At 39.9% G+C, this 134,318-nt stretch overlaps 2 long non-coding RNA genes and 1 other non-coding gene across 4 annotated transcripts; 2 read left to right on the plus strand and 1 right to left on the minus strand.

The window, feature by feature from the left end:
- The first annotated feature begins 30,844 nt into the window (after positions 1–30,844).
- Positions 30,845–83,933, plus strand: LOC118915548 (uncharacterized). 2 transcript variants are annotated; one of them, XR_005026110.2, is made up of 5 exons: positions 30,845–31,401; positions 60,154–60,271; positions 66,190–66,475; positions 76,547–76,879; positions 79,353–83,933. It is a non-coding gene; the product is annotated as an uncharacterized LOC118915548 (long non-coding RNA). The 2 variants fall into 2 exon arrangements; XR_005026109.2 differs by lacking the exon at positions 79,353–83,933 and having other exon boundaries at positions 76,547–79,042.
- LOC130678962 (uncharacterized) lies at positions 75,166–84,567 on the minus strand. The gene is made up of 3 exons (XR_008991950.1): positions 83,943–84,567; positions 76,793–76,855; positions 75,166–76,450 (listed from the first exon to the last, which is right to left on the minus strand). It is a non-coding gene; the product is annotated as an uncharacterized LOC130678962 (long non-coding RNA).
- LOC118915608 (U5 spliceosomal RNA) lies at positions 77,405–77,521 on the plus strand. Its single transcript, XR_005026152.2, has one exon. It is a non-coding gene; the product is annotated as a U5 spliceosomal RNA (small nuclear RNA).
- Positions 84,568–134,318: the final 49,751 nt, after the last annotated feature.

Genomic DNA, 134,318 nt, shown 5'->3' on the forward strand with positions numbered 1-134,318 from the left:
CTCAGGTCTGCTATGCCCAGAGAACTCGTTCCTAACCTACCATATAAGGTTGATAAAGAAAAGGGAAATTTGGGGTGCTTTTATCAGATGGCACTGATTTCTTTAATAAAATAGTAGAAGAGGCCTAGTGGACTTAAAAGGCTATGTTTAGTAACATTGGGGCAAACTGTGCTGATTACTCAGCTTGAGGGCAGAGCATCTCTGGAAGTATTCCCTCCATTCTCCTGCACATTCAAACCAAGACTGACATTCTCTTTATATAGAAAATTTACTTTTATTCTATGATGGTTTTTCCACATGGTTCCTTCCTCCGCAGGAGGCACTGGTTAAAGCAGTGAGTAAGGGTTTGGATGGGGGAAAAAGCAAAAAAAAAAAAAAAAATGCATGTTTCCTTTGTTTGTTATTTTTGGCTCATTGTTCTTGCACCCAAGTTGCAAGATGTTGAGGCGAATGTCAAATGGCATTGAGTTCTTGGGGAGGAAGAGGTAGGACACCACTGGAGAAAACATTAAAGGAGGCCACAACTATGTAAAAAACTTTAATGAGAATGTCTCATTTGCTAGCTGGGCAGATGATGCTAATGTCATACTTCCTATGGAGCTGTGGGCACATTCTGTCCATAAAATCTCCAGAGTCTTGGGTCTGACCAGTTTCTGTTTTCTTCTGTAGAGACTCAGCACTCTAAAGGGTCACAACTGTCAAAAATGGTGCAGGGTTGAGGTGGGAGGGCCGTTGCACAGGTAATAGGAAGATAGCAGCTTAGGAATAGGTAGGGTGGAGAGTGAGGTGGGAAGGTGGATTTTAGAAGAGCAACCACTGAGGTGGGGAATGGACCAAAGAAGCACCCAGAAAGGAGCACGATGGTCATTGAACTACACAGGGAAAGAGCCCTCTCTCTTTGTGGCCCAGCTCTTAAACCTGGGCCTTCTACATGCTGCTCTGTGCACTGCCAAAGGAGGACGGTGGAGAAACAAGTCACTTCAGCTCTTGATAAAAAACATTTTCAAGGATTATAATCTGTGGGGCAGGGGTGTGGAGAGAAAACAAACAGAATCTCAGGCCTCAAAATGTAATTCATATCAATCCACTGGGATGCCATGGGAAATGCAAAGCATTACATTAAGAGGGTGAAAAGGTAGCACTTTTAATATATTTCCTACTATTTCTGACTGAATAGGTCAAGCAGTTTACATTGTTGAGTCCTGGGCTTTTACTATGGCTCGGGTAATTTTGGAAGGCATTAGGGTTCTTTAATAAGCCCGTAAGGCATACTGCTTCTATCGGGACATATACACACAAACGCGCACACCCTTCAACGGGGCACCGAGCGCCACAGCTGTCTGCCTGCAAGGGGCCTCGCCCTCTCCTGCCAGCCACGGGCCGTGCAGTGGATAGGCAAGTGCAGGACAGGCTGAGGAGGAAAAGCCCAAGCTGGGGCAAAAACTCACTGAAACTTGAGACCTGTCCACTTTCTCCTGCACCCTGTGCTCCCCAAAGCTAAGTATTCTTCTTTTTAATTCCTGTGGACTCCCTTTTCTATTTCCTCAGCGGCCATTGTCATACCTTATTAATATGTTTTCTCTCCGACAAGGCACTTACCACTTTCTCCTACTTCTTCCAACTTGCTCTTCACAAATTCCTGGCCTCCTGCTCCCCCAGCAGGTGCTATGCTTACCTGTTTCCTGGGAAGGTTTGTTTCAATTTAGCTTACTTATCTCCTGCTCAGATTCTTCAGTTTCCCCACCCTCCTCTTCCCTCCCCTTGCTTCTGCCGCCTCCATCCCCACCCGTGTCACTTCCTCCGGGCAGACCTGCGCTCAGGTCTCTGCAGCCCAGCCTGGAAGAGCTCTGTTTCTCGGCTCTGTTTAGCAAGCTGTCATCTCAGTCCGTCACTAACTTCTAGGGCTAACATTTTCAAAAGCATGTAGTTTATACTCCTCTGCTGTACTCCGTGACACACTGGTTCTCCCTGCTGCCTCCATTCTTCAGTGCCACATGTGGAATGGTTAAAGGGCAGAAGGGTGTTTCATTTGGAGAAGAGAAGGCTCTGCCCCAAGGGAGGCAGAATGGCTTGACGGGATTGGTGAGCTTGGAGGAGAAAGTATTGGGCAATGCCCTTTCCCCTTGCCGTCCTCTCTGGGCCCAGTGCTGTGTGTGGGCAGTCTGTCTAGCTCTGAGCATTAGTATGTGAAAGTCCCCTTCCCTCTCTTATTCAGATATCCAACTTCATCAATAACACAGGTAGTATTTTGGTCTCTAATATGTCTTACAGATGAGCCTTATTTTTCAATTGACTTAGGCACAGACTGGACACGCTACTCATTGAATCATCTAAAAAACTTCAACTTGGATTTGCCGTAATTTATTTAGTCATTCCCAACCCTTTCATTTTTGATACTTCCTACCTCTTTGGTTAACCATTCATGATCAACTCCATGGACTAATTCTTTATTCTTTCTTGCTTTTCATGCCATCAAATAAGGAGGCATGACTTGCGGGTCTTTCTCTGAAAACTCAAAGGTATCTCTAGAGATGACCAATGCAATCTCTATGCCTCCTTCTCTTTCCTCTTCTAGGTTTTCTGCCTTCTGTCACCAGCCTAATATTCCTACAGCTTGGCCTTTAGATGTTGGATACATCATGCATTTGCTCAGAAACCTTTAATGAATCTCCATCAGTCAGCAGATAAAGAATAATTTCTTAGATGACATTCAAACCTTCTATATTTTGAACCTTAGTACTCTAGCTTTAACTTTTATTATTTTTAAGAAGTGCTAATATGTGTAAAATGTTTATAATAATGCCTGGCACATAATAAACCCTCAACATATGTCTTCTACATTGTTTCATTACTCACCCTCTAATCACTTTCTGATCATAGTGACAACTTACCATTTCCTACACAGCTCTCTTACCAGCATTCCCCCTTTTATTCAAGCCATCATTTCTGCCAATTGAAATTTTATCCAACCTCCAAAGCCTGCCTGATGAACCTTCTTCTTTTGGCATTATAATTTTACATTTTCAAAAACCTTAATTTAGCAGATGAGTTCAAGAAATGGTGAGTTCCTGCAGAGCACTGTATGACAGCCTGGGGACCCTCAAGATTACAGTTATGTGGTGGAAACTGACATGTTAGCAAAAAGTTGTTATATAGTGCGTTATTGTTAATTTTATGGGTTAACTTGACTGGCCTAAGGGATGCCCAGATAGCTGGTAAAATATTATTCCTGGGTGTGTCTGTGAAGGTCTCTGGAGGAGACAAGCATTTGAATCAGTAGACTGAGTAAAGAAGATCAGCTTCAATGCAGATCAACAATGCACCCAACCTCCAGTCCATTGAGGGCCTCGGTATAACCAAACGGCAGTGGAGGGGTGAATTCACTGTCTGCTTAGCTGGATATCCATTTTCTCCTGCCCTCAGACATCAGTGCTCCTGGGGCTGAGGCTTTGGGCCTAGACCAGGAATTAAATCATCAGCTCCTCAGTTCTTAGGCCTTCAGGCTCCAGACTGAATTAGACCACCAGCTCTCCTGCCTCTCCAGGTGTGCAGACAGCAGACCACGGAACTTCTCAGCCTTCCTAACAGTGTGAGCCAATTTCTATAATAAATCACATCTTAGAGCTATCTCTATGTATTCTATTGGTTCTGTTTCTCTGGAGAACGCAATCAATTCAGAGTGTTAGTGTGAAATGATGTAAGTGATTGAGAGGTAAAATTTTGTAAATCACAGCAAGTGACTCACAAATTACTTTGACAAATATTTATTGAATGTAGACTATGTGGCATGACCTGTAACAGGAACTCCACAGTGGTTAAAAGCAGACCTGGCCCTGCTCTTCTAGGAATTTACCACCTGCAAAAGGAGACAGACATGAATCAATGAACCTCACATATAATTTAAAATTAAAACTCAGACAAATATAATGAGAGTTAAGATAGGGGAATCTGGCTAAGGTGGTGGGGTGAACCTTGAGGAAAATGGATGGATTAGAGTTACTTTAGAGGACTAGTCAGCAAGACTATAGATGTGGCTGCCCCATTTATTCTGTCTCTTGTCAGGGTTTTGAAGGAGAAATTGGGGTTCAGCAAGTAATATGTGGAAAGAAGGGGTTTCAGATTGAGAAAATAATTTATGCAACTGCATAGAAATATAGCATACTCCCAAACAATAATGGCCAATTAATATATGATAAAGGAGCCATGGACATACAATGGGGAAATGACAGTCTCTTCAACAGATGGTGCTGGCAAAACTGGACAGCTACATGTAAGAGAATGAAACTGGATCACCGTCTAACCCCATACACAAAAGTAAACTCCAAATGGATCAAAGACCCGAATGTAAGTCATGAAACCATAAAACTCTTAGAAAAAAACATAGGCAAAAATCTCATGGACATAAACATGAGTGACTTCTTCATGAACATATCTCCCTGGGCAAGGGAAACAAAGGCAAAAATGAACAAATGGGACTATATCAAGCTGAAAAGCTTCTGTACAGCAAAGGACACCATCAATAGAACAAAAAGGTACCCTACAGTATGGGAAAATATATTCATAAATGACAGATACGATAAAGGATTGACATCCAAAATATATAAAGAGCTCACACACCTCAACAAACAAAAAGCAAATAATCCAATTAAAAAATGGGCAGAGGAGCTGAATAGACAGTTCTCTAAAGAAGAAATCCAGATGGCCAACAGGCATATGAAAAGATGCTCCACATTGCTAATCATCAGAGAAATGCAAATTAAAACCACAATGAGATATCACCTCACACCAGTAAGGATCGCCATCATGGAAAAGACAAACAATAACAAATGTTGGCGAGGTTGTGGAGAAAGGGGAACCCTCCTACACTGCTGGTGGGAATGTAAGTTAGTTCAACCATTGTGGAAAACCGTATGGAGGTTCCTCAGAATGCTCAAAATAGACATACCATTTGACCCAGGAATTCCACTTCTAGGAATTTACCCTAAGAATGCAGCACTCCAGTTTGAAAAAGACAGATGCACCCCTATGTTTATCACTGCACTATTTACAATAGCCAAGAAATGGAAGCAACCTAAATGTCCATCAGTAGATGAATGGATAAAGAAGATGTGGTCATATACACAATAGAATATTACTCAGCCATAAGAAAAAAACAGATCCTACCATTCGCAACAACATGGATGGAGCTAGAGGGTATTATGCTCAGTGAAATAAGCCAGGTGGAGAAAGACAAGTACCAAATGATTTCACTCATCTGTGGAGTATAAGAACAAAGGAAAATCTGAAGGAACAAAACAGCAGCAGAATCACAGAACCCAAGAATGGACTAATAGTTACCAAAGGGAAAGGGATTGGGGACAATGGGTGGGAAGGGAAGGATAAGGGCAGGGAAAAAGAAAGAGGGCATTATGATTAGCATGTATAATGTTGGGGGGGGCATGGGGAGGGCTGTACAACACAGAGAAGACAAGTAGTGATTTTACAGCATCTTACTATGCAGATGGACAGTGACTGTGAAGAGGTATGTGTGGGGGACTTGGTGAAGGGGGGAACCTTGTAAACATAATGTTCTTTCTGTAATTGTAGATTAATGATAGCAAAATAAAAAAAAAAGAAAAAAGAAATATAGCATACTGAGTCAAGAACTGCAAGTTATTCAGTATGGCTAAGGTAGAAAGTACAGAGAAGTGGTGAGGAATAAGGCAGGAGAGGGAAGTAAGAATGATCAGCTCATGAAGGACCTTGTATGTTATTCTAGGGAGATTGGGCTCATCATGAGGACAGCAGGGAAATACTGAAGAACTTTCAGCAGCAGAGCTCTGTGACGGCATTAGGATTGCTTTAGCTCAGATGATTAGGAGGCCCTCAGCTACGTTCTACTTGTTTCTCATCACCAACAGGCTAGGTCTGGTGTGTGCTCATGGCAATGGCTGAAAGCAAGAGCACAATGTGAAACATGCAAACACTTTTTAAACTCTGCTTGCAACATGTTTGATAGCAACCTGTTGGCCAAAGAGAGTCACATGGTTTAGACCAGAGTCAGAACTTGGACACAGAAGGAATAAAGAATTGGGGAATTAATGCAATCAGTCTACCAGCTTGGCCATGAGATGTCAGCTGAGGTTTACACCCAAGCTGGCAGTCCATTTGTTGTGCACTGTGATGGTCTGTAAAAGAAAGATCCATGTCACCTGAATTGGGTCTAGAAAAGATGTCATTACTGGTTTCCAATTCACCCTCTGGCCCAAGATGGATTTGACTCTATTTATTTTTATATTTTGTTTTGTAAGGGAGGGGAGAAGAAAATTCAAGGCCACATTTACTGATAGGAACTTACTCAGTGACCGCTGGACTCTCAAATTCCCACAAAGGACCATATTAGATGGATATAGCTTTATCTTTTCACAGTCATTTTGATAATTCCGAGAAAAGATGGATAACATGAGCTGACTATGGCTAATCTGCATTGAAAAGGACTCTTTTAGAGTGGCAGCACAGCCCAAGAAGATCACAAGTTCAACATAAAAGGTCAGAAATATCTGTCCACCAACCCAGACAGTGTAGCTGAGGAGTGCTGGGATTGCTCCCACTGCCCTGGGAAGCCTTGATTTAGGAATGCATTCTTCTTCTTCTTTTTAAAGAAAAGTTGTGACCAACTCTTTGTGTCCCAGCAGGAGGAAAGAATAAGACTTGACCTCCTTTTGTTCCAGCAATAGCCTGCAACTGCCTCATTTCCATTGTGTCCATCTGCGTCATCTGTCAGTCCTCAGCCCTCCTTCCAGGACAGAGCTGCCGTCTCCTTGTGTTATCACTTTGCTCTGTGGTATCCTTTCTCATCTGGTTTCAGAGTTTAAAAGAAAAAAAGAAGACCATGAAAAATGTGTAAGTGGGATGCTATTCATTCACTTATTTATAAATAAATGGAAACTGACAGGCATTTCTTCAGAAAATGTTTACTATATGGACAAGTGCTGATGACATGGGCTGAAAGACTCAGTCTGGTGCCACCAGGACCAGCTGCTCCTTCAGTAGTTACCATTGTGCAGTCTCGTTTTCGTTTTGGCTTGGCACATGAATTTTCAGCCTGCCTTACATTGCGTCTCCAGGACACTTGATCTCTGGTACTGTTTGCCAGAAACAATAGATGGGCCTTTTGACCAAGCCTGAAAGCTTGGGCTTTGTGTGCTCTTGATCTCTGATGTTACTGCTGCTTATGGAATGGACCTTCCCTGATGCCAACGGATGCATCTGCTGTTGGCCCAGTAACTTTCCTTCATGGAACTAGCACTCGAATTTTTGTTTTTCATGTTGCCCTGCTGACATTTTCTAAGCTGGACAAATGTTCTTTGTTTTCAGTAGGAAGAAACACTTCTCATTGCTTAGCTCAGGGAGCAGTGGATGAAGCTGTTGGATTTATAGTAGACCTCAAACTGGCTCAAATGGCAGATCCTGGGTGATGCCTCTGCTACTGCCCTAAGGAGTGCCATTTGGGAGGCTGTTGGGGCATTGATGGTTGGATTCCTTGGAATGTGCTGGTTCCCTGTATTAATTCTAGATTTCACAGGCCTGTTACACAGTTAAAACCAAGGAGTTAAGTCCTCATTCTATCAATCAATCAATCAATCAATCAACCAATCAACAAGCATATATTGAGTAGCTGCTTGAATGCAAGGCACTGTGTTGGAATGGAAAGGGGCATTGGCGACAGTCCTTGCTTTAGATATCTACAATTTAATGCAGGAAAAAAAGGAATATAATTTATATTACATAAATGAGTATATGTATGAATATACTATTATATAATATATATCATATATTAACATAACACTTTAAATATATATTGTAATATAGTATTATGTGATACATATATTAAATATATAATGTATATGAATATACATATATATACACATACACAAATTGTACAAACACATAAGGTATTGTTTAATGCATTCATAGAAGGGAGTCTTCAGAAAGGGGGATATCATTATCAACTGAAATGTTTGGGAAGACTTCCTTAAAAGAAGTGAAATTTAAAGCTAATGTGAAAGACTAACTGATACATTAAGGGTTGAGTGAACCCAGATGGTTAAAAACACACAGCAATAAAAAGAGCTATTCTTGGACATACAATGGTTGTTTTAGAAACTAAAACACTCTATGCCTTTGAACATCATGTTTTTAAACCACAGGAGGCACATGTCATTTGTGTTTATTTGCTGTGTCCTCCAGAACCTCAGTAAGCTGAGAAGAAAGGGGAGAGGACTGGCATTTATTAACCATCTTCTGTTTGCCAGGCACTGTGCTGTTTGCCCCCTTTAGATCTTCTGCAGTTCTGTGAGCCATGCACTACTGCCCCTATTTATAGATGAGGAAACTGAGGCTCAGAGAGGTTAAATCACTTGCTGGGTCTCATGGTTACCACGTGATAGCCCTCTGCATTATTTGCACATAGCCGAGAGCTTACTCAATTTTTAAGATAATCAACAGAGTAGAAAAATTCAATATTAATGCCATTTCTAAACAAATATTTGAAATGCTGCTTGTTAGATGAGTACGTTATCAGTTGTTACAAAAACAGATTAAAGTGAAGAAAAAGAAAAGGAACAGTAAAAATGAATGAAATGCAGATATATATCTTTTTGAACACAAATAACAGAGTATGTCATGTAGCACAGGTAGAACAAGGTGTGTGTGTCTGTGTGTGTGGTACTGGAGGCTACATTCTTCTGAATTTAGTGCACTCTGCATATTTTAGGCACTTATTAATAGGGTCTGTGTCTGATATATAAGAGTTCTGTACAAATGATGAAGAATAGCTCCATTTGGACTCTCAAGGTGACAGATGTTCTATACTTACAATATTGCCTTGGGAAAACCAAAATAGACCCAACCTAAAATAATGAGCTAAAAATATAAGGAAAGAAATAGAAACGAGACACAGGGCAAAGCAGAGCATTATATTTGAGTGATGGTTCTCAAATCTTCCTCTGCAGGTCTTACTCTGTCCAGGACCGTCTTTCCTCCCGCAGGCCTTCTCTTGTAAAGTCATGGTCCTTTCAGACTCTTGACCGGCTTCTGCCATCTTGCATGAATGGAGTACTGGGATTGCTCCGTGCCAGCCCAGGGCAGTCAGTAATGATATTTGCACAAGTAAGCCATCGTGGTCATGGTTCTCAAAGCACTGCGTGCTTGGTTTTTAGAGCATTGACTAGAGTTTGTATTTACAATTTTATTTATGTAATTATTTGTTTAATTTCTAACTCCCCCACTGGATTGTAAGATTCTTAAGGAAAGTGTTTGTGGCTTTGTTTTCCCCACTACTTTATCCCCAGTGACTGTAAACACAGTGCTAAGCTGGTAGTAGACCCCAATAAATGCTTGCTGAATGATTTCACTTATATATATATATATATATATATATATATATATATATATATAGAAGTGGGCAAAGTCATTTTAGGAAGAGGAATGAATAAACAGTGGAGAAATGAAAAGAATAATAGATGTGGTTTATTCCATCTGAAACTCATCTAAGTAATATACTAAAAGAAAAAATCCTCCTTTTTAGATAATGTGCATTTCAGCTAGCATTTCACAGAGGCCCTGCCCTTACTGCTGTTTGTAACCAACAAGAAAGTCTCAGGGGGAATTTCAGAAGAGGTTAACATGGGGCAGAGGAAGAAGGGCAGGCCAGGGGGAGCTGTCCGGGAATAGGCAAGCCCTGTTGGTCACTGTAAATCCTATTTTGTGAGGATGGCCTAGGTAAGGGGCAGTGTGGTGATTTGGAATAGAAATGTGAGCAATGCACTAGGGAGGCAGAGTGCCCAGGGGCAGGGACCCTGGACCTGGGCGTCAGCTGCTCTGCTCTAAGCCAGTCTGGACTTGGTGGTGTCCCTGAAGGGCCTGGGGTTGTTATAAGGATAAATAACAGTCCTAAAGCACTTAGCACAGTGTCCAGCATATGGTATCCTCCTCACAGTTTCTCTCCATGATTGCTGTTTCCAAATTTCCAGTTCTATGATCTGTATCCCTCTACCTTATTTTAATGTTTCTAAACTTGGAACCAGCCTTACAATCTATGTGTACTTCTTTGTAATGTTTCCTGTTTACCTGGTAAAGCTGTTACTAATTTGAAGATAAGTGCTAGAATCAAGTGTCTTAGAATTGAAGATATATAATACTAATGCTCTATTTTATTTTTCCTCAGAAATTTGTATTTCCTCATATAGAGTTGAATTTTAAATTAAGGGGGAAAATGGGGGACATTTAAGGTTGTCACAGAGAAGTATTATAAAGAAGTTTCTAGGTATATAAAAAAGGAGACTATCTTGGGGAAGTTTTTAAGAAACTAGTAGATTATGAGAATGGGAAGCTTTTGTTTCTTTCTTATTAAGTCACTTGTGTAATGCTTTTTCAAGAACCATGAGAAATTTACTTAAATTGTAAAGGACCCCACAGGCTAGAATTCTATTTATAAAACACTCCTCTTCAAGGGGTTCAAAGTGCTTGGCAGACAGTTTCTAATAAAGTCTTATAAAATGCATGTGCAACGAGGCCCAGAGTGCAAAAAAGTAGGAATGCAGGGGTCATTTCTATTTTTTGCTTTCAAGTCACATTTAAGTAACTTCTCAAAGGCCAGAAAAGTCAGGAACAAAGCTGGGAAGAAACTCTGAGTTTCCTAATGTCAAAGTTACATGGCTGCTTACTGAACATGATTAGCATTTCGCAAAGGATTTTTTTCCTCCCCTCCATTCTACTTATTTGGATAACTTTACAACTTTTGATAAAACTATTCCAATTTGTTAACTAGCCGGATGAGCTATACATATGATTGGCAATTTGTTTAGCTACTGAGTTAAAACCTAAACATCAGAAAGTAACATTAATGTCAGTGCTTAGTATTAAAAACCTATTTCACAAACCTAAAAATTGGACACAGGATGGGTGGATTCATAGATACAATTTTTTTAGACTAGTATTTTCAAAGTGTCTGTGTTAAGTGATAGTATAAATACAGGAAAACATAGAGTTAGACAGGAACTAGGGAGTATTATATGTGTGTTGGATTACATAAACAGTGAGTATTTCCTCTGAAATATTTAAAAACAGAAGGCATAATTTTTACTACCAGTTGGCAAAGGCTACAATCACAGTGTTGATCAAAAGAAGGGTCAGCCATATCCTCATGTAGAAGCTGTGGACATAGAAATGGTTACAGTCTTTCTAGAAGGTAATTTGGCAATGTGCATAAAATCACAAAGGTGGGAAGTCTTTACCCAGTAATACTTTTTCTAGGAATCTATCCTAAGTAACTAATTATGAACGTACTTCAAGTTTTAGACAAGGATGTTCATCACAGCATTGTTTATAAAAACGAAACAATTGGAAATAGCTTATGTGTCCAATTTAACATATTGATTAAGAAAGTTACAATGCAATCATATAGTATAATTCTATATTATTATTAAAAATGATACCATTCTAGACTGTATTCAACTATGCAAAGGATACCAATGATATATATATGTATTTTAGTGAAAAGAACACATTACAAAGTAGTGCTCAGTATGATTATGAGGATGTATGTGTCTAATACATGTATGTGTATGTATGCACACACTTCATGCATAGGAAATATCTGTATTCATATACAATAAAATGCTAACAATCATTATTTTGGGGTAGAGAGTGATTTGTCTTTCCTCTTTTTCTTTATCTAGTAATATGAACACATATTACCATTACAATTTCTTTAAGTGTGGCTGTTTTAATATTGAAAATATTTTTTAAATTTATGACAGGAACTGATTTGTGAGGGCAGATAAGTGTAGGCACAGTCATTCACCCTAGAGAGAAAAGTGCCTGCCAATGGGAGACAATGTGTAGGGTCAGAGTTGGGAAGAATTTTTATAGTATCCTCAGGGACTTTGAAAACCCTAAGAGGCAAAATAAGATGCCCTGTATGTGACAGCAAAGAGGTAAATGGTCTCTTCCCTCTGTATTTTTCTTTGCATCTATTTCCAAGAAATAAAATATTTCATTTCCAAGAAAACTCTTCAAATTTTTGAACATTGCAGGTGATCTTGCATATCACCTCTGGTAATTCTGCTTGTCTATTTCTTCTTAGGAGAGTGTGTGACTTACCGAAAGATTTATTTGCTTCTTTTTTTGGATGGAATTGAACTTCCATCTGAAGGATTTAGTCAGTCTCTGTTCCTTGTTGATTAGTTTAATTTCTTCTTGTTTTGCTATAGTGTTGTCAAATTCATAATATATATATTTTTCAATGTCTCAAAAATGTCTCCTGGTATATTTTTCCTTCCTTTCTCCCTCCCTCTTCTTCTCCTCCCAACAGAAGCAAGAATACCCTTCTTTATGTAAATCCATCCATCCTGGATCTCTGCAAAGCTTTGACTAAGGGCTTGGGCAAGTATGTTCCTTCAGTGATTCCTCGTTTATAGTTTTGGTATTCAAAGATTTGAGCATTCTATGCATTGTGAGAATGGTGACTAGTAGACATTCCTCAGGGCAGAGGCTAGAGGGGACCTTCAGAGTCAGAGTCAGTCCAGGGCAGGCGAGAGGGGACGCAGCTTGATGAGGCTCCTGCTGACTGGTCACTGCACTTGCAGGTGGGCCCAGCACATCCCTCAGAGAGCAGTAATGGCAAGTTTTCACTTTTTGCCACTCCATAAAACCGTTTGCTGAGCACTTACCATGTACCAAACCATATTTCTTGAAGTAGGTGTTAGCATTTCCTGTAATGGAGGTTGGTGTCCTACCCAGGTCCCCTTTGGTGCTGCTCACCCATCCCCTAGCTGCTATGAGAAATGGCTGATAACATTTTATAGCCACATCCTTGGGGGTGGGGGGAAGGGCAGATTCCCTTGGCCAATGGGAAGGATTTATAGACCCAGACTCCAGCCAATGCCTGACCTGGGGATACCAAAGGCCAGTTCCCTTATCTCAAGCCTGGACTAACTTGAATGCAATTCATGCTTCTGAGTTTCCTTGTTTGGCTTTTTCCCCTGCCCTGCCTGCTTCCCCCATAGCCCTTGTCTGGAGAGTACTGCTTGCCCAAGAAATCTATTAATCTAAAATCTCTAACCCAAGCTCTGCTTCGAGGCAGCCTGACCTAGAACACCTCCCGCTTTACCAGTGAAGAAATTTGAGCTCAAGGTGATTAAGTTGTTTCCCAAGGCCACACAGAAGGATTGAAATACGAAGTCCAGATGTATCCGACTCTGTTCAGTTACTGTATTCTAACTCCTCCCAGTGCTAATTTTGATCAACAAGCTTCCCCCACTCCAAGGGGCCATGGAATCCTTATGTCCAGGAAGGCAGCTGGCTGGGTTCAAATCCTAGGGTACAGGGTCTGGAGGCTGTAATCCAACATGGGAGGAGAATATGAGCAGAGTCTTTACAGGGCAGTGATGGGACTGGGGACTGGCTTATTCTCCACACCCCACAACAAACTATGGACAGTTTGGAAAGGTGTATTCATTGTGTGGTTGTCACCAAGACTTTAGAATGGTCTTAACATTAATGATCATGGCCAGGAATATTAAAACGACCTGCAGCACAAGGGGTAGATGCGCCCGACAAAGGGCTGCTCTGCACTGGATGCCAACAGTGCTCCTGTTGAGAGCACTGCACAGTGTCCAGGGTCAAAAAGTAAGTGAGCCACATGCAGCCAGCAAGTCCAAAGGGTGAAGGAATGATGCAAAAGATAAACCAGAGCCAAATAGGTGACAGCTAGGCAGCCCTGGGGTTGGTGCCAGCCTGGAAGAATGGGCAAGAGTGAGCATGGCTGCTGTGCCCACAGCTGGCTGTTCTTAGTGTCCACTCTGTGGGGCAGCGTGCGTCTGGGCCACCTCTAAAGTTCAGGACAAAAGGAGGAACTGAGGTGCATGACCTGGGGACCGGGGAGAAAGTCTGGACCATGTAGCATTTGATTCATTGCTCACGTATTTATTCCAACAAACAGGAAGTGTGCACTGTACTGAGGTGCTAAGAAAACCAAACCCATCAGGCCATTTGGACCCCAGCCAATACTCAGAAATAGGTGCAATAATGATTTGCTGTCTTTTAATTTTGGCTGCCCAGCAATTGAACCTTATCCTATGTAGGAGTTTTTGCTTTTTAAGTCTTGCTGGGCAGGAGGCCATCTCTGAAAATGCTGGATATCCACTCTCCCAGCTTCCTTGCAGGCAGGCCTGGACAGCCATCCCAGATTTTAATCGGGGCGTAGTTGCCAAAGAATGGAGGCAGAGGGAAGAAATGTCACTTGTGGGTGAATGTTGGTGCTATTAGGGACCCTGATTCCAGCCACACGGAGCTAGAGTCCATATCCTCAGGCTTCCTGGAAGTTCTGGCCACTTCCCAATATCCTTTGAATAAATTCCTTTCTTGCTTAAATCAGCCACAGTCAGTCTCTTTTGTGGGTGGATATGAGCACCTACGATGTACCAGTTTCTGGGAAAACAAAACAAAGATAAATTAGACAAACGTCCTGTGTTGTCAGTCAGGATGACAGACAGGTACCCCGGGCAGACTGAGGGAGGGCTGCCGCGCGGGGAGAACCAGGAACCCTGGGCGCTCCGAACAGGAAGCAATGAATGATGACCTTTATTGGGCCGAGTTTGTGGGGCAGGCAAAGAGCCACGGAGGCTAGAGTGAAACATAAAAAAAAAAGATGAAGAGTGAAACTCGTGGACATACTGTTACAAAGCGGTCCGGAAATGAGTCACAGGATGCCCGGGGACTTTAGGAGGTAATGGCTGGGATCGGGGATTACGGCGGGCAGACACCCGGGAGGGCTGGTTTCCCTGCCAGCCTGCCAGGGAAGTGCTAGTCAGGGGCTCAGATTGCTCCCTGCTCTTCTGTGCAAACAGAGGATGAAGAGCTGTACGTAGCAGCTGAACTTCTGGCCCCCTTTATCCTTGATCTTAAACTTCCCAAAGATTGCCTTATTTCTTCCATTGTAAATTTGAAATCCTGTGACTTACCGTGTACAAGGCAGCCTGCTGTGGTTTATGCTGTCCTGTATAAATCAAAAAGGATTTTATTTTAGGGACATGGGGATGGGGAATGAGTTCGATGCTCTAATTCCCTTTTATTATGTAACTGTCATTCCTTGAGCATCTCTTCCATGCCAGACTCTTTCCTAAGATTATTATCCTTGATCTTCAAAATAACCCACCAAGCAGGTGTTTTGAGGCCAGTGTTATAAGGGAGGCCTAATGACTCGGCGGTGATCACAGAGCTGGTTGGTGACAAAAAATTTGACCCCAGGTAAGTCTGGATCCCATCTTACCTGATTTCCTTGGTATACACCATAGTGCCTTCTTCTCAGATATAATAAATCAAGGAATCAAGGGTCCTACCTTAGGGTTAATGTGTCCATTGATCCATTTTATAAGTCCATAATTCGTTCTTGGCAGATGTACCTGAGATATGTATCAAGCATCCTTAAGTGTTTGAGTAAGATCAGTTACATAATCAGGAAAGGTCAGAAGTAAATAGCTCTTTCTGATTTTTTTAAAAATCTGTGATTAAGACACTGGATTATAAAACTTCTTCCAGGCCTGATTTCTCTGAATACTGATAAGCTTGGCTGGTGGGAGAATGCTGTTCTGAGGTCAAAGACATGCAGTGGGCCTGTTAGCTCAGTTTTGCAAAGGCCTCACCACTGTGCCCAGAGGGGATGTGGACAAGCTAGTGTGCGTAGACCATTAGTATTAGTGGTAATGATAATAATTAATATTTTTGAGCACCTGATATGTGTTAGTACTGTATAATCATCTTTTGTCCTCTTTACAAACCTATGAAATTCCACTTTTTCAATGAGGAAACAAACTCTGGGAGGTTCAGCACCTCCCATAGCACAGGCAGCAGGTGGGCTCCATGGCTTTCAAACCCAGACCTTCCTGCCTTCAAAGCCCAAATTTAATATTTCATGTGATATTAGCCACAGAGGAGCAGTTTCAGCTTCACCTATGAAGAGTTAAAGTTGTTACGCATTTATTCAACATGGAGTTACCAATGCCTTCATCAATAAGCTCCTGAACAAAGAGGCATGGCCTCTGCCTTCCTGGTGGAGGAGAAAAAATATTGAATAGTACACAAATAAACAGGAACACAAATAAAATGGTTAGGTAATCACTAACCATGCTTGTACTATGCTGACAAGGAACAAAAGGTGGCAAACTGTATCACAAGGGCACCTAAACTAACCTAGGCGATCAGGGAAGACTTTCTGGAAGCAATGGCAACTGAGTAAATGTCATAGGGGTTAGTGTAGTTAACTTGGAGGAAGGGAGGGAAAATGGGAGAAGAAAATTACTGGCAGAATGAAGGGCACGTGCAAAGGCCCTGAGGCAGAAGGAAAGAACTTTTAGTCTTTGGTCATTAGACAAAGCTGGCCGGTAGATAAATTTAGTTTGTAGATGTTTGTTTTGGTTCATAGACTCTTCTGGAAAAAATTTGAGCCTCAAAGAGGAAATGCTGCAGAAATATTTTGACTCAAGCTCCTCTCAAAAAAGCTTGAGGTTTGGCAACCCTTGGCCCTCAGGGCTTCAAGGCAACACAACAAGGGCTGTGGATCTGACCAGTTTAAGAGGGGCATCCACTCCCCACTTCGCCTGCTCCTACTTATTGTCTTCCCAGCATTGAAGCAAGGCTTCATTACCCCTTAATCATCACAGTGCTTTTCTTAGGGTGGAAAATCATTTATCTGCATCCCTATCTTGATCACAAAGGAAAGATAGACCAAGAGAACCATGTGCTTTCCCTCAGGCTCAGTGTGTACCACTCAAGTTCCACATTTTTTGCTGCCTGTGGGCATTTGAACTCCCCTCACTCCTACTTCGGAGGAAATAGAATAAAGGCCAGTAGTGTATACCACTACTTAACAGCCTAAAATATGTTGACCTTTTTTTCTGAATTGCAAATGCTTAGTGAGAATGGGACATGCCTTATTCGCTTTGTGAACCCCACCACCATACTAGGCATGGAAAGCTCAAGAAAAAATTGATTTTTAGTCACAAGTATAAAAAAATGCTGATTCTATGCTTCCAAATGTAGGACTGTACCTGTTTTTAATTGCCACTCAATTTATTAAACATTTCTACTATATTAAGCAAATTAGATCATAAGATAGCACCTGCCCTTGAGAATATCTGTTATTAATCTTGCTGTCTCCAGACCACTGCTCCTTACCTATGAACAAGACAGCAAAAATTAATTTTGAACTTTTCCTAAATATTTATAACCACGTCAAGTAATGCAGGCATTTCTGGTATGGTGTGAGAGCCCTGGGCTCTAATGCAAGAAACCACTTTGTTTTGCACAGTTAATATGTTCCCAAAAGCCAGAGTGTAAATCATGTCACATGTTCAAAGCACTAAAGAAACTCGTAGGGGGAACTTGAGATGAATCATTTCATAAATCAGAGAATTTGAATGCAATATGCAAAATCCCTTATTAATATATAACTTTTTCAAGAACAGAGTATTCTATTAGGATTTAATAAAGTACATATGCATCATATATGTGATATGATGCCTAAAATGTCAGTTTCCTTAAGTGTAACTAAAATTAGCTGGCTTTTTATTTGTGTTTGCCGTTCGCTTCCAGGTCTATACTTTTCAGCTTGCTTTCTTCTCTCTTTTCTCTGTGTTGTCAGTATGACCAAGCCCTGCTACAAATCAAGTCTTCAGCTCAGACTCAACCAGCAGAGGGTACTGTTTGAGCACTTAAGTGGACTTCCCATCTTTGTCTTACCCATCCGAAGAGAACAATATGTGAGTAACAGCCAGGGAGAATTTTCAGTAGGGAAGGTACTGGCAAGACAATATACATCAGTGATCATGTTTCAGCATCATCTTGCAGGAAATTCCCTTTGTTCTCTGCTGCTTATAAGGGACATTCCATGCACAATGCACCTATGGTTCCTGGTGATAAATATGTATGAAAGTAGATGAAGAGGGGTGGTGGTAGGGGAGTGGACTCTGCTTCTAAATTTACCAAGTACTTCTATCCATTTTAGGTTTAGGGTTCTGAATCAAGATATCAGCCCCACATGTTTTCAGCTGGCTTGTGAATGATCATAAATAATTTCTGCAGTAGCAAGTGACGTAATAAAATAATCAGGTAGTCCATGCACATTGTAAATCGATAAGCACAGATGTTTCCAAATGGAGGGGATATTTGAAGATATTTTACATCTTGTTGGGTTTGGAACACTTGAGAGTTAGTGGCTGTTTATCAAAATAAAGTGAGCATTTCCGCAGTCTGAAATCATGTTCAGCATTAAATATAATTAAATATATCACAGAAGAATACTTTGTCACTTAATTTTTACATAAATGTGTTTAATTCATGTATAACAGTGGATTATATATTTCTTAGAAAATACATACACTTGGATTTTTATATTAATTTTTAAATTTTTATCAAAGTGAAAACTGCACATGATTTTAAAAAAAGGGAAACACTGAAATGCAACAGTTTCCTGCTGTACTTCTTATCTTAAGTCTCAAGTGTAACTTTTAACTTTCTTGGGTTATTAGGGTTTTTTAAAAATTAGTTTTAGATATTATATATTGTCTTCATCTGCTGAGAGATGAGACTGTGACTCGATTAAGTCACTCAGTACCTCCTGTTAGTCATACCGCCACCTTAGATCTTTATTAGTTACCTATGTAACTTTAGACAAAATGCTTATTTCTTTGGCAACTTAGGCAAAACGCTTATTCCTTTAATAACAGACAATTTATTGAGACCCCATCTTCTCCATTCTTCTTTCCTACTTTTCCTTCCCAATTTTTGTAAACTGTACCTCCACAGTGCTAAGAGTATTAACATTTGCCTTCTGCTGTCTAATTGTAATTCGACCACCTTTGTCTTAGGTTAATTCTAAAGTTGTAAACCAATACATGATGTACACATTGGGGTTCAGTATTGTGTATTGCATTGTCACGTAGTATATTGTTACTATATTTTCTGTATAGCTTTTAATATTCCTGGAGTTTCAAATTGCCTTTTTTTCCTTATGCTACGTGCCTTTCTTGTGTTCTCAATTTTTTTTTTTTTTGTCCATTGAGAAACTGTGTTAAAATTTTTCCAGAAACGACTTTCTTTGGAAGCTCTTCCCCTTGCTATCCTTGTTTGGACTTGCTGTGCAGGCCCACCACACAGTGAGCATCTTGGGGTCGCCTTTTTTTGCTTTGTTTCCTCATTTCTGGAACTCAAGTATTTTACTTTCTTTATCTCTTTTTGCTGCAAGTACGTATTCAACCAAATTCCTAAAAAGTCCATGTGGAGACACAACTTTTCTGATTCTTTGAACGTGTGAAAATCAGCACATTGGAGTGTGATCTATGTTCACATTAAATAATAATTGAATTAGGTATAGAAAATACAGTTCAAAAATAACTTTTCTTCAGAATTTTGAAGGCATTGTTCTTTTTTCTTGAGGATCCAGTATTGCTGATGGTAAGTTTAATGCCAGCTTCATGCTCATTCTTTAAGGATCTGCCTTTTTCTTTCAGCAAATGATCCTCAGCGAAGGTCTTTCTCCAGCTCTTGGTGAGCTAGTCGAATCTGAAGTCTTAAGTCTCTCAGCTATCCCAGATTCTCTTGTATCATTCAAATGAGCAATTTCCTTGCCTTTTTTTTTTTGCTACTCATTTTCCATAATTCGTATTATCTGTTGATTCTCTTGATTTGCTCATTTTGTCTGTTTTTATTTTATTTTCTGGGAGATTTTTTTTCAGTTTTATATTCTAAAACTTCTTTTTCTTTTTTGGCAATCAAGGTTCCTTCTTAATCTGTTTCTTCTTTCTTCATAATATCCTAATCTTGTTCAATGTGTTCTTGAATCATTCTGAGGATATTAGAATTTCTGTAAAAACTTCTGTTCTTCATATTATCTCTTTTTATCTTGGAAACAGTATTTCCTATTTATTTTGGTCAGAGTCTCCCACATTAGCGACGTTTTCAAACGTATGGGAGTATTTGCTTTCTGTTCACATTTGAAATTGAGGCAAATGCCATGACTGGATTCTGACTGACTGAGTAGTGAAATCAGCTGTTCCATAAACAGAATTTTGATTAATTTCCCCTATTTTTACTGTTATGTGTCACTGCCACCTCTATTGTAGCTGAAATTTTAGAATTCTGTGCATCTCAGTGCTTCTTCTAGGTGGTTTATCTCCATCTCTATTACTCTGCCACCCACCTCCCACTGATTTTACTCTGAGATAACCTCTCTGATGTCTTTCATCTGCTAGAATGTCTCCATCCACTTGTCATCTTTCAAAAGTTTGTTGAAATCTTTTATCAGCTAAGGACTTCTTCTTATTCTTATTTTATCTTATGAGTTTATACCTCATTTGCAGTCCTTTATTGACATTTTAATGGGCTTTTGGATGGAAAAGAATATAAATACATATGCACAATCTGTCATCTTTGTCTGAAAGTCCATGTTAATTTTTGAATGCCTATTGTATGACTTGAAATTTCTAGATGCATATTCAGTATTTATTTATAGCCCACATCATTTGTAAAAATGTATTTTCAGTGGACATGTTTAAGATGCCTTTTAGCATGTGTTATTTCTCTAGCTCTTATCTTAAGAGCTGAAGGTATAATAACAAGTCAAGCATTTGTTCAATCCTTTAAATCCTTTAATGTTTGTTCTTTAAAACAACACCGTGAAATAGATATTGCTCCTATCCCACTTTATAGATGAGAAATGGCATTTCTGAGAGAGTTGAGAGATAAGCTCAGGATCACAGAGCTACCAGGTTCTGGCTTGGTACATAGATACAAACCTTTCGGTGCTTTTTCTCCAAAACCATGTCTCTTACATACTACTTGATAAAACCTAATAAATACAACAGCATAAATAAATAACCTAATCTGTCTGCAGAATAAATTCCTACTTCCACAAAGCTTCATTGTGCAATGCTTTAGTTTTAGTCTAACTTGTACTTTTAAAATAATATTTAAAACAATTCCTGAATATTTGATAAGGATATAACATTCTTAACTTCTCCTCTCAGTGAACTTATGGATGGCTTCCACCAGTAAAGTATGTCATGTTGCATAAAGAAAAGGCTGTTGCTTCAAAACATTGGGGGCAGGGCTAAGATAGAGTCAGACTATTCTAATTGTCCTCAGCTATTGTATGTCTTACTACATTTTAGGTCAGATAATTTGGCTCATAACATTCAAAACTGCATTAATTATGGGATTTTTTTTAAACGAGGTTATGTAGTATATGTTTGCCAACTGGGAAAGAAAGATAATTATGCTGGAATATAGGTCACATTTAAGAAACTCTCTTAGGCCTAATGGGAACCATGTTTCCTTAAAAATTAAGAATTAAGGATATTCAAGAGAATGGTATCTCTCATCCTATGACCCAGTTCTTGCGGTCAGAGTTGTTTTTTTTTAAATCTTTTTTGGTGGCTGTTTTTAGGAAGAGAAACTTGCATAATTTCCCGTAGGACAGTTTGGACCATTTGTGGTAGTGGCTGAATTGGATCCTGTTTGTTGTAAAAAAAAAAAAACCAGTGGATAAAGTATCACCAATGAGGACGTTTACAGGCACATTTCTAGGGTTGATATCATAAACAGATAATTCTCCTAACTCCTCCGAAAGAGTTTTATGCTGACTTTAATGCAAAAAGGAGATTGTTGTCTTCCATGTGGTGGTCTTAGTCTTTGCCCTTAAAAAATTACTGGTTATGTTTAAGCTGTCAGGGTTTTATGTTTTTTTACTTTCGTTTTTCCTGAGTTTTTTTTTTTGGTGTTGGCATTACCAAATGGCAAATCTAAATAGCCCCACTTAAAATGGGAGTGAAGTTCCCTCAGAATTAAGGAGTTTGATGTAAGAATTTGACATAATTTTGTAGCACCCAAGGAATCTCTGTTGTACCTAATTAATTATTTTAATTAAGGCATGAAAAAATATTCCGCTCACAGATTTCCCAGCCTCTGCCCCACCCCTCTCAAACCCACTCCTCACTACCAGGAGGAAGGCCGCAGCAAAATAACAGATGGTTTAAAATTCCTGGCTTGGTTAAAGAAGAAACAAAGTTTTCTGATGGTGTAGCTGGATTTCCTTGGAACGGTGGATGATTTTTATAAGATTTGTAGCAAAGTAGATGTCAGATCCCAATATCTTGAGCAAAGCTTGTATTTCACCATTGTAATTTAAGTGCTTTAGTGGTTTAACTTGGATTGGGCTTGGGGCAAAATTGCTTTTTAAAAGAAAGAGAGAGAGAAAGAGAAGGGATCTAAATTTTGATTTACAATTTGAACTGGGCTGGCTTTTTTGTCAGTTTGAAATGTGTCTGTTATCAGTTATTGTTTTCATCTTTGCCTTATCGTGCTATTAATAGAGTATTATTAACCAGTCAGCTGATGAAATATTCTGAGGATGAATTTTATAGCCTGCATTTCTTTTTGTCTCTTCTCCATCTTTAAGGAATTAAGGTACTTGAACAAGCTGCTTTAAGGAACTAACATCATAAAATATACTGTACTTCATGATTATTGGGCATTTTTCAGGGTGGGCCTTGGAAAGACATATGACATATGGTGGATGTTTGCGGCAATGGAATGATCTAGATCCTGAAATAGCTCTCCTGCTTGGGTCCCCTAACCCTTCCTCTCAGCAAAATACTTGGCCTGCTGGACTGATGTTTAGCTAGCCATACAGTTTATATTTGCAGCATATAATGGCTCTGGCCATTAAAAAGAAATCCAAATTGTAGCCATTTCATGAAGTGAAGCATATATCTAAGTGTAAAATATCTCCCTGTAATACTTGTGTGAGACTTGCTTCATCAGACTAGTTTAAGTGTCTTAGAGAGAGGCCTCAAATCTTTTCCTTCATTGGCACGTCCATGAAATTTGCACGCTGGCTACTGAACACCACGAAAGCTCACAGCAAGCTGTAGATGACCTGGGTGCATCTCTTGGCTGCATCTTACATATTTAGACCAAAAGAAGAATCCTAGAATTCAGAATTGGGAAAACATAGCTCTTCCCAGGCCTGTTCAGGTCCATCTAGCTGTTAATTTCCATTTCGGTGATATTTTGTGATGATCCATGAGTAGTGTGTGCACTCCTTAGGGTTTTGTGAATAAGGAACTCTGAGATTAGCTCTTACAAACCAGGTGAGCTGTGGTTCAGTAATCCAGCTGGTGCTTGTCTTTGGGGTGTAGTGCTACTGACAATAATTCTAACTGGGTGGCTATTGTTAAATCTTTGAGGAAAAGATGTAACAATCTTTAGACCAAGGGCACATGAAGAAAACACCCCAACTACTCTTGACACGACCCATTCAAAGCAAGAACTTGATTTAAAAAAAACAAAAACAAAAAAACAAGATTTATAAGCTGTCCAGGCTGATTTCCACTCAAAGCTTGTGGTTGGAACCTAACCAGGATAGTAGAAATACAGCTTTCATCAAGCCAGCCATTGTTCCAGGTTGTAATGCAGGATGGAGAAGTAATGGATATCACGCTTTAAAGACATGCCTAATTGATAGGAGATCATTCAGGTAGCAATCCAACAGATCAGCCCCAGTGATTTGTGGGAAGACATTCTTCAATGCTAAAGAAGAGCAAGACTTACAATAGGGGAAGGATTGTGTTTAGCTGAGTCTCTTTAAATTCTTTTTAAAGCCCTACAATGACTTGTTAGGGTGTGTACATGACAGAATAAATGCAAGTGTTTCTGAGACTCTAAGACTTTGTAAATAAGGGCTTTTAGGTAGATCTAAAAATAATTTGAGGTAGCAGAAATGGTGGAGGTTGGATAAAGAGTATCCCAGGGTGAAAGACAAAATCTGGTAAAAGTAAGTTAAAGATTCTGCCTTCCCCTGTTTGAATAGCATTCCCTGTTTTGAAATTACAATTGTGGGACCTTTAGGGAAATCTTTAGACTCAAAAGCAAGGTGTCTGTTTTAATACTCGACATAGCAATTTATTTCTATGAGGGGATGAGTAATTCTTGGATGACTTTTGATTTTTAGAACATTGCATTTGGTAACCCTATTATAAACTTTTAGATATATATTTCACTCCATAAAACAGCTACAACAGTTTGGATTTTTTTTTTTTTAACGGCCAGAGCCATTATTGCTGCAGCACTTGGATTTGATCCATAATGCTTCACAGTCCAACAGCAATCTCTAGAGCCCAGAGCCCTGGGACTGACTCCAACAAAATGGTAGGTCAGCCCTGGGAGAGAAAGGAGTTGTTGCCCAGATTGCCACAAATGGAAATGAGAGAAGAGAAATGCTTATCAGGGTAAATAAACTCAAGGTCTTATTATTAGAAAAGGGGTAGTGAGTGGGTGGAAGGAGAAATAGCACAGGGACGACATTTACTAAGCACTTACTCAATGTCTCACACGTTATTAGACGCTTTAACACATTTTTCTTTCATCTAGTCCTGGCTCAATCCTAAAGGTTTTGTTATCTTCATTGTTACTGTAAGGAAACTGAAGAGAGAGGCTAGGAAAATTGCCCGAAGTCACACAGCAAGCATATGGTGGAGATGTTTGTTAATTCAGGTGAGTGACTCTAAAGTTTATGTTCTTTCTACTCTGCCACAGGTAACTATTATTTAGATCAGTTGTTATCAGGGGCTGCTGTAGATCTGAAACAGTTGAAATCAGTGTACAATGGCCATGGGTGATCAAATCATCCTGTTTTCTAGGGCTTCAAAAAGTCAAGGTACAGAATTCATGGAACCTTGATAATCACAATTAGTCATATGTTTTAGGCTTTATTCGCTCAATTAACAAATACGGATTGAGCACCAACTATGTGTCAGGCACTGAGTAATGGTACTACAGCAGCAGGAAATAATACAGATGCCATTCCTGTCTTCATGAAGTTACTCTCTGAAAATAGTAACAAGGATAGGGGTAAACATATTCAAGTCTATGAAGAGATTAGTTCAGTGAGTGGAACCACGATATCCCAATATACCAAGTTGCTAGGGGAATGCGATACATGGGTAAACTGAATGTTTTGGTTATCTACATAGACTTTATCAAGAAGCAGCTCTGGCCTTGCTGCATAGCAAATCCCCAGATGAGGGTGCCCTCGTCAATGGTTTGTTTTACCTATGGATTAGTTGCTATAAAATGGTTCTCCTCATACTTCTGTAAATATGCCACTCAACCTGTTGTTCCTCTAATATTTTTTTCTGGGCTCTTCTTTTGGGGGACTTTGCTTGATTCCACTGACACTAAAAGAGGAGTGATAGAGTATTTCAATAAAGTTATGGCATCTCTATTTGGGGATGGTGGTTGTTTTTCAAGAAAGGGAAAGGGTTTTTCTTTAAAGGTTATACTTTGAATTTAGAATGCTCTTGAAAACATGTAGAGGTATAAAAAAATTAAATTTTCGAGTGATCAATATAACATTTGTTTTAAAATGTCATCAAACAATATGACATATTAAAAAAAAAAAAAACACCTAGGAAGAGACACACCAGATCCTGGGGATAAACCCGGGGTTGCAGCTGGTGGCCAAATGGGATTCTATCTAATTCATGCTGCTATCCTTATTATACTTTACCTAGAGATGTATTTCTATATTATTATAGTAAAAAATAATGTGAAAAAAGGTAGGTTTAACGCAGACCAGGTAGGAAGCTGTTGCAATATTTCAGAAAAGAGATGTTTCTGATCTGAAATACAAATGGAGACAGTATAACCTAGTGGTTGAAAATAACTCTGATTCCAGATGTTTGGGCTTGAATTTCTGTCCTTACACTCACCAGTTTGGTGCCACATTGGTAAATTACCTAACCTATTTGTGTCACGACCATTTCATATGTAAATGAATATGCAAAAAATAATACCTATTCTTAGACTTGTAGTGATAGTGCTTGAAACAATGGTAGTACCTTGTTCTTTATTGTACATTGGTCTCTATATATACTAGCTACTATTTTAAAAGGGATAACCAGGATTGGGTTGGGGGAAATGGGAAGAGTGATGAATAACTGAAGATCTAGGACACTGGCTACAGAATTGATGTTGAGTGTCTTGTCAGGCCCTGTGAACCATCATGCTTCACAGCCATCACTTCCCACTGAATGCCTTGGGGTCACAGGGCTATAGGGCATCATAATGACTCTCTACTCATTCTATGGCAGGTACTGGAAGTTGCTTTTCTAATCACAACTGCAATCTGGAATGAGATGGTCACATTATTTAGCCTCCTGTCTAGTTCCCTAATTAGTAAGTTGATAACCATGTCACTTATCTTTAGTGCTTAGATATTTTTTGTAATTAATAACTACCCACATTTCAACAGATATAAAATGCCTCTTCTTGCATTTTCCTGCTTACTCTATTGCATTTTCAGTCTCTGATACATCTGCTTCTCTGGATAATATCATGGAAAACAAGACAGGTCAAAGGAAAAACATTACCTCTCAGGTTCTGTTTGTGTAAAAACAGAAAGACAAATCTCACTCAGGGGTATGTGTATGTTAGGGGAGACTGACATACTGGCCACCTGTCTGAATAGTTTAAAGGATCCAGTGAGGAAAAACATGCCTTTAGAAAACCTAAGGCCCTGTACACATTAGACCTGGTCTACCGGCTTTCTATGTGTCATTTTTTTTTTTCTATTCCATGTGCAAACACAGTAGAGAAAATTTCTAGATGGCTACATTCTGAATAAACAGCATTCACCAAGTTAATATTTCTCCTTAGTCTACCTGTCTCATCTTTGAGTTTACTGACTCTTGTGTAATTATTTAAATCTTGGCATTTTATTCCCTTCGATGTTTAGGACACTGGTAAGACAACTGCTGGACCTTTGGAAAAGGCCAAATATTTGACTTTGATGTTACTCTCTTCTCTGCCGGATATATCTTTATACATGTTTTTCCTCATGATGACCCTAAATGAAATTTTGATGGCATGAAGGCCTGTTCATCTGTGCTCAGGTAAACTCTTTGCCTTTCCTGGAGGTCTTAATTTGGCTTTTATTTGCCTGAATTTGGATCATAATCTAGCCCATTGTCTAGCCTCTTAGATAAGTCTACAATAATTTACAAACTATAACCATAAGCCCTTTCTCTATGCTGGCCTATATTTCAGGTCATAATGCCTTCCTGTGAGAATTTTTTATTAAAAATTTATTAAAAAGTGCTTCTGTTACTAGTGATATTTTAATTTGTAAACCAGCAGTATTAGTTACATATTTCTGGATTTTTCCTTCCCTTGGATTTTTCTCATTCATATATCAAGAAATAACTTAATATGTTAGGATGAATTTGAAATATGATTCTCAACTGAGAAGATACTGATATCTGTGACATTCTAAAGCAAGCTTTTTAATAACATCACTTCATTGAAGCACAAATGGCATGTAAAAAACTGTGCACATTTCATAATTTAAAACCTACTTTTGAGTAATAAACCTCCATTCGCTTCTGCAGAAGCTCTGACTTAAGCACCAGCCCATCTTCCTCCTTGTCTTCAAAGCTGAGCTTGTCAAGGGTGCTGCCTGGGCTCACTTTTCCTTAATTTCTCATCTCCCGCTAAAGTCCATGCTCAGTCCTTCTCAACCAGGCCTCTGTTCTCATTTCTCAGGTGACATTGTTGGCAGAGCTCAACTGCCTCAGCCAGCGGACGTTTTCTAGTCTTAGTTGGCTTCTTCGTGCCATTTGCCACTATTAACCATTCGCTATCATTTTGAAAATGCAAACTTTCTCAGCTCCCACGATCACGTGCTCTTCTGATCCCCCTCTTCCCACTGACATGGTCCTTCTCTGTCTCCTTGTGCTGCTTGCCCTCAAGGCATCTAGAAAATTCCATGGCTCTACCCTTCATTGCTAATCTTCTCAATATCTACACGCACCCCAAGTGAGCTTGTGTGCTCAACTCGGTTGTACTGAACATAGGTTGACAAGTCACAAATAAATGATTTTTAGCTTAGACTTCTTTTCTGACATCAGATCCTTGTACATGAATGGCCTATTGGATATTTCTACCTGCATATACCACAGGCATATAAAACTCACTTCACTATCATCCCCTCAAACACCTTTTTCCTTTTCATTCCTTGGCCTAAGACATAGGCCTTCCCTGAGGGAAGCTTGTCATGTTGGCCGGGGAAATAAAATGTGAGTGCATGGAAGAATCACAAACAAGCTTGTGTTGTTTTCTTTGTCAGTTGGCATAATGAAGCAGCACAGGACTCAATGGGACCACACAGCCATCAGGGAAGAGAACCTTAGGGAATAAAGTTTGGTGATGGGGAAGATCCGACGGGTGCCAGGAGGATTCAGAGAGGCGGGAATGTCCAAGCTGGGCAGGAGCTGTCCAGAGAGCGTCCCTGGAGCTGGTGCAGCTGCATTCCCTCAGTTATCCCAGCAGGTGCTTGTAGAGGGTTTTCCTCATGTCAGAAACTCTTCGGTTCCGGAGGACCATCAGTAAACAAGAGACAAGGCTCTTGGTCAGGGAACTTACATTCTTCCATGTAGAATCATGACAGTGAATATGCAACACATTAATTAAAATGTAATTTTAGAGAGAGATAAATATGACCAAGAAAATCAGAGTATGATGAGCTAGAAAATGAGAGGATGGGAGGATAGACATGATGAGGGTGCCCCCTCAGAGGTGTGACATTTGAGCTGTTTGTTGAATGAATAAATGAATCTCCCCCACCTTCCTCAGCTCTGAAGAGAAAAAGGTCTAAAAAAATTAAAAGGAACTCACAGCATGGGTGTGAGGCACTGAGTTCATTAGAATCTCTCCAACAAATCTGAAACAAATGTTTCTCTGCTTCACTGTCTATCTTCGAGATTTAAGATAAGATGCAGGCGTGTGGGAATTATCCCTCACACCAAGATCTTGGGTTTGTGCTCACAGTGCAGAGACAAGAGAAAAATTCTGAGTGAGGAGATGCCTCTCTGGAGTGTCTGAAATGAAAGATCCTCAGCAGTGAGCAAACTTGGGTCTCTTATTTATCTTTAATGGTATCCCCCAATCCTACAGTTTCTCATATAACAGAATAGTTTTATAAATAGTGTCTTGACAGTTTATTCAGAGAATTGAATTCAGGATGCTGATTTCTGGGAAAAATAGCAATAACTAAGACAAATTCACAGAAAGATTTTATTTCTAGTAAGAGGAAACAGACAGTAAATAAGTAAACAGATAAAAATATAATGCCAGATGGTGATAAATACTATTAATGAAATAAAAGGGAGGAGGGCAAGGGGATAGAAAGTAATGCAGGAGAAGCAATTTTAGAAGGTGTTTCCCTGGAGGTGACATTTGTGGGGAGACCTGAAAGGCGAGAAAGCACCAGCCCCAGGAGGGGAAGCGAATCAGGAGGGCAGTGGAACAGGCGGCTAGGAGTCTGGTGTGTTCAACAGAGGGATACTTTCTTATTTCGATACTTTGCTATTTACACCATACCTTTTCAGAAATATGACATTTATTCCAGAAAGGGAATTCCATTTGACCTATAGACCTCTTCTACGAAGTGAAACATGTTTTCTAAAGTCTTACCATCTTGAACGAAAAGATGTCCTCAAAAAGTGTGAACTCAGTTCTCCTGCTGACATGAGATTCATGTGATACACAAAAATACTTAGTTTTGCTCTTGCAGCAGCAGGGGGATAAAAAGAAGTAAATACAAAACTGGCCCTTTATGGTCTCCCTGACTTGAAATTCAGTGAAATGAGACGTAAGAACATGAATGTGGGCTAAGCGTCATTACAGAGGAGGAAGGAGAATGTCATTCCTGAGTTTCAATTCCCAAGCTCATGTCTCCACTCCACCTCTGGAAAGCCCACAGCCCTCCCAGGGGGTATATAATTTGTCACATGAAATAAGAAGAAAGAACTAAGCCTCGCTTGCCATGGAGGAGGGGCCAGAGCCACTGGTACTCAGTTTCCATTGCTCTTTGGTTTCTGTTTGGAGACGCTGCTCTTGGGGAACTCGCAGTGCTGACCTGGGGAATTTCTGCCTGGGGTTTTCAAATGACCCAGATGAGCTGGATGACAAGACAAATCTTTTCTTTAAAGAGTGTGTTAGGAAAAGGACGGATTTGAAGTCTGAGCCTGGGAGCTGAGCCCTGTCCCCACTGTAATTACCGTGTGGCTCTCGGCCAGTCCCAGAACTCGTCTCCTGGGACGGCGAGGACCCCGTGAGTCTGGTTTTTGGTCACTGCAAAGCACTTTGACAATATTGGCTATTGGCCATTATTGTTCCAATTAGCATTGTTTGTATTCTTTCAGATTTAAAACAAGGCTAACTGTAGATTGTTCCTTCTAGGGATTTATTTTCCCTAACAAACTCACCAATTTGAATTTTTTTGGTACCATCCTTGTTTTGAAACTGTGTGTTCTGATTATTCAATTCAATACCAGTATTTAAATCTGGAAAAGAAAACAATGGAAATTGTACAGAAGGGGATTAACAAGATAGGTGAGGCATGGATTTAATCGAACATAATTGAAGAAAGAGACAGAAAGAAGGTAAACCAAGAGTTAAAGGAATGTGATAGATGGTGTAAAGGGTAAATTAAAAGAGAACCACAGAAAAGACTCCGTGAAGGGGGGGCACAGGGAAAACTCAGTTACTTGCACAGAGGTAAGGCAGGCCGAGCTGACCCAGAAGTGACTGACGCCCTGCGTAGGGCAGGCATGGGGCAGGCGTGGGGCAGAGCGGGCCACAAGTCTACAGAAGTATACGCAGTCTGTGTCTGGTAAGCATGGCAGCAGCCAGCATGTGATTTTCCAGTACAGCTGTCAACATCAAAAGGCCAAGAGCCAGAAGGAAGGACAAGTCCCCACAGGCCCAGCGATAGGGCACATGAGTGAGTGATAATAACACCTTCTGGAAGCCAGAGAGCAGCTGATCAGGAATAGAAAATCTGGCATGAGTAGCAGGGTCTCAGAAAGCTTTCTTCCTTATACACTGCACACACACACACACACACACACACACACACGCACGTCCCCCTCTCTCTCTTATACTAAAAATTTATAACTATCAAGCATCACCTATAGAGTCAGAAGGCCTGATTTGATTCCTGCTTCCACCATCGACTGGCTGTGTGACCTTGGGCAAATTTCTCCAACCCTCTGTAGGATGGGTGTACTGACTGGGTAGCACTCCCTAGCGTAGGGCTGCAGTGAGGAGCAAATGAGATCGGGTGTAGGAGGTGCAGGCCACAGGGCCCAGCACATAACAAATGCGCAGTGAATAGGATGAATGAAAATGAAACCAGTGCTGGAGCCCGGACTGGGCTTGCATATGAGATTCAAGACGGTTTGCACAACAGAGATGTCCTTGAACCTGGAACAGCCAAGCCGTGGCTAATGCTGCATCTCAGAGGTGGGTGAGTAACCCCTCTGTCTCTTCTGCCTGACTCAGCGTGGTTCCACAGACTGACACAGGGCTGCACTCCAGGTGCGGGTCGGGGGTGGGGGGCAGGGTCAAGAAACCTGTCAGATGCGCAGTGCAGTGCCAGGCAGAGGCGCGAGCGTTCTAGACAGAGGGAGAGTTCAGCAGGGGCAGAAGCCTATAGGCAGTCCGGGAAGCTGTATAACAGGGTCTGAAGGTGGGTTGTTCACTGGGAGGTGAAATCGGTGATCCGACCAAGAGGTCCTGACATAAAATTCCTGAGAGTTGGAGGTTGGCTGAAAAGATAAGAAAGATTGAGTGAGAACCCTTCAGGGTAGGGGAGATGTGAGTAAATTATTGGCTTAGAAATAGATGGCAGAAGTAAGGGAGACATTCAATAAACAAGGGAGAGCATGATTGGTGGAACACAGGGAGCGAGGGGGAAAGGGATGACGTGGTTTGGCGGAGTTATTTTTGGAATAAAGGAGCCATTTCTCTCCAAAAAGATAAGGGTGGAGATGTAGAGAAATAGCAAGATCGAGAAGAGAGAGGGTGAGGGGGCCTCTGTCTTGTGGCTTCCATGTCAGAGGAGAAGGAGACATCGTCCTCTGGTGGCTTGAGTGGGGGACACGAGACAGCAGGCTTCAGGGGAAGGTGCCAAACAGTGGCTGTGGGGAATCTGAGAGCCAGCCGAAGGGGGATGAGTCACTTCACTGTTGTCATTTCTGCATATTATCTGGAACGTACCTACCCAGGCTGGCTCAAATGGAAACTGAAAGTCACCCTACCGATGGCCTGAAATAGCTAAACCAAGCTCACCCTCCCCTGCTCCAGCTAACACAAATTGTCTGCGCCTACTGCCCCCACTTCCTGCCACAAACTCTCGCCTGTACACACACACCGCTCTGCAGACTCAGCTCCCCCCAAGGTCACCCCCGCAACCTGGAGGGGCTTCTGCCTTTCCTCACTTCTTATTGGTGCTGAAAGAGAGTACATATCCTCTTTCCTCTTAAAACATTCTCCGTTACCCTCTCTGCCTACCTTTTACACAACAGATTCCTTCACATATTGCAGGTTTCATTTTAAAAGTCACCATCTCAGAATAGGCTTTCCTGAAACCCTAACAGAAGGTCCTTTCTTATCCTATGTTCTTAGAGCATTTTCCCCTTCCACCCCTCCTGTAATATAGAAAAAAGTAGACCTGTTGTTTTGTGCATTTTCTGGGTCCCCCACTAGTCCATAAGCTCCCTGAGGACAGAGATCCAGCATTTAGCACAGAAGGAACACATAGTAGGCATAAATGGGTGTAGGATGAATGAATAATTAAATGAATGATTTAACTTTGCATGATCCCACCTCTTGCCACTGTGTGTTCCTCCCCCATCTGAGAGTGCAAAGCGGTGCAGCTTTACATCAATGTCAAGTGTCGTTTTCACTGGTCAGTTCCATTTGCTTCAGGGCCCCTTCCTCCCACCAGTCCCACTTGTCCCCTAGGTTGTCCTATGCAATCATACCATCTCATTCCATTCTTCCCTGTTCAGGTTTACTCACCTTGAGAGCCTCCCTTCACTGATATATCCATTGTCTTCTCTTGGAAGGTTACTCAAGATGCAGAAAAAATTCTTAAGATTTCAAATGTTTCCTAAAATACTTTCCAGTTTCCTGACAAACACAAGTATGAAACATGTAAGGGCTGTGAAAATGATCTGGTCTAGAGGCAGCCCTGAAAATTGTAGTTATGATCCCCAAGGTAGGAAACAAATTTAGTTCTAGTTGCCACAATGGTTAGTTCTACATACCAATATAAGCAGGCAGGTCATAGCAGAGAATCGTCACTACTCATGAGTCAGGTTGTGGTTTTCTTGAACTAGTTCTCCTAGCCTTGGCACAGGCTGATTAGTTAGCATCCTGGAGAAACATCTGCTTATGACTGTGGCCTCCAGAGTCAACTACATAGGTTCAAAGGGCAGCATCACCTCTTACTAGTAGAGTGGCCTTGGCTAAGTCATTTGATGTCTGTGTAGTTCCGTTTTCTTAGCTGTGAACTGGGGGCAATAGTCATGCTTAAAGCATAGGGTGGTTGTGGATAATAATGATTTGTGCATGAAGCACTTAGATGTGTGCCTGGCACATCATGAATGCTGTCATTATTTGGTGATGAGTTATGGAAGAGAAGCCATCCTAAAGCAGAGAACTGGCCAGAGAGACATGGGGATTGAAGCTTGCAGCCTGCAGGTGGTGGTACACGTGGGGCAGGTGACTAGGTTCCCTCTGCACAGAGGAGGTGTGTCTGAAATGGACCCACACCCTGAGCCACTTGCCTGGAATGTGGTCGTAAGGCCCAGAACACAGGCATGTCCTCTGAGCTGAGGTTCCCACTGATCCCCACCTGAGCCCCCTGTGCGCACTGAGGAGTCTTCCTGGTTTGGGATGCACACCTCATTCCTCACCAGGGTTGGGCCCTTCTTCACACCTGGTCCCACTGACTGCCTAGATCTCCTCCTTGATCAAGACCGTACCCATAAGGACAACACATGAGCCTCCCAAGGACCCTGATGGGGAGAAGGGTCATGAGATGGGCCTGAAGTTCCAGCAATTCTACAGAGGGGAAGTTAAAGATTATCTTTATTGCCATCTGAATATATCCCATACCTCTTTGGCTGTCCCCATTTGTGTAATTATGAAATCAGAAATTGTGTTTATTTTGGAACACTGCAGTCCCCCACACCTACATTTCCAGAATATTTCCTATGACCATCATACCAGTATCTTACATGATTTCAAACCTATGTGCCACCCCCAGGCAGATGGTGGAGTTCTTCTTTCTAATTGGCTCATGTTGTTCCTTTTCCTCCACTCTCACAAATCCCATGGTGGAAGCTCAACTATGTTCCCTTGCAATATACCAAGAGGTCTCCTCGAGCATATCATCGGTTTCCAAAACAAGTGACACCCCTTTCTCTAATGTCCTAAATGCTTATGTTTCTCAAATGCTCATGCAAACCATCAGTGTTTCCCAAATGCATATACAAACCATCGGGAATTTTGGTAACATGCATATTATGATTCTGGAAGTCCTGTGTGGGGTCTGAGAACCTACATTGTAACCAGCTCCCAGGGGATGCCAGTGCTGTGGGTCTTATCTGATTTTGTCCTGTATCACAGTTATATTTATGCCATTCCTCCCACTGTATTTGAGCCAGTAGAGGGTGGCACTGGTACCCTTATTTATCTTTATATCTTTGTAAGTGCCTGTGTATTGTCCAGGCTCTGGTGCCCAGTAAATATCTGTTGGATTCATGACAAATGCTTACAACTTCTACTTCGTATCAGACTGGACTTGTATGCAGTGCTCCCCATCTCCCTTACTCTGGACTCACATACAGAGTTGCCCGTCTCTCTGACCCTGGGCTTACACGCAGAGCTCCTGGGCTCCCTTACCATTTCTTAATAAAAGGTATCTCATCTCACTTGCGCTAAAACATGGAATGTCAACCCTGGGCCTAATCTGTCACTAGAAAGAATCTCCTCCATACTAAAACATTAAGGATTTGATGTATTACCTGTCTCAAGAATATGTGAAAGTAAAAGATCTCCTGGGTGATAAGTATTTGACATATACAATACACTATAGGCCAAGTAATGTTTCTTGTGTTCCTCTAGGTAACTAATTTAATATCTTTGGAATAACATACCTCTTCTGGGTATATCTGAACCATAGGAGAAGTGTTCCCACCACAGTGTTCTTATTGAAATCCTTTATTATATAGATATCAGAATTGTATAGACAAATCTTCCTCTGTCTCGGCATATGGATAACTACCTGCCTTCCTATAACCTGGGGCTGGTATTTGTGATTCAGCTGCACCATTTCCCATTGCCCTGGAACTTCAGTGAGCATGCTGATTCTAGTTTTTTCCATGGTCCCATATGGCATCAAGTGATATGCTCAGTCTTAGAAAATGCCCCCTGCCAAAAAACATCTTCTTGTTCTTCTCAGAGGAATTGCCATCCCTATTCCATCAGTGCTTCTACTGGGGCTTGTGCTGCCTTCTGCAGCCACTGCTGCTTTGAGAATAGATGGACCTTGTCATCAATGCATAGCCAGCTCTCCACCCATGGCTCCATGTCAATAAATTCTGATGCTGCTGGGAAGAGAGGGAGAAATTGGCTCATTTTACATGGGAGGTCATGTATTTTAATTTTCTTGATCATCTGACCTATGGTTTGCTGGAGAGAACTTTCTAGCCCCCTCTGGGGCCTCCTTCCCCTGTGTCTCTGCCCACGCAGTCCTCCAGCCTGGGCTCCTCTCAGTGTACACGCCTCTGTGGCAGTAAGAGCACAAAGGAGCTGGGTTCTCGTGATGGGATTCCAGAGCCCTTAACACTTCAGCACTAAGGGTTTTCCCAGGCCCCTGACTCCATTCCACGTAGCCAGCCATTCCCTTACACCCATGCCAACGTTACAGCCCAGGTGCATTCATCCGCTGAACCGTAACTTTGGGATCTCCTGTGTCACAGCAGCCTCCCGCAGGCATAACAAGGTTTCTGAGTGTGGCTCTTTCTCAGGCTACATACAGCCTCCCACCTCCAACCACTGATGTTTAGAGCTGCACGTGATGTAGTGTGTTGGGCAGTGTGCCGATAGAATATCATGGGTGGAGGCAGAGAGGCCTCAGAGTTCTTGTCAGAGATTCCCTGCCCGTCATCTCAGCACCCCTGTTTCAACGTTAGTTTTTATTCTGGCTACTTTAGTACCTATTTGCCTTCAGACAAAACACATGCTCCTTGGTACCTCGACATCACACCTGAAGTCTCTTTTGTCGGGGAGGTGGAGGCTGTCACTCGGTCATTTAAAATGATGTGTCTTTAAAAAGGACATGCTCAAGGCATGGCTAAAGGCTCAGCTGAAATCCCAGGAGCTGCAGGTGGGGAGTATTTCACGGCCATCTGGGAGAAGGATTAAGGATCTAGAGCAATAACTACCATGCACGCTGTTCCAGAAATCAACTTACTATAAAAGTAGAGGTCATCTGACTTGCCTGGTTTAAGGACAGGATGCATATGAGCCCAAATTTGCCTCCAATTTTCCTTTGAAGTTAATAGGTGCAGCAGGTGCTTATCTAATTATGGCATTTGGATGAGTATGTTTTGTGCATTCAGGACTTTGTAATGCGATGCAGTGTTTCTTTATGTTCCCTACTTTTCCCCACAGACTGCAAAAATACCTTTTGCTCAACCCTGTCTAATCATTGCAAGTATCAACAGTCAAAGCTAATGACAGAAGGTAGGTTTATGGGGCAGTAACCCAGCCCAGTGGGCAGAAAAGATCTATTCCCAGTAAAAGTTTAAGCAATCATGTGAACTTCAGTCTGACTGACAGAGCCTCAGTGGCTTGGTGATTCCAAAACAGTGACCTTTTTGATTGGCTGGTAGTCAACGTAGGAGAGTCAGGTAGATGGAGAAAGCTGCAGCTGGTGTTTGTTTAACACATAGAATATGAATCTCAGTCTTATCTCTTTCAGGGTCAAGCTAAATCCCTAAGTCTGTTGTTCCTGTTCACCAAAACACCCAACAGCCATTCTTTATTATTAAACATTAGCCAAATACCTACAAAATTCCAGGTGGTGGGTTAGACCTTGGAAGGTCAAAGATGAAAAGAGATGGGACCTAGCTTTGGAGTTCTCTATCTAATTCTGAATCCCTACCTCACAATTTGTCTAGAGTGTGATTCCTAAAACCTCTCTACTCAGGCGGGAATCACCACTGTAGCTTTTACAGTACTGTTGCCTGGATCTATCCGCAGATATATACTATAAGAATCTCTAAGTGTGGGGCCTCTAAACATATACATTTAACAAGTTCTTAAGACAATGCTTATGCAGCCAGCTCTGCACAGGTCTGCAGATCTGAGTTTGGGAATCATTTACCTGTGCTGCCTATTTGATACATTACAATGTTATTATATATATTTAATTGTTTTTATATGTCAAGCTCATACAACCTGACTTAAAATTACTTGAAGAACTATGACTTCTTAGTCTCAAATTCAATCATGGTATCATGTGCAGGGCTTTGAGAATTCTGTGTTTTTAACCCTGAGTGTGTGTTAAAAATTTTTGGAGAGCTTTTAAAAATGCTAATACGAGTTCCTCATTCCATACAACTAGATATTGAGTCCTGAGCATTGATATTAAGAAAAGAAATTCTCCAGTTGATTGTAATATGAGTCCAGTGTTGAGACCCTTTGGAACAAGTGTTTGCTGTTGGTGAGAATAAACATGCATTCAGAATTGCTATCTTCCTAGAGCCATTAAGCACCTTTTGATAATTCCTTCCACTTAACTTTTTCTGGGAATAGATCTTTTCTGCCAACTGGGCTGGGTTACTGCCCCATAAACCCACCTTCTGTCATTAGCTTTGACTGTTGATACTTGCAATGATTAGTACGATATTTTCAGTTTTCAAAGTGCTTTCATTGTGTCCACATACAGTCTTGTAAACCCATGGAATTGAACTTAAAAGATGGTCTATGCCATCATAGTGATGCCGGGGTTCTTTTCCATGGAGTCAAAGAATGAACTTTGCAAACACTCAAGGTAAGAGAGCAAGGGAGAGGCTTTTATTTAGAGATAAAGTAAGAGGACAGAGGTCCTGGCTCACACCAGAAGGGGACATGAGAGACCATGGTTGTGTTTTCTAGGGGAGTTATAGGCTGTTGAGGACTTTTAGGAATGCGATAAAGGGCTAGGGATGTGGACGTAAGTGGCCTTCGAATGTTCATCCTTGATGAGACATTAAGTCTCTTTTCTCATCAGTTCTCCAGGTAATTCTGCAAAATTAACAGAAGAAATTTACTGCAGATTCTTTCCCAGAATAGCAGCTTCTTGGTCTAGGAGCATATCAATCAAGACTGCCTGCCCTCCTCTCAAGGTGGACTGAATTATTGTCCATTTGCTAAAGAGTTTGTTAAGGACCCTACTTCTTAACTTCTTGGGTTTTAAAAGGCAATCTTACCTTTAAGATGGAATCTTTCTTGCTTTTACCATGTTGTTTATGGCTGGGCTTGCTTGCTAAATTAATTGCCCAGGTTGCAAATTATTTGATTAGGTCTGAAGGAGGAAAAACAGCATATAGGTCTGGGCCCTTTAGCATGCTAAAGTGAATCTTACAATGGAATGATTCTGAGATACTTTCCTTTATCTGAGGAATATTCAAACATTCCAAGTTAAGTTACTCCTGGCTCTTTGAGCTTTAACTGATCTCACTGAACAATGACTCTAAAGAATTAATGTGACTCTGACTTTTCTTAATGTTTAACACAGAGTTTTGGTGGGGGGTTTCTTTGCATATTGTTACATTGTTCTGACTGTGATTACCATGTATTGCTTTTTCTGGAGGCCCTCACTCTACTCTGACTGCACCCATAGTCCCTGTCTTAATATCTTTTAAAATAGTGATACATGAATCTCTCCTCAGATACATCAAATCAGAGTCTCTGGAACTTGGACCTCCAAAGTTGCCAGGGGTCAGCAAATATTTTCTGTAAAGGGCTAGATGGTAAATATTTTAGGTTTTGTGAACCATATGTCACAACTGCTGTGCCCTGTACAATGAAAGCAGCCATAGACAGTAAGTAAATGAATGGGTGGGGATCTGTTCTAATAAGCTTTGTTTACAAAACAGGTTGGAGCTGGATTTGGCCCTCTGGCTCTTGTTTGCTAACTCCTGGTCTCCACCAATACTCTAATTTTACAGATGAGAAAACCAAGGTCCAATTTGCCATGTGATTGGACTTAGATCTTATAGCTAGGAAAAGGCAAAAATGGACCTGGGATTTAGACTTAACAAAACAAAAACAAACCAAAGACCCACAATAAGTGAAGAGTGTTTTTAAATATCAAGACGTTGAAAAGACCATTTTCTTGTCCTTACCTGGCCTTATTGTGTTTGCCTGGTCTTATTGTATTACCATGGATGCACATGCACTCCATCCAGATTGTAAGCTCCTAGAGACTAGAGTCTGAATTTGTTCAGTGTGGTATCCCCACAGGTTGGGGCAAAGTGGTGCCCAGTACATGTAAGTGAATTGAATACATCAGAGCTCTGCATTTGGAGCTTAGTCTCATGCATTTATTTCAAGACATTTATTCTAACCCTGGTTGGCTCCTTAACCATTGACTTCTTTAACTATCTATTGCTAATATGTAGCTTACTAGGCTGTGCTTGCGGTCTTTGTAACTTCAAATGATATTTATATAATGACAGAGAAAGTTTTGGAGTTGTGGCAGTGGATAAAGCAAAGGTCAGAAGTCTAATTATTTTTAAAAAGTCAACCTTCATGTTTTGCCAAAAAACTGTAAGAAATCAGTTTGAGCACTCTTCTTCCCAGTACTGTTTTCTCTTCACTTTTACCTCTGTCCAGGGATGCAGGACAGTGTATATGCAATATGTTTCTCTCATGTTACAAAATCCTCCTCCATCTGCCCTCTACTACTGCAGACTCTCCAGTTTGACCTTGGGAGGTACTGTGTACAGTTGGATGAACCTGGGACTCTCCCTTTTTGATTCAAGCTCAGCAAATGGACGAGAAAAACCTGCAAAACCTGTTTAGCAATTTCAGACCATAAACAAGCAATCTAAAGGGAACAGGGGGTAGATATTATTTTATGACTGCAATTAAAGTCTTCTCTCCCAAGGTTGTCAACATACCAGATTGAGCAGCAGCCTGAGAAAGCTGCTCACTTCCCAGGCAGATTTGTGGGTTAGCATGCAAGCAATGCCATCCTGGGCACTTGCTTAATACAGGGAGCAATGGACTATTATCCTATGTCCCTTGCTTTATCAAAACATGTTCTTCACACATACATACATGTACCTGCACACACTTGCTAATGTCTCAGTATAGGAAAAGTGCAAGATGGAATATTACCATCTTATGAGGGATAAGTACTTCTCAAAGACAATTCCTTCTGGGGAAGAATGGGTCAAATGCTTGGGAAATAAATGAGGGGGGCATTTTAACCAACAAATACATGGTGTGGCTCTATTGTCATATAATTTTCATATCCACTGAATAGAGCCACATTATTTGACTTAAACATTTTGTATTATAATAAATAATTTGGGAGATACCAAAAAGAATATAACAGACAATATGATTCCTGTCTATTTGACAATTATTATTTTAAGAAAAAGGGCAATGAATGTATATGCCATTGAATGAATGAATGACATATATGTTTTGGGATATGATGATCATTTCAGGCTAATGGAATAGATAACACCTTTCACATGTATTCAGAGGAGAGCATTTTCTGTGTGGAACGGCATGGCTGGGAGAGGTGGTATTGGAGTTAGGTCTTGAAGGATGGGTTTGGATAGCAGAGTGGAAGATGAAGACCATCCACAGAGGCATAAGTGAAGTGCGCCATCTGCTTGGGGTAGTTCATTTTCCTGGGGCATCATGATGCCTTGTTTGCAGAGTAAGATGGGAAGCTTTAGCTTGTGTGACACTAAAGAATGTCATGGTAAAGTCTGTGGGCTTGGGTTCAAATCCCAACTCTGCTACTCACCATCTATGTCTTGGGAAAGTAGCTTAGTCTCCTTGAACCTCAGGTTCCTCTTCTGTAGAGTTAGGTCATCAAAACGTCCATCTCATTGGTTATTTTGAAGATTAAGTGAGATAATCCATGTTAAATTTTCCATACAATGCTCAACACACAGTAAGCACCTAATAATAATAGCTATTAAATTAGGGCAGATCCTAAAGGTCAGAGGGAATCATTATTTTCCAGACATGTCCATATACCCATCATTTTTAGGCAATTGCTTATAACCTAAAAATCTCTTCCAGACTACCACTTCTTTCCGCTGCTGTCCCTGATTAAGCAAGGCTGTTCCCATCACGGAGAGCCATGGTAGGATGCTCTGACACTAAACATTAGACTAGACATCACAACTTAGGACTTTGGAGTTTTAATCTGAGTGATAGGACTGACACATGCCTTTGATTATCTAGCTTTTTCATTGATGAAATGTCTTTTGGTGCTGATGCAAGGAAAGGATCAACATCTTCCACCACCATCTTCCACTCCCTGAAAGAAGTGGAAAATATATCTCTGTGTACTTTATTGCATGTATGCTAAGTTTCAACTAAATGTGTAAAAGAAAAAAACCTAATAAATTAGGGTGGGAGTAATTCACAAGAACCCACAAGAGTTCCCCTTAAAAAAAAAAAAAGTTATAGATAAAGAAACGGAAGCCCAGCTGGTCAGCATAACATGAGGACACAGGACAGGAGAACTCCTGATGCAAATTGGAGTGCTCCTAGTCCATACTAACCACATAGTATGGTTTATAGAAGTATTTGCTAACGACTTGCTGGCTTATAGAAGTATTTGCTACTATAATTTCCCCAATAATTAGGAACTTCAGTTAGAACAGAGAATAACTCTCATTATTGGGTTCAAAAGAACTATGCCAAGCAAAGATTATGCATGGGACGTTTGTTATGCAAAGCACTGCTCTTCGTAAATAGAAAGACCCCAAGACCTGTGTTCCCCTCCCCAGGTGGGCCGATGTGTCTAAATTGCCAGGAGCATCTCCCACCAGCCTACATAGATGGGTTGTCTCTTTGATGGGCCTGTCATGGCCATTTGATGGCCATGAAATATCGTTTAGGAGAGGGGTTAATGTCTTTTTGTTGTTGATCCTTAACCTTCCTGGAGCCCGAGCCTGCATTCATGCCATGTGCTCACAAAGGTTGCACCAGCCTGAGGCAGTCTGCTGCTGGGTGCCAGGGCCAGAGTGCGCTGCCTGCTGCTGTGTTTCCCAGCAGCACCAGCAGGGTCTTTCTCTTCATGTCTGTGCCCCCAAGCCGTTTTTCCGGGGCTTTGTGTGCGCTCCTCCGAGGGGCTGAACGGTTGGTGGCTTGGGAATGGATGTATCCCGCTTGCTTCCTTGCCTCCCCTGAGCCTTTGGACTCCGATTTCCTGGGCAATTGCAGTTTGGCTGCACTCCAGGGCATCCTCTGGAGAGTCGCTACTCTGTCCTGTGTTGTTTGGAGAGCCTGGAAAAGTCCCCTGGGAAACTTATCATATGGTCTGATGAGAATAGTGGGAGCCTTTTTCCCATAGTCAACTTCCGTTTTCACCATCATCCTTGCTTGGTGGGTTTTCTAAGAAAAACTGTAAGACAAACACATTCTTTCCAAAGAAGAGTAGACTTTTATGATGGTTTGGAGGAGCCTCCCTGTGTAAAACCCTCTCCTCCCGCTCTGATGTGGGAGCTGGTTTGCTCTGAACCTGGGTGAGACCAGGTGGTTTGATAAACTCCCTCCAGTAGCTCATAAGCTCCCTGCAATCCTCCCTTCTCACCCCGTGCTCTCCCTGGATGTTTCTGATTCCCAGAGGGTGGCCAGGCAGTGCTCCCCAGAATGGGTTGGGCCAGGGAAGCTGCTAAGGTATCTAACAACTAAAGACGTTGATCAGTCACAGTGATCCCGTAGTGGTAAACAGTGTCCAGGAGAGACAAAGCAGGCTGAGGTCTTGGAAAACTTGACCCAGTAATAGCCATTAGCAAGGATTGAGCATTTGCTGTTGGCCACGCCAGAGTCAGCAGTTTTACAGGGGTTGCATTATTTGATGTTCACAGTGGTCCAAGAAATTGTTTCTTCTGGTATTTCCATTTTACAGATGAGCATATTGAGGCTCCAAAAGGCTGAATGAGTTGTTTAAAACCATATAATTAGTGGCAGAGTCAAAATTCAGTCTCTGGGGCTGTTGGACCCTGAAGGCCATTCTCTTAGCCATGATGTTATTCAGATTTAGTGCTGGTATGTGGAGATTATTGCCAGTTTTAGGAATAAACTGGGTCTACATATAAATAAAGCACAAATATGGGTGTGTCAACTTCATGGACACATTCCTTTCAAGCTCCAAAGGACAGGGGGTTATTTTCGTGATTTTGATAGGAAACAGAAGACAGGTTGTGAAGTTTCTCAGTAAATTCTAGGTATTTGGACACCTGCTCAGCTATTCTGGGATTCTGTGGTGGGGGTAAGAGGAACAAGGGGACAGTGAGGCCATCACTGCAAAAAACATTTCCTGAGAGCCCGCCCTCAGGAAATGCTGGAGCATTAAAAATACCAGTTGTGTGGGAGCCATGGTAGAAGCATGACTCATGTTCAGCATTGTGTCCACAGGTCACAAAGGATTTGGGGAACACAGAGGGTATTCATATAAGATTGTGTTTGTGGGTGTTCGATTCTGAAATTTTCAATAGGTTAAGCAGCTTGGTCAAATTTCGAGAGGAGTGACATTTAAAATTCTCCATGGCTTGACTCATCCATTTATACACTGATTCACAAACATCAATTGTCCACCTACTAGGCGTGAGGCCGTGCCCTGGATGCTGCTGGGTAATGCAAGGCGAATGAAGTGTGGTCCTTGCCCTTTGGCGCCGTGGTTATGAATTGGTAGCAGTGAAACAGACTGCCTTCTTTAATTGTTTCTTCCTTTACCCCTTGATGTTTTGGTGAAAGGAGGACGAGTCTTTAAATAAGGATATTTTGTATTATTTTCCAGCACAAATGATTTCCAAACACCCCGTCTGGTAGCTCCCGGGCCTTCTGGATTAGAAGGCTGTGTTTATCAGGAGGAAAGAATCTGAGTCTTAGCCTGGCTCTGCTCTATGCTGGGTCACTACAGAATGAAGCATGGTAGACAGACTAGGAATTGTGAATTGATTGCTCAGGTCCTGTACCTTTGAAGTGTGCCCAGAGGATATTTTTTTTGTTTTGCTTAATAGTTTCAAATTAAGTTTTATATAAAATCTGATACATTCTAGAGTATAATGATATGACAATGAGCCATGATACCACCACCCAAACTAAGGACCAGAATAGAATCAATACCCTGCATCTCCCTGTGCTCCTCCCCCAGTCTCACCACCCCCTCTTGGTGCCTCCCCCAGAGGTGGACGCTGCCTTGATATTTGTATTTACCAGATAGAGTGTGGCCGTTTCAAATCTGTCAATCTTTAAGTGATGCCGCGCATGAGGGAAAGCTGGTGTATTCACAGAGAAGTAGCTCAGTGTCCGGGGCTTATTTTGCAGGTGCTGGTAGATCTGTGTCTGTGTTTGTTTCCAGACAGGGGTACAACCTATACACAAATGCAGTTCAGGAGGCTGCAGAGCACAGGATTGAGTATGGACCTGAAGTCTGAGAGATCTGGCTTCAACTCTCACCTCGGTTGGCATGAAGCAGCCATGTAAGCTCAGGCTAGTATCTTAATGATTTTGAACCTCAGTTTCTTCATCTTTAAAATGGAGATGAAACAAGTAGTACTTACATCTCATAGCAGTGATAACAGTTAAAAGAATAAAGCCTGGAAACTACTTGGCATGTGGTTATTATTCCATTAAAGGTAGTCAGAGTTGCAATTCAGCTTAAAGGAAAAGACTGAGTAACTTTGATTTAGTGTAGTGTCCTACAGCTCCATGCTTAACTAAGAATATTAACTGGTATTTTGCAAAATGGAACATCAAAGCAGAGCTAAGTCTTCTTCAAAAAACATATAGATAAATGGAATAGCATAGTGCAGAAATGAGCTACTGTATATAATGATATAATAGACAATAAATTTTTCAAAACAACAGTGAAGGAAAGAATTATTTAACACAAATTGTTTAGGATACCTAGGTAGCATTTAAAAAAATATCAATGTAGTACCCATTTTCATACCTCATGATCAAAATACATTTTGGATGGCTAACATGATAGCAGAAAACACAACAGAAAATAAAAGTTATTGTCTGTCAGATAGATATCTGGAGAAATTGGAGAACCCATAATTTTTTTTTACTTTGAAGTAACAGAAGAAATGACAAAGGAAAAGGTTGACAGATTTGACTACATAAAGAATTGTAAACGAATATACAGCAAGAGAAAAACAACTTAGGTCAGCAGATGGGGAAAGATCACATCACACATGACAAACAGGCTCTTGTCTGTGGTGAAAACCCTCAAAGGAGAAGCGGAAGCAGCCACCTGGCTCTCCTGAAGTGCAGGGTTGCGGGAGCCTCAGTTTCCAGGCAGGAGCAGGGCTGGTGTTGTGGGGACCCGCCTGAGGTCGCTCCATTGCATGTGGCCTGCCCACAGGGAGATGACAACTGACTGGATGCTCTCCTAGGTCTGGCGAGGCTCTGGGGACTGCGAATCTGAGCGGCCCTAGGGTGGGGCTGTATGTGTCACTCAAGAATTTTGTCCTTCAAGGAAGGTTCTTAACTCCAGAAGAGAGAAGCAAGGGAAAAACAGCCTACAGCTGAGGATGTAGAAAGAATTGGGAGAGTTGCCCTGGAAAATCGACCTCAGTAACAAGGACAGGAATGGCTTCCTCAGGCAAAGAAGATGGAGACAGTGGGTCTCAAAGACCCATTGGAAAATGAAAGGTCTATAAGCTGGAGGAACAGGATCTCTGGCAGGTGGATTTTCTTAGCAGTGAGTAAATTCTTTGTGTGGTGGTGACAGGGCAGTGTTTTCTAAGACAATCATTTCAGGACTCAGCAGACCACATGAAATTTGGAGGGAAACAGAAGATGCCAGGCATCTCCTGAGCCTTCACATGAAGAATTCATTAAAAAAAAAATTCATGGAAAAAAGACGTGAATAAGCAGTTCACACAGCTGCAAAAAACAGAGTGGTGATCGCCTTCAAGTAACCAAGAACATGAAGCCAAAGCAACACTGAAAATGGCTTTATGTCTAGCAAACCAGCCTCCTCCCAGTGAGTCTAAGCTCCATGTGGAGAATTTTGGGTTTTGTCCACTAGCCTCCTGTACCTAGAGGAATAGCTGACCTTACTAGATAAGTATTTATTAATTATAAAACAACATCTACCTGCCCCATTTGTGACAAAATCTTGATAACTCAAGCATTGCTGATGGATGCTAAGTTGATTCAACATTTTGGGAAAACAGGAAGGTGGTGTTTCACTTTATACATACAAATGTTCAAATCTTTTGAATCCATCAGTGTGCCCTTGAGAATTTAGTTTAAGAAAATAATTGAACAACTAATCAAAGTTGTATGTGTAAACTTCCAAAATACTAGAAACAAGTCAAATAACAGAGATTAATAAACTACGTATATCATATGAATAAAATATTATTCATTTAACATGGTATTTAAGAAGACAATAGCAATGTGGAGAAAGATTTCATACTGTTGATGCCAGGGTTCTTGTTCGCAGAGTCGAAGAATGAACATGAACACTTAAGGTAGGAGAGCAAGTGAGAGGCTTTTATTTAGAGATAAAGTGAGAGGACACAGCTCCTGACTCATGCCAGGAGGGGATTAGGGAGCCCCTGGGTGGTGCATTGTCTATGGGTTTTACAGGCAATTGAGAGACAAAGGGCTAGGGATGTACACCTCCTAAGTGGCCCCAAAACGTTTATCTTTGAAGAGACATTAAGTTTCTTATGAGCCTTCCTGGTCATTTACAAGAAATTTACTGCTCTGATTTCCTCCCAGGAAAGCAGCTTCCTGATCTGGGAGCACATCACTCAAGACTACCTGCTTTGGTCCCAAGACGGGTTGAGTTATTGTCTGTTTGTTAAAGGGTATGTTAAGAAACTTACTTTTTAACTAATTGGGTTTCAAAATGCAATCTTATTTTCAAGATAGAATCCTTCCTGTTTTTACTATGTTGTTTTGGGCTTGCTTGCTACATTGCCCAGGTTGCAAATCATTTGTTTAAGGCTGGAAGAAGAAAAGCAGCACCTGGGTAAAGTCAGAAAAATAAGCTGGGTCCCCCAGCAGGCCAAAGCAAATCTCACAATGGATTATCTTGCATTGTTTTTTCTGGAGGCCCTCCCCCTACTCTGTCTAAGCCCATGGTCTCTGTCTCACTGTTAAGTGAATAAAACAGAAAATGGGGGACCTCCTTGCTGCCTCCAATGCATTTCATTGAAGAACACCTCCCTGCTGCTCTGAATCTTGGGGCTGTAGGTGCAGACCCTGTGAATAGAGCATCCAGTGTCACCAGATGCCGCCGTGCCCACCAAGTGTGATTGCCACTATTGCTGACATGAGTGAGGCCTGCTTCCTGCTAATGCCCCTAAAACCCCACCATGTCAGCATCCACCTTACTGCCACATGTACACTGGTGCTCAGACTGTACAGCTTGGTCTTCTCAGCTGGGTCACAAAACATTAAATAGTAAGGATGTTATGTTTACTATCTGTCCTCACGCTGCGCTCCAAATCATCACACCTCTCCCAGGGCCGTTTAACCAAGAGCATGTGTCCAACTCTAACCTGGGCAAGTTAGATTTTCTAAAGCCTCGGGGGTCCTCATGCAAAATCGACCCCCGTGGGTTTGAGACCACACATGCCGAGGCAGGTCTGAATCCCAGGGCGACAAGAACTACGGAGGCGCAAATTAGGACCACGGATATGAAAGCAATTTTTTTGTTAAGTAGGGAGATGTGATAAGTGCTTTTATTTGAACATTTTAATATTTTATACTTATGTTTTAATGTAAAATACAGAAATATGGAAAATCAGTCACTGATACCTGTTACCTTCATAACTGTTCTTGAGTTACTGCTTTGTACTTTATTCTGGAAGTTTTACATTTTAATTAAAAAAAATTGCTAATATAAGGCATGTTTGAAACCATATAAAGATGTATAAAGAAAAAATTGATAAATCTTCCTTCATTCTGTCCAATCCACTTTCACTCCTCTGAAAAATGAATGTTAATAAGTTTGAAGTGTAGTGCTCCTTACATATCATATTTGAGAGAAATTATGAAAGCATATCAAAATTTTATGTGTATGTGTATATATATGTGTGTGTGTATATACATGTATTTATATATATATGAAATATATATATATTTTTTCTTTTTCTTCATACTTATACAAATGAACCTAAATGCATCCTGATATACAGTAGGCTATGTGTGTGTTGATGGAGTCACTCTATAACATAAATTTGAAACTTGCTTTTTTTCACTTATTAATTCATCTGGACATCTCTTCTGTTCAACTAATATAGATCAATTAATATAGATACCAATTATATTTATAGTAGCATAACATTCTTTAGCATTAATGATTCATAGTTTATTCAATGATTTCCCTATTTTTGGAAAATCAATCTTTTGCAATTATTTAAAAATGCTACAATAAATATACTTAATATACATATTAAGTACAAATATGCAATTATGCACACACACACATATATATACATAAATTCTGATACTCTCATAATTTCTCTCAAAAATGATATTGACATTGCTTCATCATGTGTTTTACGTTTCAATATATGTAGCTATGTTTCCCAAAATGGAATGGCAATTTACAACCCCACCAGCCACACATACTGAGTGAGTGCATTCATTTCCTTATTCTTCACTGAAATTCAACATATGTTCGTTTTTGCCAATTTGATGGATAAAAACTGGAATCTCATCATTATTTTAATTGTTGTTTCCCCAACTATATGTTAAGTTGTGTATATTTTCATAACTCTATTGTCCTTTGGATTTCCACTTACGGTAACATTGTTTATATATTTTCCCATTTTACCACTAGGTGTTAGCCCTTTGCTTATCAATTTGTAGGGGTTTTTTACCATATGCATTGCAGTCTGTGGGATAGGGGAAGAAACAGTTTTCCCTCTACGTGTCTTAGGTTCATTGACCGAGGTCCTGTAAATTAAACTGATAAAAGACAGGTTAATAAGAGAAAAACCAACAGATACTTATTCGCATGTATGTTGCACATACACGTGGGACTTCTCAGTGGTTAGTAATTCAAAGGGGTGGTAAGAACCTGACCTTATATCTTAACAGAAGAAAAATAAATTTTTATAGAAGTCACAAGACAAAGGGAAAGGACTTTGAGGTTCCAGGCTGGCAAATTGTGGGAAGGTAAATATATGGAGAAACTGATGGAAGATAAGGACTAAAATAAACTTAATAAAGTTTGTTATATAGATTCCTCCAGTTCCCTCTCTGGGATGATTAGGGTCTAAAGTTATTTCCAGTGATTAACTTCCTGGTAGGGTTGGGGGGTGCACCTTTACATATTTATGTCCTGCTTTTGTGCAAATAGGGGAAAGGTAGAGAGCTTTTCCTGAATGTGCTTCTTCTCAGTTAACTTTAGCTCCAAATAATCCTTATGCCAAAGTGGCAGATTTTGCTACGCATCAGTTGTTTACCTTTATTTGGGTTTAAGGAATCACTAATCCTGAAAAATTTTAAATAGATGCAGTTTAGTACATCTCTCTTTTCTTTTATGATTTCTTGATGTCCTATTTGCTTTTGAAGACCTTCCTACTCCAGATTATACAAATTGTTTGCCAATTTTAAAACAGAGAATATAGGTCATTGGTTCCGTTGGTTTATGGCAGTTTGTATGAGTGCGATACAACCTGGGCTGATGATAATCCAGAAAACTGGCAAAAATGCTTTTGCGAATGCTAACTTAATGCTCAGCTCTCTGTTAGCAAGAGCATGGCAGGCAAGAGGGGTGGATCACTGAGCTATACTTGGCCTTGGTCAGTCACTGTTAGAGCAATACAGTTAGTGTGGCTTTCCACCCTTTAAATGCATGTGGCAAAACTGGAGAGGGTCTCCTAAAAGGTGTTACCAACTTTGCAGAGAAAACAACCAGGGAAGATTAAGGGAGTGCATTTATTTAGTCTAGAGAGGAAAAAGCTAAATAGTGAATAATTATTTCCAATTACATATGTATACAAAAAAAGTGATTATCCTGAGGGAAGCTTGATTATTCTATCTGTATGACAGACAATAAACTAAGAGGAATATGGTTAAATTGTACCAAGAGACTCTAATTAACAAGGCCTTGCAAAACTTCAGGGCAGACTAACAAAAAAAACAGAGGAACCTTGGCCTTTGAAAATCTTTCTGAGAAATTCAAACAAATGCCTGTCTTGTGGCTTAGTTATAGAATAGTAGGTGGCTGGGTCCTTGATTAGAATTACAGGTTTATAAAATCGCAGAACTGAAAAGTAGCCTCAGTAGGTTAAAATTTCTCATTTACATGTTTTGTAGATTTCTGTTGCCACCCACTCACCAGTAACATATACAAAGGAAAGTATAGGGTATGAATGAAACTTGAAGATTACAGTTTTACCATGGTTGAGTGACTGGAGCTTTTAAAAATATCTGCTCAGATAATGTGAAGAGATCACAGTTATCTGGTTTGAAAGACAAACTGTAAATTAGGGTTGGGTGGTATTGTGATTCCTGAGCTTTTTTCAGGTTATAGATAAAAACTAGTCTTTTATTGCAAGAAAAATGCAAATAGTTATGTGCACTCATCCATGGTACTGAGGTCCCCAAATGTAGTGGCCAAGATGGAAGTGTGTGATATAGCAGCTAAAAGCACAGTAGGTGGACTTACTGTATTGATATCTATGCTAAATATCCTCCCTATTCCACTCATTAGCCTTACAATCTTAAAGCATGGTATCCATCTTCTGCATGGAATTCTTTGGTGAACATCAGTAATATAACAAAGGTAAACTTAAAAAGTTTTAAGGAAGTGACCTGACACACAGTATATATTATAAAAAACTCTTTTTCCAATTTTAAGTTGTGATCTGCTGTGAGAATCTGGTTGCAAAATTGATTTAGTAGGTAACGATTGATGTTTGAAAACGAGAAGGAATAATAAAGTCATTGCATTTAGTAATCATAAGTGTTGTTTTGAATAATTGTTTTTCCTTTATATATATATATATGTATATATACGTTGCTCAGCCATTAGTGTTTCAAACATTCTCTTTTTCTTCTCTGAGATTTCAATTACATTCTTATTTATTAGATCATTTGATTTGATCTCTTAGATTACTGATGCACTCTCTGAAAATATTTTAGGTTTTGTGGACCAATCTCTCTCATTACTACTCAAATCAGCTAGTGTAGCATGAAAGCTGCAGGTTATAAGGTCTTTTTGGTCATTATTGAAGGTTCTAAATTCACTACAGAGATAGGATATAAATGAATGAGCATGGCCATGTTCCCATAAAATTTAATTTACCAAAATAGCCAAATTTTAGTTTGCTGACACCTCTCTTAAATAATTAGTATACCTAAATAGCTGGGCTTGTCAGATTGTAAGGAGTCTGATTACTCATTTGGACTACTTTGAACCTAGTTACTGTGAAATATTTTCTGTTCTTTGCACATATGTTGTTACCACAATAATTCTTAGCAGAGTAAATAAAAGAAAGGAAGAAAATGTGTTGATGACTATGGAAATGGAGGGACAGAAACAAGTGAGAAAATAACTGTTTTTGATAAAAAATGCTAGTTGCTATAACAGATAAACCCCCATACCTCACTGTCTTAACACAACCAAGCTTTATCTCTTGCTTACATCATAGTTCCATGTGGAATGCAAGGGTCAGGTGGAGCAGACTGTTCCTCATAGTCATTCAGGACTCCAGGTCCTTCCATCTAAAGGTTCTACTGTCTGCTCTGGGTTGTCAGAGTCTTCTCCATTCAACTAGGGAAAGAGAACAAGGGTCATGAGTGGGAGGTTCTAATGACACAGGGACTGGAAATGGCACCCATCACTTTTCCTCATGTTCTATTCTCAAGATCTCAATTATAGGCACCAACCTATAGTGGCAAATGGAGGCTGAAAAAAGTATTCTATCTCCATGTCTACAAAGAAGCCTCCAAAAGGGCTGTGGCTATTGGCGAGCACGGGCAGTCTAGTTTGGGTTACATTAAAAGAAGGCGATGAAGGGATAAAGCAGTTTAGATGAGAAAGCAATCAGGAAGACATTTTCCAGAGTGAAGGAGCAGCATTTTCAATGATGGTATATTGGTTAATTTTCTCAGTAGAAGCTTATAACACTTGTAAGTTGCAAACATATAAACTATCTCAGATTAACATAATTGTGTGCCTATGTGGGAGAAACAACCCCACAAAACTATGATTGGGCACACTGCAAGATACACTGAAACACTATGGTGATGTATAGAAAGAAGCCTCCAAAAGGACTGTGGCTAATGGCGAGCACGGGCAGTCTAGGTCACAGGCATTAAGTTTGGTTATTTTAGAGTCCAAGGTACAATTTGTGATCTCTGAAAACAATTTTATCCAACCTAATCTTAACTACATTGAGTCTCTTTCTTAGCAGCTATAATTATGTCCTTCAAAATAATCCCACTGGACATTTCTCAGAGTTATTGACAACACTTGCTTATCAGAGTTGGTAGGAAATAGTGGTAGGAATGGGAAGGCTGAGATCTTGTATATAAGAAGCACTTTATAAAGTATTTCATGCAAGAAAGACATTGATAATCCAATAGTATGTGGTTATTATACTATTATTACCATTATTTTAATTTATTTTTTTGCAGCTGAATTGCTTATGGAGTGGAATTACCAGTAATGGTACCTGCCTAAGGGAGAAACCTCTTCTCTACTAAGGGATTACAGAGAAGCTATTTTCCTGGTGATGCAAAAAAGGATTGTTGGGCCCTTCCAAAATTCTACTTCCTTTAAAAATATGGTTCCACCACATTGTGTTTTCATGTGAAACCTTCATAAGAGTGTATATCAATAATATCTTAATAAAAAATTAAAAACAAAATATGGTTTCAAAGTGTGCTTTCCAGAAGAGTGGATTATTTGGAGATGCCACAATTCAGCATTGGTTTCTGGATTTGAATTCCTGTTGTCCCTGTAGTGGTTTGTGGCATAAATGAAAAATATCTGGAATTAGATTCAGGCCCTTGAACTGAGACTGCTTAAAGAAAGCTACCAAGGAAGTTGGAAGAAAACCGCTGTCCTTTCATTCACGAAAGGATGAGGCATCTCCACTAAAGCTGTGGCTTGAACGGGCCCTGCACTTAATATGTCACAGCTCTGGAAGTACCTAGCATTGGTCTACCTCTTGGTCTCCAGGAAGGTCACTGGTATTTCACAGTTGCTGTCATGACAAGGACTCCCTTGGCAGCATGAACGACCCTTCTCACTGCCTACAGCCGGCATGTATTTAGCTCAGGAACCAGCTTAGATTTTGGGTAGAATGGGTTGCCATGACTTCGAGTTTCTGTTCTGTCTTTTCTCTTAGGATATGAGTGATCTTGGTTGACACTGAAGAATGAATAGAATGCAGGTGTAGTGGGGATGAGTGAAAGCTATAAATTTATTTTCATGATTGTTAAGTTTTCCTTTTATATTTTCAAAGAATTTGCATGGATATTGAAACATGTAAAATTTGCTGTTACAAAAAATCAAAATGACAGATTTATGTGTATTGTCAACTAATAATTGTGCTAACCAGAGAAAGGAAGCATCACCATTAAAGACCTAGTTGAGATCTGACTCCACCTTGGAAAGTAAAAATTCATGGGAAGAGTTCCAAGGGAAGTGTGTGCTACATTAATGGGGCACTTGGAAGCACAGTAAGCTCTCAACAGATGATAGCCATTAATAATAATTTCAGGTAATATTGACTGGGTGCTCACCGTGTGCCAAACACTGTTCTAATAACTGTGACAAAATAGCTCTACAATGGAGGCAGTATGATTCCCATTTTACAGATGAGAAAACTGAGGCACAGAGAATTTATGGATCTTGTCTAGGTTCACAAAGTAAGCTAAGGGCCAGAATTCAATCTCAGCCAGCCTGGCTCTGAGGTCCTACCTGGTAACCTTTCCTATGTTTCATTGCCCACCTACTTGGCTTATGGGTGGCACTTTCCTACTTGGCATTTTCCTATGCCCCTTTTCTTTTTCCTGGTTTTTCAGGGTGTAGCTCCAAAAGAAACAGCTTCTTTCTCATGTGATGCCATAGCTTTTCCTCTCCTGCTCAGGCAGCAGCCCTAGCTCCAGGTGGTTTGGGCAACCTTCTCATTGAGAAGGTTCTAATTTCTGCAGCCTGTACTGAGTCAGGTTATTTGGAAGAGGTAAGAAGACACTAGGCTAGTGAGAAATAGGGAATGAAGGCCTTCTCTCCCTTCCAAATGCCCAGAAGGACTCCAGCACAAATTAGTGGAATAGTTACCTTAGAGCAGATTGAAGAAACTTCTTTACTAAGCATAATTAAATCACAAATAACCTCTCCCGCCCCATTACCCCCATATATACACATTCACACACACACACATTCACACACACACACATACACACAGAGTACATATTTGAGATTTTATATTTCAAACATTAATAAATTGAGATTGCTGGTATTATGGCTTCATTGAGCACATGAAAAATCATTACAGTTAAAATGTTTCTTCCCTTTTTGCACAAGGAATAAGAAAAATAATAGTCTAGGATTTTCAGCAGGATGTTTTTCAGCTTTGGCTTCAAGCCCCCTTTTTAAGAAGCATGCCAGAATGTATTGAGGAAAACAGTCTCTTCCTTTAGTGAAGATTAGAAGGCTATGTGCTTATTCCAATGTTCTTGCCATGGCTAATCAAATCTTCTTTAAATATTTTAAAGAAACTGATTAATATTCTTTCCAAGTGATTTTATTGGCAATTGATTATTGCCCTTTGAAGACAAATTTCATTTTTTTAAATGGTAAGAAGTAATCAGGAGCTGAGTCTGAAGAGAAATATGGGAGATTTTAAAAATGATAAGGTTTTTTGATGAAACACAGGGTGTGGCTATAGCAATAAGATTAAATTTAGTTGTGTAAAGCCATTGGTGTGAATGTGATTTCCAAAACAAATGCTACAACAGAAAGTGCAGAGATGTGTGGCAGCCTGGAGTTCGTGGTCTCTTGATCTAACAGGTTGTCACTTGATCTGACAACAATTTCTTGGATGTTTGAGTTCTCTTACAGGTATTTACAAGTCATTTTCATATTTTATAGTCACATGAAATATATATTTAAGTAATAGTTCCAGTATAACATAGATTTAACAATAGGGAAATTAATGTCCTAACATTGTCTGATAAGAAAAATCAAATTAGGTCAGCATTTCTGGTTTAGGAGTCATTTTACTATAAAGCTATGCCCTTCTCTTTTGTACCTTATGTACAATCCTTCACCTTTAGGCAATATTTAGTATTCAATGTTGCTACTACATTGTACATCATAGTATACAATGAGGAGAAAATAATTTGTGGTCTTATTTTGGAAGTTTGATATATGAGTAACAAGTCTTTTTTCTTATAGCACAGGGGGAAAAATGATCATACTTTAAACTCCTCTAGTAGGACTTCATTTTTATCGTTGCTACTAGATTCAAAATTTCAAAGGGATATTTTACAGTTTTGAATCCTAACGGAAAAGTTCACATTTCACGCTTGTTATTACTGGGCTCAGTTTTGGGAAATAGTGCTTGGTTTCCAAGTGACATGACAGACAGGAAAGCCCTAGGGTAGGAGTTAATAGATTAGGGCAAAGTCCTTTCTACATGTTTGTTATTGCTAGATTTGTGATGTTGAACACGTTAGTTTTAGTAATCACATTACTAAAATGAATAGAGTCAACAACATGTCTTGAAGTTCCACTTTAGTTCTAACCTACAAAATCAGAGATTGAGTGTTTTGTGGTTTTGACAGTACAACTAATCTAAGGGCCTGCTTAGTTGGCATCTGGAATAAAAGAAAAGAGCCAGCTCAGCAAATCCATTTTGTTTTCTCTCATACTTGAGCTGGGACAGGGAATGACCTACCCAGGCACTCACACAGTCATTATTCTTATGGTGAGGCAACTTAACAACTAGCTTTTCTATTTCTTGGTTGACATACCCAGGAATTATCATCATTACATGCTTCATGTATTGCTTAATTGATGGACTGTAGTATTTTTGGAGTGGCACATTTTGCAACATTCCTTTCTTTTGAGGGTTTTAAACCATACAGCCATTATGGAAAATCAACTCTTTTCTGTATGTATACATAATTAGCATCGAATTCTCATGCAGATCAATCTGATTATAGCCATTCTACATAGGACTAGAGAAATTCAGAACAAAGAGCATTTCATCATATTCATGGTTATGAAATTGTAAACCATTTACATTTTTTGTTAGGTTACAAAAATATTGTATGAAATCTTTTTAGAAATCCTGAAGTTCCTAACTTGCTATCCAGGGCTCTTTTTAGTGTATCACAAAACTACCAAAATAAAGAAAAATATCTGCTGAGAGTGACTCAATATAACTCTTCAAATTACCAGAAAACCTTTGCAAATTCAGAAAACATGGGACATAAATCTAACTGCTCCTATTCCTGGTTTTAAATGTGTTTCAGGGACTAAACACTAAGGTGTCTGAATTTTGTAACAATGCGTAGCTTCCAGAAAGTGACTTGAGTGATTAAATGGCAAGTCTAGCTTTGCTCATACAGCACTTATTGAACATTTAAAGAACTCAGCACATTTAAGGGAAGGCAATATTGCCTGACAATAGGGAGTAATAATTGATAATGTGCACACAGTCCAAATTCAGGAATATTGGTGTGTGTGTGTGTGTGTGTGTGTGTGTGTGTAACTGTCCTTGGGATAGAAAACTCATAGCAGAACAGCTTCCTCAGTAAGATAATCCATACTTTTAACTGCAAGTTCTACATGAAGATGAAATTTATGGTCACAGTCACAGCAGGCACTCAAGAAAACGTATGAAGTTGAATTGAAGTTGTTCATGGCCAGCCAACTTTGGAGGAAATGGGAATACACTTCGGCATACTTAAAGTGTCAAAATCCCGAAATTTCAAGTGGTTTTGGAGGGTTTTTCAAGCTTTAGAGGTTCAGGGTTAAGCAAGTTCTTTTAATATTTTAGAGTTATGGGCTGAACTCCTAGAAATGTGTATATTTAATTCATCTTTTGCTTTCAATAGGGATACACTTATCTCTATGCATATTTATGTCTTTCCTCACTGCATCTTCCAAAGATGGCCATGAGATAGATCTGGGGCCAGGACAAGGAATAAAGACAGAGAACGGGAATGGAGAGGAATGGGAGGAAGAGAAAGGGAGGAAGAAGGAACACTAAGCAAGAATTTAACCAATTTGTATCAACCATTTTTGTCTTGAATTAGTTTCTTTTATATTTCTCTATGAGACGGTATTAAAAATATTACTACCAGCTCTGACTATTCTTGTTTCAGTATAAATCAGCAGATAAAGTTTTTTTTTTTTTCTTTTTGGATTGGTTTTCCTTCCCAGGAAAGGAAATCCCCGTCTAGTTGACAGGAAATCTTTTGCTAGTTTTCCTCCACATCTAAAATGGAATCCTTTTAGCACTTCCAGCAGAGAGCTATAAGGCAAGCTGGCTTCTGCATCTTTCAGTTCAGTGAATGCAGAAGTTAGTCTATGGGCTTCAGGGATTGAGAATTCCACTTTCTTCCCCATACTTGAATTTATGCCTTCCTGAAGCTCTGCGCTTGGATAAAAATGACGGATGACTCACCTAAATAGGAGCAGCCCATTTCATTAAGTTACAGCTCTATATTTGCATTGAACTATATACAATTTTGTGAAGGGAAGTGTATCAGTCATCTGCTGGATTTAGCTGCAATAACAAACGGTCCTTAAGTTTCAGTTCCTTATAAGAGTAAAAGCTAATATTTTGCTCATGTTACATGTTGGTTCTAGGTCAGTATGGCTCTGTCCTTTCTTCTGTTCAGTTTCGTATCCAGGTTGGTAGAAGATCTCTAAATGGGGACATGATGGCCCTGGTGTCAGAGGAAAGAGAGGGGTGGTGGAGCCTCACAATGGCTCTCAAAGCTTCTGCCTATGTCACTTCCTCCTGCCATGTCATTTGTTAAAGGAAATCAGACGGCCAAGTCTGAAAGGAATGTAAAATCTCCCCACATGCAGACATAGTGAATATTCTGAAAAATAATAAAATCTACCAGAGAGACTACGAGACACAACTGTTTAAAGTCTTGTTCTCTGGTGGAGGGATCAAATGCCAGCCTAATCCTTCCCTTGCCAGCCTTTTTAATAATTTATAGCTTTATTCTTAGGACAACAAAACAGAAAATCTCTGAAAATCAAGATCTGTGGGGAAAATGTTTTGTTGGCACTCAGAATACCAAATATATTTCAAAACAGGAATGTCATAAGGAGACCTTCAAACTATAAACAAAGGACATGTCCCCCAGGAGACCTTCTTGGATTAACCCAATAGTCTCCTACTCACCTGTTCTTTTGATGGCCATTCCCTTCCATTGCCCTTAGTCCACCAGTGAGTCCTCTTTGTGGACACATGTTTTAGTGCTTGTTTCTCCTACTGGAATAGAAGTTATCTTGGAGCAGAGGTTGCTATGCAGCATTTTAAAAGTCAATGCTTAATCATGAAATTCCTTAAAATCATAGCCAATCCTGAGTTGGTTGTTCTATCCATGTCTCAGAATGAGAAAATAATTTTGTTTCAAGACCCTGTATCACTTAGTTTTTTTCTTTTCAAGATGTAGAGTAAGGCATAGTCAACATTTATTTGTTCATTTATCCATTCAACAGGTATTGAATGCCTATTATATTTCACAAACTAAGCCAGGCACTGAGTTGTGGCACCAGGTTCTCACTGTTTCTGTCCTCATGGGCCTTATCTTTTAGTGAGAGTGACCCAGACACATCAAATAACCACACAGAGTTATCAGCTGTGATAAACACTAGGAAAAAACTTAAAGGGAACTCAAAGAACATATAGGAGACCTGCTTTGCAAATGACAGTTAAGTTGAAATCTGAAGGAAAATGGCAGTTTACAATATAAAGAATAAAGGTTAAACAATTTAAAGATGCAAAGGCATGTACAAAGGTCCTGAGGTGGGAGGGGAAAAAAAGGTAGTTCTGAGGGAGTAAAAAACCCAAAGCAGCATACAATGTGAGACACAGGTAGGGTCAGTTTACTCAGGGCCTTGTGTGCCCCAGTAAGGGTCAGGGTCTTTAGCCACAAAAGGGGTTTAGGAGACACATGACAAAATTTAAATATTTAGATGTCACTCTGATTGGCACGTGAAGTGGATTGGAGACTGGCAAATGGATGGCAAGCTGCCAAAGTGTTTTGCAGTTGTAGAGAAAGGAATTTCTGCTCAGTGCAAAACTGGCATCTGAAAGTTGGATGGCACACTGTGATATTCTGGATCTCTTAGCTGTAGCAATTCATTAAAAAGAATTAGACCCCAATTTAGCAGGAAAAAAAATCTAATTTAAGTTGGCCCAAGTTTCATGATGTACAACACTTTTCAAAATATGCTTCTGGGCTAAATAATTTCAACTACACACCAGTATAGATCTGTGACCCTCTAGTAATTTCAATGGATAGGCTTCAGGGAATCCACGAAACTCCTGAAATTCTATGAAAATTTTGTAGTTATGTTTATATATTTTTCTATGGAAAGGGTCCATAAATCTTATTAGATTCATGACTCCAAAATGGCTAAGAACCAGTGGTTTATATTATCACTTGACCAACCTATAGTTACTCCATCACCAGAATGAAATCCTGGGTAATATGTTTTGAATTGGTGGAAAAGGTTAGCTGACTGCCAAAGTTTCAACTCCTTTTCCCTAGTACAGAGTGACTGCCGGGAAGTGGCTGTCCAGCCAGAGACTGTGTTTCCTAGTTCTCTTACATTTCTGGAAAGTGGCAGTGGGCTGGAGGTGTTAAGGGGAGCATGTGGGTACTCTGACCAATAGAATGTATGTAGAATTTTGATTGGCACTAGTGTACAAAGTTTGGTATGTGTCTGAAATGCCTTTTCTATAATTTCCCCACCTTCTCTAGTGACTTTGGAGGCCATGTCTGAAACTGGCAGCATCACAATATGGAAGAATCCTTGGTTACTGAGTCATAGAGGCAGACAGGAATGCTGTCCAACTATGAATACCTGCATTGGATTTAGGTGATTAAGAAACAAATTTTTTTTATCTTACCCAGTTGAGATTTAGAGTTATTTGTTACAGCAGTTAATCTACCCTAGCGTACAAAAATAATATCTCACATAGGAAGATACAGCAAAATGGGTGTGCTGGCTGTGGAAAAGTCTGCTTCAGATTTCTTCCTGGACCAAGAAACAACACTGCCTTGCAGGCCATAGTTTCTTGGTGTCATTGTGCAATGTGTAAGTTACCTTGAGCTCATATTTCTCAGGAATCCACTCCTTAGTTGCATGAGAGTATGATTACCAAAGATAACTAATTTAAATGCCTTTTAACCACATGAGAACAATATTAATAAGGTAAAAGAGAGACCTGCTTTAAGTGTGTAGAGATGTTCATTCATTCATTCAACAAATATTTGTTTATCGAATTTCTTTGGTGTGTTTTAAAATGTACCTGGGATTTTGTTTTAATCAGGTATGGTAAGATAAAAGGCACAGAGACAAATGTTTTTGGAAAAAGAGGTTTTGTTTACAATTCCAAAACCATGCAGGACCACATGGAGAAGCACCAGGGATAGTCAGGAGGCAGAAAGAATAAGGGAAGAGTGTGGACAATGGCCTTAAGTTTGGTTTTCATGGAATGGGCAAAGCAGGGCAAGCACCCAAGCAAGTTTAGGATTGGATAGTTTGGCTAATTTGGGCAGGCTCTGAGCTGCAGGGTAGTGTCTCGCTGTCTGGTACTTAGCCTTGGGGTCACTGAGGGCAGGGGATGGTGTCCTTGCATGTGCCGCTAAAAGGAAATGGATGGAAACGTGGACTCAGAATGGACTGACTTGGATATGAAAGGTGTGCTTACAGACAAATTGTTTAGTATTTCTAGGGATTAGCTAATTCCGGGAGGAGCAGCTCCCCAGTCCACAAGGCCTCAAGTTGCCAAAGCATTATAAAATATAGAAAATGAAAAACATGATTAATACATAATGTACCAGACATACTAACAAAAATAATGCACCAGGGTCTATGTAAATCAAATTAACTGAATAATTACAAAGACATAGATTAGATTTACTAACATTCCATAGACACAGTTGGTATCTTATCACTTCACACCATGGAAGTCATTTTGACTACTGTATACTTTTATTAAATTACTTACTTAAATACATACATCAAGTTGTTCAAGATTCAAATAAAGTTATGGGTATTTCAAATTATTGAAAGAATGTTCTACTTCAAGGTTTAAATCAGATTTTATATTGGAACATAGACCTGGAAAGTTTGCAGTCTACATTGATTGTAAAGATAAATGCAGTCGTCCTTAACAAATACCTCTAGTTCCACCCCTCCAATCCCCCACCCCTCAATGAGGAACAATATTCTACAATGTAGTCTAATGCTTAAAACTTTCCAGGGGCTCCTCATTATTTATTGTCAACATTCCAAACTTCAGTCATTTATAGACTACCTTTTCAATTTTTGCTATATCTGTGTAACACCTTTTTTTTTGGTATTTTCTTAATTTTTTTTCTACAGATCCACTCACCATGGTGCCATCTATTTTAATTTCACCATAAACAATTTTTGTATTGGATAATTTTGGATTTAAAATGCTAATTACATATTTTTCTAATGTGTTTAAAAACAAATACACGCCTATTAAAAATGTCTAAAAACACTGTGTGCTGTGTAACCACACTTTGGTAACTGCCCGTGGTGCCCATGCCACCCTGCGGGAAACCCCAGCTTGGGGGATGGTGTTCAGCATACTTTTCAAGGCTCCTCACCAGGCAGACCCTGACTCCTTCTTTTCTACTATCCTCTTCACTTGTCGGGTCATCAGTCATGATGCCTGACCTTAATTCCCTGACTACGGTATGCTTTGTCTTGCTTCCATGCCTGCCTGAACAGGTTCTGTGCTCTTAACACGTTCTTCCCCACCCTGGATGGGCCCTTAGGCTGTCTCTAGAAATCTCCTTTGCTCCCTGCAAAGGCTTCTCGCTAGGCTTTCCCGCTGACTCCCAGCCCCAAACCTGTGCTGCCTCCAGTGTCTGCTTCTGTACTACTGTTTTTTTCCTTTCTACTTGGTCCCTTTAGGACAGTGTGTGGGTATTATTTTCCACTGGGTTTAATGCTACCTTTATCCCTGAATGCTGCCTTTGGAGGCTTTTTGATTTCAATTTATGAATGCCATGGTCCAGTCCTATCCCATCCCACTCAATTTTTCACCCTAGTTTTCTAGACACCTAAGTGTACAATAACAAAGACTTGCCCACTTATCCAACAGGGAAACAAGGCTTTTCCACAGCTATTCACTCTGCCTGGAATGTTCTTTTCCTGGGGCTTCTGGTGTGCAACTACTGAGCTTGCAGAACTCACTTGTAATATCACCACTTCCTGGAAGCCTTCCTTGCCTTCCCTAGGCAGTGTTAGATTTTCCCTATTCTGTTGTATCATAGAACTTACTTAATTGCTATAATTATCAGTCTAGATACCTGTCTCTCCTGCTTGTTTGAGGTCATACAAGGCAGGAAATATGTTTTTGGTATCTTTGTTTTCTCAGAATTTAACACAATGTTCATTATATAAGTAGTGGTTAAATGATCTTTATTGAATACATGAATAAATTAATAAACTAGAAATGTATTAATTAACATGTACTCTGGAATAGGATTTTGAAATTTAGCTCCTGGATAAGATACAAGAATGGGAAAAGAAGTGTTCCTACAATAAAATAATGTGAGAATAATCGTCATTGAGCTTCCCCTCCATCCCCCACTCCCACCCACACCCCTGAGCATAGGAGACCCTGGGATAGCCAGAACTTTTACTTACAAGTTGCAACAGGAAGTGGCCTGTGACCCAGGGGTGAAATGTCATGTTCACACCCAATCCCCAGAGATCCACTAAACTAAGTTCGGTAAAGAATTTAGTTAGGGCTGAATACTAGGGAAAACACTGGATATTTACTCAGTACATTTTTTTCTCTACTTTAAGCTGAAGAAAAAAAAAAAAAAGTAAAAAGGAGGGGAAAGCCAAAATTAAATAAGCCAGCTGGTTTAACTTCTCTTTTTACGAATTTTCCATTGCAATCCTGTCTTAGTCATAAAGTCTTTCTCAACCACTTTACTGCTTTTCATTTGGCTGAAAATTTTCAGCTTTTTCTAGATTAAAAAAAGTACAGAATGAAAGGTTGACTAGATTGTGACTCCATTCTTTCTTTCTCTTCTATTCTTCCCCCTCCCACTGAAACACACACACACACACACACACACACACACACACACACACACACACACACACATTTACTGCACAACTTCCACTGTGTTTGGGTAAAACCGGTTTCTGACAACAGCTACCCAGAAATAGGATCTCTGCTCTTTTTGAGAAACAACAGCTCTCTTTCTTGAGGTGCAAAAAATATTAGATGTTTCTCCCCACTCCCGCTGCCTGCCGGCGTCACACACTCCATTCTCCTTGCAGGCAGGGCTTCCAAAGAAGCAAGAACAGCTGCTGAGCAACAATAGTTCCTGACGGAGCCAGTAAATAGACAAGGCCTAATTTTCTTGACCTTTTCCACCCCTGCTCCATCCTCAGAATGAGTGTTTTGATTCTGGGCTGTGAGGGGGAAGGGAAGGAGATAAAGGAGGCTCCTTTTTCATTTTGTCTTTCTCTGTCCTTAAAAATAAAAGCGAGAAGTGTTCATTGGGAAATTTTGCTTCGTAATTTTGTTCCCAGTCTTAAAAAAACAACAACAAAAATGCGTTTGTGTGGTGAGTGTACGTGCGTGTGTGCATGTATGTATGTGTTTAGCAATGCCTTTTTAAGAGAAGTGGCTCCATAAAAGAGGCCAGTGTTTAGGAGGCTGGGCGATTTGATCAGCGGAGGAGAACCTCACCGGGGTGGCTCCAGCAGGTCACTGTCCTGGGACCAGTCGGCCAATGAGGGGGATTTTGGACACTTGTAGCAATTCAGCATTTCCAAGTGGGTAAAAATACTGTTAACTCCTTTGAAGGGTCAAGCAGGAATCCATATGCTCTGTTCAGCTCTCAGATAAGGACCACCCCAAAATGCCTTTCACCATGTGATAAGGAGGCATTCCTTTCTACAAACTCTTCTTACCAGGTTGGGAGCAGTTTATCTGCCTGAAACTCAAAATTAGCCCTGGGTTGAAGGCAGCAAACTGCTTTTGGAAAATGCTAGTTACCTCAAACCATTGCCGCACAAGCTTCCAACAGAGTAGCCTGATGCGACGGGTCCACTTCCTTTTGAAAAAGTCAGCAAGGGAGAATGGAATCAAAGCTTTGAGCCACGCCTGCTAGGCTACCCATGTGTATGAAGCTCAGAGGAGATGCTTCTCTCCTCCGCTCACTCCCAACCTTACTAACAAAAGACCCACTAATCCTGATTCCCTTACACAAAAACAAAGTGTAAAACCGCCCCGGGGACTGGAAATAAAATGAGTGCTGCAGGAGCAGCTGGCACATTAATGCCCCCAAAAGCACGAGCTGGCACCTCACCCTGAAATCCAATCACCCTGTCTCTGTGGAGGGTGGGGAGGGATTTAGTTTTGCTACAGCACAATGAAGTGTATTTTTAACAAGTAAACATAATGTTGTCAGAGTGTAGGTATTTTTGGCCAGTAAATGCTTCCTATCACCTCTGTATCGCTTCCATCCTCAGCCACCGCTTCTCTCCCGCAGGAGGAAAAGCTGGGGAAAGACATGAATACCCACAAATACTTTAAATCAGAAAAGAATGGCTGTGCCCCACTGTGCAACCAAATATTACTTCCTCTTCAGAGTAGCCACTGCCTCAACAGCTCTCAGTAATTTTGTTTGCATTTTCTGAAGTCTTGAATCTTGCCTAACAGCTAGCAAGGTTTGGATGTAATCACCAGTTTCTGAACCCTGTCTCTCGTTGGCTTCCACCTTTCCTTTAAGCAAACCCAGCTTAAACTTCTGGGAAATCTAAGTGTCAAATCTTCAAGGTAGGTTAGGAAAAGAGTTGTGCTTAGAAGGGCTTTCTGGTTTTCTTTGACTGCCTTTGGTGTCACTGTCTGCTGCTTCTTTGGGATGAAGGATGAACAAAGTTAAGGAACGCAGCCATTTTTCTTAGTACCTCATCCCATGCTGGGAATTCACAGCTGCTGTGGGGAGGCTCAGGGGAGATTTACTGGGGAAGAATAAATTTTAGTTAATTCCATGCGACTCATGAAGTCGCATGCAGCTCTCACCCAAGAGTCCAGATAGTCCCTCCAAGGGGGAGAAGTGAGAATAATATGCTGAAAGCAGGAGTAAAGAATCACGGAAGAGAAAGAACACTTGCATGGGATTAGGGCTTCGAACAGGAAACATCCCAGAGAAAGAATCCCTGCTCTTATTCTGAAGGCTACTCCCAACTCCCTGTGGCTCAAAGGCTCTCATAATTGAGGTCTGAATTGGAGTGCTTCCCGAGGCTGCTGAGTGTGATCACACTTAATTTCAAGTAGCAAAGTCCATTTCAACCCACATTTTCACACTGATAGGGTGAATCTGAATAATAACTGTACTGAAGCTGGTTTTTGAATGACTTACCTAGCCTATACGAATGTCACTTTTTCAAAAGAAAATGTGTTTCATAGTTCAGAAACGACCCTGTGCTGACCCCAGAATCGCCTGAGGAGTCCTGTCAAGTGCAGCTCTTTGAATATGCTTGTCACCGGAAGTGCCCTCCCTGGTCCGGCTCACTGTCTTTCTGGGGATGTTTCAGCCCTGTTGAGTGTAAGCGATGTCAAAATCCCTGGCTTCTTTCCAATTCCCTGATACCTTGACTTCAGTGCCTTCCTTGATTTTCTTTGTCTTTCTAGCATCTGTCCAATCCCGTTTCATTGGTTTTGTTTCCTCTTCCAAGCCTCTGGATATGAATAATTTCTCAAGGTTTGGTTTCTGGTTGTATTGCAGTTTGCCTGTGCCCACTGGACCCTGACTCTCCAGAGACCAAGATGGCAGAGCAGTTCCAGGATTCATGTCAAGACAGAAAAGAGCAATTCCTAGAGAAATACAGGAGGGCTTCTTGTCTCAGGTTTCCTAAGGAACTTCCCAGTGGACTTCTCAAATCTTACTGCCTAGATTTGTGTCCTGTGCACATTCTTAACAGAGATGGAATGACCATTATCGGCTTAGACTAATCAGGACCCACCTTCTGGATCCAGGAACAATTTCAAGTGACGTTCACAGTTGAGAGGAGGTGAGGTGGTACCTGAACCAAGTGGGAACTCAGTTGGGAAGCTCAAGGTTGGGAATGGATGTTGGAAGCCAACTGTGTCTATTACTTTACACTGCTTTTCTTCATCTTTCCTTGGAAATTCACGGACTCTCAAGATTTTAATTGCCTTCTATGCAGATGTATCCCAAATTACTCTCTTTGGAAGACCCCTCCTGATTTCTAGCTACACATTCACATTCAGTGCTGTTCCTTCTAATCCAGCTATGTAGCTGAAATTCACTTTCCCTTTCCTCTCACCCACGTTCTTCAAGCTCAATCCTTCCTTTGACTTCCCTATTCCTGTTTATGGTGGCATCCTCCTTATCATTTAGGCTTCCTCTTCATTACCTCGCTTTCCCCCAGTCTATGTTAAATTAGTCACCAAGTCCTGTTGATTCAAATTTGGAGGGATTTCTCTTATTCCTCTCTTCCTTTCTACTTTTTTTTTTTCCACTTTTCTTTTTTTTTCTTTTTTCTTTTTTTTTTTTAGATAATTATTTTTTATTGAAGGGTAGTTGACACACAGTATTACATTACATTAGTTTGAAGTGTACAACACAGTGATAAAACATTTATATACATAATTCTAGGTTCCACCTATCACCCTACCAAGCTGTTACAATATCTTGACTATATTCCTTATGCTATACATTACATCCCGGTTACTTATTTATTTTACCATTGGAAGTCTGTCCTTTTTTAAATTTTTTTATTTTTTTATTTTTTTTGTGAGGGCATCTCTCATATTTATTGATCAAATGGTTGTTAACAACAAAAAATTCTGTATAGGGGAGTCAATGCTCAATGCACAAGCATTAATCCACCCCAAGCCTAATTTTCGTCAGTCTCCAATCTTCTGAGGCATAACAAACAAGTTCTTACATGGAGAACAAATTCTTACATAATGAATAAGTTACATAGTGAACCGTACAAGGGCAGTCATCACAGAAACTTTCGGATTTGCTCGTGCATTATGAACTCTAAACAGTCAGTTCAAATATGAATACTCATTTGGTTTTTATACTTGATTTATATGTGGATACCACATTTCTCTCTTTATTATTATTATTTTTAATAAAATGCTGAAGTGGTAGGTAGATACAAGATAAAGGTAGAAAACATAGTTTAGTGTTGTAAGAGAGCAAATGTAGATGATCAGGTGTGTGCCTGTAGACTATGTGTTAATCCAAGCTAGACAAGGGCAATAAAACATCCACGTATGCAGAAGATTTCTCTCAGAACGGGGGGGTGAGGTTCTAAGCCTCACCTCTGTTGATCCCCAATTTCTCACCTGATGGCCCCCCTGCGACTGTGCCTGTCTTAGGTTGTTCCTCCCTTGAGGAATCTTACCCGTCTCTGGCTAACCAGTCATCTTCCGGGGCCATACAGGGAAATGTGAAGTTGGTAAATGAGAGGGAAGCCTTATTGTTTGAAAAGGTTAGCTTTTTACTTCGTTGCATATTTATGCCCTGTGGCTTCTATGCCCAGCATTTGTCTTGAGGTATCTTTACCACTTGGAAGAATTATGATACTAGGTAAATTTGATATGAGGCACGAATTCTATTTAAGGGTTGTAATTAGGAAGGAAGAAGAAAAGCTATAAAAGTAGCAGGCGGAAGAAAACATGGGAAGATTGATTATTTCTTTGACATATCTTCTTGTAGAGTAACTTCAGCATGTATAGGTTTTAAGCTACTACTTAAATTGCGCACACACATTAACATAATAGGAGTATAGTTACATAACCAAAGCATACCTGTAATTACCAGCCATCTCCAGTGAAACCAAGAAAACCAGTTAGGCACCTTAGGCATTTGTGAAACCTTATCTATGATATGGTGGATATTGTCCAACTGAACTTGAACAGTCTGAGAGAAATCAGACAAATTAAAACAACCCATTCCTGGGGAATGTTCACATCCCTTATGTTCTTTTAACAGTAAATAGTCTGTAGTTGTAAGATTTTGGAGTGCTACAATTTGCACTTCTCCTAATTCTTGGTTGAGTTCCAACAGTATAGATCCAGTCAAATTTGTTGTTTTACTGTATGCACAGGCCAGCTTAGATATCTCCTTCCTCATTCCCATGGCAAGTCCAGGAACTGGTGGGATGAGTGCATCTACAGCTGTAGCAGTGCGTGGATCTTTGTTGGGGTTTTTTGATGATCATCTTCTGGCATGAGTCTTCCAGAGAGTGCTGATGTTGGAAGTTCTTTTTCATATCGTATCTTAGTTCATTTTCGGGGTAGCCCAATTAGGCTTTGATCTTCTGTATAAATGCAAACAGACCCTTTGCCTACACTTTTATATGCCCTTTATACTCTTGTGTAGAACTCGTTGGAGGTTACCACACAGGAACTGCCTTTTTTTTTTTTTTTTTGCTTTGTTTTTGGTATCACTAATCTACACTTACATGACGAATATTATGTTTACTAGGCTCTCCCCTATACCAGGTCTCCCCTATAAACCCCTTTACAGTCACTGTCCATCAGCATAGCAAAATGTTGTAGAATCACTACTTGCCTTCTCTGTGTTGTACAGCCCTCCCTTTTCTCCTACCCCCCCTTGCATGTTAATCTTAATACCCCCCTACTTCTCCCCCCCTTATCCCTCCCTACCCACCCATCCTCCCCAGTCCCTTTCCCTTTGGTACCTGTTAGTCCATTCTTGAGTTCTGTGATTCTGGTGCTGTTTTGTTCCTTCAGTTTTTCCTTTGTACTTATATTCCACAGATAAGTGAAATCATTTGGTATTTCTCTTTCTCTGCTTGGCTTGTTTCACTGAGCATAATACCCTCCAGCTCCATCCATGTTGCTGCAAATGATTGGATTTGCCCTTTTCTTATGGCTGAGTAGTATTCCATTGTGTATATGTACCACATCTTCTTTATCCATTCATCTATCGATGGACATTTAGGTTGCTTCCAATTCTTGGCTATTGTAAATAGTGCTGCGATAAACATAGGGGTGCACTGATCTTTCTCATACTTGATTGCTGCATTCTTAGGGTAAATTCCTAGGAGTGCAGTTCCTGGGTCAAATGGTAAGTCTGTTTTGAGCATTTTGATGTACCTCCATACTGCTTTCCACAATGGTTGAACTAACTTACATTCCCACCAGCAGTGTAGGAGGGTTCCCCTTTCTCCACAGCCTCGCCAACATTTGTTGTTGTTTGTCTTTTGGATGGCAGCCATCCTTACTGGTGTGAGGTGATACCTCATTGTAGTTTTAATTTGCATTTCTCTGATAATTAGCGATGTGGAGCATCTTTTCATGTGTCTGTTGGCCATCTGTATTGCTTTTTTGGAGAACTGTCTGTTCAGTTCCTCTGCCCATTTTTTAACTGGGTTATTTGTTTTTTGTTTGTTGAGGCGTGTGAGCTCTTTATATATTCTGGACGTCAAGCCTTTATCGGATGTGTCATTTTCAAATATATTCTCCCATACTGTAGGGATCCTTTTTGTTCTATTGATGGTGTCTTTTGCTGTACAGAAGCTTTTCAGCTTAATTTAGTCCCACTTACTCATTTTTGCTGTTGTTTTCCTTGTCCGGGGAGATATGTTCAAGAAGAGGTCACTCATGTTTATGTCTAAGAGGTTTTTGCCTATGTTTTCTTCCAAGAGTTTAATAGTTTCATGGCTTACATTCAGGTCTTTGATCCATTTTGAGTTTACTTTTGTATATGGGGTTAGACAATGGTCCAGTTTCATTCTCCTACATGTAGCTGTCCAGTTTTGCCAGCACCATCTGTTGAAGAGACTGTCATTTCGCCATTGTATGTCCATGGCTCCTTTATCAAATATTAATTGACCATATATGTCTGGGTTAATGTCTGGATTCTCTAGTCTGTTCCATTGGTCTGTGGCTCTGCTCTTGTGCCAGTACCAAATTGTCTTGATTACTATGGCTTTATAGTAGAGCTTGAAGTTGGGGAGTGAGATCCCCCCTACATTATTCTTCCTTCTCAGGATTCCTTTGGCTATTCGGGGTCTTTGGTGTTTCCATATGAATTTTTGAATTATTTGTTCCAGTTCATTGAAGAATGTTGCTGGTAGTTTCATAGGGATTGCATCAAATTTGTATATTGCTTTGGGCAGGATGGCCATTTTGACGATATTAATTCTTCCTAGCCACGAGCATGGGATGAGTTTCCATCTGTTAGTGTCCCCTTTAATTTCTCTTAAGAGTGACTTGTAGTTTTCAGAGTATAAGTCTTTCACTTCTTTGGTTAGGTTTATTCCTAGGTATTTTATTTTTTTTGATGCAATTGTGAATGGAGTTGTTTTCCTGATTTCTCTTTCTGTTGGTTCATTGTTAGTATATAGGAAAGCCACAGATTTCTGTGTGTTGATTTTGTATCCTGCAACTTTGCTGTATTTAGATATCAGTTCTAGTAGTTTTGGGGTGGAGTCTTTAGGGTTTTTTATGTACAGTATCATGTCATCTGCAAATAGTGACATTTTACCTTCTTCTTTACCAATCTGGATTCCTTGTATTTCTTTGTTTTGTCTGATTGCCGTGGCTAGGACCTCCAGTACTATGTTAAATAACAGTGGGGAGAGTGGGCATCCCTGTCTAGTTCCCGATCTCAGAGGAAATGCTTTCAGCTTCTCGCTGTTCAGTATAATGTTGGCTGTGGGTTTATCATAGATGACCTTTATTATGTTGAGGTACTTGCCCTCTATTCCCATTTTGCTGAGAGTTTTTATCATGAATGTATGTTGAACTTTGTCAAATGCTTTTTCAGCATCTATGGAGATGATCATGTGGTTTTTGTCTTTCTTTTTGTTGATGTGGTGGATGATGTTGATGGACTTTCGAATGTTGTACCATCCTTGCATCCCTGGGATGAATCCCACTTGGTCATGGTGTATGATCCTTTTGATGTATTTTTGAATTCGGTTTGCTAATATTTTGTTGAGTATTTTTGCATCTACGTTCATCAGGGATATTGGTCTGTAGTTTTCTTTTTTGGTGGTGTCTTTGCCTGGTTTTGGTATTAGGGTGATGTTAGCTTCATAGAATGAGTTTGGGAGTATCCCCTCCTCCTCTATTTTTTGGAAAACTTTAAGGAGAATGGGTATTATGTCTTCCCTGTATGTCTGATAAAATTCCGAGGTAAATCCATCTGGCCCGGGGGTTTTGTTCTTTGGTAGTTTTTTGATTACTGCTTCAATTTCATTGCTGGTAATTGGTCTGTTTAGATTTTCTGTTTCTTTCTGGGTCAATCGTGGAAGGTTGTATTTTTCTAGGAAGTTGTCCATTTCTCCTAGGTTTCCCAGCTTGTTAGCATATAGGTTTTCATAGTATTCTCTAATAATTCTTTGTATTTCTGTGGGGTCCGTTGTGATTTTTCCTTTCTCGTTTCTGATACTGTTGATTTGTGTTGACTCTCTTTTTCTCTTAATAAGTCTGGTTAGAGGCTTATCTATTTTGTTTATTTTCTCAAAGAACCAGCTCTTGGTTTCATTGATTTTTGCTATTGTTTTATTCTTCTCAATTTTATTTATTTCTTCTCTGATCTTTATTATGTCCCTCCTTCTGCTGACCTTAGGCCTCATCTGTTCTTCTTTTTCCAATTTCGATAATTGTGACATTAGAACATTCATTTGGGATTGTTCTTCCTTTTTTAAATATGCTTGGATTGCTATATACTTTCCTCTTAAGACTGCTTTTGCTGCGTCCCGCAGAAGCTGGGGCTTAGTGTTGTTGTTGTCATTTGTTTCCATATATTGCTGGATCTCCATTTTGATTTGGTCATTGATCCATTGATTATTTAGGAGTGTGTTGTTAAGCCTCCATGTGTTTGTGAGCCTCTTTTCTTTCTTTGTACAGTTTATTTCTAGTTTTATGCCTTTGTGGTCTGAAAAGTTGGTTGGTAGGATTTCAATCTTTTGGAATTTTCTGAGGCTCTTTTTGTGGCCTAGTATGTGGTCTATTCTGGAGAATGTTCCATGTGCACTTGAGAAGAATGTATATCCTGTTGCTTTTGGATGTAGAGTTCTATAGATGTCTATTAGGTCCATCTGCTCTACTGTGTTGTTCAGTGCTTCCGTGTCCTTACTTATTTTCTGCCCAGTGGATCTATCCTTTGGGGTGAGTGGTGTGTTGAAGTCTCCTAGAATGAATGCATTGCAGTCTATATCCCCCTTTAGTTCTGTTAGTATTTGTTTCACATATGCTGGTGCTCCTGTGTTGGGTGCATATATATTTAGAATGGTTATATCCTCTTGTTTGACTGAGCCCTTTATCATTATGTAGTGTCCTTCTCTATCTCTTGTTACTTTCTTTGTTTTGAAGTCTATTTTGCCTGATATTAGTACTGCAACCCCTGCTTTCTTCTCGCTGTTGTTTGCTTGAAATATGTTTTTCCATCCCTTGACTTTTAGTCTGTACATGTCTTTGGGTTTGAGGTGAGTTTCTTGTAAGCAGCATATAGATGGGTCTTGCTTTTTTATCCATTCTGTTACTCTGCGTCTTTTGATTGGTGCATTCAACCCTTTAACATTTAGGGTGACTATTGAAAGATATGTACTTATTGCCATTGCAGGCTTTAAATTCGTGGTTACCAAAGGTTCAAGGTCAGCCTCTTTAGTATCTTACTGTCTAACTTAGCTCGCTTATTGAGCTGTTATATACACTGCCTGGAGATTCTTTTCTTCTCTCCCTTCTTATTCCTCCTCCTCGATTCTTCATATGTTGGGTGTTTTGTGCTGTGCTCTTTCTAGGAGTGCTCCCATCTAGAGCAGTCCCTGTAAGATGTTCTGTAGATGTGGTTTGTGGAAAGCAAATTCCCTCAGCTTTTGTTTGGGAATTGTTTAATCCCACCGTCATATTTGAATGATAGTCGTGCTGGATACAGTATCCTTGGTTCAAGGCCCTTCTGTTTCATTGTATTAAATATATCATGCCATTCTCTTCTGGCCTGTAGGGTTTCTGTTGAGAAATCTGATGTTTATCTGATGGGTTTCCCTTTATAGGTGACCTTTTTCTCTCTAGCTGCCTTTAACACTCTTTCCTTGTCCTTGATCTTTGCCATTTTGATTATTATGTGTCTTGGTGTTGTCCTTCTTGGATCTTTTCTGTTGGGGGTTCTGTGTATTTCCGTGGTCTGTTCGATTATTTCCTCTCCCAGTTTGGGGAAGTTTTCAGCAATTATTTCTTCTAAGATACTTTCCATCTCTTTTCCTCTCTCTTCTTCTTCTGGGACCCCTATAATACGGATATTGTTCCTTTTGGATTGGTCACACGGTTCTCTTAATATTGTTTCATTCCTGGAGATCCTTTTGTCTCTCTCTATGTCAGCTTCCATGCGTTCCTGTTCTCTGATTTCAATTCCATCTATGGCCTCTTGCATTCTATCCATTCTGCTTATAAACCCTTCCAGAGTTTGTTTCATTTCTGCGATCTCCTTTCTGGCATCTGTGATCTCACTCCGGACTTCATCCCATTTCTCTTGCGTATTTCTCTGCATCTCTGTCAGCATGTTTATGATTCTTATTTTGAATTCTTTTTCAGGAAGACTGGTTAGGTCCGTCTCCTTCTCTGGTGTTGTCTCTGTGATCTTTGTCTGCCTGTAGCTTTGCCTTTTCATGGTGATAGGAATAGTCTGCAGAACTGGGACGAGTGACGGCTGGAAGAACTTCCCTTCTTGTTGGTTTGTGGCCCTCCTCTCCTGGGAGAACAGCGACCTCTAGTGGCTTGTGCTGGGCAGCTGCGCGCAGACAGGCTTCTGCTTCCTGCCCGGCTGCTATGGAGTTTATCTCCGCTGTTGCTGTGGGCGTGGCCTGGCTCGGGCAGCTACTCCAAAGTGGTAGAGTCGGGTTGGAGCAGGAGCGGCTAGGAGGCTATTTATCTCCGTAAGGCGCCTCCCTGCTCCCTGCAGCCCAGGGTTTAGGGTGCCCAGAGATCCCCAGATTCCCTACCTCTGGATTAAGTTTCCCGCCCTGCCCCTTTAAGACTTCCAAAAAGCACCCGCCAAAACAAAACAACGACCACCAAAAAAAAAAAAAAAAAAAAAAAAATTTTTTAATTAAAAAAAAAAAAATTTTTTTTAATTAAAAAAAAAAAGGTGGTGGCTCGTTTTTCTTTATTCTCCGGTGCCAGCCTCAGGCCTCTGCTCACCGGTGTTGCTGCCCTGTTTCCCTATTATTGGGGTCCCTATCCCTTTAAGACTTCCAAAGAGAGCTCGCCAAAAAAAAAAAAAAAAAAGAAATGGTCGCGTGCTTTTCTTATGTCCTCCGGCACCCGGCCTCCAGTGCCCACTCACTGTTCTTGCTGCCCTGTTTCCCTAGCATCCAGGGCCCCCTGGGCACATACTGTGTCTGCACTCTGGCCCGGATGGCTGGGGCTGGGTGTTCGGCAGTCCTGGGCTCCGTCTCCCTCGCGCTCTGCCTGCTCTTCTCCCGCCGGGAGCTGGGGGGAGGGGCGCTCGGCTCCCGCGGGGCCGGGGCTTGTATCTTACCCCCTTCGTGAGGCGCTGGGTTCTCTCAGGTGCGGATGTGGTCTGGATATTGTCCTGTGTCCTCTGGTCTTTATTCTAGGAAGGGTTGTCTTTTTTATATTTTCATAGATATATGTTGTTTTGGGAGGAGATTTCCGCTGCTCTACTCACGCCGCCATCTTCCGCCCCTCTCCCCTTTCTACTTTTTAAACCAGCTGCCTGTCAGTTCTTTCCCACTCCAGACTCTTCCTATAGAAAACAGACACCCAATAAAATTTCCAAAATAACACTTCCACCATATTTTTCCCTTTACTAAAAAAATCTTTATTCCTATTATTGAAGATTTACTACCAACTCCTTAGCCTCATATCCAAAGTGGCCTTCCTCAATCTGATTCCAACTTACTTTTTCAGATATTTCTCCTACTACTTCAGTTATGAACCCTCACAAGCCATAAAGTTTCACTCATAGTCTCTCCAAACACATCTTGCACTTAGAAATAATGTCGTTCGACCCCATGGCTTGCCCTTGCTAGCTGGAAGTCTTTGGCCACATTGTCTTGCTTTTAGAAGTCTCAGATTTTTTATGTATGAAATGATATTTGGATGAGGTATAAATAAGAATAGGATATTCTTATGCTGTCTACTACTTAGGCATATTTAAGGGGACTGATTATATCTGTATTCATCAAGTATATTGGTTGATGCATTAATTATCTATTGCTGCATAACTAATTATGCCCCAAATGTAATGGCTGCAAATTTTTATAACATTCTGTCACTTCTGCCACAATCTATTCATTAGAAGTGAATACCAGTAGGCAGGAATCACTGGGGGCATCTTGGGGAATGCCTACCACAGTCAAAAACTCTTGGTCGACAGGAAGCAAACTGTCATTTCTTCTTTAATCTTTTCTTCACATTAGTTCTAGAACATTACAGCCCCCTTGTTTTTTCTCCTGCTCACCTAGATGCTCCTTCTCAGACTCCTTTGCTTTATTTTCCTCTTTTTTTTGATTTTTAAATGTTGAAGTATCTCAAGAATTAGGCTTCAAACCACTTCTATTCTCTAGGTAAACCCATTCCCTAAGAGATGTCATATAACCTCATGTTTTAAATGGCACTTATACATTAAATAATTATTTTATTAGGATAATGCTTGCTGCTATGACAAACAAATTCAGAAATATGTACTGATTAAGCATGATAGACATTTGTTTTCTTAGCAAGTCCGAACTGCGTGTTTGTGAGCAGTTGACAGCACTCCTCAAAGTGGCCATTTATGCTCTTTCCATTGTGCGGTTCTGCTGTCTTCAACTGATAGTTTTGAGTTGCTGTATTTGTTTGTAACAAGCCAGAAAAAGATGAAAAAGCATGAAGGATCAGGCACAAGAGATTTTTATGGGCCAGGCCTGGAACAGCATCTATCATTTTCATTCATATGCAATGGATGGAATTCAGTTGTGTGATTAGATTAAATTGCAAAGTTGGCTGGACATTTTAGTCCAGATGTGAACCTGGAAAGAAAAACAGATAGGTTTGAAGATGAACCTCTAACCATACTCATAAATTTTTACCTTTAGACTTCTTGCCTCAACCTTTCTGCCTTTTAGCTCCTGACTCAACTCATTTATCTATTTGCCTAGATGGCATCTGCCCCAGTAATATCATACATGCTGTGTAACCAGAAAGGAAAAGCAACTTCTCTTTGGGAATTTCAGTTTCAAAATATCTCAGGGAAGATTCTTACTGGCTCTGTTGGGTCACCTGACCACCGCTTAGAACTATCACTGTGAACAGCAAAATGGAATGTACTGATTGGTCCTTTCCACTCTGTGACCAAGAAGACTAAAACTCACCAAATGAATTGGATGTAACCACTGGAAGAATTTCTGCTGGGCAGATGTCACAAAGTACCGATGCTGATATAAAACACAGAAGTTGAGGTAAATATTGATAAAGCATAGACTTTAACTGATCAAGCTCACTGGGCATGTGAGACAATATATAGCAAGCATTGGGACAATTTTTTTCATTCATTCAGCTTATGAAGTTTATTAAGAACCTAATACACATAGACATGGTGTGAGATGTATTACAGTACTATTACATGCAGGGAACATGGTAGACATTCAGAAACTACAACTGAATCATTGCCATATTCTTGTGACTCAGAGATACTTTTCGCCTGGGCAGGAAACTGTCCTGCTGGACTTGACCTGAGCACCAATGACTCAGTCTAATCAGTGCCATCCCCTAAAGCCTTGAGGGGTTTCTCCTGCTGGTGGTTCTTAGATTCCACTATTGGGAACAGCAACAAAACTAAGGTTTTTTTCAGTGTGGGGGTTAAAGTAAAATCATGTGGCATTTCTGGCTCTTTATCAATGAAGGTGGTTGATGAGAATCATATTTCAAGACTATTTCCTCCAAAAGGGTGATGAACAAGCTGCACTTAAAATTGTTTGACACCTATACTCTGGTTTCTCTTCAGATTGTATGAATCTTTCGCCTTTTACTAAAGATTTCCGTGGGGAGAAACAATTCTGAGTTCTCAGCTAATTTTTTTAAGCCTTGTATTTGGCAAGGCTGATTAAAAAAAAAATTGTTTGACACAGTATCTCCTGTATCCAAACTTATCAGCCATCCCTGCTCCCACCCCCAAAGCAGGTGATCTGGGAAGTGATAGGTTAGGGAATTGGGTATCAAGTTGATTGCAAATTGATCCTCACCCCCACAAAAGCATTTCGGGTGCAGGCATTTAAATGATTAGATAAAACACTCCTGTTCTCCTTTCCAATGATACCTTAAGGGTGTGGTTCTCAAAGTGAGTTTCTCCAGATGAACAGTATCAACATCATCTGTAAACTTGTTAGAAAAGCAAATTCTTGGGCCCCACCCCAGACTTCCTGAGTCAGAAGTTCTGGAGCTGAGGTTCAGCAGACTGTGTTTTAACAAGTTTCTACCCCCTACCCCACCAAGGTGACAGGAGGTCAGCTAAAATTTTACAACAACTGACTTTAGGTGTTCTGTTCCACAGAAGTGATTTTTCTGATGATGATTAAAATGGAAACTTAACCTTTTCTTGGGTCTATATTTCTGATGAGACTTTATCCAAGAATTACAATAGTGGTAGTCCAGTCAACATCAGATCTTTAATAATGACTCTCTTCCTATATGAGGAATGAAGAAAAAGCCTGAGTATTGGGTGTGTGTGGTATACATTTTGCAGCATGTAGGCATGGTCTTCGGACACACTTATTCTAGTCCCAGTTGTTTTGAGTGAGAGAGAGAGAGAGGAATAGTTTTTTTTTTTTTCTTCCATTTCCTCCCCAAAGCACATGCCTGTGGCTCCAGGAAGCAGGTGCAAGGAATGACTTAATAGCTTTTCCAAGAAAGAAGATGCAACCAGATTGAGATGTGGAGTTGACACAGTATCTCCTGTATCCACTGATGTTACAGTGCAGTTTATATATATATATATACATATATGTACATATGTATACACACACACACACACACACACATTTTTAAAAAGTGAAAAAAATTCCACCCTTTCTGAATAAAGGAAAATAAAGTGATTATAATTCCAGATCTTCTTATGATGACATAAATTTTCAACATTACATTTGAGTGTGCATAGATATTTATGCAAAGAGGGAAAAAAAAGAAGTAAAGAATATTATCTCAGATAATTGGAAGCTGCTAAAATCATGGAGTGTAATGGAAATAGCATTACTCCCAAGAAGTGTGCCTTAGAACTGGTCGAGGGTCTGGATGAAGAATTTGTTTTTCACTACCATTTCCATTTCTTTCTGTTTCCACAAAGCTAATGTTGTTGCCAGCAGAGACTCCAAGTGATAGGACTCTAGCACAAATTGTATTTGTGGTCATTTTATAACCTAGAATAGAAAGGGTATGCTGGCCTCTTGTACTAAAGAGCTTTAAAAAAATGGCAGGCTCAAAGCTTTAAGTTCTCTATTCAAGGCATGGTTAATAAACCATAGCATTTCAGTGATTGCCTCCAAATAATCTCTTACCTCTATCAGCCTAAAATCAGTGGCACAGGCTGATCCAGTGGGCTGCTGAATTACAGCGTAGGTTGTATTTCTCAAGTAAAAGTAATCAATAAAGATTACTAAGGTATTTTGCATTCTTTGTACTAACTTTTCAAAGTCTGTTGTATATTGCACACCTCCATCACAGCTCAGTTCAGACAAGCCATGTTCACATGCTCAGTAGCCACCCTGGCCAGGGACCACCGTATGAACAGCACAGGTCTAGGCCATGAAACCAAGCAGGTCAACTAGCATTCCATCAGTGAGTTGATCTGATAATTGGTTTAAGGCAAGTTTAAAAGCCTTCTTAGTGGGTAAGTCAATGAGCAGGTGACTCACACTCCTAACATTCCTTTTCCACCAGCTCTATCTCAACCCACTCCAAACGTTCATCAGGTACTCTCCATGAAAAGTTGACTGGTGGAGAAGAAGTAAATACTGAGTCTGGTTTCTAGCTGACTGTACACACTATGGACTGATGGCAGCTGGAACAGGACTGCTGCAGCTGCAGGGGGAGCCCTGGAGGAATATGGGGGAGAGGGAAGCTCATTGGGAAGAATTGCAAGTGACACATCTAATTTACCACCTTCTCTCAAAGGAAACATGTGGCTTGAGGACTGAGAGCTGGTAAGATTCAGTATACCGGTGTGTATGTGTGGGGAAGTTGGGGTTCCTATGGCCAGGATCCTCACTGAACTTAAACCACCTGATGATGTAACTGGCCTGTTGCTAGGCTACCGCTTCCACACCTTTAGGCAATAAGCTATTATTGTACTATATAGAGAGCTCGGCCCAGTGCTCTGGGCGGAGGCAGAGATGCTAGTGCTCGACCTGTCGCTGAGGGAACAAGCCGGGTAATAAACCCTTTCATCCGAAAGAACGTTTTGCTGTCAATTTCTTTGGTCACATTGAATCCATAGCAAACTTGCCAGGAGCTGAGACCCATTGGCAAGACAGTATGCCTGCTCCTAAATGAGAGATGACCTCAGACTGGAGTCAATCACTTTTCAGAAGAGATCAAAGAAATTCTGTATGACTCAGGTGGGTATTCTCTGTCTGAAGCCTGTGACTTACGTCTTTTAAAGTCCGGTAGTGTGGAGTTTTGTTGAGTTGCCAGTCAACCACATCTACACCCCAGTCTAATGCAGTTTAAACACTAGCATCCTTACTGGAAGATGGCCTACCAAGTGGTAGGATACCAGCAAAGTGGGATTTAGGTTGTCATCTTCTCATTTGAGAATTTTGTTTCAAAAAAGAGTCAAGGTACCTTCTTTGGAGGACTTGGAAATGACAGAGTAGAGGCTAGTAGTTGAAAGAAAGTCTTCTGACTTAAAAACCACGTCTTTAGATATATTTGACTGTGGTTACCTGCACAGAAACTCACCAACAGCAAGTACATGGGAAGTCTACTAATTTTCGAGAGAACTGTAGGGCTAAAGAAACCACATGGCTATGTGACGTAGCTTGTGCTTGCAAAAATCCTGAATAAATTTCCAGGCCCTTAAACCCATACCACCCGGAAGGGGACTGGTGAAGCTAGATAACCCCAAGTGCTATGGGCTGAATGTCTGTCCTTTCAAAATCTGTATGTTCAAGCCCTAATATCCAGCATGATGGTGTTTGAAGGTGGGCCTTTGGGAAGTGATTAGGTTTAGCTGAGTTCATGGAGGCAGAGCTCACCTTATGGGATTAGTGTTATTACACAAAGAAGAGAGCAAAGTACTCCCTTTCCCGCCACCCCCTGTCTCCTCCACCATGTGAGAACATAGCTAGAAGTGGCCATCTGTAAGCCAGAAACTGACCTGTGCTGGTACCATGATCTTGGACTTCTCAGTCTCCAAAGTGCAGAAGAAAATGTCTGTTGATTAAATCACCCAGTCCAGTAGTCCAGGTAATTTTGTTATGGCATCCCAAGCTAAGATACCAAGGAGAGAAATACTCTGCAGGGTCTACCTGAGCTGTGGTTGTGGAAGACAATGGACCAAGAGCTTCCCAGAGTAAGCAGTGTTAGGGCCACAGGGGACAGTGGGAAAACACTCCCGTGGGTTAGAAGCACAGGCTGCCAGCTGGGTCAGTAATAAACCCCCCTGGGCCACGGTCTTGTCATGGGTGTTCTGTTTCCGCCCTACAGAATCTGATCATGACTGGGAAACTGTAACAGCTGTGTATTTCCACTTCCTCCCCAAAATGGGAGTTTTTATTGCAGTTTCTCTATTCCCTTCACTACCATTTTATATTTGGCTTTATGGGAGTAGTAATTTGTCTTTTAGTCTTATAGCAGCCACATCTGAAACTGGCAGAGAGGAAAGCACACAGAGAGATTCCAGGCTTTGAGCTGGATGCGTAAATGGATGAAACTTGTTCCGTAGATGAGAATGAGTACATATATATGTTCGGGTAGCTTCGAGGATGGAGTCCACTCATGGCTTTCCCATAGCCATTCCCCACTTCTTCCTTAGTAACAGAACCCTGGGCGGTGACCAGGCTGAGTGGTACAGGATAGGAATAAACCCTGTAGAAATCATTGTGTTTGTAATAGTTATTCATATACTATTTAGATCATACTCATTCATTTTTCTTTTTAGTGGAGTGATGGCTATGAAACTGTTTAAGGGAAAATGAGTGGCGGTAGTAGAAAGGGTTTTTAATCAGCTTCCGCCAAATTTAATAAGAAACCCAGTGAGGTCACCCAGTGAGGTCCAGCAGCATTTGGCCAATTGTTTGCCACATCTGTAAATGCTCTAATACTCACTTCTGTCCACATAAATATTATACAATAAATATTCTTCAATTGTGAGATGTCTGGCCTAAGTGCCTCTCCCAGACAGAATCTGGATATAAATTGGGGTTACTTCAGTTAACAGGATTTCAGAATGAGCCTGTTTGAGTGTTGAGATTAGAACTCAATAGAGATTTGTTTTTGGTTCTGTCTCAGGCCCTCAACTCATACATACTGATTTATTTAGGGAAGTCTGTGAATATTCTTATCCCCAAAATATTCATGGAAGAGTGGCAGAATTCAGTAGAAAATATATGTCTTTGTCACCTCTTAAATTAATATCAAAAACAAAGGGAAATTGAGGCATGGTAGATCATCTTAAAGATGGTGTTCTCTCCCCTTATTTCAAGTACCCACTAATAATCTCAGTTAAACAGGCTAACATAAAAATGGAGTGTGGAAGCATCCACATAGATGGTCTGCTTTGAATTTTCTTAAACATTAGGTTTGATACATACTGAATGAAAAGCCAACTTCATCATAAAAGTAGAATTTCTCTTCTCTTTGTTACATAGCTACCCTTTTAAGAAGGATGTTTTTCCAAGAAATTCCTGCACTAAGTATAGGCCTCAATCTTACACAGACACTTTCTCACATATGATCCTGAATAGGGTGCTGAATGATAAGATGATAAGATGAACAAAAGCAACACCAGAAGGTTTTTTCCCTTCCTTTCTTTCTTTTTTTAAAGGAACAATAGATTTATTGTGCAGGCCTCCAGATGACAAAATAGCTGACTAAAAGTGCAGGTTCGAAGCTAGCTGATGTTTCAGTACAGCTTAAAAGCTCTTTTTAAGCTTAGATTAACACACTGATAATTGAAAACCACCTGGACATGTTATATGTTCTAGATATTAATCTGAGGCTTTCGTGAGGTACCTATGCCTTCAGACCTTCACATCAGCTAAGTTGCCTTAACCCTTTCTGGAAGAAGGTAGGGTATAAATAGATCCATTGGTGAAATTAAATTAAATCAAATTCCATTCTGCATTTGTTGAGACAGCTTTCAATCTAGAGAGTATCTGTTCCTCTTATCTAGTCAGCCTCATTAAAGATACAGCGGCTCAAAGCAGCTTTACGAGAGTGATGTACCCTGAAATCACCCAAATTAAATGACTTCTCAGGACAGTGTTGAAGAACTTCCAGATAATTTTACGAAGTAATGTGCCAAAGGCATCAGCTTTGTTCTGGGCTGCTTTTTTCTTTGGAAAAAGATGGAATTTGTTTTTTTCTGAGAGATTCTTAATGAGATGGTTGGTTGGCTTATATGTATTTTCATGTGAACATACACATCTCCAGAATTTCAAACAGACATCAAATCAAGGGAAAGCTGTGCTGTTAAAACTAATGTTGCTCATCACATGAACAACCAGAGCCATTGGCCATTGTGAATGGCAATGGGTTTTCTGGGACTAACACAATTTTAGTGACAACTGAGGACAGAGTTGGGGTAAACTGGGTGTATACAATTGTTCTGAATACTTAATTGAACATGGTGTTTTTCCACGAACTTTGTTTAAAATGAGTCTCCAAGGCTCATAAACACTGGGCTCAGATCTCATAGGCTTATGAGACCTGATGGATTTTATGAAAAGTTGTAACCAAACTCGAGTTGTCTTTTCTTACCCTGCTTCTTTTAAAATCTTCCTGCTGCTGCTGCTTTTAGTTTGTTCCCTTGGTTTAAAAATTATTTATATGAACTATCATCTTAGAATATAATTTGAAATTTCAAAGAAGGACTTGGATCTGAAAGCAGTTTTTCTTTTTTAATTTCCCCCACATTTGGTCTGGGTGGTGATTATATTAAATCAGGCTTTTATGGAAACACTATCGTTAAAAACTGCTCATGGTCCTAAGGACAGGATTTGGAAACATGACACAGGCCTTTCTGATTAAGGGTATGAAAACTCCCACTTGTTTGCAATGGCTTTTTTGTTTTTGATTTATAATAACTCCCAGCTAATGATCCTGTTTTAGAGCTATTTAAAGAAGCTCTGAACTAAAATTGTAAGAGAACTAGATGAAAACATTAACACAACAAATACATTTGTGTCCCCCCTGCACCCTCCTCATCCTGTCCCCTCCCTGGACAGCACCCAGTCCTTCAAATCTTTCTCCTTATTTTTCTACCCTTCTTTTTTAACTTGCTGCCTCCTTTTTTTCCTTCCTCTTTACCTTCAGGGGGTCTGGCCATTCCTCTGGGCTCTAGATTCTTGTATCTGCTTCCTTTCATTCTGTCTCCCATGATCCTCCAGGCCCGCAGTTCTGTTCTGTCCTCCTGCTAATTTTTCTCAAGTGTTCCTTTGCCTGTTCCTCCTCTGGGCTGCACCTCCATTCTTTATTTCCTTTGGCCTGGATCTCGGAAGCCTCTTTGCTTTGCCTCTCTGCTCATTCTGCTGCTAGTCAGGAGCCACCTCTCAGCCTTGGAGGTTTCCCTGCTACCCCCCAAATCAGTTCAAATATGGATAAATCTCTCTCCAGAACTCTCAGAGCAGAAGCTCCAGACAAAGCAAAGTGAATATCAGACCATAACCTCTGATGCTTCAGAAGGAATTGCTTTGGTTTAAGAATGATAACTTAACATGTCCCTCACTGCTACAAGCTATGAAAAATAGATACATAGATACAGGGTTCAGATGGGAGATCAAAATATTAGCTATTGGTAAATATTAATGTTTATTCATAATGTGACACTAGACACCCTGGCTTGACCTGTGGTTAGACCTAGTTTCTACCTTAAACTCTATGTTCTATCACTGACAGAGCAGCCAGGCAATCAAATGTTGAAAACCTTTCCCAGGTGTCACAGAGCAGAGAAAGGACGGATGTGGGTCTGCTGAGAACTCTTTGTTTTTTAACCTTGGCAATGACCCTCGAATACTATTCCCTCTGGAAACATTATGGCAAATGCTAGTGTATAGCTCATGCTGATGCTCAGTCCCTAATTTTATTCATTAGATCAAATCATGTGTAAGAGTTAATTTAAATTAATCCATCCCTCTGCCTAATACATCAATATATTTTTAGAAAATTCTCACTGAACACCTGGTAACTTTCTGAGCACCGAGGCCGCAAAAATGAATTGGCTGTGGATGACTTTGGCCAGAATGGTACAGGTGCAGGAAAATTAATCATACGTAATTATATGCAAAAACATTGTTATCTAGGAGTCCTGATTGAAAGTCCTCATGGAGGGCCCTCTTTGTTTGGTAAGTGCTTTTATATATCTATTTAGGCAGAACAGATCAGTTTTGTAAAGCCTGAAGCTTACAGAATTTGGAGGGTCCTTTGTGAGAGAAAGTAGAGTTACGAATTCAAAATCGGATTCAAAAGTGGATATCTAACATGATTTTAGAAACCATACAAAAAATTTAATAAAACCTTAGAAATTCAGTTCCCTTGCTTTTGGAATTTCTTGAGGCATTTTCCCAGAAGTGCTTCATATTTGTCCCCTGGTTTCTTGCCCCACCTAGAACACTCTACAGTTTCCAGGGACTCCCAGCACTGATGGGGACTGGTCACGGTAAAGCCTGAAACTTAAGCATCAATGGCTTGAGGGTCAATCTTCCCTGAGGCACATTTCCAGAGACAAGAGTGTTGGCTGGACCATACCTTCAAATAACAGAGGAGTGATTTTGCAAAAAGGGGAGCCATATGGAAGAGCTCTATCCATGCACTGCTATAGCTTCTCATATCCCCACAAGTCTTCAGGAAAAACTACAAGAGTCACATTAGGTCCATTGTGTTTGTGTTTCTTATGGAAATAGCTGAAAAATTACTTCTGCACCTTGGTTGGTCCAGCATCAAAACAGAGTCGAGAAGTGAACTGACATGTAAGTTACCACCATTGCAGTATCTTAAATGCCATGGAGGATCTTTACCAGAACTACATTAGCATATAGTATATATATATATATACATATATATATTTACCAAACCCTTACAAAATATGTTATAATACATGATCATGTATTGTAAGGATGTTTGCATTTGCATCTGGTGCTGGATTAATTAATGCTATTTATGTCTCAAACTGAAAATATTTAAAATCATATTTTTTCCCCCTGAAGCCTTCTCATGTATTTCTGAACCTTAGTTAATGGCACTGACATCCATACCATCGATCCAAACCAGAATCAAAAGTGACTACGTTTTGTCCCTTGCACTAAGGGTATTTCATGCTTCAGTCCTGGTGTCCTTCTCTCTGTCTTGCCCAGGGAGTGCTCTATTAAAGAACACTTGCTCGCTGTGTGCTAAGGTGATGGTGGCTGCTGACCATTTGTTCATTGCTAAGATGATGATTGTGCCTATAGTAGGCAGACTAATATTTCCCCCCACCTCCTGTGGTGTCTCCATCCTAGTCCCTGGAACCTGTGAATATGTCACCTTACGTGGTAAAAGTGAATTTGCAGATGTGATTAGAAGTATTAAAACTTGAGATGGTAGCTCGGATTAACACATAGTCTACAGGCACACACCTGATCATCTACATTTGCTCTCTTACAACACTAAACTCTGTTTTCTACCTTTATCTCGTATCTACCTACCACTTCAGCATTTTATTAAAAATAATAATAATAGAGAAATGTGGTATCCACATATAAATCAAGTTTAAAAATCAAATGAATATTCATATTTGAACTGACTGTGTATAGTTCATAATGCATGAGCAAAACCGAAAGCTTCTGTGATGACTCCCCTTGTACTGTTCACCATGTAACTTATTCACTATGTAAGAATTTGTACTCCATGTAAGAATTTGTTCGTTATGCATCAGAAGATTGGAGACTGACGAAAATTAGGCTTGGGGTGGATTAATGATTGTGCATTGAGTATTGACCCCCCTATACATAAATTTATTGTTGTTAACAACTATTTGATCAATAAATATGAGAGATGCCCTCACAAAAAAAAAAAATATATATATATATATATATATATATATATATATATATATATATATATAAACACACTTCCAATTGTAAAATAAATAAGTAACCGGGATGTAATGTATAGCATAAGGAATATAGTCAAAATATTATAACAACTTGGTATGGTGATAGCTGGTACCTAGAATTATCATGATCATGTATATAAATGTTGAATCACTGTGTTGTACACCTGAAACTAATGTAATGCAATACTGTTGTCAACTACCCTTCAATAAAAAAACAAAACAAAACAAAACAAAAAACTTGAGATGGGGAGACTGTCATGATTTTCTGGGTGGGTTCAATGTAATCACAAGGGGCCTCATAAGAGGAAGGCAGTAGGCTCAGGTTAAAACAGAAAAGGAGATGTGGCTCTGGAGGTAGAGGAGGAGGGGAAGGAGGGTGGAAGGTTTTGAAGGGGTTACACTGCTGGCTTTGAAGACGGAGGAAGGGACCACCAGGCAAAGAATGTAGACAGCTTCTGAAAGCTGAATAAGTCAACCAAACAGTTTCTCCCTGAGAGCCTCCAGAAGGAATGCAGCCCAGCACCCTGATTTCAGCCCAGGAGGATCCATTCCGAACTTCAGACCTCCAGAATGCACAGGAATGCATCAGTGTTGTTTTCAGCCACTATGTGTGTGGCGATTGGTTACAGCAGTAACAAGAAACTGTTACAGGGCCGATAATACGTTCTTTGCCACCGTGGGGGGTGGGGGGTGGCCCATTCATCAGCCTAGAGTATTCAAAAAAGCTAACATTGAACAAATAGCATCTAAACTGGTCTCTAAACCCTTCACTTTTCTTTCCCTTTGGGCTTTCCTTTTCTCTCTGTGTTGTCCCAGAATCCCAGGAACCAATCTAGATCTAAGGGGTTAAGTCAGTGCTGCTTAGAAACCCCAGGGGACAGAACAGTGGGGGATGCTGACCCACCCCAGACCGGTCAGTAGGTTTCACAGTATCTCACCAGGAAGCCTATGCCGCCGGTGCTCATGCATGAACTGCTGTGCTGGTGGCCTTGCCGGGCCCGGGTCTTGGTGGTTATTAGGGTAGAACAATCTTGGTCTCTCATGAGGCCAAGGCATTTTCTTAATTGCTACCTTTCTATCAGGAGAGGTTCCAGCCTTACTCGCTCGTCCAGCACCCCTAAGCGCTGATGCTGAGGATCTGTCATTAGTCCAGGCACTGCTTCCCTGAGAGGCATCCCATCTTTCAGTTCCTTTTGCTACCGAGAGACCTCATCTGATATCATCCCAATCCATTAAAGATAACAAAAATATGTGTAATCTTCAAGGAAAATGGATAGGATCACCATCTCTTTCCTTCTACAGAGACAATTTAGTCCAACTAAAATTTCTCCTCCACTTCCTTGTGACCAGCTCTTTCTACTGGGGATACTGGGCGCACACAAAGGACACGTTAGGACCTCCCCCAGGAAATAGTGCCCCTCCTCTTACCTTACACAATTGCCTAGAAAGAGGGATGGCAAATTACCAGGAAGCCAATTTTCAAACCTATGGATGCCACTGAAAGAACAAAACATTTTGCGAGAGTTAAAAAGCTGAGCAGTGTCTTTGGGCAGAGAGGTATACATCACATGAGGTTCGGATCACTTTGTAACTCGAAGACCGGTCCCCGCTACAGCCTCAGTGTGCCACAGTGGTGCACGTGTTCCTGGGGTTTCTCTGCCTGTAGAAACAGTGAATTGGTGGCATCACCACTTAAACAAATGCTCCTGTTTCTAGATCAGACAATGCTACCAAGGACTGTGTTTATAATGATATTTTTTTGGCAACCTGAAAACTAAATTTTAAACTGTGATTTTATTTACTGTTACCTGCTGCTTTTTAGAAGTATATTGGCTGTCTGGGGTGCCTTGATTCCCTGTTATTCTGGTTTATTTTTATTTTACAGATATTTTAAGTTTGGGCTCTAATGACAAGAAGGAACAAATCTATTTTTATATTCCCCCCAACTTCTACCCTTGTTCTAAATTTCTATCCCAAGCTTTCATCTAGGCAAAAGTAAACAAAGATACAAATAAACAAATGCCTTAACAATTTTAAGGGAATTTAATAAAAACATTCTGTCTTCCAGGCATTGTGCCAGTTGCCAAAAATAGAGAAGTGAATTAAGCTTAGCCCCTGTTCTAGAGAATATCCCAGTTTAATGGTAGAGAAAAGCATATCACCATGGTAAAGTGCAGAAGCATGTAGTCAATATTTGAGTTCCTGCTTTGTGCAAGTTTCTGTATTTTCAAAAATGAGTGTGGTAGACATGAAGCCTGCCCGCATGCATCTTAGTTTGCCAAGGAGAGCAGCCATTGAGCTACTTTTTATAAGTATGATCAATGTCTCGATGGAAAATTGAAGCTTTGTATGGAAATGCTTAACAGGGTCACCACTTCCATCTGAGCGGTAGGACAAACATTAGTTTGGAAATAGTGGTGACAACTGGGGGTGGAGTGACAGAAGAGGACAGAGAGGATAGACCCAGCATAGTATGTACGAAAAAGCCTTGAGACTAGAGAGGGTATGAATTGTGCTGAAAACCAGAGGCGGGTCATTAGGGCTGGAGTACAAAGGGGGAGAGGAGGAAGGTTTCATGCCGATGTTCTAAAATCTTCAGAATAGATAAACTCTCTTGAGGATAAAGATATTCCAGCATCAATAACTTTTTTCTTAGAATAAAACAATTGTACATGTTCCTATGCTGCCTTAGATACCTGTTCGTTTAGTAAATACTTATTAGCTCATTCTGTGCCAACTCTGTGGTAGGACCTGAGAATAAATAATAAACAAGGCAGGGTCTCTACATGCACATTAAGGAGTTTGTATCACAATGGAGGCAAATATGATAAAAGCAGAGAGGAGGAAACAGCCATATGTCCATACTATTTTAAGATGAGGTTCAATTCTTATGCAGCTATTCTGAGATTTCTGGCCCAAATCACATCTAAAAATAATAAGGAAGAGCTAAATAGCTATAGAACTCCCCTTGTTAAATGTCTGAAGCTGGTTTTGCAATTTCAGTGCCTGAGTCCCTCTTGGGATCTAGTGGATTTCAGTCTGTGGAGGTGAGACCCAAGAATACTGAATTTTAAAAAGCACCACAGTGTTTCTGCATATATTCTGCAAGTGACGTTTGGGAACTACTGAGGCAGAGCAGGGTGCCTGTGAGACCACAGTACTATTTTCCCAAATGCGTGCTGCAGCCTGTTAGTAGATGATATTTGAAAAAAGGATTTAGTGGTATAATGGGTTAGACTACGTCCCCACCCCTCCCAAATTCATAAGCAAGTCCTCACTTCCCATACTAATTCTCAGAACGTGATCTTGTTTGGACATGGGGTCTCTACAGGGGTTATCAAATGAAAATGAGGTCATTAGGGTGGGCTCTAGTCCAGTATGACTGGTGTCTTTACCACAAGGGGAAATTTGGGAACACACAGATACACAAGGTGTGCAGCACAAGAACACAGAGACAGCCACCCACAAGCTGAGAGGGAGGCCAGGAACCACCCCTCCCTCATGGCCTCCACAGGTACCAATCTCACCAGCTCCTTCATCTTGGATTTTGAGTTTCCCAAGCTGTGAGATGATACATTCCTGTTGTTTAAACCGCCCAGTGTGGTATTATCTTAAGGCAGGTCCTAGAAACTAATGGAAGCAGTTCAGTGAGTTTTGGAAATTCTGAGTAAAAGAGAGTTAAAATGATTTTTCTGTAGCAGGGCCCTCGGAAGCTCAGACATGCTATGTCCCGTGGCCCTCCGAGAGGGGACAGTGTATGCATCATTCCAAATTTGATGACAGAATGCTTTCAATTTGTTGTGGAGCATTTCATGAGACTGGTGTTCTGTGATTCTGATGCAGGGACTATATTGGGCTCTTTCTCTTAAGGCAATAGTCATGCTTGGGTCTCACAGCAGCAGAAAGGCCAACCTCATGGACCTTGGCTGGGTTCAACAAATAAGAATGAAGATAAAATATTTAAAATGCATTTGTTCAAATCCATCACACCCCCCTGGAAAAAAAACAACTCCAAGGGAATAACCTACTGGAAGTTATTAGGAACCATCTTTCTTGACCCATGAATCCTGTTTTAAATCAATGGTTCTGAAGTATCCTCTCAAAGGGAAAAAAGGTGAGAAGTACTATGTTGTCTCCCTCAGTGGGAGTAGTTCAGGAAATGTAGGAGAAAAATATGCAAGGGTGATTCTATCAAACTGAACACACCACTACACATTTATCTTTCAAGCCGTCCATTTATTCCCATTGTTGTTCCTGCATCCCTTGCCAAAACAGTGATCCATCTTTCTTGAAATGGAACATTGGGAGAGAAATGGACCGTTGTTATTGTCAATGCTTAAAAAAGTAAGACTGCAAAAATTTAACTTGTCTATTTCAGTTACTAAACACACATATGGATTAAGGGAAAGGTGGAGACCCAGGCTCTGTAAACTTCTGAAAAATTGAAGGACTTCAACATCTTACTTATCTAATGTGTTATATGTTATTTAAGGCTAGGCTTATGCATGTGAAAAATTTTAGACTTGATATTTGATTTACAATTATGAGGGATGGGACCATGAAAAGTTGGGACCATGCAAACAAAACATTCATCAATTTTTTGTTTCACATTTGTAAGCCATGACTTACACACTACCCACCCTTTGCAGCCCACTTCAGGACACTTCTCCCCAACCACTGAAGACTGGCTGATCTAACTCATTCAATCTTGCCAATGACCAGTGCCCATCAAACAAAACCAATGCCCACTTCAGACAAACATGCAGTTGCCTTGACTCCTGCAAGAGTTTCTGACTTACCAGGCTGGGTAAGTTGATAGATCTGTAATTTTAGCAGGCATCCCAGGTGAGTCCAATGATCAGCTCCATATGAGAATCAGAACTGCCCATTGGGCATTTGTCACACACAGCCTCAGAGTGTTAGTGAATCTGCCCTATCTGAGACCATCCTCTCCTTATGTGAATTAAATTTTTTTAAATTTAGAAACTATGTTTTTGAGCACTGGAAAGTTATTTTAATGCTATTTTTTTCATCTCTGTAAAGTGTGCTTTTTATTCTTTGTTAAAGTGGTTGTCTATCTCCTCTGGCAGTTCTATTTTAGCAGAAAAGTATTCATCTCAGCGTGTGGATTGTTATTCCTCAGTCTGACTGCCGGGTCCTGTTGGGGTATTTGTTATTTTGGCTGCCGACCCCTGGTTCTAATCGCCTGGGTTAGCAGTGAGGAGGCTTGAGTTGCAAGAATGGAGGGAGATCCAGCAGTCTCTGTCCCTAATGGCAAATTGTCAAAAGGAAGTCACTTTCCCCAAAAGATGCAAGGTGGCCAACCAGCTTCAAGGGCAGAAGGACCTGAGTCCATCTGTTCAGTTGTGTCCAAACCCCTCCAAAGCCACAGAGACCAGCAAGTGTCCCCAAGCTGGCACACTTTAGGGGTTCAGAGATCCCAGGGCTGCACTCTCTCCAGAAAACTTGGTGCTTTGATTCTTGCCCTCAGTTCACCATTACTAGTGCATAGACTTCAGCACATCACCAGCCCTCTCCTGCTGGGCTGCCGTAGATGGGAGGTGTTACATGCATCTTCCAGGCTCCACCTATCACCCGACCCTGAAGACACTCTGCTTACAATAAGTAGCTGCAAATTGATTAGGATCAGAATCAGGGGTAAAAGTGGGTGGGTGTGGTTGTAGGGCAGGTGCTCAGGCCACTTCTTCCCCAGAATATTCTCTCATTGTTGTTGAACTTTCCATGCATATATGTCTGGTTTCTCCAGCTAAGGGACTTTGGATATATCCCCTGAACTCACCATGCCTTACTTTCCTTAATGTGAAAGCAGAGATAATAATAACTTCTGCATAAAATTGGCATCTAAATCACAGCTACCACTGTTGCACACACTTTCTGTGCCAAGCACCTGGCTAAGTGCTTTATATGCATTAATGCCAAATGAGATGATGTAACTAATGCACATAGCATGTTGCCAGACACAGGGAGTGTTCCATACATGCCAGTTGTTCTCTTCTCTTCCTGCTCTTAGCTGCTGACCTCAGTGATGGCAGATGCTGTCATGTACATTTTCACAGTCCCACTCTCCTCTCTGCACTTTATACTCTACCTTGCACAGAGGCACTCAACATATTTGTTGGCTGACTAACTGAATAGATCATATGCTTCCAAATAGCAATTTCCTATTTCCCTACACTTGGTCAACTCAATTAATTTTATGTGTTTCTAAAAGCCCTAGCTACAAGTTCACTTCTTTGGCAAAACTGCATGTAATCTCTCTCCTCTGATGGAACTTCCCCTGCACTCTTTATAGGTTATTGATCTTCAATTCTACCTGTTATTCAAGTTATTTATGCATATGGACAAAATCCCTTATTAGAATCCACTCCTTTTCTGTTCCAAATCAAGGACTCTTCCGTATCTGGAATTCCCTGTTTTCAGTCCTCTGCCCCTAAAACCCGGGAGTATTGCCATAGGACACAAGAATTAGAGAAATCCTGTCTTCATTTCTTCCAGACGAAAAGCTGCCAAATTGGGACTGGATCATGTACAGCAAGGCAACTTTGTAAGTTAAATGGTGGACGTACAGAGAGACTATGGTAGCACACCCTGGTTAGAGAGTTGTGTTAACCTACCTTGAGCATCTTGCTTTCTCTTGTGAGTACTTTTTTAAGTGAATTCTCTCCTGACTAATGCTCATATGCCCATCTACTCAAATAAATTAGCATTTACATCTCAATTGACTTAGCATTTCTTTTTTAAAATGATTAATCAATATTGTAGCATAAGCACCACATATTTTACAAAAGCTTTCTCTTATAGGAAATTCTGTTTTGGAGTACAGCTTTTTTATGAGTAGGAATCAGGCCTTAATTTATGACCAACAACTACCCCAACAGTAGGTGCTGGAGTTCTGTTTAATACATGTGTATATTGCCTGATGTGAACTCTGCCTGTGGTAGGAACTTTTAGGGGAGCCAGACCTGAGTCCCTGCCTGAAGTGATTAGAAAATTGTAGAGGTCAGGAGGTGAGAACATGGATGTAGACATTCACATACCCACGTGTGAGTCCTGAAATACACACACCCTCTGGATCCACAGTGACCTGACATAAAAGAAGATTTTAATATATATCAACTGTTGCTATTGATGAGGACACAGGATACCTGGAAAAATTTGCCTAAGTGCCTGCTACTGGAAGACAAGTTCCCAGTTTGGTTTAATTTTGAAGATGCCACAATGCCCAGCACATCTTATTACAAGTGTTGCGGTTCACCTCCTCCAAAGTGTGAAGTTGTCCCTGGAAAGTGGCTGCACCATCGGGAAATACATTTCTCTATCATCTTGCATCCAAGTGTAGCTATGTGATGTGTTCATTTCAATAGAGTATGAGCAGATGTCATTACAAACAGAGGAGGCATCTCAAGTTCATTTTTCCCTTATCTTGGATAAATGCAGAGGACTCTGAGGCTCCGGAAGGTGGTGGAGAAACAGGGTAGAGCGATTCTGGCTCCCTGAATCCTGAATCACTCTTATTGCACTTTACAGAATTAGAATTTGGCCACTGAAATTTGGGAGTTTATTTACATCAATACCCATTGCCTTAATACTGCTGTTCAGCACATTTGTTGAAAGAATAAATGGGCTGTGTAACGAACTCACCCCTAATATGATGACATTTAGTACCTAAATATAGACATATGATAAAACTATTGATCTTATTTCAACATACTATGGTCTCAAACAGGAACAATTCTAATCAATCAGAATTTGAAGTGGGGCAGTGAGATGGGGTAGGTCTGAGGCAATAGAGTGGCTTTTCTATTTTATATTTTTAAAAACACAACAGACCATTGTTAAAAAAAAAAGGAAAAAAGGGGAAGCAAAAGAATCACCGAGCGGAGTGGGGGTGGGGAAGATCTTATATCTTGTTGGCATGTTTCATCTTAGTCATCAAATAATGAATAAAATTGAAAGCATTTGTCTGTATGTTTTCTGTTCAATCTACTGTGTTTTTTTGCCTTTTTAAAACAATAAGTGGGATTGTGAAATATAGCTAATAATTCCTTTACTGAGCTCACAGAGAATTAGAAAAGGCTGCTAATAGCTTTTGTGTTTAGAAGTATAATGTGTTCCTGTGAGTTATTTTATGAGTGAAGTGTCTGGAATTGCTTATGAATACTGGGTTATACATTTTTTTCTTTCCTTTTTCCTTTTTTTTAACTAACAGAACTTAAACATGATATATTTTTTAAAAACCCACATTTTATCTTGTGGAAGAAATGTCAGCCACATTTCAATTCACTCTCAGTGTTCCCTGAAGAGGAATGACTTTTATGCATAACAATAACCTTGTTTTTATAAGTGGTTGGTAAAATCAGCAAATGTGTAAGGCATTCCACTTTCCAGGAGCTCTTTTTTCCCTGGTAACACACCAGGAAATATCAGAGTGGTGTTATTTGAATTCTTTCTTATGCTCTGACTCCCAGATGAATTGAAATTTAACTTCACAGTCAAATGAATAGCCATTTAAAGCTCAGGTGTGTATTTCCTAAGACTCTCTCAAAGGATATATAACTGCCTATGTCTTTCCTAAAGACAGCAAACTGAATTTTAATTGGATCTTGCATCTCCCAAGAGATCATTATACCTCTGCTCCAAGGCCATATATTTTAAAGCTTCAGTATGAACTGGAACGTGGAACTTATGTTTGGGTTTAATATTTAAGGTTGAAGTTATAGCAGCTGACACCCAAGTTTTTCCAGGAACTCCCCAACCAAAATTTTATTGAATTCAAGTCCCTCAAAAAAAAAGAACACACACACAAACATACATAATGTACATATCAAAATTCCACAAACTTTTAGATTATGAAAAACAGTTTGTTTTCTCAGGAAAAAAGTCTCAAATGGGACTGGTTCCAAATTTTTCTTGTTTCAACCCCACCTTGACCATGTCAGAAGGATACGAAAAGAAATGAAGCAGGGAAATGTTTATATATATATATATATATCCTAAGCCCTTGATGGCTCATAAGCAGGTATGCAAAATCCTCACATAGCCCAGAATGAATCTTTTCTTTTCATCAGAGGGGTAGAAATGATAAGGAAAATGCACCTTATGCATTCTCATTTCCAGGGCTAGTCTCTTCCCTGATCTCAGAAACTGGCAAGACAGCTTATAAAAGGAAGCCCAAAGATTTGTGGGGCTAATTCACCAACACAAAATAACACAGCCATGTACTTCTTTGTTTTTTACAGTTTAAGAATCTGTATAGTATCGAAGATATTTTCCTGAGGTAAATCAGACTATGAAGACCGAAGTTAAAAATACTGTGCAAACACCCCAGAGTAGGCTGAAGTGTCGAATTCATACTTTCAAACTCTTAAGAGGCAGTGTTATGCTCTTGCTTTATACCATAACAAAGTGGACCTTTGTGCATTATTTATATGTAGTTAAGACTAGCTTATTTTTTTCTTTTCCTGAAAAATTGAACTGATATCTTTATTCCAGATTTGAATGTTTTAAAAATCTGGATGTTTTACCCTCTAAATTTATAGACAGGGGCTTGGATTGGCAACCATGGTCCGAGGGTAGAGAGTATGTTTCTTGGTTTTTCTGAGATGTGGTTTTTTTCGACTGTCACATTAGGGGGTTGAAGTAAGTGATCTCGACCAGTTAGAGTTACACCATTTCATAGTTCTAAATTTCAACTGGCTTTTTCTCTATACATCTCTAGCTTTCAGCATTTTTCAGCCATGATGTAAAAGAATATTTGGATTATACACTCGGTATGCTCAGTACTGGAATCTTAGGCAGGCTTCAGTTTGTCCATTTATTTCCACTTAATGACCATGCACTGATAATGTACTTTTGCTTCCCCTTCATTTTCTTTACCTCTCAGTGGTCTCAATAGCTTCTCGGTTTTACTAGGCTCAAAACCTTGACTTTTCCCTCAATTGTGCATTCACCTTTGTCCCTAACACTTAATCAATCACACAATTTCATTGGGTGCACCTCTGTGAAGGGTGTTAGTTTTACACAGTAGAATTACAGAATTGGAAAGCATTCCATTTATTGGTTCACAGATTTTGTAGAATTGCTTTGAGGATCTGAAGAAATATATGCCCCATTTCTGGGGGGAGGAGGAGGGAATATGTATACACACACACAATACTGCATGTAATTTCCAAAGATTCAAAGACTTCATGAAGTCCACCCATGAATCTCAAATTAAGAATTCCTCATCTAGACCAAATGTCTTCAAAAGCAGCATGTCTTTCAAGAAGAAGCCCAGTGAGTTGCTCTTAGCATCTGCTTAGGTATTTCTAGTGACTGAAAGTGTTCAATCATTTTTTGGAGTTTTCTCTTCCCCTGGTTGTAATGAAATTTTTATTGTTGGAAAACTTACTTGTGGTTAAAATCTGTTTGCCTTGCAGTTTCCAGTTGACCCTAGGTCATCAGTATTTGAAGGTAGCTCCCATATCCCTCCAAATCTCTTATTTTTCATGTTAAATAGTTGCTGTCTCATCAACTGTGTCCTTAACTGCATGGTTTCCAGACTCTTTGCTATACTGGTCATCTTTCTCTAGATACTCTTTCATGTTTTTATTTAATTCTGGTTCCTCAAGATGAGTAACATTCTTTATATGTGATATGAATAACCAATACAAAGGTCTTGGACAATTTTTTTCATTAATGGCATCCAATCTTGCCTGAAGTCTTGGCTGAGCTATATGCTGGCCATTTTAGCCTAGTGCCGGTTACTTAACCTCCTCCATTTTCTCATCTATTTAAGTGGGAAGAGTTATACTATTATTATATGTTTGTTACCTTAGCACATACTAGGTACTCAGTAAATGATAGATGGCATTTTTATTATTCAGATTAACATTGCTTGGGATATTTTGGAGGTTACATCACGTTTGAGGATGGACAGTAAAGTTATCCCAAATATCTTTAAAAAGTATTAAAGTTGGTCTTTCCTACCCCAAAGCTATGATATTTTATTTTTTATTTAAATGCAGAATTTCATAATCACTTAATATTGCTAAATTTTGTTATACTGGGTTTGGCCCACATGCCAGGATCATTTCTTTGACTCAAAGAGTAGAGTGAAGACAATTTCAAGGGCAAATAAAGGGAGAAAGCCAGTGTCTTCAAAGCATGGTCCAGTTCTCTTGCAAATACGGTGACTCTCTGTTCTTCCAGAGAACTTCCACAGGGCATGGTGGTGGAGCTCGTCAGAATCTCTGAGGAAAAGTGTGGGCCTTGCCCAGGCTTGTAATCCTCCCCAAGCTTGGAAACACGGAGATGGAGAAATAATAAACTGATTATTCATATTTTCCAAAAGATCTGCTAAAGAGAAACTCTCTGAGGAATCCTTCAACAATCCGTATGAATGAAATTTTAAAAAACATTTTTAGATGAATTTCCAGACATCTTTTAGCGATATATACTTAAACAAAGGACTCAATGCTAATACTCTTCACATGAGCTCAGTCTATTTTCCTCTTGTATCCAGCTGTTGCATGAGTTAGAGACATATTTGGAAAGGCAGCTCATTCGGCTTGGAAGGTCATGTAAGGGAGTGAGGAAGAGGAGAGCAGCGGAGAGGCCAGGCAGGCGGGCCAGCCAGCAGACACACGTGGATGAGCTCCTCTTACTCTTGGAGTGCGGCAGCCTGAAACAGAATCCACGCATCTGGCCTCAAGAGTGCAGGAGGACCGTGACCTCTCTGTGAACCTGGCAGTGAACTCTTCTAGCAATCTCTTTTGCTCAAGGTCCCTGACTCTCAGGGGGAAGCTTCACTTTGAATTTAGATTAATTGAGAGCTCTGTTAATATAATTGAGCACACCTTTCCTTCCCTGACATCTACAAATCAAAGGACATTCAACAAGTCTTCTTTTTATTAGAGTCTGTCCTCAAATTTTAAGGTTTGTTGAGATGTAAGTTATGAAAAGTTGCACTTTCTCCAGAGGAAGATGCAATGTACAATCAATAGATCTCTCTTATCTTAAGCTAAACTTTTGTTTAAAGCAAATAACAAACTCCAAAAACATCTGGCTCTCATTTCCTGGATAAAATGCAGGAATGAATTAAATTCCCCAAATACATAAACTTCTCCCTACAAATAAGCACTTGGAATAAGGCAATGATCCTTTCAAATAAGTATTTAGTATATAAAATGAATGACTCTCATAAGAACACATAAATAGTATCCTAGGACATAGCAAGGAATTAATTTAGCTTTCCAAAATCCCTCATTGTCAGGAAGGCATTAAACTCTGTAAGAAATTAACTCACTGAGTCTATCTGACTCCTTTGGAAAGGTGATTATTTTACATCATCCATGCTATTTAAAAAACAGAAACTAAAAAAGATACCTATCAAACTGTGGGACCTAAGGCACATTATCTTCCATTCTTATGGCTTAAGTTCCTAATGTGAGTTTGCACCTCATTCCTTCCTGGCATATTTAATAGTGATCAAGATACCTAGAAGCGCAGTTCCTGGCACCAAAAGTGTCCTTAGCAAATATCAGTTGGCCATTCTTCTAATGAAAATACATCAGAAGCAATGGCCCAGGGCACTGGCCTTGCAGCTGCCCTGGTCTTGGGGTAATTCTCCTACAGAAACCCTCTGGGGAGGGGTCTCCCCTGGGTGAAACTGTCCTGGGGTGAGTGCCTTTGGTACTTGAGCCACAAATTCTCCTTGAGCTGATCTCATGCTAACCCTGTCATATGCTGATTTCCATTCATTTTAGGAGATACTGTTTTTGAATTTTAGAGACCATGAAACTCATCGATTCAAAGTGTTTTTCCTCCTGATCCATCTCAGATTTATAAGGACTTCAGCCATTCCTGAATGTCATGAGATGGCCTGAGTGATTTTAGAGAGATCTTTGGCTCAGGAAAGGCTGCCAGAGTCCTGGAGATGGTTGGGAAGGTGGCCCATAGAAGACACCTGCGTTTGTCTTCTGAGGTGAGTGCCTTTGCTGATAATGTTTCCAGGGACCACGGGCCAGTGAGTCATTACTGGCCAAGCCAAATTCACTTCAGAGAGATGAACTGAATTTAAACCCAGATACCTGAGGAAGGCCATCTCGTGTTTCTTCAGGTTACCTGCAGCAGCAGTAACAATGTGGTTGTAATGTAGGGAGGTAGAGAAAGAGACCTAGAAACAGTATTCCTAACTGGGGTTTTCATTTGTAGACAAGAGAATAAAAAGACAAAGGAAACATCTCAAATTCTAACTTTCCCCCCTCCAACTCCTCTACCTGCTTTGTTGAGATTATAAAAATCAGCAGATTCCACTGGGGAGGGATACATGTTTTGAAGAAGTAAGCCATTAATCATTTCCTCTCACTTGACATGTTTAACTAGACTAAGTCAATACTTCTTAGAGAAGCAATGGCTTTGTGAAAAGCAATAACACAACTGGGTGGCATGAGGCATTCTAGGATAAAAGAATCCTGTAGACAAATTCCTTGTTTATCCCTTATCTCATTTGTGAATATTTTGATTAAAAATCATGTGTAAGGATATATTAAGTCCCTGAATGTGTGGAGTTCAGGAAACGAACAAAAGCATTACCTTTTTTTTCATTTTTTAGTGTACTTATTAACCAACTGAGTAGCCTTAAATGACACATGACAAAACAAAACAAAGAATCTCAAGTTTAAATTGAGCAGAAAAGATTGAAAACATAACTGTCAAACTTCAAAAGTGCCATTCATTTTTTAAAAGAACTTGCTTAATTCCAGCATACTTAGGAAACAGTGTCCTTGTTTAACACATTTATATGACATCAGCACCGCATCTGTTCACAGGCTTTATTTCGTGCAGTTCAGTGAGTACAGTATTTCAACAGGAGGACTTGAAACAAACACAAAGACTTTAAAAAATGTTTAACTCCCTCCAGAAGAAAAAAAACATCAAGAGACAATCACTTTATTTTTATTGTCACCTGGATTCAAACTGTACAACCAAAGATGGCTTCAGACAAACAGATGATGGCCCTGGCCGTTAAGAGAGATGGGGGTGGGAAACAGAATAAATGGATACTCTGTTTTCTGTATAAGCAAATAAAAGGGAAGGGGAAACAAAAGGCAGGAGACAGTCTCAGTTGAATCAGACAGTACCTCTAAAAACACCTTGACCTTCCCATTCAGGGATCTCTTTCTCTGTTGACCAGTTCAGCACAGATGCACAGATATTCATGCCACCGAACGTAAGAATGCTTGCCTCTCAGAGATAAACAGTGCATTTCTGCCTGGTGCACACAGAGGTTGCCGAAACTTGACGACATGGGATAACCAGTAATGGAATGCTGAATGAGTCTGGGGACTTGAATCGCATTTTTAAAATTCGGGTTGGAATTGGACCTCTTGGGCAGTGTTTGGTCAAATGAACAGGGCATGCAAAGACCTTTCTTCCCCTCTGTGCTATGGGGAACTGAGCGAACTCGGTGGGGAAACTCCATTTGATTGCTTGCTGCTGAAGGGTGCTGGGCATTGTTAGCTTTTGTTTACTTTGTCTTACATGTGAAGATTGCAGCTGTTTCTTTCAGTAAAAAGGAGTAGAAGAATGTAGCAACTTCCAAAGTTCCCCTCCTCCAAATGTTTGTGGAGCCCAACAGCTGTCTTTGCAAATCCTGCCACTCAGGATTGGGATGGCTCTACATAATCAAGAATGGGGTGGCGAAGCTGAGATTGTTGGCTGGCTTGAGGTGGCAGGTGGGAATGAACTGTTCTCTTAATGGGCTCACGTGGTCTACTCCTGCAGGGACTGCCGCAAAAAAAAAAAAAAAGCATTTAAAGGAGGCGATGAAGTTGAATACACACGTCTGGTATTTCATACATGGATCTGAATGGCTTTGAAGCATGAATTCAGTGGTTGTTAGAGCTGGAGGGGATTTGAAAGGTCCTCTTGTCTAGTAGTTTTCACATTATTTTTAGCAACAGACTTTTTTTTTTTTTTTGCCCCAAACACATCTTAGACCAGGGGTATCATGTCATAAATGGAAATACCTACAAAAAACAAGCAGGAACATCAGTGGAAAAAGTGTATAAGAAAAGCAACTTCAATAGCAAATGAACTCAGCCCTGGGAACCCAATAGGAGTGGTAGGAACTGTGGCAAACTGGATGTGCCAAGAGGCAGGCAACTGCTACTCTGTTCTAGGATTTTGTTGCCTGTGCCACAAGGGGATTCATTCATTCCTTCACTCATTTAATAAATATTTACAAGTGCTTACTACATCCCAGGTACTGTGTTAAGCCTATATAAAACAGGCAAGATCCTTGCTCTCAAAGTGCTTATATTCTGGAGAAGGAGGCAGCTAACACCAAAGAATGAACAAAAATGTGTATATTTTTAAGTAGGGATGAATGCCAGGAAGAAAAGTAAAGCAGGTATAAAGGGTAAGGAGGTTTTGGAGAACTGTCTGGGGTAGATGTTTTGAGGGAATACATGACAGAAGAGAATTAAATGATGGGAAGGAATGAGGTTTGTACAGACTTGGCAGTGGGGTGGGAGTGGGGTGGAGTTGTGGGTAGTGAACTTTTCAGGGAGGGGAAAAGAGAGAGGGGCCATTCTGAGGCAGGCTTTACTCTTACCCACCACTCCCCCTAACTTAGCACAATCTGGCATGCGGTCCTAGTTCAGTCTCTTCTGTTTATCTTAGATGGCAGACCAGAAAGGTAAAGAAGCTTGTCCAATATCATACAGAAATGCACTGGAAGCCAGGTCTTCCAACTCCCACCCAGTCCAGTGCCTCTTTTCCTAAAAAGCATGTGAGTCAACATTTCCTACTATGCCCCAAGAATGGGTAATCTTAATAGAATCGACATGATCAGGGCTTAAACTACTAATGAACAGCAACACAAATTGTAGCAATTGCCAGTTAGGAATTCAAGGAAAATGTTTAAATTTTCATAGAGTTTTGTCTCAGTTGTCCTAGCCAGTTCCTACCCTAGGGTATAATTCTATGTTGTGTACAGCCTTAACATCTTTTCTGTGCTTTTTTGCAAATACGAGTTGAAGTCATTTACCCTTATCCAATAGATTAAATCACACAGTAACAGAGGATTCTGGGATACAGAAAAAAATATCCAAGTTACTAATCAACAGAGCAAAAAATATCAACTAAGTCTAACCAATTTCAAGAGGCATACTGACTTCTTTTAAATATGCTCAAATTATCCAGTTATCTGACATCCCCATTTTCCACTCAAAAGCTAGGTCAGCCAGGAGATGAAATAACAGTCTTTGATTATCTCTGAGTTCAAAGGAGAGACTACAACAAACTGCTTCTGCTCAATCAAGTTCTTGTTTTCCAATCACCCTAACATCAACCTTAGTTGGGAAAAGAGTATTTACATCATCGGAGTGGATAAAACTCTATGCCAGTGGTAATCTCCTTTTCTTCATCCTTTCCTCCTCCACGTGGGTTGCAGCCAGACCAGGCTATATTCTGCTGATTTTGAAGGAATTTGACTTACAGACTGGCTCTAAAACGAAAATGCATATTCATCTTCTGGAACAGGTGCAAAATGTCCTCTGATACTAACAACCTACAACTCTGCTCTTCTCATTTTTAAATTGCCTTTCTTTTATACTGTAGGTTTTTTTTAACACAGAAGGGTTGAAAAATCAGATAGAATTTTATTCAAACGATCCTTTGCATATTTAGTTCTTCTTTCTAGCCAGTGGATGTGAAAGGTAGAATTATGTCACACTCATTGAAATTGTCTTAAATGTTATTAGACTTCCTCAAATCTTTTAGGTAACTCTAAAGGAAATCGATAGAGATCTTTCCAGGTGCAAGGAGTGTGACAAGCTAATGCATCACTCATATTGTTTAACCAATTAGAAGGCAGTCAGTTGTTAAATATTAGCTATAATTCATTCTTGGCTGTTTACATGTGCTCCAGTGATAGATTTTATTTAATAAATAACAAGGGCAATGCCCAAGGAGGAAAAGCAAACTATAAAATTATAATCTAGGTTTCTCTTTTATTTAAGGTACAGTGGAAAATTTACTTGAGATAAGCATGGACCAGGGATTTGACATATATTAGAAATATGTTTGTTTTTTGTATCTATGCTTTGGGATGATTTCCATTTAGCTAAATCTATGAATCATTTTATTAAGCCTTTACTCTGATTTTGTGGGTATCTACAGTGGGGGAGGTAGGGAAATACGGGTACAATTTACATGGTTGCCTATGGACTCCACAGAGATTAGACCAACCCATAATTACATTTCCAATTAAACGAAATCATCTAACCTCTGTTCTTCAGTCTCCTCATTGGTAAAATGGAAATAATCATAGATCTGCCATAGAAGATTGTTTTGGAAATTAAACTTAAACATTTTTAAAAATTTAAACATGGATAAATGTGATCTAAAAACTCCAATCATATAAAATAATACAAACGTCATCCAGCACAATATATATGTCATGGAAATTCTAAAGAGCTAAAAATCACTGGAGAAGAGTTCATGGAAAATGAAGGTTGGATTGGGTCTGAAACCATTTGATTTGAATCTTTAGAGAGAAATGAAACCTGGCAGACTGACCTGCAAAGACACAGGGCAGAAGTGCGCATGCGTTGTACACGAAGGCCTGTGAAGGCTGGGACAGAGAGAAGCGTGGTGGATGTGAGCAGGCACGCCCATATTACGGAGAAACTTGACTCCTAGGAAGAGAATCTTGCCTTGTTTTGAGACACACTGGAGAAACTTTGCTGGAGGCTTTGAGAAGAGAATGCTGAAGATAAACGCTTATGCAAAAAAAGATCTGAGGGAGGTGGGTTCAAATTTCAAAATTGGGAGACTTATTACAACATTCTTGCATAACTGGCCTAAAAATAGTGGTCTCAAAAAGAAAAGAGAATCTAGAGAAAAAGAACATACAGTGATGCTTGACTCCATCATTCATCTATATACAGACATGAATCGGATAGCTCCATGGGCTATAGATGCAAATGCTCCATTGTGCCCCTGCCCTGAAAGGACATAAATTCTAGGAGACTATGACCTGGACAGAGTTTGAAATCTATGTGTAGATTTTTTAGCAAAGCACTGTGTCAAATGACTCTTGCGGAGTGCAACAGAGTCCAGAAAAATAAGTTAAAACACTACAAGTTTAGGCTGCCCTTTTATCCTTAGAGAACCTGTTCTGCACACAGGAAAACAACCGACAGACAAGATATGTTTGGTGAACCTGTGTCTCCATTAGCCTCAGCAAAGGCTAAAGATTGACCTCGGAGCTCCCAAGGTCCCATCCAAAATCCCAGCCATCTTTTCCATATCAAAACTGATAGGGAGAAGCTCAGGACCAGTAGTCATAAGTCTCCTGATCTGAGTCTTAACTTGTAGCAGTAGGATCTTGGGAAGTTATTTGTACGTTCTGAGTCTCATTCAGCTCCTTCATTTATAAAATGAAACTAATCCTATCCACTTGGAAAACTCAGAGGATTGTCAGAAAGACCAAAGGAGAAAGTATATATTAAGGCCCCTGAGGCGTGAAAGTGATGGTGGGCAGGTGGGGAAGAATGAATATTTGGTAACCCTGCTTTGTCCCAGTTATCAGGGTGTGATTTTGTAAAAGGTAACATAAGACTCATTCTCATGCTAACAAGTTCAAGCCTGGGTCTCAAGAAGCAAGTTTGGTCTAATTAAGCATTAGTTAAATCTTTTTGCTGAAGAATGTCTTTTTTAGGTCCAATGAAAACTTAATATGAACCTTTAATATCTAAAACAGAAAAAATACTGAGTCATTTTTAGTATACAGGTTTATTTAAAAAATAATTCATAATATTTAATCATTATAAAATCAGCCAGTGGGAATAATGTTTTTCTGATTAACACAAAACTAGAAATGAGAATCTTACATCCACTTCACCCTCCAGTTTTATGGTCCTTTACTTTGGTTACACAGTGTCAAGACAATTCTGTTCACATAGATAAGTAGTTAAAAATGGTAATAATTATTTTTATTAGCTTACCTTGAATTCTCTGTTAAGTCTTTAAATAACAGAAAGAACAGGAAATGCTTTGCTCCAATGTGTGAGCACAGAAAAAGCTGACAGCACATTAACATATAGAGTAAGAAAATAGGTTAAATTTGGTATAGATTGCATAAGTTTCTCTTTATTAAAGTGTATTAAATAGCAAAAAATATTTGAACAGCATTGTTTGGATCAAATATTGAACTTTGGAAGAACTCTCTAAAGCCTTAAGTGTCTATAGAATGTGTTTGAGCACAGGATACTGTTCTAAGCACTGTCTGGGGTTAATATCTTTATTTTTCTAACTATTGATGAATTAGATGAAAACCCTGAGACACACAAAGGTCAAGTAACTTTCTGTGAAGCACACAGTAGGTAAACAGTAAAGGCAAGATTCAAACCCAGGTTGTTTGACTCCACAGTCTTAAGCCCTGGGGAAGGAGAACAGATTCATGGTCTGGCTACAAAACTTCATAACCACGCAGTTTCAGTTTTCACACCTACCAAATACCGATCAGTAGTGAAGCTTAGTTATAACACTCTTTGAAAACCTTGGCATTTAGTGGTTGTTTAATAGGTGCTTACTGATTCTGAATTTCTCCTAAGGCTGTCTCCTCCTCACAAAGCCATTTCTGTAGTGACCATTTAATAGGGGAGGTTGGCAAACTACAACCACAGGCTATATCTGGCCCCGAGCCTGTTTTTGTAAATAAAGTTTTATTATAACACACTTACTTACATGTGTTTATATAGCATCCATGTGGTTGTGACAGACTGTATGACTCACAAAGTCCGAAATATGTACTATTTGGTCCTGTACAGGAAAAGCTTGTCAACCCTGGATCTAATATAATGTCTGTATTTTCTGTCAACTTTCTATAGCAGGAACTGCCTAGGATAGCAATTCAGGTATGTTGCCAAAGGAGAAGGCAAGGATGAGGCCTCACTAATGAGACTCTGTGAAGTCAAAAGTGGTGAAGACTTTGGGGACACAATAATTGCACTCCCAGCCGCCACCCTGACCCTGCTCAGTCTACTAACACATTTTGGTTTGTATTAAAAAAACTTTTAAGTATGTCTTGTTTATCATAAAACATGGCCATGTTTATTAAAAGGGATTAAAAAATGTTAGGATTAAAAAACTCCAGCTACTGGTAGTCCATAAATGATTTAATTCTTTAATAATGGTTTCCAAAATTTAGGAATAAATATTTTTTTAAAAGAGAAAGTTCAGCTCTTCTCCATCACAAATGAAAACCAAACAAAAGAAGTATTAAATTAGATGTTACTTAAATTAAATATTTCCTTTGAATTTAAACTTTAGCTTGTGGAAGTTCTTTTCTGTAATTTAATAAATAATTTGAAGGAGGTAGGAAAATGATACAGGTATTACATTTCATTTCTACCAACTGGACAGGGTCCTTTTAGTTAAAAAATTGCATGATTATATTTGTTAATAATATCACATGGACTGTTTCAAGCCTCACCCTCTATTTTGATAATATATTTGAAACTTACTAGAAAATGAACATGCACAGAATGCATTCTAAGTTTCAAAAAGCTCAGTTATTGTTCCCCAAGTTATAACCTTAGTGAACGGTTTCTGTGGTGAAATTTCCCCCACTCGGAGAAATATGTTTGTGTTTAGAACACAAGAGCATAATATTAAGTTGTAAGTATATAAGGCAACAACTTAAAGTTTAAGTAGAAACTCCTGTAATTTATTCATTCAACAAACATATATTGAGCACCAGTGAAGTACCAGGCACATAGCTGTTGGTTACATATGACATCCAGAACAGACCTGAGAGCATCTGCTGGAGCAGGGGCAGACAGATGAAAAGTGTCACTTAATTTTTTTTGTTGTTTCAAATTTTGATGAGCACTGTAAAGAAAATGAACGAGGCTAAGTGATAGAAATAAATGGTACAAACCATCTCATGTGGTGGAGGCTGGGCAGTGAGAAGTATTTGGGTGTGCAAAGGCCCTGAGGCACAGTGAATGAGCTTGTGGTGTTCAGTGACCAGAAAAGGTGACAGTGTGATTGGTTGGAGAAAGTGGAAGGAGGTGAGTGATTGGAAAATCCATGGAGGGTCTCCTGAGCCATGACAAGAGAGAGGAGAAAGTTAAGGTTTTATATTTTTAAAATGAAAGCATGTAACTTAGTGACTTAGTTTACTGAAAGAGAGACAATACAAGGAAGCTCATCTTGATGAACTTTAAAAGTCTCTTTTGAGCAACATCATTTCTCTCTATCTCTGAAATCTCCTGCTAAGGGGAAGGTAGTGATTGTGTAATATGACACACCCTTTTGTGGATAATTATATAATGCCACTAGGGTAAAAGCATTTAGAGAGAGGAGGTAATTTTATTCTTTTCAGCCTGGAATTTTTAGTAGATAAAGATAAAACATTTCAAGCTGTCTCCAATACATTGGCATCTCTGCGGAGAATCAAATTACTCTCCTTTCTCCCTTTTACAAAAGATCCATGTCTTCATTTATCACACTAACTAAAAACCTTTACATAAACTCTGCAAACTGCATCCCCGAGAAAACACAAGAATCGAAAGATAGCAATTAATGCAAGATTAATCATATTCATGTCATGTATTTAACTTTCTAAAACGCCAAGTAGTGTGACAATTTATGATGCTACAATAGTAAATTTGACAGGGAATTACAACTTCCGAAATATTACTGTTTTGGAGATGCCAATTTATGGCACTATCACTTAGTTCATGTAAGAATATGACCTCGGCAGGTATTCCAGACCACACTGAAATTCAGGGGATTCTTAATAAACCAATAAATTAATAAACTTAATAAATTAAACTGATAAAATAATGATGATGATAATTATGGGAATGAAAGCCATTACTCCTCAGCAGCTGGACTGAAAAGAGAGGTCAGGATTAATGACCCCTTAGAGCCAAGAAAGGAACATAGCACCTTCTGTGTTGTGGGTTACTTGGCTTTGAAGGGCTTGGTTGTGAAACACTAGATGACAGCATGTATCCTCTTAAGATCACTAACCATCAAATAGGATCGATACAGAAATGTGAAAGGTAGAGTTTCAAGTTCTATGGTTTCCACCTACAATTTCACTGGTAAATGGAAAAGACCGGGTTGATTACTCAGAAGATTAAATTGCTATTACTGTGAAACTGTTATGGGGAGCAGATTACATGTCCTCTGTAAGCATGCTTTTCACGGGGAACACATGTGATGTCTTGGAAAGAGCAGGATTAAGAGTCAGAAAGTTTAATGTTGTTCACTGCAGACTAAGTGTGATCTTGGACAAATCACCAAATCTGTCAGCTTTCTCATCAGTAAAATGGAAATCAGAAAATAATGTAAGCATGTCTCTGCCTACTTTACTAGATTTTTTTTGAGGATCAAAGACAAATACCTGGTTATCTGTGAAGCATTATACTTTTGCATTAATCACTGTTTTTTGTTATAGATTAGGGATCAGGAGATGCTCATGTGGCCACTGTAGTGGGGTCAGGGTTTGTGCCATGTCACATTGACTTATCCACCCACATGTTTCGGATCCAAGGAACACATGCACCTTAGATGCTGTGTTGTGGGGCAGGGGTTGTAGATGTACTATATATTTTTAGTTATATTTGGTCTCATATAAGAGCAACTTAGCATTCTTCCTTTTGTTTAAGATTCTAAGGTGTTATTAGAAGAAAGGACTCTTACAAGCAGGACAAACCAACTCGGTGGGCCTCAATGTGGTAAGACTTTCTTGTACCAAACTGTGAGCTCTCCTTGGGTGGTTACAAAAATTATAAACACAACTGCCTCCTGGACATCTCCTTTGGATGTCTCATAGACACCCACCATGTCTGCAACTGAGCCTTGTTCCTCCTCCTTCTCATAAAGAATAACATCATCATCTCTTTCCTTGCCAAACCCATAAAACCTGGAGGATATTTTAGATTCTTCTTGTTCAGTTCTCATGTCTACACCCAACACTTTTCTATAGATTCAATTTCCTTAATTCATTGTACCTTCATTCTATTTGTGTGCCTCTGCCTTGATTCTGGTCCTTATTTTTTCACAGCAGAATTACTACAATAATGTCCTAACTGGTTTCCATTGTCCAGAACCAACTCTTAGAACAACCATCGTCTTCAGTGATGGCAGTCTCGTTTCCTAACTTAGAGATCTGACCAAATTATTTCCTTGTTAAGAATTTGTTAATGTTCCACTATAGCTTTCCAGCTATAGTGCCTCAGTATATATGGTTTTAATTCTCTAACCACATATGCATCAAGCTCATTATCCCATACATCTCAGCATGCCCTTTGCTTTGTCCACAACATGCTGTTTCACACACTCTCACACAAGATGCTAGCAGAGCCTAGAAAATTCTTTTCCCCAATCTATTCCTGGCTAGCCATCATTTATTCTTCAAGCCTCAACTCTACTGCCATCTCTTTCCAGAAGCATTCCTGATTCCTCTTCATTTAAGTGTCCCTTCTCTGGGCTCTTACAGTACCTGTGTATACCACTACTATATTCATTAATCCTGATTAATCCTAATCTTAATGTTTTCCCATGTATCCCCAGATTCTAACAGTGACTCACACATAACCTAGTATTTAATACACTTTTTTTTCAATGGATAAATCAGCACAATCTAATATGGTGGTCATGCCAGAAGAGAAGCTAAAAATCATACACTGGCTAGATTGAATGAAATAAGGGAAGCCAAACTGTAAAGGCATTCCTCTCAAGGCATTAGAGTGAACACTTAAGGAGGCAAAAGGGAGTACATAGAAAAAAAGTGAGAAACAATGAGACCTAAAGAAGTTTAGGATAAACGTTACAAACGTAGTGTTCTAGCTGAGGGTTGCTTCTGGCGCATCCTTAAAGTTACAAGAAGGCAGAAGACACTATTGTACTTTGTAGTATTTGAGAGACAAAGAACAGATAGTACAAAGGCAGGAGTGTGTCTGAAGAATACACAGAAGGTCGGTTTGGCTGGAGCAGAGTGAGTGAGTGTGTTATAGGCTGATTTTATGTGTTGAAGCCCTAACCCCCTAGTACATTAGCCTGCGGCTCTATTTGGAGATATAGGATTTTTTAAAAGATGATTATGAGGCCACTGGAGTGGGCTCTAACCCTTTCTGGTATTCTTATAAGGAGAGGACATTTAGATACACAAGACACCAGAGGAAAGTCCATGTGACTCTGTGCAGGCCAAGGGGAAGGACCTCAGAAGACACTGAACCTGCTGACTCTTTGATCTTTGACTTCCAACCTTCATAACTATGAGAAAATTAATTCCTGTTTTTTGAATTACCTAATCTGTGCTATTATGACAAAGCCATAAAACTAGTAAGGAGGGGAAGAGTAGTAGATAAAGTCAGCAAAATAACAGCAGTTTGGGTAGAGGGTTGGGGGAGAATTATGTTGTGGGGAATTACAGGTCACTATAAGGACTAATTGAATGTTGTGAATATTCACTTAAGTGAATATTGGGATCTGACTTTTACCTTCATGGAAATCTGCAACTGATAATGCAGGAATCATACTGATAAGTCAGTCAGAGTCGTCAACTGTGTAGGAGAGAAGGAATAGAAAAGAGTTAACAGGGAGAGGACGTTAGAGAGGCTGACTCCCTTCCATTTGACAACTGAATCAACTGAAGAGTCAAAGAGAGAAAACCGAGGATCCGAGGGTGACTTGCCTAAGAAGACAGAGTAATTGTACAGCAGTCCCAGGAATAGGAATCGGGCATCCAATGCACTTTACTACTTTGTGTTTGGAGAGAGATGCACTGGCTTCTCATGTAAAAAGCTCATTTGATTGCCTAATATGTGGAGGAGGCTGGATGCATCCTTGTGGGCAGATACAAACACTTGAGTGAGTTATGTGGCTCTGATACTCTCAGCTGCCCATCCATGTCTCTGCAACTCAAGGACACATAGCTTGAAAGACTGGCAGGAGCAAGTGGAAATTATTCATGGGCACTAGTCACAAACTCTGTTTCCACAGATGTCCTTCATGGTAGATCATTTCATTGGTAGGACAATTTTCAGAAATGATGATAGCAATGGCTGATCTCTAAACTCTCTTCCAACATGCTAGAAAAATGAGGCCTTCTGAGTCTAGGTTAATTAGGAATTTGTATGTGTGTGTGTGTGTGTGTGTGTGTACATGTATATGTATATATACCTTGTGCATAGACATATATATTGTACATGCAAACATATATACAATACATGTATTCTACATTATATATGTGTACTATATTATATATATGTATATATACAATAAAGAAATATAAAATTTGAAGATAAGTATGCTTAACAGTATAAACATACTCAGTTAAGTCTGGATGTTATATAGAGATCTTAGTTTAAATCACAATTCTGGTTCTTAACTATATGAACTTAGGAAAGTTACTAAGCTTAGCAAGGTTCAATTTCCTCATCTGAAAAATAGGCTAATAATCATGACTAACTCATAAGGTTGTGACCAGATTGGCAAAGATACTGGGCATAAGGCACATAAGATAATGCCTGGGTCATAGTAAATGTTCAATTAGGGTAGCTTTTCTTTTTATTTTATTTTTTCCTCCTACTTACTTTGCGTTTAATTTCCTCTCTTTTTCCTAGTTTCCTAAGGTAGAAGCTAAAATAATTGATTTGAGACTTTTCTTCTTTTTTAATATAAATATTTAATGCTGTGAACTTCTTTCTAAGCACTGCTTTAGTTGCATTCCACAAATTTTGATACATTTTGCTTTTAATTTCATTCAAATCAAATCAATGTCTTATATCTTTTGTGATTTCTTCTTTGGCCCATGGGTCAATTTCCAAATATTTGGAGAATTTTGCAGATATATTTCTGTTATTGAATTCTAGTTTAAATCTCTTAGGGTCAAAGAATAGACTATGTATAAAATTAATCCCTTAAATTTATTGAGAATTATTTTATGGCTGATAATTGTCTATTTTATTTTATTGAATGTTATGTGTGTCCTTGAAAAAAGAATGTTCATTCTGCTGTTGTTGGTTGGAGTGTTCTAGAAATGCTGATTAGTTAAGCTGGTTGACAGTGTTGTTCTAGGATTCCACATCCCCACTGACTCACTGTCTATGTTTGCTATCAATTACTGAGAGGGAAGTGTCAAAATTTCTAACTATAACTGCTGGAACCATAAAATGTCAGATAGTCATACAGTCACTCAGCTGTCCTTTGATTAGAGTTTGTGTGGCATATCTCTTGCCATCCTTTCATTTTGAATTATTAAAATCTATCTGTTCAGTGGTATCTTTCAGGCAACATATATTTAGCTATTGCCTTTTTATCAAATCTAACACTATCTGTCATTTAATTCAAGTGTGTTGTCCTTTCACATTTAATGTGGTTATTGGTAATGTTGGTTTTCAATTTTCCATATTGTTGTTTTCTATGTGTCTATATTCTCTTTATTCCTCGTTCCATGTTTTTTTTGTATTAGGTGAGTATTTTAATCATTCTGCTTTATTTTCTCTATTGGCTTATTAGCTATAACTCTTCTTATTTTTAGTAGTTGTTCTGGAGTTTACAATATACATTTTTTACTTATCACAGTTTACCTTCAAGTAATATTATACCACCTCACACAAAAAAACCTTACGATTTTGTATATCCATTTTCCCTTTAAGCCTAGTGCTTTATTGTCATATCTTTCACTTCTATTTACAACATAAAGTCCAGAATTCTGGCCTTGTTCTTTTTCTTGAAAGAGTTTCCATTTTTTAAAGGGGTTGGAAAATGACAGAAAAAAATCTGTTCTATGTGTGCCCACATATTGTCCATTTTTGATGTTTTTCACCCAAATTTCTACCTTTTATCATTTTTCATCTGCTTAGAGAATTTCCTTTAATATTTGTTGAGATGAACATTTGCTGGTAATGAATCATCTCCCCTTTTAGTTGTCTGAAAATCTTTATTTGGCTTAATTTTGGGAGGATATTTTCACTGTATTAAGAATTCTCAATAGATAGATTTTGTCTTTCAGAACATTAATTATGTCTCTTTAGTACCTTTTGGCTTGAATAGTTCCTGAAAAGAAGTATGTCTTCATCATTACATTTGTTCTTCTCTATTTAATCTGTCATTTCCCCTGTTGGTTTTCAAGATTTTTTCTTTATTAATGTGTATTTCTTCAAGCTTATTATGATATATGTTTTGCTTCTTTTTTTAAAGATTTTTTTTTTCTGTTTGAGATTAATTAAACTCCTTGGATCTTTGGGTTTACAGTTTATAGCTTTCATTAAATATTGGAATTTTTAGTCAGTTTTATTTCAAATATTCTGTTCCCCAATATTTCTCTTGGAACTCCAATTTCCTATATGCTATATCAATGATATTTTCTCATATCTCACCGATTTCTTGTTATTTTTTCTTTCTTTTAATTTTGGATAATTTCTTTTTTTCTCTGTTCAAATCACTGATATTTTCTTTTATAGTATGTACTTTAAAAAAAAATGCATCTAGTGTATTTTTTGTATCAGATATGATATTTTTCTTCCCTGGAAGTTCCATTTAGATATTTTTCCTATCTTTAATTTTTCTCTTTATCATGATCATCTTTTTCTCTACCTTATTTAATACATGAAGAATATTTAGAATAGACATACTTACATCCTTGCCTATAGGCTTCAGCATCTCTGTCATGTCTCAGTCTTTTTATATGCATTGATTTGTTTCTGGATTTTATGGATTTTGTTATATTTGTAAAGTAACGTTAGATTTTTTTTTTCCTGGCACACAGTTAAGTTACTTGGTAGCAGTTGGATCCTATCCTGTAAGCTTTGTTAGGATAGGTCTAGAGCAGTCTTTAATTTAGGGTTAATTTATCCACATTACTAAGATAGTTCCCCTCTGAGGATTCTCCAGTGTCCATTGAATTATGAGGTATTTGCTTTCTTGCTCTTAGGATAACAAACTAATCCCAGCCCTGTGTGAGGTCTATGGGTTTTCCATCTACCCCTTTCTGGTGTGTATTCCCCCAGCCTCAGGTAGTTGCATGTCCTGAATGTGCAGATCAGAACTCAGCCAATGACTTGAGGGGACACTTCTCTATATCCTTAGAGGTTAATCTCTCCCTGTGTGTAATTTTCTTCTTCCTGTTACTCACCTCCCCAACTCTAGCCTCCTTGCCTGTCTCAACTTCAGTCTCTATCTCCTCAACTCATCAAGATTGGCTTGGCATGCTGCATTTGGGTCCCTCCCTCCCCTTCCTGTGCTACAGCCTGGAAACTTCCTATAAGCGATCGGCAGGTGAAATAACAGGGCTTTTAGGATGAACACCTTTTCCTGATTTAACCAGGATTTTTCTAGTTTTAGCACTGAAAGTCTCATATTCTGGGATCCCTCTAAGATTCAGGCAGACCAGGATGGCTGGTCACCCCTAGTCACATTGTTGCTTTCCTTATTTTGGGGAGATATATTTATATCTATATTTATATCTTATATAAAATATGTATCATATATATCTATATATTATACATGTAATATATTTATACTAATAAATAAATATATATATGTATCACACAGTGTGGAAGATATATATCTATTTCAGTTTTCGGATTGTTTCATATTGGTCCTGTTAATTTTCTTTTGAAATGGAAATGGAAACCCTGATTCATTTTTGAGATCATTTATTCTTCTATGTGAAAAGTCATCTGGAGAAGATAAAAGTAAAAGTGGGAGGTCCAATTGAGATGTTGAGTTCTATTATTGTGGTCTTAGACGATGGTGGCCTAGACACAAATGTTGATGTAAATGTTGGCAGAAGGTGGCAGGAGTTGAGATATGTTGAATTGGTCAAGGTTGAAAAGCACTCATAAAATACTTTCTATAGATTTATTTCAATTATCCAAGTAATTGTGAATTCAACTACTCTTATGGTCCAGCCTATATTTTTGTATCTTGTCCCCAAGAGTTCAAGAATGAGATCTCCAGATCCAGGGCCTATGCTCACTGGGTAAATAATCTTGTAGCTGGTAAGAAACTTGGAAGGAAGGAGTCAGCAATCCACAGAGGATCTAGAGCAACAAATTGCATTTCAGGGCATAGAGGCTGGGTCTCTTCCCTGTAATGGAAATTCTCACCAAGCCTGTGGCGACCAGAAGGGAAGAATTGACTTATGTGTCTAGGCCCAGTGGGCCATCTCCTTCAACAACTGATATGGTTGTAACTACTAAGGCACAAAGTCCCTCTTAATCCATATTATGCAGAAGTGGGTGTCATCAAGCTTTACCAAGGATCTAGGGAAAATTTCTTATTTGCATCCTGCATGTGATCCTTCATACCATTCATGAAGATTCAGATGCCATAGTTAACTATGTGTAGAGCTAATTGTTGGGAATAGAGGATGACCATAGCATAAGAAACAATTAGATGAGATCCTCTGGGATAACATGAGGTAGAGGAATTTTTGCCACTTAGCATAGGCCTCTTACTTTACCTGCAAGAACAAGACCTTGGATTTTGCCCTGTTTTAAAGGAGAGTCTTTGGGTGTGTGTGCCTATGCATGTATACATGCCTGTGTCTTCATTTGTGTTAGGCCGAAGAACAAAGTAAGTGCCAAAACCGGTCCAGCAATACTCACAAAAATATAACCAAAACCTTTGTGGAAATGCCTCACAGGAAGTCCAAACGAATTCAAATGGCTGATGCCATATTTTTTTCTGAATAAGCAGAGGAAGAAAAATGTGGGGATTTGGTGTCTGATACAGGGGAGAGTCAGACCCAAGGGAGAAAAGAGATAAGAGTAGATGACTTTGTGACTTTATCAAGGGTTTTCATCTTCAGCTAAAACTGATCAAAGATAGAAAAGGCAGCCAAAGCATTTTTGTCATGCTTGGTTGTGAATAAATATTTTCATTGTGCTTTATAACAACACATCTCTCTGACAAGGCAACTTCTTTCTCACATGATTTGTATATAGGTGTTAACAAAAAGTTTTTCAGTGGCAGAAATCTGGAAAATGGCATAGAGCAGATCTCTCCAAGGAGAATTCTAGAGAACAAAGGACTGAGATGAGAGACCTATTAGATAATAACGTCTTTTAGGGAAGGAACCGTGTCTGATGCATTCAATAAATCCCGAAAACCCAGCCCTCATGCCTGCACGTGGTAGGTGTTCAACAAATATTTACTAAATGAAAACCAGAGGATGGGAGAGGGGATAAAAACATCCCATGGGCAAATGAGTTTGGAAGCACTATGTCCAACATTCACTTTTATAGATTCACAACACATACTAATCTATTGAAGACTCTTAGAAGATTAGCATGAGAAATCTATTTATTATTTGAGTAAACTAGCTTTTCACTAATCTCTTTGACCATGGAACTCTTTTTTTGGGGAATACCTATTAGCAACCTGCAGAAACGCTGCTTTAACCTAATATTTCTTTAAGGTGGTAAAGCTGGTTATAAAGATGAGAATTTGAGATGACTGTGATATCACATAGTATCCTTGTTAAATTGAATCTTCACCCCAAAAATATTTTATGTATTTCAATTAAACTGGGTTATTATATGAGTTAGACCTGGTAAATTACAAGTGGAGAGTAATTTTTATTTTACTCCTGCCCCCTTCAAACCTGGTATTTTGACTATATACTCCAACCCCCAGGTTCCATTAATCAATAAAACTCTGGGAAGTTCCCTATTGGCTTTTCTGATATACCAAAAGGTAATAAATAAAAGCAATAACTTTTTTTCAAGGGAGTAAAAAGTCTAGTCAATTGAAAGTCTAACCCATGTAAATGTCAACTCTGTCTCCTCTCCCAGCTCTGTTACTACTCAAGCTGGAAATCTGGGGATAGGATGAGGGGTCAGGTTGGTTTCTTGACTTCCTTCTCTATTTTCTCTCCATTTCTTTGTTGTGATTTCTGGCCTCTCCAGAGATATGGGAAGGTGGGGAGCAAAGGGAAGATGGAAAGGAGGAATAAACATGACCAGTTCTAGTATAGTCTGTTACTGTGGTCCTCTTGAGTGTAGCAGACCTTCCAAATGACTTTTCTCTCGTGGGGCATTTTCATGAGTTTTTGTCACGATAACTTCACTGATTCCAGTTATGCCTTCTCAGGCCAGCCACTTATGACTTCTTTCACTTGGCTTCTAGGGGTACATCCCCACCAGTGGGGTCATGTTGCCATTCTGGGCGATCTCTCCATAAATGGCCCAACCTGCCTTTGCTGAACAGGTCCTTTTTGGCATCACCAAGTTCTGGAAGTGCTGCTTATTCTCAATATAGCTTGGCTCCGGACTCCAGAGAAGGGTAGTTCTGGCCACAGTCCCCTGTGTTTCCCAGTATGAGTCAGCCATCAGTCCCTATGTCCCTGAGAGTCCAGAAGACATATATCAAGCTCCTCAAGTGGTTCTGCTGACATGTCTCTCTTTTGGGTTGTAAACACATCTAGCTGGGGTGGAAGGTGAATATGGGGACACTTACTATTGATAACAGTTTCTAAAGGAACCCTCAGTGCCAGCTTCTTTAAGGTCACTCTAGATGGCTGGAGGTTGCCAGTGCGATGATGTGGACGGAGCCACTGCCATGACCTCTCAGCAGGTCCCCTTATCAGCTGTCACCGGGCTTTAGGATGTGATAACTCCTTGGCACCAACTATACTGGGCCTCTTCTGAAACACCCAGACAAGAAAGATGTCCCATTTAAGTCCCCATTCACACGACTTGCTATACTCAGCCTGCACCAATATCTTTGGAGAAATGTAGCAAGAGGAAGCAAAGCTGAAATAAGAACTGCCGGGGATATAACCACTGAGACTAAATCATGTTTTTTATAATGTATAAGGCCTACAAAATAGGAAGAAAAAAATGGAAAGTATTAGTTTCATGCTTCAGTTATTAGCTTCATATGGTGAGTTTTATGGCCATTAGAATGTGGAAATTGAAATTGCATTTATAAAAGGCTGTACTATCCAGTTCATGACCATCAGATAACAAATTAATTTCCCCTATAAATGCTTATATATGCTCAGGCTTCTGCTTGTCCTTTGGCTTTTGTTGTGTTTGATCTTTACAACGCAAGTGATCTTCTTTTGTCAGTATTGGTTCCTAATGAGCACAAAAACATGAAGGCCACCAGCAGTGATGCCAGAGTTAAGAGAAAAAAAAGCAGTTCATATTGAATGTCAATTCTCTGACCCACATTCAGGGACAGGCTGTTTATTGTACCAAGTTAAAACTCGTACAACTTTCTGCAATTCTTAAACTTTTTCATGTACCCTAACACAGCGTCTCTCAATCATGACTGCATGCTTGCATCACTTGGGGAGTACATAAAATTCCAAGCTCAGACTGCAGCCCACTATAATTAAATCAGAATATTAGTGTTCGGGTCCCCGGTATCAGTGTTTTTAAAAATGCAGATGTGTCAATATGCAGCCAAGGCTGACTGTCACTGCTAAGCCCGTTTGCCTGATGTGCAGCTTCTAGCCATTCATAGCAGAGTACATTAATTAAAATCCTTGTGGAACTCCATCCCATCTCCAGGTAGAAGAGACATGGAAAGTGCGCTGCCTGGACGATGATATGTTTGGCTTTGCCTACTGAGTGCCTCTTTAAAAGTTGATTAGACGCCATCACTTACATTTTAAGAGTTCTAATGACAATGTTCTAATTGCTTAGTTTCTCTTGAAAATTCAGTGAATGAGGCAACAGTGGCCTCCCTTTCCCAGGGACAAGCGGCTGGTGCTGGGCAGCAGGGTGTCCTAGAGGGGCCTGCGCTTCCTGAGTCGCCCATGAGCTTCTCCCACTGTGTTCCCTACCCCATCCCTACACGCAGAGTTCTGGACGCCTGCTATTGTCCAAGTTTGGAGAAGTCTTTCAAACCTCAGCCCCTTCCATTTTCAAATGCAGGCAACTCCAGCGTACCCTGAAAAGCCTTCATTGATCTGAAGGCTCAAACAATCCTTTAACCCCAGATTGTTTAAAAAGTTACTCAGTTTCTCTCCCCCATTCTCTGCCGGCCCACTCCCCCCCAGAGAGTTTGTTCTGTTCTTTTGCTTTAAAAAGGAAAACAAAGTGTGACTGCACGTCTGTTCTCCAAGACGATAGCTCCTCAAGGCTAAGAGCCAGATGCCTGATTTGTTTTCCATCTAGAGCTGTACCTCCAGAAAAAGTCATTGACACAAGGCCATTCTGCTTTTGACCTTCCTAGGGCTGAATGCACAGCTAGTCACCAGTGGAGCTGAAAATAGAACCCAGGACTTTCAAATCATTGTTCTGCTCGCTGGGCCGTGCTTCCTCCCATAAGAACCTGGTTAAACAATGTCCTGTTTTGCAAAAAGAGAAATCATAATATACGTATGAGAAACTGGATGCCGGAGGAACACAGGCCCCCCTCCTGGGAAAGATGGCCCTGTAGCACCAAAGGAATATGTGTTCATTTCTAACACTGCAGCTTACGGGCTGGATGCACTCAAAAAATGTGTGTTGAATCACCGACTTTGTAATGTGTGGCATTTTGAACAGAGAGTTCTCAGTGAGTGCCAAGAGTGTATTTGCTTGACAACCCGCAGAAAGGAAATGTAGGCTATTAGAAAGGTTATCATGAAAATGACAGGACACATGCGTGAAGGTGGTCGGGGCCCTTGGATCTGCTTGCAGCTTTGCCGGGTTGTTGTGGGAAGGAACCAGGGGTTTGGTAACACTGATTTTCAGCTCAGGGTACGTGTGTGGCACACAGTGAGGGCAGATCTGAACAACAGGAAGGTTAGGGGTAACTGGCACTGGTCCGAGCTCCCAGGAAGAATTCAGAACTCTCTCTTTCGTGCCACCATTTTGCAGAGGGCTTACCTCTCTTTTAGGGATTATCCCACTGCCCTGGTTTCCAGTGAGTTCCCGGAGGGCAGGACTGTGGGGTTCCCAATGCTGTCATCTGTATGCCTGTCCACAGGCCTTGGTGGGAGGAGCAGAACAGAACCAGGACCAGACTTTCTGAATTTGGGTCCTGGCTCTACCATCTCTCAACTGGGAGACTTCAGACAAGTGAGTACCTCTCTGTGTCTCAATCTCCTTATTTGCAAAACAGATAGCAATAAGAGTTCTTACCTCACACTGTCATTATGAAAATGAAATGAATAATAACTTGTGAAGTTCTTAGAACTGTACTTGGTGCATAATAAGCATTCAAGTGTTAGGGATTAGAGGCCACAATACATAATTTATGAATGGATAGCCTAGCTAACAATAAGGATGGTTAAAATATGCCAGGTGACTTGATAAGCATTTTGCATGGATCACTGAGCTTGATTCTAAAAACAGGTCCACAAGACACCTACTCCTAACGCTCCATATTATAGATGAAGCACAGAAGGGTGGAGCAACTTGTAAGGCCACACAGCTGGTGAGTGACACAGGGAGGATTTGAAACTATATGATCTGATACCACATCTTTCACCACTGTTCTGCCAAATAAGTATATATTTCTTAGGAGGAATACCAAGGTAAAAGCTGCTTTATGATGTTTTTATGCGCTCAAATATAATCATTTGTTGACACTTGGAAAGCAGTAAAAAAAATATACATACATATGTGAGATGATGGTAGTGACTAATAAGCATATGAGAGATCCTCACCTTATCAGCCTCATTTAGCATATCAAAAGGTGTTAAAAATAATAATTAGCCTTAGGAGCCAAAGAACAAGTAAAACCAGTCATTCTGACACACCAAAACACAATTTGATATGCAATGTCATCTACTAAAAATAATGGCTGTTGGTTGGATAAATTAACAAGAGCTTGTTGCAAACTGGAGTGCCACGATCCTTTGCTTATTTATTTACAAAAATAAACTTAGTTATAATGTATTTTACTTATTTACATGCTTTAGCTCTGATTTGTTTCCATAGCCATAAATATGAGAAATGAGGACATATCTTTTTTCTCTCCAGAAATTCCATGGAGTGCTCTGGTGTCATGGAAAGCAAATCAAACTAGAGGTTGGGAGATGAGGTTTCTGGCTCTGGCTTCATTACCAAGTAATTCCCTAAATTCCCTCCCAAGTAATTCAGGAGACTAGAACCTGAAGCAAGTGTCCCAGCCTTCCTGGGCCTCAGATTTGTCTAAAAATAGAACTTTGGAGGCCATTGATTATAAAATTCCTAGACCTTTAAAGATCTTCAATTTCCCTCCTGGGAATTTTTACTATAAAGCATACCTTTCCACATCCACCCCCCACCTTAACATATATTTCAACCTTTTTGAAATCAGATTACTTCACAATTAAAACATACATTAAATTTAATCCTTTCTCTTCCTTCTCCTTCTTTTTACCTAAAATTGTGTCATTAAATTGATGGTGTATCTTAGATTTAAGGCAAAAAACAAACCTTAAACATAAATGAATGACAGACTATGCACCACCACATGAACAGTGGCTAAAGCTATTTCAAAGGCTTGGTTGATGCATGAATGGACTTGTGTAATGAAAATAGAGAAAGAACACTTAAGGTGTCATTATTGCTTAATTTATTTAAAATTCAGGCCCTCTTCCAGGGAATGAAATGCATTTTCTCTGTAGCAACTGTGAGCCCTGCCAAGGGCTACACCACCCTACCGGAGACCAAATACTTTTAGAAACTAAAATGTCTCAATACGATTGACTCTGCAGTCATCAGCATGTACCTGTGACTAATCTGTGTGCAGCCAAGTTATTTCTTCGCAATCAGCTGAGAATACCAAGGGGCCCTTCCTCACTCAAGGCCTATCCAAAGGGAAGAACAGCTGGTCTTTGTTTCAGGAAAGGATAGGGCAAAGGTTAGCTCATGGGTAGAGTTTCCTGTTTGTAATGTCTGAAACCAAGGGAGGTGCCAACAGTTTTGAAGGTTTTATTAAAAGGGAGATAGTCCTTGCTGGGGTAAAGTTACAGTGAAAGTAAAATTCCTTCCCCAGTTGATGTCTGGTACTTCAGATGCATGTAAGACTAATACAATTTGCCTGCTAGCAGTCCTCCAGGGACTCCCCTTTGCCTACCAGATAAAGTCCAAACAGCTCAGCACTCTCTCAACTCTACCCAGTATTATTTGCAGTTTCATGAACTCACCTTCTCCTGTGCACTTCACATCTGATCTTCACCTGGACCACTCACCTGGTAAGATTCAGCTCAGGTGTCATCTGCCCTTGGTAGCCTTGGTAGTTACAAAAAGAGTCTCTTCTTTGTGGTCTTAAAGCATCCTGTGCTTCCCTCTCTCCAAGGGATTCTCAAATCTGGCTCCACAATGGAATTTCCTGGAAAACTGTGAAAACACAGCAATACCCAGGCCGTACTTAGGGATTTTGATTCCACTGGTCTGGGTTGGGGCCGGGCTTCTCTATTTAATGTACGTAGGTGATTCTAACGTGCAGCCAATGTTGAGAATCACTGATTTATTATAAACCTCATGACATGCTGTAGTAAAAGTTTTGTGATTCTTCCTTCAAATTAAGTTTGTTGAAGACCGGGAATTATTTTATATTGATATGCATATATCAAAATAAAAATAAAAATTTTTTAAATGGCAAGTACTGGAAGGTGCTCAATAAGCAGTTTATGAGGAATGAATAAATGAATGACACATACACATCCCAACCTCCCGTGCACCTATGTTCATGCAGTTGTTTTGGGTAAGAACTGTGGAAAATAGGAGAATCAATGTGGATCCCAGATGTTTGGGGACAAAGGATGCAGTCTGAGAGAAGTGTCTGAGAAAACAAAATAAGGCCTGAAAGGAAACCTGGGAAACAGGAATTAATTAAGAGCAAGTGCTAGAAAAACAAAGCCATGAAATCTGACCTTTGGGAGAGAGACTAATACAAGAGATTCTGGAGCTGGAGATCAGAGAAGGGAATAACCAACTCAAAATGTAAAAGACTGGAAACAAATGAACTTTTACATAAATAGGATAGAAATACATGGTACATGGAATCTGTCTAGAAGAAACTTACCTGTCCATTAAGACAGGGTCCAGAGTCTGAAAGTCCAGGTGTTCCAGTAGCCCGAAGGGGGATCAGTACCACGAGAGTCAAGGGTGGGCATCACGGGACCCTGCTGTTCTCTAACTGGGCTGTGAATCTGTGTTCTACGGGTCATGGTGTATACTAAGTTCTATATACATGTTATCCCAGTTAATATGCAGGATTAGGTTTAAGAGGTAGGCTCTATTGTTTTACAGAAGAGGACACTGAGATTTGGGGGAGTTGAGTAAGACCCCCAAGTCACCTGTACTACAGATGGACAATGAACATTACTGACTTGATGACCCTTAGGGAGAAGAGATATTGGAGAACATGGAGAGATGGGCTGGAATGCCAGGGTCTCAATCCAAAAAGAGGGCTTTACCCCTCACGTCCTTCTAGTGGATCAGAAGACAGCAGGTGAAGGAAGCTTTGTCGATCTCAAGTGTATTGATTTAAAAATATTCCAGTTTGTCTGGGCCCAGGACCACAAAGTGGGCAGGAACAATGGGACACAATGCTCTCCATCTCTGGACTCTGAGTGAATGTATTTTGTGGAGGCATCTGCCCTTTCTTTGATGATGGAAGACAGACAAGAACATTTAGAATTCAGTGCTTCTACGAGATGGAAGAATGTTTGGGAATAAAGTTTGGGCTGTTTTTTTTTTAAGAATGAGTTCTTAACTTATTACTTGCATAATTTGGGAGTCAGTTACATTCCATATAATGTGTCATCAAAATTGTAATCTTGAAGTATTTGGTTTGCCATGTTAAGGGGAATTCGCCCTCCCTGCATCTCCCTATTGACTGTTAACAGTCTCTGTTCCAGCAAACTTCTCTCTCTTATCTTAATAAACATTCCGTTTCCCAAACAAGGTCTGATCCTATTAGTCTAAGTAATGTGTTTAGTCTTCCTGTGTTATGGTGTGATGAAGACTCCTACAGATTTTGATTGTGGTTCACTAAAATCAACTTTCCTTGTCAATCAACTGTGATGACTAGTTAGTTCGTCTGCCATAGTTCCTGTAGTCACAGCTTTTATGCCAAACATGTTGGAGCTCCTGGTCTTTCCCCAGCCCTGTACACAATTCCTGTCTGTGGAAACTGTAACCACCCTGCTGTAAAAGATGCTTACTTGTCAATATGCCAGAAGTAGGTTGGAGTTCGGACATTTCTTTGGTTTATAGGGAAATAACCTGAGTTTAAACCTAGTTGAACCTGGGTTCAAATCCTAACTCTGCCACTTGCAAACGTGGAGTCAAGGAAAGCTCAGCAAATGTTGGTTTCTTTCCTATCTCCCTTTGTTGAGAAGCAGTGCACCCTTCTTTCCAGTGGATCATCTCTGTGATCTGATTATACATACAGTCACCACACCCACCCAAAAAGTACACGGTTATGGATTTCACTCTCTGTTGCCTTTGGTTTATTTTCAAGAAGCCAAGATTTCAAAAACAGCTCATGAACAGTCTGTATTTCATGGCAATTTATTATCTCACCTTTCCCCAGAACGTGGATGTCTATTACCCCTGACTTCCTGACATGTGAAAAAACATATTCTTTTTGTCTCAGTCTGTGCTTCCTGATAACAAGTTCAGGCAGGTATCTTCTAAATAGTAAAAGAGAAGGTGGCTGCCATAGGCGTTTATAACTGACCTTATTTCAGAATTTGGCTGGGCAACTCTTACCTCACCTTCCAGAGAGAGGCCATGTGTATGACGAGAAGATCTCTCTAGAGGCAGTCAAAACAAATGGCAGTGCCTGGCCCAGGGCATGTTCATGCACTCCTGGTCTCAGGTTTGTTCTTCCTGTGAAAGGCAGACTGTGCCACATGACACCTAAGGTCCCTTCCTCCTCTCAGATATCTGAGGCTACTTCTTGCTGATTTATAAGGAAAAATATTGACTTGCCTGAAGATAAAAATATATTTAATGGCAAGTATGTAACAAGAGAACTGGTCTTTCTCTCTTTTATGTCTAGGTTATAAAATTATTATGATTACTTTTTCATCAACCACCTAATCCCATAAAACACTTCTCACTATATAAATGCACATAGCCTATTTTCCCATAGCAATTACTCATTCGGCCCGTGGGAATCAGGTCTTTGCTAAAGGCCAATAAGGAAGGATGCCAGCTTTCTGCTAGCTGATTTTATTTTTTCTCTTGGGGCATAAGGTTTATTGTGGCTGAGACCAACTCAGCATTACCCTATTGTCTTCTCCTAAAAGAGAATCACCAACTGCTTACTCCAAACACCAGTGACAAGTGTAATAAGGATGGGGGAGAAGGGAAGGGACATTTATTAATAGGAATAATGGAGGCATAATAAATTCTCCGTGTTGTGCCTTTCTATATTGTCAGTGTTAACTAAGGCATTCAACATAGTGATTTCCTTTCTTCTCTTTTACACTCACAACCACCCTTCAGAGAAAGTCTTAGACCTCTTTTAGAGCTGAGAATGTGGAGGCTCAGAGATGTCATCGAATTTCCCAGGCCTCCCAACCCCCTGGCTACAAAGCTTGTGTTCATTTTATTTCCTTAGCATGGCCCCCTCTGGGAACTCATAAGTGTGTCTCTAGTGGGTAAAGAAAAAATTGTGATTGGAGGTAGAGAAACACTGAGATGACTAGCACTGAAGTGAGCCTGACAAAAGGGTGCATTCTGTGTTTGCAAAGCCTCCAGGAGGCACCTCATGAACCTGGGGAGGAATACTGGAATATTTGACACCCTTCTGTCAAGAGGATTTTGAATCCTTTCCCCCAGTGGAATCATAGAAGACAGGCACTATTTGAGATGTAGTAATAATGGATATTATTAAAGGAAGTCATTAGGCAGCTGGGGCCATGCTAAATGCTTCATAAGCATTATCTCATTTATCTAGATCATCCTCATGAGACGACCACAACTCTCTTACATAGATGTGGGCACTGAGACTTATAGTGAGGTGTCACTTACACAAGTGTCCTGGCTTGGGAGGACTGGACCCAGGCATGTCTGAATCTAAAGCAAACAGCTCCTATTGACTAGTCAATAATGCCTCTGCACTGTGGGGAGAATAAGTCTCCAGGAGAACTTTTTCTCTCTCGCCACTGGGTCTGCACTTCCATATGGTGACTGAAAGAGCTTGTGAGAATCACTATGAATACAGAATGTCCACAGTTGCCAATTACAATCAAAGGGAAGGTCAGCACTGTAAGTTCTCTGTACTTACATTCATTAAAAATAGAAACTAAAGGGGAAGGAGGCAAAGGGGAAAATCTCTCTCCCAAGTGAGATCATTTGAACAATAGAACAATTTCAGTAATTATTTAGAGGGAAGAGGACTGATTAGATATCAGAAATAGAACTACAAAGAGGCCCTCTCCAGAAGCCGCCTCCCTTGCAGCATTTCCCTGAAATGTCACTTACTGTCTAGTTTAATAGCTTCAAAAAGAATAAGGTGTAACCAGATCTGCCAAGCTAGATTGATGAGAAGAAAAGATTCCTAACAATAGAATGTTTTCAGTTGATTATAGAATACAGAAGCCAATCCTGGCAGGTCATCATTAAGGAAAGTATGTAAATACTGCCCTTGGATTTCACAGTGACAACATTTAAGCAATACTGGCTCAATCCAAGTGTGTTTGCTGTGGAACTCTAGACTTTCATAAGGTGGCTTTCACTTCTCAGCTGAGAGCTGATTATGACAGCAGATCTTTTCCAGGAATCTGAGTGAATTTAAAATATATAGTGACCTGAAGTCAGTGGATTTGAGAGACAGGGTCAGAGGTATGAAATGAATCAGCGTTGGTGAGTAACCCTGGCCACTCACGTTGCAGCCGCTGAGGGGTGAAGGGCAGCTGATGCACTGCGTTGAGTCCTGTCGTGAACTGGCCTGGATGCATCTGCCGGATGCATCTGCCCGCTGCATCTGCTCTGATCGCCAGCACTCATCTGGTTTCTCAAATGGCAGAAACAAGAGCTTCTGGTTTTTACCTGGTATAGAAACTTCATCATCTTCAACTTCCAACACAGGCCCAGATAGGCATTTTGGAAAGTGATGGGAAAGCAAATTTGTTCATTTTTCAAATATTTATTAAGAACCTACAAATATGCCAGACATAACAGAGCATATGGTATAGATGAAGAAGCAGGAGAGAGTCACTGAAAAACACAACAATGCAAAAGGGTCCGCGCTCAGTGCAAAAGGAGACAGAGGCCCAGGCATAAACATATGAAGCAACAACTGACAGCAGAGGGCTGCTGCTGTCGGAGTTACAAATCTGATGCTTACACTTGGAGAAACAAAAACTTCCTTAAAAGTGGAATGGCCAGATAGAATTGTGTTTATAAGATTAATCTAGACCTAATGACGGTTTAGTCACTAAAAAAAAAAAATTTTGGCATCTTGTAAGAAAGAAAGAAAAAAGGAGAGAGAAAGAAGAATTAATTCATCTACCTCATCCCACAATGGTAGCATCGTTATGAGAAGGCTTGGAAGAGACATTAGTTCAAAGAAACTTTCTGTTTTGCATTCACTTCTTAATCCAAGACCCATACAGCATTGATTATAGGAGTCAATTCTAGTAGAAGTCAACATCCATTAGCCCTTATACACATAAGAAAAAAATGAAGCTCACAGATACCAATTAAAGCCATCCAGGAGTAGAGTAGCAAAATTCAGATATCTTGACTCTGTTTTGCCTCCCTAATCTTTGTTATGACTCTGAACTTGGCTGCTCCTGTACAAAACACATGGGCTTCTCAGAGAAAAGATAATTAAATGTTAAATTATGATAATAACTGAATCCCTGGTTAACTGCCATCATGGGCAGCAATAAAGGGACATAAAGAAATCCCTGTAACTTTCTGAAAGGCAACAAGAATTTATAGTAGGTTTCCTATTCGCATTTGCAGGGCAGGGCATGAAGGTACTGATTGCGGTACAGCTGGGAATTTCCTGCCTGTCTCCAACAGAGCACATCCCACAAGTCTGATGTTCTTGGAACATAGTATTTATTACATTTTGGAGTCATCCTAAATTTGAAAAGAGAGTATCATTTTCAACCTTCCTTGTTCTAAATAACATAGTCTAGCTTCCCTAATATGATGGATCTATGTATGTGTTAAGAACTTGATATCTTCACTTTCTCTAGTCCTCCTCCAATTTTCTCCCCCAACCCATATCTCTAAGTCGTTGACATCATCACCTTCTTAAAAAAAAAAAAGCTACCATCTCTCTCTCTCCTGACCATCGACACAGACCAACTGCTTCAGTGTCACTGGCACAAACCAGTTCCATCACTAGAAGTTTGGGTAGCCTTTCCTGCTAGGATTAATAATGCTTAACACATTTCTGAGGTGGTGTCAACATATCTATAAATTCTTTTTCTGAAGGGGAAATCAAGAGGTGGAGTCCATGTCCCATCCCCTTTCACAAACTTAGAAGGTCTTTGTGACTGTGCTTGAAAGGAGACTGTAGGTAGCTTCTGAGGCTAGATTGGAAAATTCCATGCAGACTCTGCCAGAGTCTCATAGAGTTTCTGCCCCCATGTAAGAGGTTCATCTATTGTGTCCACCATGTAGAAAGACCATGTGGAGATTACAAAGTGTCCAAGGAGGCCCATCTAGTCCAATCCTCAGGTGTCTGGGTCTTCCCAGTCTAGATGTCAGATGTGAGTGATGAAGCCTTTGATAGTTCCAGTTCCAGCCACTGTCTGACTACAACTTTATAAGATCCTGAATGACAATGGCTTATCTGAGCCTGGTCAAACTCCAGATTTATGAGCAAAATAAACGTTACTATTGTTTTAAGTCACTGTTTTATACACAGTAATGGATATTGGAACAAATTCTGAGAACCGGAAGTTGGGCACTGCTTTAAGAAAAACCTAAATCCTGGCCATTGCCTCTGGGATGGGGCAGTGGGAAGAAGTTGCAAGGGTTTTGAGGAGGCTGTTAGTAGAAGCCTGATAGCCCTTGAGAAGGCTAGTAGAAGGGAGAAAAGAAAGTAAGGAGGTTGTTATAGAAAACTAGAGGAAAGTGTCCTTGTTATATACTGGCAGAAATGTTAGCAAAACTGTCACCTGTAGTGGCATGGAAAATATAAAAGATACATAATAAACTAGTGGGTTTGGTTAAGGAGAATTCCAGCCAGAATGTTGAAAGTGCCAAGTGGCTTCTTTTAGTCACATATAAGTATGTAGAGAGATGAGCTTAAAAAGGGAGCAATTTCATTTTCAAGAAAATTTAAAGAAAATGTATAAAAGATCAGTACTTGCTATATTCAAATATAAAATTATTTTGCATTCCTAGTCTCTATCTATATACAGCAGAGGATTTTCAAATTATGGAAGGTTGTCATGGTAAAGATCAAATCCAAAAGTCAAAAGCTTTTGTTAATATGGTAGAAAGATTTAGGGTGATGTCTCCTAGACTCTTTAAAATGGACAGATTCATTATAAGGATCTTAAGGGCATATCAGGCTGACTTTCTCAGTTAAACAGTAAAGTTTCTAATATTATTAAAGTGATTGTCCCATAGCGACTTTACAGAATCTCAAGGGAGAGAAGAGCTTTAAAAAATCTCTTATAAAAGAGATTTGTAGGTGGGTTTTTTGTCTAATGTAGTAGACCCCAATAAGAATGATAGGGAGTTCACAGTTTTTTTTTATTTGTTTGTATGTCATTGAGATATAATGGACATATGACATTATATTAGCATCAGGTGTACTACATAACACATGATAAAATGCTTTGATATTTGTGTATATTGTGAAATGATCAGCACAATAAGTCAGTTAACATCCTTCACCACACATAGTCTCAAATTTTTTTGTTAAAAAGAAATGCAATGACAAGATTGTATTGATTATTTTGCCAGTGTGGGCTAAAAGCCACAGGAAGGGTATGAAATAGAAGAAGCCTTTGGACTCCAGAATTTCCATGGGCAGAAACAGGATGATAAAACTACTCAGTTTCAAATCTGGGTCATATTTTACATAAAAGGAAAGATAATTTAAGGGAGGAACAAAGAACTTGGAGGGGAGACCCAACAACAGTGGGAAATTCCTTCCTAGGCAATATACTGAGACCAAAAAAGGAACTGGAAATGTTTGCCTGTCCGGATTTCAAAATTGCTATGAGCCAGTGAACTGCTATGTGCCTTCATTTTCCTCTTTTTTTTTTCAGCAAGAATTTCTACAGTGGCTGTCTGATGCATATCACAGCAGTATATGCTGAGTATGTAGGTCTTAGTTCATATGTCTTCATATTGAGAGGAATGTTACACAAGAACTTCACTCAAGAGGTTCTTATAGAGGATTTCATTTAGATAATACAATTTTGAACCAAGAATTTATTAAACCTGTTGAGACACTAGGGAGTCATGGAAGGGGAAAATTTGTGGGGGTTTTTTTTTGCATGTGGGAGAAATGTAAATAATTCATGGCCAGTAGGTGCATGTTGGAATTTCAAAACATGCTCACAGTTTTTTTGATACTCTTCCTATCAAGAGATAGAGTTCAATTTCTGTCCCCTTGAATATGGACTGGACTTACTAAGTTATTTGTAAGAAAAAGAATGGGATGAAACTGATGTTACACTAACTCCAAGCCTGGGTCTTAGAAGATAAGACAGCTGCATCCTGGCTTCCTCTTGAAACACTCATCTTTATAACCTGCCAAACTTGTTGTGAGAAAGCCCAGGCCAAATGGAGAGACCCAAATGGAGACGAACCAAGGTCCCTAGCCCTTACCCCAACTGAGCTTGCAGACAACATCCAGCACCAACTTGTCAGCCATATGAGTGAGCCGCTTTAGAAGTGAGTGCTCCAGTCAGTCCTCCATCAAGCTGATACCACATGGAGCAGAAACAAGTCTTCCCAGATGAGCCCTGCCCAAATCACAGATCTGTTTGCAACATAAATGTTGTTTAAACTGTTAAATTTAGGGTAGTTTGATACTTATCAGTAGTTATAGAAACAATTTCTTTCTTCAGGTATATATATATATATGTATGTGTATGTGTATTTTAAAATACACATACACATACATATATATATATATGACATTGAGATACATTAATCTCAGCATTAATTATTGCTCAATCCTTTCTTTAGTTCTATTAACGCCATGTTATACTTCATCCTTACAATGCCAATTCTTAGGTGAAGATTTGATGACATGGAATGAAAATAGATAGCAAATACTCATATATATATATATATACACACACACATACACACACATATATTAGACATTTATTTATTTGGGGCTTAATACTGGCTATGAGCCCTGTTCTGTATGTGTTACCTGTATTAACCCGTTTCATTCTTGTAACAACTCTGAGGGATACTTTACTTAAATATTTCCATATAATAGATAAGGAAACATAGGCATGGAGAAATTGACCAAGGCCATAGACAGATGGCCTAAACCACTGACCCAAATAGTCCAGGGTCCATAACCATTACACTTCTCTGTTTCTTATCATGGGATCATCGAGTTTAATTTTCCCACTTACATGAACACCAGATAGTCTCTTCGCCTCCCTAACTCTAGCCTTCACCTGCAGTTGAAAGAACCTCTTGCTCCTACTAGGCAGGCCACAGTTTATGTTTTGTCGCTGCATGCCAGAATTACTGAGATCATCCAGCTATGGCCCACAAGCCAAATCTGGCCTGCCACCTGCTTTTGCAAATAAAGGCTTTTTTTTTTATTTCTTTTTTTTCAACACAGCCACACTCTTCCTTTTATGTTTTCTCATGGTTGCTTTTGCACCATGCGGCAGAGCTGACTAGTTGTGACAGAGGCCATATGGCCCACAAAGCTCAAAATATTACTATCTCATCTTTTACAGCAAAGGTTTGCTGACTCCTGACTTAGATCACAGAAGATCCCTGTCTTGCTGAATTCATAGTGTTTCATAAATGGAGTATATGGGAGTTGTAGACAGACTGGTCTGAACTAAAACCTACCTCTGTTACCTCTGTGTGATCTTGGGAAAATCTCTGAGAGTTAGTTTCACAAAAATTGGAGAGAATAAAAAGACCTCTCCTAATTGAGAAAAGCTAAGACACTGACATATGAACAAAACATCATTAATAGGTTAAAAAGTTTACAATCTTTAATGATTAGAGCCAAATTTAGGGGATCATAGAATTAGAGGCAAATAAAATAAAAGATGCTTACTATTTTATTTTAACAAACATTCACAACTGTTGGGGTACTTGGAGAGGAAGCAGTGACAATAGCTGCTGTTAGGCATAAGGCAGAGGTGGGGATTGTCCAGATTTTTAAAGAAAATTTCTACAGTCAGGTGTGGCTTCAAAGGGAACAGTTTTCCAAGACCAATTTCTGATCCATTAAAGGTCAAAATTTGAAGAAAACTCTTGAATGTTTATTGAGACCAAAGAATAATCATATTTTCCCTACTATAACTGAATATTTTTCATTGAGATGATGAGTAAATTTCGAATTGCAAAGGCAGAATGACTTGACCTATTTAAAAGTATTTTTTCTCCATGTCTACATGTAGTCCAAGCAATGGTCAGCAAATTAGGTATTGCATTGTCCCAGCCAAAATGATTTATATTGTGGGGGCTGGGATTTTTTTCAGGTTGATCTAAGCAGCTGAATTGACTATTTCAGTTCCTTGGTGACATGAGAAGTTCCATTCTGATTTCTTGGGGGAATTATGAGAACCAAATTCTAGGAGAGAGATTTTGGGGGTATCTACTTTCTTTTTTGCTGGGAAACTGTCCTGGGTGTGACAGCTATGGAATCAGAGTTCATGTCAGCTCCAGGTGAAGCAGGTCAGCTTTGTAGTTTTGAATGTATCTCTAAGTGGGCAGAGGGTGACAACCAGTAGTGGCGAGAGGCTCCACTCTGAGAGAGGATCTGTGTGCCTGTCACACAGGTTGGGTGCATGATGAGCAAAGAAATGAACACTGGGGCCTTGATGAGGCAGGTTGGGTGGGAACTGGCCGAATGCCACCTTCAAACTAGTGTGCAGATTCTGGTTTTCTTCACTTAAGTTTCTTTTCTTTCCCTGTTTTCCCTTGTCACACACATAAAGGGCAGCAAAATGCCAATGTGACGGGCTGAAAGCCTGGAGATATGAAACTGAGAAAGAAGATAATGAGCAGACATATGTGGGGATGACTGGAGACCCTGATGGCACACTTCATGTTCCTCTTTAACCTTTAACTAGCAAAAAGCACTCACTTAACAGACACAACCTGCAAAGAAGGAAGGAAGGATAAAGAAAAAAGAAAAGTGGACCTAATTTTGTCTCAGATCATCTTGGGCACATTTTTAGTATTGTACTATTCTAATGTGTCAGCTCATTAAAGATATCACAGAACCTAAAGGTAGAAAGTTCCTTAGAGGTCACGGCATCCAAATTTGGCCTCACACAGAATTCTTCTGTATAACTACCAAGGTAAGTTCATTTATTCATTCAACAGTATTCATTAGTGTGATCTTCACAATGTATTGATCTAGACAAAGGACTGAACATAAGAAACAAGCACCCTTGCCTTCATGGAGTCTGTTTGTATTCCAGGACATGTGCTTCAATATTTCCAGTGACCAAGAGCTATCAGCTCAGATAG

The sequence above is a fragment of the Manis pentadactyla genome, chromosome 10 (genome assembly GCF_030020395.1).
Source record: "Manis pentadactyla isolate mManPen7 chromosome 10, mManPen7.hap1, whole genome shotgun sequence".
Classification (NCBI taxonomy): Eukaryota; Metazoa; Chordata; class Mammalia; order Pholidota; family Manidae; genus Manis; species Manis pentadactyla.